The sequence below is a fragment of the Oreochromis aureus genome, linkage group 9 (assembly GCF_013358895.1).
Source record: "Oreochromis aureus strain Israel breed Guangdong linkage group 9, ZZ_aureus, whole genome shotgun sequence".
NCBI classification, from domain to species: Eukaryota; Metazoa; Chordata; class Actinopteri; order Cichliformes; family Cichlidae; genus Oreochromis; species Oreochromis aureus.
The window spans coordinates 39,285,667-39,429,063 of NC_052950.1; the positions used below are offsets into that span (position 1 = coordinate 39,285,667).

General features: G+C 45.3%; 4 protein-coding genes and 1 long non-coding RNA gene across 8 annotated transcripts in view; 2 read left to right on the forward strand and 3 right to left on the reverse strand.

Moving 5' to 3' along the window:
- Positions 1-8,904: 8,904 nt before the first annotated feature.
- LOC116309615 (dynein heavy chain 5, axonemal-like) lies at positions 8,905-68,829 on the reverse strand. The gene is given in 97 exon segments (XM_039617383.1): positions 8,905-9,108; positions 9,211-9,303; positions 9,904-10,092; positions 10,183-10,382; positions 15,846-15,996; positions 16,114-16,235; positions 16,330-16,385; positions 16,525-16,742; positions 17,056-17,220; positions 17,294-17,565; positions 17,645-17,771; positions 17,863-18,056; positions 18,059-18,110; positions 18,715-18,787; positions 18,789-18,877; positions 19,180-19,362; positions 19,438-19,593; positions 19,669-19,688; positions 19,691-19,720; positions 19,723-19,752; positions 19,755-19,860; positions 20,104-20,280; positions 20,362-20,475; positions 20,943-21,047; positions 21,173-21,340; positions 21,909-22,022; positions 22,105-22,206; positions 23,101-23,235; positions 23,583-23,728; positions 23,828-23,984; positions 24,065-24,223; positions 24,352-24,581; positions 24,852-24,973; positions 25,404-25,558; positions 25,651-25,761; positions 25,933-26,064; positions 28,075-28,311; positions 28,591-28,683; positions 28,880-29,086; positions 29,167-29,334; positions 29,426-29,527; positions 29,931-30,065; positions 30,164-30,253; positions 30,910-31,086; positions 31,231-31,365; positions 31,456-31,673; positions 32,259-32,390; positions 32,490-32,547; positions 32,692-32,826; positions 32,977-33,171; positions 33,402-33,589; positions 34,029-34,136; positions 34,982-35,052; positions 35,125-35,297; positions 35,387-35,533; positions 36,246-36,461; positions 36,561-36,689; positions 36,843-36,998; positions 37,091-37,201; positions 37,282-37,435; positions 37,593-37,792; positions 38,111-38,239; positions 39,050-39,161; positions 39,564-39,726; positions 39,801-39,937; positions 40,058-40,176; positions 40,254-40,403; positions 40,856-41,110; positions 41,485-41,565; positions 41,647-41,743; positions 43,669-43,772; positions 43,867-43,959; positions 44,294-44,475; positions 44,658-44,781; positions 44,888-44,975; positions 45,682-45,889; positions 45,995-46,146; positions 47,704-47,843; positions 48,098-48,253; positions 48,341-48,430; positions 51,410-51,583; positions 51,664-51,759; positions 56,937-57,032; positions 57,285-57,390; positions 57,470-57,589; positions 57,743-57,924; positions 58,612-58,710; positions 58,795-58,888; positions 59,525-59,690; positions 59,906-60,092; positions 60,786-60,890; positions 61,016-61,087; positions 63,730-63,819; positions 63,932-64,204; positions 66,113-66,195; positions 66,556-66,775; positions 67,406-68,829. Coding segments are annotated over 91 exon segments (12,393 nt in total). The 5' UTR covers positions 60,813-60,890; positions 61,016-61,087; positions 63,730-63,819; positions 63,932-64,204; positions 66,113-66,195; positions 66,556-66,775; positions 67,406-68,829; the 3' UTR covers positions 8,905-9,030.
- Positions 68,830-70,752: 1,923 nt separating this feature from the next.
- LOC120441897 lies at positions 70,753-74,060 on the reverse strand. The gene is made up of 3 exons (XR_005614360.1): positions 74,029-74,060; positions 71,492-71,668; positions 70,753-70,821 (listed from the first exon to the last, which is right to left on the reverse strand). It is a non-coding gene; the product is annotated as an uncharacterized LOC120441897 (long non-coding RNA).
- Positions 74,061-118,050: 43,990 nt separating this feature from the next.
- nub1 (negative regulator of ubiquitin-like proteins 1) lies at positions 118,051-128,335 on the forward strand. 3 transcript variants are annotated; one of them, XM_039617669.1, is made up of 15 exons: positions 118,051-118,461; positions 118,678-118,799; positions 119,225-119,392; positions 119,529-119,593; positions 121,224-121,288; positions 121,362-121,529; positions 121,696-121,784; positions 121,877-121,983; positions 122,262-122,448; positions 126,282-126,389; positions 126,479-126,631; positions 126,713-126,859; positions 126,940-127,020; positions 127,186-127,381; positions 127,904-128,335. In XM_039617669.1, exons 2-15 carry the CDS (start codon positions 118,683-118,685, stop codon positions 128,041-128,043), a joined length of 1,791 nt encoding a protein of 596 aa, XP_039473603.1. In that variant the 5' UTR covers positions 118,051-118,461; positions 118,678-118,682; the 3' UTR covers positions 128,044-128,335. The 3 variants fall into 3 exon arrangements, with proteins under 3 accessions (XP_039473603.1, XP_039473602.1, XP_031597445.2); XM_039617668.1 differs by having other exon boundaries at positions 118,051-118,342; XM_031741585.2 differs by having other exon boundaries at positions 118,456-118,577.
- A 2,106-nt stretch (positions 128,336-130,441) lies between these two features.
- crygn2 (crystallin, gamma N2) lies at positions 130,442-134,027 on the reverse strand. Its single transcript, XM_031741595.2, has 5 exons — positions 133,697-134,027; positions 132,998-133,089; positions 131,814-131,970; positions 131,373-131,518; positions 130,442-130,671 (listed from the first exon to the last, which is right to left on the reverse strand). Exons 1-5 carry the CDS (start codon positions 133,715-133,717, stop codon positions 130,536-130,538), a joined length of 552 nt encoding a protein of 183 aa, XP_031597455.1. The 5' UTR covers positions 133,718-134,027; the 3' UTR covers positions 130,442-130,535.
- Positions 134,028-139,806: 5,779 nt separating this feature from the next.
- Positions 139,807-143,397, forward strand: part of eci2 (enoyl-CoA delta isomerase 2) — a 6,062-nt gene continuing 2,471 nt past the window's right edge. The window contains exons 1-8 of one of the 2 annotated variants that reach the window (XM_031741583.2): positions 139,807-140,011; positions 140,565-140,623; positions 140,893-140,996; positions 141,836-141,934; positions 142,163-142,366; positions 142,452-142,521; positions 142,841-142,943; positions 143,224-143,344. In XM_031741583.2, the coding sequence (XP_031597443.1) occupies positions 139,956-140,011; positions 140,565-140,623; positions 140,893-140,996; positions 141,836-141,934; positions 142,163-142,366; positions 142,452-142,521; positions 142,841-142,943; positions 143,224-143,344 (816 nt within the window). In that variant the 5' untranslated portion in view covers positions 139,807-139,955. Of the gene's footprint in view, positions 140,012-140,564; positions 140,692-140,892; positions 140,997-141,835; positions 141,935-142,162; positions 142,367-142,451; positions 142,522-142,840; positions 142,944-143,223; positions 143,345-143,397 lie in introns of those variants that run through there. The other variant, XM_031741584.2, reaches the window with a different exon arrangement.

Consider the following 143,397-nt stretch of genomic DNA (forward strand, 5'->3'; position numbering starts at 1 on the left):
CAATCCATCGAGCGGTGCGGCTTCGTAGCTTAGCAAAATCGTACTAAAACATTTGTTGACAGATTTCTGCATGCCGTGTAGCACATAAAACCGGTCGAAGTCAGTAAACACAACCAGAATTCATACATAAGGAGCACAGTCGAATTTTTGAGAAAATTAAATGATTTTAAGTGCACCTTAGAGTGCAGAAAATACAGTATATAAACAAATAACATCAAAATTAGATTACTTATTTTCTTGTTTTGTCTACTTTTGGGATCTGTGTGAAAGTCTGATGACACTTCAGAAACTTGTAAAAAGATCATAAACTTCCAAAGAGCACAGCAGCAGATCTCTTACATTATCAGGTGAGGTCCATGATGGAGGTTTGGTGTTGGTGCAGGTTCATTACTGAAATATGGAGGTAGCGATATGGACCCATCACTCCTCATAGACGCACAACTGGATAGTGGAGACTGTGACCTCTGACCTCTGCAAACACAGAAGGGTTTCTCGTCAGAATCAATGATAAAATCGGTTATGAATGATTCTAATTTAGAGACCAGATATTAGACTGAACTCATCATCACAAACCAATATCCAAAGAAAAGCCCAGAGAAGTATTGACTAAACTGACAACAAAGCCTGGCTCATTGGGAGCAAAACACAAAGTATTACTCAAAACTCAGGAGTTCTGCACAGTGTGTTATTTTCTTGGTTTGTAGGTTTGGAGTTAGAGTCAGCTGACATTGACGTTTCTCCATGTTTGCCAACTAGCTAGCTGGCTAACAAGTAGAGCTATGCAGCAGGGACTGTTGGTTAAGCCTAATAAATCTTTTAGGTCCTATTTATTCAGAAAAATCTAATTCTAAAGAAAATCCTCAAGTATTTTCATATTTTTAACCACGGCTATAAACTCACTGGTATCAGTTCTCTAACATTAAAACTCCAGGACAACAACTAAAGTTAGACGTCCAGGTCCTTCCTCATACAGGGACACAGGATAATCTGATGGTGCTTTAGGTTTGTTTATGCAGAAATATACAAAAGTCAAGTGTTCACAAAACTTCAAGCAAAACTAAACATGAATCAGCAGCAGATCTCTTACATTATCAGGTGAGGTCCATGATGGAGGTTTGGTGTTGGTGCAGGTTCATTACTGAAATATGGAGGTAGCAATATGGACCCATCACTCCTCACAGACGCACAACTGGATAGTGGAGACTGTGACCTCTGACCTCTGCAAACACAAACATCAATAACTGATCAGTTCTCTTTGGCCGCCATGTGATCAGCTGATCACTCTGTGATATTGTGGCTGCCTCATAACGCTGACAGGTCAGCCAATCATCAGCCAGTTTTTCTGTCTCTGAATGAACTCAGTTTGTTCTCAGCTCTTCTGATTCTGCTGCACTGACTTCACTTAAACTTACAGAGTTCAGATCTTAGCAAGAAAACAAGTCAATAAAAATCAAACTCAGATCAAACAGTTTGAACCAATCACAGATCAATGATTCTGTCATGGTTATGTGTAAATGACTAATAAAGTTAGTCGTGTTCTTACATTGTTGCTGCAGGTCCATGACTGTAATGTGGAGGTGTTTGTGTGACCCCGTCACTCCTCACAGACACACAGCTGGATGCTGCAGATGCTGCTCCGTCCTCTTCCTCCATCTTCTTGATGTCAGGGTGGAGTTAGTCTGAGAGGTAAACACACACACTCAGAGGTGCTGTTGTACTGGAAGCATCACACTGACGGGTTTCTAATGTTGGAGCTTTGGCCCTAAAGTCCAAACCAGTTATTTTAGAGGCTCAAAGTCTTTAGAAAAACACCAAAACCATCACATTATTTAATACAGGGGTGTCAAACGTACGGCCCGCGGGCCAGATCAGGCCCGCAAACGGGTTTAATCCGGCCCGTGAGATGATTTTGTAAAGTATAAAAATGAGCAGCAATTTTTCAATAAAGAAGCTGCTGTTCCAATTGTGTCCATTGGATGGCGCAATAGCAATTGTGAGCTACTTTGTTTTGCCCGCGAAATTTAAACCTGATGTGCTTTGGCACCCTCATTGCCCCAATATGTCTCTGTCAAAAAAGAGAAAAGTGGATGCAGAGTGCAGAGTGTTCCAAGAAAAATGGTCATCCTCCTATTTATTCACAGAAGTGAATGGGAAAGCTGTATGTTTGGTGTGTTCCCAGCATGTTGCAGTGCTGAAAGAATATAACCTCCGTCGCCACTACGTGAGTCTTCATGCCGACAAATATGACAACTTTCAAGGACAGCGGAGAAGAGAGAAGGTGAATGAACTGTTGGCGGGTCTGAAGAAACAGCAGTCTGTGTTTACTCACAGCCGAGACATCAGTGACGCTGCAGTGAAAGCTAACTACCTCATTGCTAACGAAATTGCACTAGCTTCAAAACCATTTAGTGAGGGTGAATTTGTAAAAACATGTATGATGAAGGCATCGGAGATTGTGTGCCCTGAAAAGCGCCAGGCCTGTGCAAATATCAGCCTGACAAGAAACACAGTTGCCGACAGGATTTCTGATCTTTCAGCGGATTTGGACAGCCAGGAGAAGCAAAAAGTAAAGTCATTTATTGTGTTTTCAGTTGCAAATGATGAAGGCACGGACATTACAGATGTTGCACAACTGGCAATTTTCATCCGCGGAGTTGATGACACATTGACCGTCACCGAGGAGGTCGTGGAGTTGGTACCGATGACAGATACAACGACCGCAGCTAATATTTTCACCGCACTCGTCGGCGCGCTGGACGGGGTCGGAGTGGACAGGGTCGGAGTGGACTGGTCCCGCGCTGTCAGCCTGGCTACAGATGGTGCGCCCTCAATGATCGGGAAGAAAGCAGGCGTTGTAAAAAAGTTCAGAGATAAAGTGCAATCTGCAAATGCAGGACGTGATTTTGGGACTTTTCACTGTATTTTGCACCAGGAGGCTTTGTGTTGCAAGTCACTGAAAATGGATAACGTCATGAAGGTGGTCATCCAAACTGTTAATTTCATCCGATCCAGAAGCCTCAATCACCGTCAGTTTGACAGTCTCCTCAGAGAGAAAGACCACATCTATGGCCTGCCATACCACACTGAGGTAAGATGGTTGAGCCGAGGTGCTGTGCTGAGGCGTTTCTTTGATTTACGAGAAGAAATTGAACAGTTTATGGAAGAAAAAGGCAAACCAGTGTTAGAATTTCATTCCACAGAATGGATGCAGGACCTTGCATTTATGGTGGATGTTACAGAGCACCTGAATAACCTGAACAAACAGCTGCAAGGACGCAACAAAGTTGTCACGCAGTATTATGACAGCATACGTTCTTTCAAGGTGAAGCTGTTACTGTGGGAGACGCAGCTCGCTGGTGGTGATGCAGCTCGCTTCCCCTGTCTGAAAAATGTGTGCACGATCCAAAGTGTGGCAGATATGAAGCAGTTCAAAGATAAAATAACGGGACTGTTACTAGAGTTTGAGCAACGATTTCAGGTTTTTGGTGAACTGGAGAAAGACTTCAAAGTTTTTTGCTCGCCGTTCACCGTGAATCCCTCTGATCTGCCCGTCAGGATCCAACTTGAAATAATAGACTTGCAGTGTGACTCGGATTTGAAGGGCAAATTTGCCGCAGCTGGCTTGAACACATTCTATCAGAATCTCTTGCCGGGTTACCCCAACTTGACAGCCCTGGCTGCAAAACTGTTGTGCATGTTCGGAAACACGTATCTTTGTGAGCAAGTTTTCTCTGTAATGAGCATAAATAAAACAAAACTGTGCTCAAGGCTCACGCACAAGCACTTGAATCACATCCTGAAGTTAGCTGCCGCTCAGGATGTGAAGCCTGCAATTGATGAGCTGGTGAAAGCTAAAAGATGCCAGGTATCAGGAGTCAAATAAACTATGCAACCCCACTGAAAGTGCTGCATGAGACACCCTGATATACTTCTGTGAATCACTGAGGCACTGTGTGCTTGTGTGTTCTTTGTCCTCAGAATTTTCAAATAACTTGAGGTGTTTTATGATTAATAGCTATGTTGTGCCTGTGCTATTTTGAACATACTGTCCACAGGCTCTAGCTTTATTTTTACGTGGATCGTATTAAAACAAAGAAAACAATCTGAAGTTGTTGTTTTTAAGTTATATATACACAATGATTTTACCAGTCCGGCCCACTTGAGAATAGACTTTTCTCCATGTGGCCCCTGAACTAAAATGAGTTTGACACCCCTGATTTAATAAGTACATGATCAGGTTGATGAAGGAACTCCGTGTGTTTGGGATCATCATCATGGTGAGGAGCCCACATGTTACGGCTCCTTTGGAGAGAAGCTGAGGATCACTGCAGGAAGTGAGCTCATGAAAGCAAAGTGCTGTTTGTGAGCAGGATGACTCTGTGTTATTGGACCTGCTCTGTGTTCTACATATGATCAATACTTCAAATATCTGTAAACATGTCATCTTATATTTGTTGCACTTGGTCACATCTGTCTTTAAAAATAGATTTTAATGTCACAGAGTTCTTTTCTACCTTTATTGATTTATTTTGGAATAAATTAAATATAAAGGTGCCAAAAACTGCCTGCAGCTTCTGCTCTGTGACAGGAAACTACTGTCAGGCTCAACATGACTTCAGATTATTCATCACAGAGTTTATAGATCACAGGACACGTCACAGTTTTACTGTCGATGTTTTAGTTTAAAAGAATGACGTGTTAAGGTCTTACTGTGAATCTGCGCGCTCATTGGCTACTAACTTGAGACTGACAGGTGGTTATCCAATCAGCGTGCGGCCTCACACGGACATAAAACTCTTTACTTAAAGTTTGTTTCTGAGGGATTTTCAGATCAGACCTGATGTTTCTGCTACAGCCTGTTTACCGATATAATCAATATCAGATATCAGAGCAACAGAAACCTCGGTGATCAGGACGCCGGGACTGAGAACAGGAAGTGGCTCAAACGTCGCACTTTCATAAAGTCAGCCTGAACTTCACTCACAGAGTTTCTGTCGCCATTTTAGTTTTTAAAAATGCCGTGATAAGGGCGGGTCTTTCTGTGAACCTGCGCTCTCATTGGCTAATAACTTGAGATTGACAAGTCGTTATCCAATGAGCGCGCGGCCTCTTCCGACATAAAGTTGTTTCCTTTGAAAAACCAAAGTCTGATTATTTTTGCCTCCACGGACGGAGCCTGTTGTTCCCGCCACAGAGACACAGTAATGTCAGAGCGGTGTTACACTCACCTGCCTCAGCACAGCTCTCACTCTCCTCCTGCTCTCTCAGCTAAACTCACTTCCTCTCTACTCACAGGAAACCAGCGCTCAGAGGAGCCGACCGGCCTCACGTTTCACCCACAGACACGAACAGCGTGGAATTATTTTATGTCATAAGAAGAAACATATTCATGTTAACACTCACCTGCCTCAGCTCCACCTTCCTCCTCCTGCTGCTCTGAACGGAGGCTCAACACTTTCACTTTCACTGCTCCTCCCTAAACACAGAGGATGCTGGGACTTGTAGTTTTTACCTTGTGTGATATTTATGGCTGTGACACTAAATCACAGCACGAAGACTTCCTGCAAACATATCACAGGCGATAAAAGTTTCACATTAAAGGTGAAGTTATTTTTCTGTCTCATGTTCAATAAACAGTGAGCTGGAAAACTGAAGAACCGACTTCAGACGTTCCCTGCAGAGTTTCTGCTGCATGTTGCTGAGACTGAGCTGATGATGAAGCTGTGATGGGTTTATGGCACGTTTGGTTCTGGAGAAGAGTTTTACTGTCGGTGCAGGTGAAATGATCAGAGGTTACAGCCTCTGGTTAAAGTGGAGGCAGCGATCAGGACGGCTGAGCAGCAGAGGTCTCGAGGGTCCTAAAGTGTAAAAGCATCAGTGTTAGTAGCACAAAGATCACAGAATGGGATCATCCACACAACACTAACATCTAAATCCACGGCAGGAACTCTTCCAGTGTCCTGAAAACTCTGCGATGCTGAGATTAAAATCTGTCTGCTCATCTTAATGCAATATTTACTAAAGTCTGGTAGAAGTTTTACTGATTTCCAGTCACTTAGAAGACGTGTGGATAGGTGGTGGGTTGTAGAGCAGACTGGAAGCTTTAAGTTCATCCTCTGATTAAAAACTCAGACCCACAGATACAGGAAGTATAACCCTGGTGTAAGACAGGAAACAGCAACACGGCAGCCATCTTTTTCCTCCCATGATGACCAGTGTCCCAGCAGCAGCTGGGGTTTGTTAGATCCTGTTCGATCCAGAGGAAACAGGCTGAAAGAGTCGATCGGGGGGATCATGGTTTTATTATGTGCTCGTTATGATTGAAGCTCTGGTTGTGTGTTAGAGACAGAACCTGCAGATTCCTCCGCTCTGCCTCCTCTGCAGGAATCAGCCTCTTGGCTGGTTTTATTCACCAACATGAATAAAATCATCAAACTAATCCAAGTTCATTGTGAAACGCCTGAAAATGGAGGAATAAATCTGTCAGTTACGTATAAAGTTTGAGTTTGTCAGTGTTTTACACGCAGACGGTCGTCAGATGTTGAATGTTTAGCATGAATGTTCCACATCTGGAGAAACCTTCAAGATTAAAGCCAGTGAAAAGTGAAGAGTTTCTGCAGCAGCTGCACTTCCTGCCAATGTGTTCTTTCAAAATAAAGTGAAGAGTCTAAAATTGTATTCACGACAGGTTTAAAGGTGAAGGTGGTCACATGGTTTTAGTGGAACGCCTACATGGGCGCGTCTGAGTGATTTTGATTCAGATTCATGCAGCGTGGAGCAGTAAACACTTGTTTTTGTTCATCTGGACTCATGAATGATTCCAGTTTGCACATTTCCAGCCAATGAAACGTAACTACAGATGAAGACAAACACATTTAAGCTGCCTGACTCTCGAGTGTGGCTGCATGCTCCCATTTTCAGTCTGTTTTAGTTTTCAGTTTAGAGGAACGCTGCAAACTCACACAAACTTCTTTCTTGTGAGGTTTTGTTGGCAGACTGATAAAAGCAGCAGCAGCTGGTGTTTGATGAGGCAGACGTGTGTTTCCTGTTCTGTAATAATCAGCTTGTTACCATCACATAATGAACTCAGCCGTGACCAATGAGGCCGTCCTTGTGCGGTTCTCTGGCACCAGCGCTGATTCTGACTGTGACCTTCACCTCTGCAGGGTCGCCTCTGCTCGTGGCTGAGCTCGTCAAAATAAAAGCTTGTTCATTTCTGTGGCTGAAGAGGAGTCTGCTCTTCTTCACCAACAGGAAGTGAAACATTTCTCACTGATTCTGAAATCTTCACTTTTCTCACAAATTCACAGTAACACACACACACCTGCTGTGTTATTAGTATTTTTAATTTCTAAACTTCTTCTAAAAGAAGGACGATGGAACATTGATGTGAAAATAAACATGATCATTTAATGTTTTTGTCAATCATTAAATCCTGCTCTTTCATTTTGGTGCTGCATGGTTCACAGAAACACATATTTTCCTGTTTCTTTCTGTTTGTGTGTTTTGCCTGTTTAGCGCTGCTGAGCAGGAAAACCCAGACGAACAAAAACCTCTTTGAAGTAAATGTTTGAGTCACTTTGGGTCTGAACTGTAAAAAACTGCAGAGTGAAACAGATTTGAAGGCATCACAGGAACAGCCTCACATTCAAAACATGAAACAGGGGACTTTTATTTTGAAACAATCAGGAAATGACAGACGGAAAGGTTTTTAATTAAAACAAATTATTATTTTATGCATTCTAAGTTCATACAACCACCAAAACTGTGATGATCCTCACATCAGCTTTACTGTGTGAGGTCACATACACGATCATTAATGTTATTATTATTATTATTATTACTACTATTATTATTATTATTATTAGAGACTTGCAGAGAGGTGGAAACATTTTGATTTTCATAAATTTAACAGACTAAAAACCTACAAACATGTTTGATGCTGAAGAAAAATGGAAAACATCAGAAAATCAGAATAAAAAAAGCTCAAACTGAAACCTGTGGGGAGGTCTGAGTGAGACACAGCAGAGCCCCACGGTGAGTGTCTGTCAGTGTCTGTGGAACAACAGCGTTTGGATCACTTGCAGTCGCAGAGCAGCGCGGCGCCTCGCAGCGTCCAGCGCTCGGGCGGCTGCACGCTCCTCAGCTGCAGGGAGAAGATGAAGTTCAGGTCGGTGCGTCGAGGCTTCTTGTAGACGGGACACGAGTACAGGCTGACCGCCCCCCCACCGCCAGGAGGACGCTTACTGTCGGCCATGTTGGCTGAGCTGACGGCGAAGACGTGGACCACAGGGAAGGGGGTGAAGAGGACCTGAGGGGCGGAGACAAACTTATTATTACTGAGCAAAAACAAAAATACTTTGATTTCATTTAGTTCCTAAATTTTAGTTTAGATTTAGTTTCTAAATCAATTATTAATTCATAATTTTTCATTAGATTAATCTTTTAAAAAAATCTTAAAATGTTTTTATGTTAATTTACAAAAAAATACAGAAACAGTAAAACGTTGGACTTTTGTTTGAACATTAAAGTTTTTTTTAAAGCTTCAGTTTATTATTTTAATTTAAGTAAAAAAACACTGATTTTAAAAAGACAAACTAACTTTGGGCGGAGCCTCAGCGAGTTTGGCGCCACGTCTGTCCCATCCCGCTCCATTCAGAAAGAGGCCATAGATATAGACTCCACCCACATCTTCAGGGGGCGGAGCTGAGACGTCCTCCCTCATCATCTTGGTGACATCGTTGCTAAGGGTGACCGTGTCCAAGGCCCAGCCCCTGGACAGGTTGGAGCGTGTCGTCTCCTGGCGCATGGCGGTCAGGAAACCCTGAAGAAACAAAAAACATTCAGAAAGAAAACTGAAGAATTCCAAAACTCCAGATTTCTGGAACAACGAACCAACCTGCAGGTTGAAGAAGCCGGTGAGCCAGAACTGGTTGGGCCGGCCGGCGCTGATCCACGCGCTGAGCTGCTGGTTCCTCTCCAGCAGCTCGCTGAACCAGAAGCCGAGTGTGGCCGACGGCCAGCTGAGCCTCAGCCACAGGCGCGGGATCCGAGCATCGAACATGCTGTCGAGGGCGTCGCGCAGGTCTTCAGACATGATAATGGTCCCTGCAACGGAAACACGAGTCAGATCAAGCGTCAGTGAACGTGTGTGTGTGTGTGAGACTGACCATCGATGGCCAGTCTGAGGTCAGTGAGCGTGCTCCGTACGCTGCTGATGACACGCTGCATTCGGTCCAACTCCTGTCGGAGGAAGATGTTCATTGGCTGAAGAGGACCCATCTTCTGGAGTTGACCTTTGACCTATAAAACACACAGAGACGTCATGTTTCTCCAGAGGACTCATGAACGTGTTTGATGGTTCAGAGATGCTCAGATTCTGCTGATGATTTAAAGTCTGAATTCATCTAAAAGAATCAGATGCTGACAAATCTGCTGTCTGAAATCTGTTCACTCGTTTCCATCATTCACTGGGCGACGGTCGGGGTCAGCAGCCGGGCTCTAGAGTACAACCACACTGTGCTTTATTGTCATATTTTAATCTCTGCATTCTTTTTCACTTCCTGTCAAAGTTCAATAACATTAGCTTAGCATAAACATTAGAAACAGGAAACAGTTACCCTGGCTCGGTCCAAACGTGCCCAAAGCTGCTCGCCTGCATCTCTGACACTCGTGTATTAGCACACTGTTTGTTTGAGCTGCACAGAGCTGCATGTGTTTCTTGAGCCTAACAAAGCTGCTTTGAACATGAGCACATTTTTGTTTTTAACTTGGCAGCTTGTTGCTTACACAGCAGCTCAGCTGTTTCCAGTATTCATGCTAAGCTAAGCTAGCTGGCGGCTGATTGGTGGGATTGTGTTCTTCCTCGAGTTTTGGGTCGGCCGTTCGGTGCTAAACAAACACCTCATGTGGGATGTAGTCAGGTGGCAGCTTCTCCAGCATTTCATTGGCTAGTCTCTGCACAGTGTCCTCCCTGGTCTCTGCGGCCCCGCCTCCGGTGTCCTTCGGTTGGATGTTGGTTATGGTGCTGAGCGTGTCATTCGCCAGGTTGGTCTGGTAGGTGATGTCAGCGTTGGGGTGGAGTCCAAACACCTGTAAACAGGAGGACAGAGGCTTTTTGTGACATGTGACTGGGCTAGTACTGCCTCAGTGTGGACGCGTCCCGTCTGAGCGTGCTCGGACCTCCGGTGAGTCGACCAGCGGCAGCCCCTCGATGTGCTGCAGGACCTGCTGGATGCTCTTGGCCTTGGCAGGGATGCTGTAGCCCTTAAAGAAGCAGAATGCTTCACTGAAGGTGCTCTCACTGAACCAGACACGCGTGAACGTGTTGAGGAGCCGTTTGTCCAAGTCATCCGTCACCCGACCGCCATACTGGACTTCACCTGGAGAGCAGACGTGAAGAAAGAGTCAGGAAGATTTCTGGAGACCTGGAGGGTTTGAGGTTTCTCTCATAATCTGATGGATGAAACGTTACGGTAGAAAGAACAGAGGGCTGACCGAACATGTAGCAATTCAATTCAATTCAATTTTATTTATATAGCGCCAAATCACAACAGCAGTTGCCTCAAAGCGCTTTATATTGTACAGTAGATCGTACAATAATACATACAGAGAAAAACCCAACAATCATATGACCCCCTATGAGCAAGCACTTTGGCGACAGTGGGAAGGAAAAACTACCTTTTAACAGGAAGAAACCTCCGACAGAACCAGGCTCAGGGAGGGGCGGGGCCATCTGCTGCGACTGGTCGGGGTGAGAGAAGGAAAACAGGATAAAGACATGCTGTGGAAGAGAGACAGAAATTAATAACAGATATGATTCGATGCAGAGAGGTCTATTAACACATAGTGAGTGAGAAAGGTGACTGGAAAGGAAAAACTCAATGCATCATGGGAATCCCGGCAGCTCACGTCTATTGCAGCATAACTAAGGGAGGATTCAGGGTCACCTGGTCCAGCCCTAACTATATGCTTTAGCAAAAGGAAAGTTTTAAGCCTAATCTTGAAAGTAGAGATAGTGTCTGTCTCCGAATCCAAACTGGAAGCTGGTTCCACAGAAGAGGGGCCTGAAAACTGAAGGCTCTGCCTCCCATTCTACTTTTAAATACTCTAGGAACAACAAGTAGGCCTGCAGTGTGAGAGCGAAGTGCTCTAATAGGGTGATATGGTACTACAAGGTCATTAAGATAAGATGGGGCCTGATTATTTAAGACCTTGTATGTGAGGAGCAGGATTTTGAATTCTGGATTTAACAGGAAGCCAATGAAGGGAAGCCAAAACAGGAGAAATCTGCTCTCTCTTTCTAGTCCCTGTCAGGACTCTTGCTGCAGCATTTTGGATCAGCTGAAGACTTTTCAGCGAGTTTTTAGGACATCCTGATAATAAAGAATTACAGTAGTCCAGCCTGGAAGTAATAAATGCATGAACTAGTTTTTCAGCATCACTCTGAGACAGGATATTTCTAACTTTAGAGATGTTGCACAAATGGAAGAAAGCAGTCTTACATATTTGTTTAATATGTGCATTGAAGGACATGTCCTGGTCAAAAATGACTCCAAGGTTCCTCACAGTGTTACTGGAGGCCAAGGTAATGCCATCCAGAGTAAGAATCTGGTTAGATACCATATTTCTAAGACTTTCAGGGCCGAGTACAATAACCTCAGTTTGATCTGAATTAAGAAGCAGAAAGTTAGCGGCCATCCAGGTCTTTATGTCTTTAAGACATTCCTGCAGTTTAACTAATTGGTGTGTGTTATCTGGCTTCATGGATAGATAGAGCTGCGTGTCATCTGCATAGCAGTGAAAATTTATGCTATGTCTTCTAATGATGCTGCCTAAGGGAAGCATGTATAATGTAAACAGAATTGGTCCTAGCACTGAACCCTGTGGAACACCATAATTGACCTTAGTGTGTGAAGAGGACTCTCCATTTACATGTACAAACTGGAGTCTATTAGATAGATATGATACAAACCACTGCAGTGCAGTACCTGTAATACCTACAGCATGTTCTAATCACTCTAATAGGATATTATGGTCAACAGTATCGAACGCAGCACTGAGGTCTAGCAGGACAAGCACAGAGATGAGTCCACTGTCAGAGGCCATAAGAAGATCATTTGTAACCTTCACTAAAGCTGTTTCTGTGCTGTGATGAGCTCTGAAACCTGACTGAAACTCTTCAAATAAGCCATTCCTCTGCAGATGATCTGTTAGCTGTTTGACAACTACTCTTTCAAGGATGTTTGATATGAAAGGAAGGTTGGAGATTGGCCTATAATTAGCTAAGACAGCTGGGTCTAGAGATGCTTTTTAAGTAAAGGTTTAACTACAGCCAGCTTGAAGGCCTGTGGTACATAGCCGATTATTAGAGATAGATTGATCATATTTAAGATTGAAGAATTAATTAATGGCAGGACTTCTTTGAGCAGTTTTGTAGGAATGGGGTCTAAAAGACACGTTGATGGTTTGGAGGAAGTAATTATTGAAGTTAACTCAGAAAGATCAATTGGAGAAAAGAGTCTAACTTAACATCGATGGTACTAAAAGTAGCTGTAGATAATATTACATCTGTGGGATGATTATTGGTAATTTTTCTCTAATGATAAAAATTTTATTTGTGAAGAAGTTCATGAAGTCATTACTAGTTAACGTTAAAGGGATGGTTGGCTCAGTAGAGCTCTGACTTTTGTCAGCCTGGCTACAGTGCTGAAGAGAAACCTGGGGTTGTTCTTATTTTCTTCAATCAGTGATGAATAGTAAGATGTTCTGGCTTTTTATGGAGGGCTTTCTTATAAAGCAGCAAACTATTTCTCCAGGCTAAATGATGATCCTCTAAATTTGTGACGCCATTTCCTCTCCAGCTTACGAGTTATCTGCTTTAGGCTACGTGTTTGAGAATTATACCACGGAGTCAGGTACTTCTGATTTGAGGCCTTAGTTTTCACAGGAGCTACAGTATCCAGAGTCGTACGTAGTGAGGAGGTAAAATTATTAACAAGATGATCGACCTCTGTTGGAGTAGCGTTCAGATAGCTGCTCTGCTCTATGTTGGTACAGGGCATTGAAGATGATAACAGTGGGTGGATTATATTCTTAAACTTAGTTACAGCACTTTCAGAAAGACATCTACTTTGATAAAGTCTACTCTCCACTGCTGTGTAATCAATTATTGTAAATGTAAATGTTATCAGGAAATGATCAGACAGCAGAGGGTTTTCAGGAAACACTGTTAAATGTTCAGTTTCTATGCCATATGTTAAAACAAGATCTAGAGTGTGATTAAAGTGGTGGGTGGGTTCTTTTACATTTTGAGAGAAGCCAATTGAGTCTAATAACAGATTAAATGCCATGTTGAGGCTGTCATTTTAGCATCTACATGGATGTTAAAATCACCCACAATAATTATTTTATCTGAGCTGAGCACTAAATCAGATAAAAGTCTGAGAAATCAGAGAGAAACTCTGTGTAAGGCCCAGGTGGACGATAGATGATAACAAGTAAGACTGGTTTCTGAGTTTTACAGCTGGGGTGGACGAGGCTAAGCATCAGGCTTTCAAATGAATTAAAAGTCTGTCTGGGTCTTTGGTTGATTAATAGACTGGTGTGAAAAATTGCTGCCACACCGCCCCCTCGGCCTGTGCTTCGAGGTTTCTGGTAGTTAGAATGACTCGGGGGTGTTGATTCATTTAAACTAACATAATCATCCTGCTGCAACCAGGTTTCTGTAAGTTAGAATCTTTGTGATTTTTTTTATTTAAGTTGTTTGTTGCTGGTTTTTAGTTTGTCTTTTGTCTGTTTGGGAGCTGACACAGTCTCTATGGAGATGGGTTTTTGGGGGGGTAGCAGGAGGAGAGAAGCTGCAGAGAGGCGTGTAAGACTGCAACTCTGCTTCCTGGTCCCAACTCTGGATAGTCATATTTTGGGGGGTTTAATAAATTTGTCCATATTTCTAGAAATGAGAGCTGCCCCATCCAAAGTGGGATGGATGCCGTCTCTCCTAACAAGACCAGGTTTGCTTCTGTTTAAGACTATGCTTCCTGCTCACCGTCACCTAGCCACCCTCTTGCCTGGCTAGCTACGGGTGAATGAAGGGTGCGAAGCCGAGTCTCCAATTCAGTAATCCTGGCCTCCAGAGCTGCAAATATGCTACATTTGTTACAAGAATCATTACTGCTAAATGAGGCCGAGGAGTAACTAAACATCTGACACAATGAGCAGGAAAGTGCAGGAGGGACAGGTGAATGCTATTGACACCCTTTTCTCAACGAGAAGTCTGGGCTCAGGAGAGCCCGAGTGCCCTGGAGGTACTTTCCCAGCCGGATACACGATGGACGGGTGGCAGACATGGAGGATCGTGTGCCTGGCGGGACTGTCGATCGAGGACACTGAAGATATCTACCTATTCGGAACCATGATAACAGGGTTCTTGCTGATCGGAGCTGGCTTGGCCCTGGCTCATCGGAGAATTAAGAAAGCGGAACCGGCTGTTCAAACCCCCCGAAGGCTGCCCGCTGAGATTGAAACGATGGGACGAGGTGCGACTTCTCAGAATGGGCTCACTGAGTGCAGCATGGTTAAGATCTTGGAGAAGCTTACGGCTGCCGTGAATACTCAGAATAAGACCTCTGAGCGTACATTGGATTACATCTTGGAGCAGCTCACTGTGGTCGTGAGGTCTCAGAATCGGCTCTTTGAGCATAAGAATGACAAGACCACGGAGCGCAAGTTTGATAACATCATGGAGAAGCTCACGGCTCTCCAACGGGAAATGGAGAGACCAGTGTCGGTGGAGTGTTAAAGAACAGCTTTGAATTCTCATGAGTTTTTCACATAAAAGAAAACCACCATCATAATGCGGCTATCCCTTCGGCGCCAGCTGTGGGCTCAAGGCTGGAGCCGAACAAAAACACCCTGATAACGTCTGTGTCTAGACTGTTCTTCCCATTCCATGCAAGGCCACCTGGGTTGGCTGGCAGACTGTTTACTTAGCCTGGCAGGACAAAGGACACTGTCTCAGCTGAACTCTGGACACACACACACATACATATACACTGATATGCACACACTCATCCCCCTCCCTTTCCAAACGCCTTCGATGCTTGTTTCCTGCGGGGGAACACGGCGGGTCTGAGCCCGCACTGGAATAATAGCGCAGGGCAGGATGGCTGCTGTGTTTGCTTCGGATTACTCCTCACCCCCCACCCAACCCTGTGGCTTGTCATGTGTTCCATAATGTTGTGCTGAGGACATTTATGTGCTTTTCTGTGCAGAGGAGTTTTTTTGTTTCCTGTTCTCATGCTGTCCTCCCACAGGAGCCCAGCATGAGTAGAGGTCTCTTTTTTTCCTCTTGGACTTTCCCATTGTATTATACATTTCAGTGTTTTTTTTCTGTAACGCTACCGATCTCCGACCTGTATCCCTATGTGATGTCTGTGTTGTGTGTGTATGGTCGGGGGGATCCCATTTCACTGCAGGGCAACCTGCATGTGGCGAATAAAGCCTTGATTGATTGATAAAAGAGGCCATGCTGCTAGCGAGTCGCTACGAGCTAAGCTAAGCTAGCGAAACAGTACAGACACAGTGAGTGAATACGTTGGCTATAAGTTAGGTAGTGAGTACACAGAAAGTGTGCTTCGGATGAAGCAGGTGAAGATTATACTATGAAAAAAGAATGTATCTAACAGTTTTTAATTAAATTGCTAAGCAGATAAGCTACTCAGAAACACCACTGTGTTTGAGCAGGAACAGGAAGTGATACTCTACCACAGAGGGAGTGAACACCAAGTGACAGCGCATTGAAACGTTAGCGGTGGAAAGAACAGAGCAGGTTTAAAGAGACTGACCGAGCATGTAGCGCAGACAGCTCCAGTTCACACCTCGCTTCACGTCCAGGTTGTCCAGGTGGTTCTGCACAAACTGGATGCTGGAGGTAAAATCTGCCTGGTTGAACTCGTAGGGGATGTTCCAGCCGAGCGGACCGAACTTACGACGCTCCTGATGGGATAAAGAAGAAGAAGGAGAAATGATAACATCAGAATGATCTTACAGGAGCTGTTTTCCACAAAGAAACGGTGGATTTATGAATCTGATCGTGTGGCTGTTGGCAGATACCTGCACGGTGGTGTGGAGGAAGGCCACAGCGTACAGCAGAGGCTTCCACTGAGGCAGGTTGCTGATCTCCAGCTGGTCCTGAGTGACACCATTAAAAGTCCTCTTCAGACCGGCTTTCATGCCTGATGCCGACAGATAAAATAAAATAAGTGGGAAAGTGAAAGACAGCGAAGGATCAATAAAAATTCACGAGTTCATCAGGATCATGTCGCCTACCGAGAGGAGGTTCATTGGTGAACTTGATGGAGGACTGAAGGAAGGTGATGGGGAACCTGCTCACAAACACAAACACAGTCAAGCAGCTCTGCAGACACAGCTGCTGGTTTAAGCTGAGACTAAATGTGCCGTAAAGTAAACCTGCAGAGGGGCCACCAGGACTTAAAGCAGGACGTCAGACCTCGTCATTGTTACCTGGGGTGCACGTCGGTCGTCAGCCACACTCGGAAATCTTTGTGTATGCTCTCCGGCACCGCTGTTGTGACCGTCTCCAGCAGCTCATCCAGGAAGTCCAGTCCCAGGTGGCAGTTCTGGAGGAGGAGGCAGCCGCCATCCAACATGCTGTTGGCCAATAGCCTGCGAGCGTGAACCTCTTGGCCCTGACCCATGGAGATGGGACGGCACGGCGCCCCCTGCAGCAAAAAAAAAAAAAAAAAAATCAAATCTGGGCTTTAACAAAATAAATCAGTATTTTTCCTTAATTTGCTTTTGCTCCTGTACTTTCAGTTATTTTTCTATAAATACACAAAAATTATTTGTGTATTTTCTTGTTTATTGCTGTCATCTGCACTTTTTAGATTGAAATTAAATATCCCATCATTTGCTTAAATAGGATTTATGACTATTTTATTCGTACTTATGTATTTATTATTTCGGTAGTTTCCGATGTTTTTCCTTTTTATTACATCATCGTTCACCTCCGCCCTTTTACTCACTCGCCCTCACCTTATTCTTGGCTAATCTCTCGATGTTCTCAGGCGGGTCGGAGCCCATCGACAGCAGACACACCATTGGCGTTCGGTTGTTGCTCTCTGCCAACATGGCGTCCAAGTCCAGGACCGTCCCTTCGGCGTACTGTTGGCCCAGAGACTCTGAGATGTAGCGCCGCGCCTGCAACCATCAGCAGCTGTTAGCCTCCACATTAACCACAGTCTGCTCTGTCAGATCAAATCAGCAGTCAGACCTGAGCGATGGTCCGGTCGGGGCACCAGCTCCGGATGAGCAGAAGCTTCCGGAAGGTGTCGAGCTTCTCCTCGTAGCCATCGGGCAGCGGGGCGTCTTCTGGCGCCGGATGGTCGAACCAAACTTTCCAGGCGCGCTCGTTCTGGTTCACCTGGTTCAGAATCTGGAAGAACGCAGGCAGGCTGGACAGCTGCACCAGGTTCAGCCAGGTCTGGTCCAGGATCCAGCGCCGTGGCTTCGATTCTACAGAGTTCAGGTCCAGAGAGGCTCCGCCTACACCGAGAGAGAAACAACTTTCACTCTCAAAGGACTCTGGAGGATGCAGGAGAAGAAAGGAGGAGGAGGAGGTAACCTTTGATGAAGGTGAGCAGCTCCACGTGCGAGATGATTCGGGCCTGCAGGTCGATCTTTAGAGCCAACAGCAGAGTGAAGAGCAGCTTGTGTTCCTCGTACAGACCTCTGGCTGTGTAACGGTACACCTGAGGGACAGACAAACATGCTGAACCTCCACTCGAGAGCACGTTACAGGAAAGAAAGGACAGCCCTGAGGTGTGCGCTGATGAGGAGCACCTGGTAGGTGAGGAAGCTGATGATGTTGCTGATGCGTTTGGAGGTGACCTGCGACCTGGCCGAGTTCTGCATGGACGAATCAAAAAGCCCGAGGAACTGCCGCAGCGACGTCTGGTACATGACGTTCACCAGCGACATCTCCACAATCAGGAAGTAGAGGATGCTCCCCCTGGTGGCCACTGGTCGGTACTCCTGGCCTGGTTAATCTTCACCTCTGTCTCCGCGGCAACCGTCAGCTTCTCACTTACCTGGAAGATAAGAGGACTCGCTGACTTTCATACAGGTTCCTTTAGCTCAGCGGACCCCAAACTGTTTTTACCACCACCCCAAACACATCCTCCAACCACACACACATATTTGGTTTTCAAACTCCATGCAGTTTATTTCACACCACAAACATTTAGTAAATAATTAAACAAATAAAAGTAAACTGCAATAAATTACAGGTAGCACTAAAATGAACTGCTAACTCTTTTACACTACGACCACACCTACACGGGTATTTTTGAAAACGCAGCTGTTTCTATGTGTTTGGACCTTTCGTCTGCACGTAAACGGCGTTTCAAATCACCGAAAACAGAGAATTTTTATTTTTATTATTTTTATTTTATCATTTATTATCATTTATTATAATTATTTATTTTATTATTGTATTTAAATTTTATTATTATTTTATTTTTTATTTTAACTGGAGAAACTCTTACAGCGGATTTATTCTTCACATTTCCAGCTGCAGACTTTTATTCTTGGACGTTAATAGAGTGCAGCTGATGATTTTTAAATGTTTTCCTCCATGAACATTACAAACATGTATCAGAGAACAAGGAGACGCGGTGATGGAGCAGGTGGTACCTCCTGAGCGGTGATCTTGGTGACGCTCAGCACCTCGATCAGAGACTGGTCCTCCACCAGCGAGCCCTGTGTGCCTGAACAGCAGGCTGTCCTCCAGCTCCTGCATCTTCCTCTTGTTGGACGTCACCTCCTCCAGGAGCTTCACTCGCTCTGCCTCCATCTCCTTCATCAGAACACGGGAATCATTTCAAAATGAGGGCAGACATATTTAATCCTCCGTCAGTTCAGTGCACAGAAACTTTATCTTTGTTCGTGGCCTGTTTGGCCTCCGCTGAGATGTTGGGCGGACACGTGGGTTCAGACGTTCCCACCAACATAAAGCAGACAGCATGAGTGTGTGGTGTAAAACATCATCTTAATGTGGACGTGCCGAGCGCTACAATGGCCTTCAAACATACCGTAGGAAATGCAACTAGCTAACTCATTAACTACGTCACTGATTGGATAACTGGCGGGTGGAGTGACCTGCTTCTCCAGCAGGATGACCCGTCCCAGCAGCTGGTCCTCCAGGCCTCTCTGAGTGACGGTGAAGTCCACCACGGCCATCCTGGCGCTGACCTCAGGGCTGTATGCTGGGTTGGCCATCTTGGTGGTGATGTAGAGCGTGAAGCCCTTCATTACATCCACCTCCTTGTCTCCAACCTTCACCTGCAGGAGGAGGAGAAACATCCGTTACTGTGTCTTCTTCCTCGTTTAGCCTCCGGTCCAGATCAGCTGTTTTACCTTGTACGTGGAGCCAGACTTGATGTAGTTTTTGTCCAGTATGTTGTCCAGGACGGGGTCCAGTTCCTCACCAACGTCCTCCAGCAGCAGGGGGCGCCCAAGAGACAGGCTGTCCTCCAGGTGGGAACGGAAGTATTTGTGGTTCAAAGACGTCACCTGAGCCACAGAAGAAGAAAATCACGAACAGTCAGCGAAGCGCTCGGACTTTGAGTCACGTGCTGACGCTCTCACCTGCAGCTGCTGGTCTCGCCTCTGTTCTGGATCCAGGTCTTGCCCTGGCCCTGGGGTCTATCAGCAGCGGGTAGCGGGACGCGCCGCCACCACGATGCCGTTCTGGATGGACAGGTCGTCGCTGGGTAAACCCTGCAGGTTCCACTCGCTCACTGTGGCGTTGTCCACCAGCAGACCAATCACGTTCAGCTCCTGCAGGAGAAATGGAGTTACATCATCAGCAGGTCAGAACGAGCTCGTTCAGCAGGGTTTGGTTCCTCGTGTTTAAGAACCAACAGAAACAAGGCGGCTGTGATGTGTTTCATCATCTGTCCAATAACATGGCTGCTTTGACTTCACTGTCCAACACGTCTGAGCTGCAGGTATCTGTGTCTCTGGGACACACCCCTACTGTCTGTGGATTCTCTGTATAAATATTCAGCCGTGACATCTTACGGGACTGAAGGGGAGGAGCTTCTCCTCCATCTCTTTCCTCCACAGCGTCAGCAGCAGGCTGCGGTACTCCTGGTTAAAGGGGCCGGCGTAGGACAGGAAGCCTGTGGCCAGAAGGACGTCCCCCACCAGGTGTTTGATCTGAGTCTGAAACCCCGCGCTGCTGTCGGTCCAACGGACCTGAGGCCCAACAAGACGAGGTGTGAGATGAAGGAACGATGGACCAATGAACCGTTAGATGGATGGAAGGTAGAAGCTGACCTTTTCTCCTCCCAGGCCGTCGATCAGAGCGCGAGCGTTGGCCATCTTCCGGCGGCAGGCCTGGGCGTCATCCTCCAGGTCCTGCTTCTCCTTCATGGCAGCGTCGTAAAGCGCCTGAAGGTCCAGATCAGACACATTTACCAAACTTTAAGTTCAAACATAATAATCGATTAAAATGTTATCAGTGCAAAAAGAAGAGAGAGTACCAAATGAGTGGAGACACAAAACGACTGAGCGAGTTTCACAAAGACAGATTTAACTGATAGCAAACTGCTGAACTACAGATGGTCACGATTCTCAGAAGGTTCAATACTCAATAAACCATAAAAACAACAAACCAGTGACCATGAAGTTTGTATTTTCCCTCATTTCTTGTTACGGCTGCTGTTTAAGCACCAAAACAGAGGAAGGCTGAAATGCTGCTGTGCACAAAAACTCTACAAGAACCCAAATAAAACTGAAGAGAAAACCTGCAGTGACAGTGAAACAGGAAACTGCCTCATGATTAGAGATTTGACTGATTTCAGTTCAGTCTTTATTAAAGACGACAGTCTGAGAGCGGGAACACAAACACACTTTACCTGCACCGCCTCCAGCTCCAGCTGTTTAGCATCCAGCTGTTCCTGAGCCTTAGTGAGTTCAGCCTGAGCCACCAGCAGACGGGCCTCCTGCATGGCCAGGTTAGCCTACACACACACACACACACACACACACACACACACACACACACACACACACACACACACACTGCAATGAGCGCCTGAGTCAGGCTGGCTCCTGCTCTCATGGATACTGACAGCTCTGCGTTCACCTTCAGAGGAAGAACCTCCTTGTTGATGCTGAAGAAGTCGACCATGGCCTGAGTCCAGGAGCAGAGCCCCGCCACGTTCCCACAGATCCTCTTGGCCGTCTCCATGTTGTAGTCGTCCATGTGGAGGTAAGGAGCGAGCAGCTCCACCACCTCCTCTGTGATGGAGTCCTGCAGCACCGAGACGTCAAACATCACCTCAGTTCATGCATTCATGAAATCTGCTCTCAGTGCAGATCTACGAACTTAGAATCATTTTACTGCAACGTGATGTCTGTTTGGCTTATTGCTGCATTTCCTGTCTTTATGTTTTATCATGATCATGTCAAAGTAAACAGAATCTTATGATAATATAATAATATAAACATAAACATAAGGCAGGACTTTATGATGACAGAGAGCAGACGGATGGATCAGCTGACGCTCCGAGGTTCTCCAGGCGGAGCGTCGGCCTCAGAGATCCACAGCTTAGCAGGTATGTGACACACAGAGAGAGACAGCAGGTGATGAGAACATGAGAGGGGAGTTTCCCCCTAACACACACACACACACACACACACACACACACACACATCTGAGTGTGTGAGGTCAGCGTGTGTCCATCTGTCACTTCTTCAATAGAGTGTGTGAAGCTTCATGAACATGAGGACTCAAACTCAGGTTTATGCTGCAGCTGGAACAAGTATAATAATACCAGTGTGTGTGTGTGTGTGTGTGTGTGTGTGTGTGTGTGTGTGACCTTGCTGAAGTTGAGCAGGGTGCTGAGGAAGGCCGAGTTCTGCATCAGCTTCATCGCCTCGGCCCACGACGGTCTGGGACAAGGTCGTTCGGGGTCAGAGGTCACGGCGTCGACCTGAGAAAGATGACAGAGATATAATATAATATAAAGCATGTCGTGAACACTCAGAGGGAACGTTTCAGGCTCCGACTGTGACCTTTCTCTGGAACAGCAGCAGCACGGCGTCCATGATCCTCATGATGAGATGAGGAGGCTTCTGCAGCTTCCTCACCGTGGAGATGTCTGCTGGTTTGATGGTCTGCACACAGAGACAAACTCTGAGGCTGAACATGTGACACATCAGCGTAGATGACGAGCAAACAGCACACGGTGACAACATGTGAGTCTGAGTCAGATCACAGGAGGACAGCGTGTGGTAGAAACATGCAGGCAGCTCGTTTAACGCTTGTTGTTTGTCTGCAGAAGCTTTGATGATCTCTGAGGTTTTCTCATGAACGGTGCTCAGAGCCGAGGTTCATATGGTTTTACTTTACAGTTCAGATTTTAGCAGCTTAGTTTCAGATCGCTCCACTGGGCCCTCCACCATGGGACTACCACCCAGTACACACTGCACCATTGAACCTGACACTGGTGACCAGTCTCACTGACACAATCACTCATTTTCTATCATTAAGCATCATTTAACATGTGGAGCGGAGGTGGCCTGCTCCATCACCTGAGGGATGCAGGTGCTGCTCTGGTTTGGAGGTGGCTGCTGAGAAGCAGCAGAACATGGACAGTTTCAGTTTGTATTATTATTGTAACACAGATGTAACTGTGAGCAGGTGTGACAGGACCAGCTCTATTTACTGTCATGCAGACACTCTGAGTGTGTACATGAGTGAACACGGCCTCAAACCTGTGAGCACACACGGACGTTTCCGCTAAGATTGTTTCGCTGTGATCGTCTTCTTATTTTATTTCAGTTTTTAGTTTAGTTTGAGTCAAATTGAAGCCAGTGAAGCTTTGACTCTTCTGTTGTCCCCCACCTGAAGCACCTGTAAAGTCATGTAAAGACTCAGTGGACGAGTCCACGTGGTCACAACAAACAGACGGACACAGGGCCGCTCACCATCTGCTGATGAAGCTTATGCCGCTCTGACCTGAGCGGTCTGTGGAGGACATGTAAATACAATGGAGGACTGAGTGTAACCTGTAGGGCAGCCTCAGCAGCCTGCAGAGCCGGTTTCGCAGCCTCCAGTTTGGACTCTGCTGCCATTTTATCGGCTTCGATCTCGTTCACGATGAGCTGAGCTTTATCCTTCACCTTCTGCACCTGCTGCTTCACCTGTAACCACAGAGCGGGGCATTAAACGTGCGTTTGTGTGATCCACAGCTGGCTGACTCCGCCCACTTGTAAAGCTCCCGGTTTACATTTAGTTAAAAGCAAAATCCCAATAAAGACTGTGTAGCACAAACTGAGGATGTCAGAGGTTTAGCCCAGAGTCAGACACATCTGTGACATCACTCAACGTTTCAGTGTTTCATGTTGTTTCCTCTGCAGTTCTGTTCAGTAACATGATGACAAACAGCGTCTCACGTTAGCTTTATGTTTCATAACAGACTAATAAACCTTTCAGACACGTCGCTGTTGACCTGCGGTCTCGCTCGCTAACAGGAAACATGTTTTTTGACCTTTTCGGCAGCCTGAGCTTTGGCCGTGACCTCCTGCAGGACCTGGTCTGCCCTCTGGGAGGCGACGGCGAGCTCCTTCTCCTTCACCAGCAGCTCCTCAGAGAGCTGAGACACCGACTGCTCCGCCTCCATCAGTTTACACAGACCTGCAGGAAGCATCACAAGCAGGCGCAGCATCAGCTCGCCTCTCCACCTCAGACAGGAAGTACAGGACGGTTTAGCCCCTCCCATCAAACCATCCTCACCTGTCTGCATGCGCTCGGCCAGCGTGCCGACGTGAGCGATCTTCTCCGTGTAGACCAGCTTGTAGCTGTCGATGAAGGACAGGTAGGACTTTGGCGTCACAAACGTCTGGCGGCGGAAACGCTCAAAGTACTCGCCACACTTCTCTGCCACCAGGTCCTGTGAACACCTCAGTCATGTGATCAGTCCGCTCAACACGCTGGCAATAATAAGGTACCTGATCACTGTGGGAGCGCTACCTGGAAGGTTCCCATGGTAACCACAACGCTTTGCTTGACGTCCTCTGAGCAGCGGAGGTCCTGGTACTGAGACAGGAAGTGATGCGATACAGCGATGAGGGCGTCCTGAGGCCAACGCTGGAACCAGTCCACTGTGCAGCCGGAAATCAGACCCGGGAACTGTTCAGGGCAGAGGTCAAAGGTCACTGATGAGAAACAGTAATTCTTAGGAGGACAGAGCCTTTGGCTCCACCAGCTTACATCATCATCAGGGTCATGTGACCTGAGAACCTGAGTCCTCGCCGCACCTTTAAGGCACGAGAGCGGAACTTCTCCCCGACAGGAGAGAAACAGAGGACCACGTGGAGGTTGCTCCGCACGCGGGACAGGAAGAAGGCGTAGAGGTTCTCGGGTGTTGGCGGGCGGCGAGGATGCTGGCGCTTCATCACGGGAATCAGGTCCTGAGTGATGTCATCCAGCTCGTCTCGAGCAAACAGGTTGGAAACTTCACCGCTCGCCAGGACGTTGTTCATGTATTCTGCAGGAGAGGAGACAGGAGTCAGAAAACAAGACGGGCCCTGACCCCATGACCTCCTGACCTCTGACCTTTGCTTCCATCAGCAGGACAAACAAACAGTGTCAAAAAATCTGTTTTCCTCCTTTTACATTCAGACTTCCTGATATTTCACATGATGATTCACATGAACAGATAAAGTTTCAGCTGATGTTTGTTCTGCTGTGGTGCAAACTAAAGACGTGAGCGAGTTTCTGCTGTGACTCATCAAAGCTGTCAGCTGATCGTTGGCACCCAGGAAGGCTTCTTCTTTGATGTCACTGTCGCTGAACAGGAAGGTGACGCCTTTCCCGCGCTGACCGGCGATCCGATACAGAGACTTCAGATCCTCCAGCAGGTTACTGCTGCTGTACGACCTGCAGCACACACACACACACGCACGCACGCACGCACGCACGCACGCACGCACGCACACGTGCTTGTTCACAGGGGATCGTCTGATTGGTGGTGTTATTGTAGGGTCTTTATCTTACAGTATAAACACAGTGAGGCGGCTGTTGTTTTAATTTGCTGCTATATAAAGAAAATTGATATCACAGAACTTCATTTACAGACTTTCTTCTGCGGGTTTGTGAGGAGTTCGGCCTGAAAGGGAGGAGTGTGAATATCTTGTGGATGAGGGACACTGGATGATGATTGGATGAGTGGACACTGAGCCCGTGTCCCACTGCTTGTTTAGACTTCTGCCCAATGACCCGCATAAACAGTAGGCGGAGTTTGTTTTTCACACCTGACTTATTTGTGTTTATTTTCCGTTGGTCACGATGAATCGCAGGAAGCGCACACCTGCTCAGTGTGATCTGGAAGGTTTGGTATCCTGCGATGAACGACGCGAGCCTCGTCAGGCTCTGCTTCCCCGACCCTCCCACCCCGACCAGCAGGGCGTTTCCTTGTGGCGTCCTCAGGATGCGTGAGATCCTCATAGGGTGGATCAGCGCGTCCTGTCGTTGGACCATACACAGAGGGTCACCATCAGCTGATATGAACAAAGATCATGTGTGAAGGTGAAGAGTGTGACAGGAGTCATCATCACCTTGAAGAAGACCAGGTCCATGGCTCCGCCTCTCACCGCCTCGTTGTACTGCTGCTGAAAAACCGACAGCCGCTCTGCCAGAAGGTCCAGCGATGGGATTGGCTCGTACACCTGTCAATCATATCGGTGTCCACACTTAGAAACCATCAGAAAACGATCCAACACTGAGGAACCTGAAGACTTTGTCTCTTCTCATTTTTGCTGGACTTTATTTCACTTAAAAACAGACTAAATAAAAAATTCACTTTAATAAAAATATTAAAATAAATCAGATTCTGAGACCTTCAGAGCCTCCAGCTCAGCGTCTTCAGGTTCATCCCCCGTCGCCTCCAGGGCTTCACGCAGGAAGTCCACAAAGCAGCTGTTCCACTGAGCATGCTCAGTCAGAGCTCTCCCATGATCCTCCACTGTGACCTGAGGGAGAGGAGCGTTAGATACAGTAAAGAAGATTTACTCACTGCTGTTTATGCCGCACTTTAAATAAACAGTTGTTGGTGTCTCATGAGATAAGTTCCTGTATCATCTTTAATCTGTCGGCTCTGATTCCAGAGACGTTTATTGGAAAACAAGGTTTTTATTTTGCACTGAAAATTCAGTTTTACACAGAAAGAGTTTTAGACGTGAATCAAACCAAGAAAACAGAAGCAGGAAGTAAAACACATGACTGAACACAGAGTCAGGTGGAAACAATCAAGGCGGGAAAAACACAATGACAGGAAGTAAAAGCAGACACACAAAAAGACGACAAACACAAAACACAAAGGGTGACAAAGACGCACAGACAGGAAACACAGACGCAACACGAGAGCCGACAGAAGCGGACCAAAGATGTAACGATGACGTTCATACAGCTGCTGATTTTATTCCTCAACAAAAGTCTGATATCAGATAAATAAAGATTATTCTGAACTGTGACTCATGCAAAGCTCCTCTGGTAGCAAATCATCTGTAAAAGAACGAAATATTTGACATTTTGATCATTTATTGTCACGTCCAGGGTTAATGAAGCTGCCAGTTTGGAATCTTTTATTTGACGAGCAAATTTCCTAAAAATGGATCAACTATATCTCCCAGGAATCCCTTCTCTTAGTTTTCAGTATTATTAACATTTATTGAGTTATTTGCTGTAAAAATGAAACTCAGTCTTTGCCAAAACAAGCAGCAGATGATGTTCTTTATGTTCTGTAAGCTGTGACTGAGGGTCACAGTGATGATGTCAGAGCGCACACACCGCCTCCACGATGCTGCCGAACGCTCGTCTGTCGCCGCCGTCGACGAATCGATCGGCGATCGCTCTGCAGCACTCGTGATGGAAGAGAGCCGAGAGGAGCTCAGAGCTCTGACACACCTCTGACTTCACCGTGAGGATCCCCTGAAACACACAGGGACTCGTTCACATCGCCGGGTCAGAGAGTTGCTTCAGTATAAATGTGTCAATAAGAAAAATCTCAGAAAGAAAGAACAAAACGTTTATTCAGGATTAAAAGAAGAAGAAATAAAACTACGTGTGATTTTTTCTATCTGCCAGATTCTGCTGAGGTCACGCAGGTTGAAGATGTAGTGAAACTTTGCAGGAGACGGTAACATCTGAGGAGAGAGAGAAGATCTGAGAAACATCCACAGACTGAACGCAAACAAAATCAAGTCAAGCAAAATAAAGTTACAATTACAGCAAAACTCATCAAAATGTCAAATTTGTTGGGGTGCCTGGGTCGTCGAGCCAGAGTTTTCAGTTTGACATTATTATTGAACTTTGATTTTATTGATCGTTTCTGGTCTTTTGGTTTCTTTGTTCGAGTTCTCTGTCTGTGGTTTCTGTGTCCATAGCTGCTCTGTCTCCCCTCGTCAAGGCTGCGTCCCAGCTGTGTTTCCCTCCTGTCTCCCACTCCCTGATTCGTGATCTCCCTCATCTTACACTGTGTTCTGTTTGCCAGCCTGCCTGTTTTAGTTTATTAGTATTTTCAGTTTATTTTATGTATGAGCAATAAAGCTGTTTTCACGGCACTATTTCACCTCTGAGTCTGCACTTTGGGTCCTATGTTGGGATCAGATGTTTGAAAATCTGAATCTGTGCAGTAAATGTGACCTTCAAATGAAAAGCAGAGACATTTAATCTCCATCATCATTAAATGAAGGGGTGAACTAATCATGAGCATAGATCTGACACAGGATGGAATGAAGTTTGATGAAAATACTTTGATTATCAAGTATTGATTATCCTGATTAGAACAAAGTGCCTCCTCATGTCCTCCATCCTCACATAAATATATGAGAATTAACCTGAAAAAAGCTCAGAGGGGATCTTTTAGTGATTATCAGCTGCTTTAAATATTGTTATTTTTAATGACTGTTTATAAAGAATTAAATACATTTTAGCCTTCTTTTATTCTGAAGGTCCGATTTGATCTTATTTAAAAAACAAACCTTCGCCTTCACGGCCTGCCACACCCGCCTGGTGGAGGGGACGAGGGCGGCGGCGAGCTGGCACACCGGGCCGGGGAAGCCTCTCTCTGGGCAGAAGTAGCCCTGAGCCACAGTGCCAAAGATCTTATCGATGGAGGAGTTGGAGGGCAGCGTGCAGTTAAAGATGGAGAACTGACGCTTCAGACGCTGAGGGATGTTGTTCCGACCGCCGCCGGGGTGAATCATGGCTGCCACCAGCTGGTAAACATCATTACACACATCAGTCAGTCACAGAGCAGATGATCTAACATCATCATCATCATCTCTCTGTTTATGATTTAAAACTATTCAAGGAATCCCTCAAACCAACAGGTTTGTGTTCACTTCATACATTTCCCTCCACTTTATTAGGTACACCTGTAATACTCCAGTATATCTGTAGCTCCTCCTGCCTTTGCTCACAGTAACCTTCATCAGTCTGTCATCATGGAAACATCCAGAATGTGCCACAGCGCTCCAACCACAGCCAAACTTCACCTGAACATCCACCACAGTGATGAACTCTCCTGGACGATCCAGGCTGTAGAAACCTCCCTGCTCCATCAGCTGACGCACAATCTCATTGGTTATCTGAGTGAGATGTGGGGTGGGGGCGTGTCAGAGATATAATAATCTGATTGGTTACATGCAAATTAGAGAGAGAACAGGGTGGGGGGAAAAAACTGAGCTGATTGGTTATTTGTGATGTGAGGTGGAGGTTATTCTGTGAGAAACAAAGAGGTAAGCTAGCAAAAGTTTGACCAATCACAGAGAGCCTGAAGCCCACCTGGTCGCCCCATTCGTTGATTACAGGCATGTTGATGTCGTCTATGAAGACGGTCATCCTGCGTCCGGCCGGCGGCCCGTAGGTGGTGCCCATGCGTTTGTCGATGTAGCTCTCGAGCGTCCTCTGGAAGATGCCGGGCAGCGTGGCCGAAGAGAAGTTCACCGTCTTACTGAGGTGGAGCTCTGGGTCGAGCTTTCCAGTGTAGCCCTACAGGGGGAGCCAGAGAGCAAGCTGCATGCTGTAGCCTGTGCTAGCCTGTGCTGGTGAACGGTTGAGCGCACTCTTACTTTAATCATGACGGTCTTGGCTGTTCCTTGCTCTCCGATCAGCAGCACGGCCTTCCTCTGCTTCATGATGGTCTGCATCAGGAAGTCCGTCCTCACGTTGTCTACGTTGGGAACCAGGATGGACGAGTAGTCAGGGACGTGGTCTTTGGGGTAGACATACTCTGGGACCTGATCAGAACCATAAACACAGAACATGCATGCAGCATGCTGACTTCATTCTCTGTGATTAACACTCAGGAGAAACATAGAGTCCTCTCACCTTGTTGGACCAGTGCTCCCAGTGTCCCTGCTCGCTGACGGTGAACTCAAAGATGGTCTGGTCGTCCTGAGTGGGTGGCAGGTCCAGAGATGAGGTGTGGCCCTTTGAGACAAAAACAAAAACACCTTTCAACTCAAATGGAATATTTACGCCCATTTCCAACCAGATGAACCCTTAAAACCATTTTTAAAGTACCATGTGACTCGTTTGCTCCAGCCTTGGAGGCCGTGGTGTTCAGTATTGTGATAACAGAGCAGGACTGACTCATTTCCAGATGAGTGACTCTTTGTTAGACGTCTTTTACCTTTTTGCTTGGAACCAGTCAAAGTTTGATTGGTTTGGTATCTAAACTTTATATCATAGTCTTAATCCTAGCCCTCTTCTTAAGGGTGGGGGCGGGTAAAGGTGAGTAGTCCCTCCTCTGTAGACTGTAAATATTCACACTACGGGTTCATTTGATTTGAAAACGAGGTTTGTTATGGAGTCAAAGAAAACTTTCACACACCTTCAGGAAGGCCTCCATCTTGGCTCTGTCATCCAGCTCCAGCAGTGCACCCAGAGACCACATGACTGCAAAGACAAACATGCGTCCCACATGATCATTGCCACCCTGTTTGTCCTGCGCTGCTGGGAGCAAACCCTGAAAGCACAAATATGAAGAATAACCAAACAAAAGGGCAACAAGAACTTTGAAGACTTAGATTCTAGTTTTTCTAGTGTTTTACTGCTGTGTCCTACCTGCAGCAGGTCAATAGTCTGTTTGATGTACATACACTCCAGCACCTGCATCTTAGGGGACACAGCAGTGAAGACAAAGTCCAACAAGTCCTGAAACAGAAGAATACAAAACTAACCTTCAGCTTTCCTGCTGTCTGATGATTTCTTTACCTTTAAGGTTGATGCATTTCTAATCTCTGCTTACAACGTCATCAGTAACTGATGTTTGGCTACATGGGTGCTGGAAACAAGCGATAAACACCAAACTGAACAGACTTTCAATGGTCAAGTGCTAAAAACTGCAGTTCCTCTAACATCCACCAGAGGTGGATAGGGTAACAGGGTAACATGTCCAACGTTACAGCAGAAATAAACATGTTTACATGTTTGGTGTCTATAGCAGTGTTCATGTCTCACTAAGTTCACTATGATTAATTATGGAGTTCATCAGGGTGCTGTGCTGGGACCAGTTCGATTCAAGGTGCACTTGCTTTTCCTTGTTTTTCCTTCTTTTGTGTAATATTGGAGAGTCTGTGGCCGACAACCCAAAGTGCTTGGAGGTGATAGTTGTTGTGAATTGGTGCTACATAAATAAAACTGAAGAGAATTGAATTAAGAAGCTTTGATCCTTGTTTGCTGAGTTCAGATGAGGTTATTTTATGGTTCACTGCTTTGCTGCTCCTTTGTCGTGTATGTTTGACCAGGTGGTAACATCTTATAAATATTAAAATGATAAATAAGTCTAATTGTGTCCCGGCGGCTCTCACCTGGTAGCAGCAGTCGAAGCAGTGTTTCAGAGTGCTGGCCTGCTGCTCTGCTAGTTTCTGTAACCAGGCCTGCAGGACGGGCCTCCAGCTGAGCACTGACGAGCTCATGAACACCATCCCGTTCCTGGACACGGTGGCTGGGGAGGCGTTGTCGATGTTGTGGGGCTCAAAGACAATCTGAGGGAAGAATATAAAATATATGGCTTGACTTGACCTCGATGCATCTCCGCTTTCTGATCATTATGTTTGTGGATTATGTCAAACTGCACCACAGTGACTGTCTGGCTGAAGTGAGGTGAGCTTTGTTTGTTTTGCTTTGACCTTGCAGCAGGGAGCCATGGGGATTCGATCGCCATTTGCCAGCGTCAGAGTTTTGTTGTCGTCTAAAACGGAGTTCAGATTCTCGATCCAGATGGCATCCACCGGACCATCCAGCACAATCCAGATGTATTCCCCCTGACACACACACACACGCACACACACACGTACATATACATATGCACTGGAGCATCATGAATGTAGGGAACATGTTGAGCTTCCATCAACCTTTTTGCCTTTCAGAGTTTTCCTCCACAGTGTGGAGAAAATGCCGTCCGTCCAGTCGTTGGTGGTCACGTCCAGCATGCCGAACATCTGCGAGGCTGTGATGGCTTTGGGGTTCATCCTCATCTCTCGGTGGGGCGAGCCGCACTCAGACATGGCCTTCATCAGCGTGTGGATGCACGCCGTCTTCCCAGCACCGCTCGGACCCAGCGTCATCATACCTGCACGAGCACAGGACAGCACAGGACTCTTTAGCATTGCCGTCAGTGTGTGTGTAACCTCAGCATTATTGAACACTGGTTGTATATAAAATAAAGATTTGTGCACCAGAAGCTTTTTAGACTTTTATATACCAAATTATGTTATATAACATTTATGTTTTTACTAAGCTGTTGATTTCTAAGTGTGTAATATCACGTTACTATATCCATATCCACAGTAAGTGTGGGTTATGTTGTTGTGACAGCAGCCAAAGACAGATTGTGTTGGTGTTGTGTTTAACAGCATTAATGAAGCCATAATGTTGTGAAACTCTGTGTACATGTAGAATAATAACCTGCACTGGAAACTGTTTAAACCTCATTTAGAGGAGAAAGTTAGCAAACCTTTGCAGCACTTTTTAATCACATTAGACTGACGAGTCTAAACATGCAGTTTATGTGTTTAATGATCATAGAAACTAATGTTGAGGCTTCTTTCCACTAATTTACACTGGAACTGTAAATGAAGCTGAGTGGTGAGACGAGAAAGACTAATTAATGTGTCACTGTGTCCAGATAATTGTGTCTGTCTGTCGGGATCATCACCATGTCGGACTCTCTGCGTCTCATAGAGCTGGACCAGTTTGAGGATCCAGGGCAGGTGAGGGATCAGACCGGCCTGCTGAGCCTGATTAAAGATGGCCGACTCCAAGTCTGGATAACCGGCTTTATCCAGAACTGCAGAGGGGGATGAAAGAAAAGCACACAGTATGAGAGCCGTCGTGTACTCATGAAGCCTCTGCTAGTGTGTTTCAGAGTTATGTGAAAGAAACGTACCGATGCCAGGAAACAGGTCATTGATCAGACTCATAAACAGAGGCTCGTCCTCGTCCACCTGCAGAAAGTCACAGAAGCAATCAGGATGGCTGACTGTGACGATGACAAGGGCTCCCCCTAGTGGGCAACTCTAACAGTCTGATAATGATATAAAACTTAAAACATAAAGTCTAATTTCTGCATATATTACTAACACACACACCAGTTTGGAGAGGTTCATGTCCCTCAGGACCCTCATCACCACGGTCTTCTCTGGTTCTGATGGGTTAGATCGCTTCACAGCTCCCAACGTCCTCAAAACCGACAAAATGTTCCTCAGACCGAAATCATAATGGACCTGGTGAGAAAGACCAGAGAAATTATAAATAACAATATGATTAAATGCATGAGTAACACTTTAAAAAGAAGGACAACGGAGAAATGAGAAGATCCATCATCTAACACCAAGAAGGACAGGATGTGCGGTGGTTACAGCAGGATCACCCACCTGTTTGGACAGCTGCTCCTCACACAGTTTGTAGAGGGTGTAGAACTTCCTGCTTAGGACCTGGTTGTCACGGAAACCAGCACTGGCCAATTTAACCCTCATGATGATGGCTCGGTCCGGGACCATCATGGCTACGGTGCGGAACTGAATCTTCAGATTTTCAGGCAGCTCCTGACGGCCGGCGTAACCGGGATTCTGGAACACCGAGAAGTTACTAGAACTTTCTGAGTGGAGGAACATCAGCACGCTCAGTGCTGGAACTGTGGTTCACTCTAGTTACTGAGCTGTGTTCATGTATCCACAACTGCTCACTTAAAGAACACTGAATAGTGAACAGTGCATTGTTTCATATGCAGAGTGACTCTGATGATTTATTGTTGACTTATACTGACACCAGAGAGTTCATTAGATCAGAGATGAGGTACCATGGTGAGGAAGATGCCGAACTCAGGATCCATGTTGACCACATCTCCGTCGGTGAAGACGAACTGCTTCTTCTTGTTCTTCTTACACTGCAGCACGATGTAGATCTGCTGGGCGGCGACAGAAAGCACCGGCAGCTCGATGCGGTTAAACTCATCGAAGCAGCCCCAGGCTCCGGACTGAGCCAGACCTGCAGACACAGCACTGCACTTTCAGATCAGCAGTTTGATAGAACGATCACATGTTTATTACATGTTAAGAAGATGCCATAACTTATGTATCATACAGAGTTATGTATCATAGAAGAGTGGGCGACTGGCCTCCAAGTATCATTCTAACATATTTACTTCCACACTTTTGTCTCTGACTCAGGAGAAACATGTCTTCATGAGGATCTGCAGCTCTGGCATGGCTCTTTATTCAAGAACATCTAATGAACATTTGTTCCCAGATACCACAGACAACAGCTGTGGGTCCATGTCAGGTAGTGAACCTCTGCAGAGCCCCGTCCTGTCAGAGCGGGCCGGGCCTCGTGGTTGATTAACCTCTCTTCTACTCAGTGGGGTGATAAGATGGTGACAACAGCAGGGACAATATTTCCAGTGTCCACCATCCACACACTCACACACCTTTGTAGATGCGTCCCAGTCCTCTGTAGTCCATCTGGTCCGAACAGTTAAAGACCACCACATACTTCCCCAGACAGCGACCCATGTCTTTAGTGGTCTCCGTTTTACCTGCAAACACACACACAAACAAAATCACAGCAGCATGCAAGGATTCAGCTTCATTTCACACACACACACACACACACACACACACACACACACACACACACACACACACACACACACACACACACACAACCCCGTTCAGCTATCTTAGTGAGGACCCTCATTGACATAATGGTTTCCCTAGCCCCTAACCCTAGTGTTCTATCTCTTCTCTTCTTCTCATTTTTTACTTGTATAGGCCCTTTTATGGCCATCCCATTATAAACTCCTGGCCCTGAAGCCTTCCCTAACCTTAACCTCTTTTAACCCCATGCAGGGACTTTATTCCGGCCCTAAACCTAACCGCCTGGAGCCCCAATTGGACATTGGGCCCTAATTTCAATCCCCATCTCCTTCCAGTCCTAAACCTAACCTCTGGGTTCCCTAAGCCCAGTCTCAACCCCCTTATTCGGGACAAGAGAGGACACTTCCCTCCTGGAGGGCAATCTATGAGTGACGTGGCGACCCGGGATGGGAACAGGTATGGACTGTGCATGGAGTTTGGCCACCTTTGGTGGCCAACCTCCCAACTTGAGCTCCCCCTAACCATTAAAAATGAATGCCTAACCCTAACCCTTACCCTAAACCTAACCATAACCTGCTTGTAACCCTGACACTAAAACCCCATTTTGAGCCTCAAAAATGCCTTTAAATGCCTTCAAAAATGTGAGGACCGGGTTGTGTGTCCTCACAACTGACTGCTGGTTCTCACAAGTATAGTAGAATGCAGATTTCGGTCCTCACAAAGATAGCTAGACAAGAACACACACACACACACACACACACACACACACACACACACACATTACCGGTTCCTGCTGGTCCGGCCGGAGCTCCGCCCATACTCATCCCCAGAGCCTGGGACAGAGTGATGTAACACCTGGACAGATGTTCAGTATTTGTGAATCAGTCAGTCTACAGGCGTCAGTCAGTGAGGCTGGAGTGTGTGTACCTGTCTGTCAGCGGGGTGATGACCAGCCTGTCTGTGCAGCCCAGGTATTCATTACAGTAGCTGAACTCCACATCTGTGATCTGGATGACACATCTGTCCGTCTCCTCCAGGAAGTAAAACCTCGACTGTTTCTGCCATTCGAAGTCTGAAGCTGAGCGCACGTTCATCCTCACCTGACAAACACAAAGTCATATGACCCACTCTGACAGACACTATCAAACAGTATTTAGTTGTTTGTTTGTATGTTTGCTCTTTGGTTCACCAGATCATCGAAAATGTCTCTCTGGTGGACGTGGATGGTGATCAGCGTCTCATATTTGGTCCTTTCGTTCCAGCTCAGCTCTCGAGTCGTCATGTCGATGAGCTCATTGAGGAGGTCCAGGAACTTCTGATTGGTCGTTTGCATGATCTGGCAACCAATAAGATGGGGGCAGTCAGGAGAGAAGAATAACACGAGAGACCCTGTAAATAATCACCATAGCCTTAATTATATTCTATCTTATTTTATTTAGAGAGCTCCAAATCACAACAAAAGTTGCCTCAAGACTCTTCTGTCCCACTCGAGCTTGAGTTTAGCCTTTTGACCCAAACCACAGTTTTTCTTTTCTTTTTGTACCAACCAACTTGGAGGGTTGGTTTGGTTACCCAGCTACGGGGTTTGGTTATGTTAAATGGATTCTGACTGAAACACAATGAAAACAAAACGCACTTACCTGAAAAGAGAGAACACGATGAACACAAAGAAACTGCACCGACTTGTTACTAAAAGAGCCAATCTCTTAATTCTGCATAAATTCAAGCCATAATTACTGACTGTTTCTTTCTGCTGTAAAGTTGAGCATTTTAACCTGAGAGTCTGCAGGAAGCATTCAGAGCAATTATGTGAGCAGTAATATGGCTGCTGTGATGTTAATTGACTGTCCAACAATACTTTCAGTGCGGGTGATTCTGTGGTTTGTGTTGGACATTACTGTATATTACGACGTAGCAGACACAGTCAAAGTGAATGCAGCATTACTGGATAACTTTAGATCTCCACCCTCTCACATAAATATGGTCACGTTTGGCTCCAAAAACCAAGACAGGAAAGACAGAATAGCTCAAATTGAGGCATGAAGCACCTTCTTGTCCGACTTGCTGAGGACGAGTGCTTCTTCTGCGTTTCTCGTCCAGCTCATCTGGATACCCAGCAGGCCAATCTGAGCCGGGAACGCCGACTGGAACTCCAGCAGCTTAAAGGCGGAGTCACTGATGGCCAGGTAAGCCTGACGGATGATAGCATGGAGGGTTTCCCTCACCCCAGCTAGCAGCTCTCCTAACCACACCTCCACATTCCCCTGCAAGTGGAGGTGAGATGATGATTGATAAAATGATTCAGTTTAAGGGAAAAGTAACAGGGAACTGAATTACTGGTCTCCATGTGGAGGTGAGATTACCTGTGCCAGCACTGGCTGGCCCAGCTCCACAGTTTCTCCTTCTTGGGACTGGAAACTGATCATCTGGTCGTAGATTTTCTCATTGAAAACAACTCTGTTAACGTTATCGAACAGACTGAGCAGATGAGCCTGACAGACACAGAGCGAGGAAGCAGATTCAATGTCATGATCAGAGGAAAGCAGGAACTCAGCAGCAGGAACGAACCTGAAGCATCAGACAGCAAATACAAACCCATCAGATCTGAAACCTGTGAGCTGCTGTGTCACCTGTAAATCTGTCACCTGTGTAGTGTGTGAGTCAGAGGCTTGGCCCAGAATCTCCAGCAGGGCGGGGTCGGACACGAAAAAAAACCGAGGGAACACCAAGCGTTTCTTCTCCAGGTAACCGGAAAGAGACTTCTGACAGAGCTCCAACTGCTCCAGCAGGTGAGGGAGCAGCTGCAGGAGGAGGACAGATGGAGCTGCTGTGAATCAAGGACTCATATTTTACTCACATGGCAGAGTGTTGCTCAGAAGCACTCGGGCCACACCTGGCTGAGCATCTCGTCTCCCACGCAGCACTGCACCACGTTGGGAATCTCGTGCGCTCACTGCATGATCCTCTGCCACGATTTGTCGATGTTCTGGAAACGTTTGGCTTCCTGCGAGGATTAAAACTCAGACTTCAGAGTTAAATATGAAAGAAAAATGATCAAATAAAAGTCTGAGTGTTTGCTCCTACCTGAGGCAGCTGCTTGGCGATGTCTCCACCCACAAACACCGCTTCAAGGTAGATCCAGAGGTTTTGAACCGACAGCCACTTCTCGATGATCTCTGAGGTGTTGGAGAGTTTCTGAACCCACAGCTGGATGGAGGGCTTGTACGGAGCGTTGTACCTGCGGAGCAAAGAGCCACAGGTGTAACCCTGCATGCACAAACAGCATTCCTTCTTTTCTTTTCTGCCTCTCATGTTTTTCTTGCTTTCTGACTCTGAGACGTCTTTGCTCTCCTTCCACCCTCGTCTCCTCACCTCCTCTGCCCTCGTCTCCTCACCTGTTGCTCAGCAGGGACGTCAGCACCATCAGGCTGTCCTCCATCATGGATATTTTCTCTGCGGTCTCGGCTCCTTTCAGCAGCAGTTCTCCTCTGCTCCTGAAGGTGGCGAAGCTGAGCGTGTGGCTGCTCCACTCGGCCACCACGTCCTTCAGCTTGGCCTCGATGTCGCGCTCCTTCACCGCGCTGATGCAAACGTCCTGGTTCACACGGATAAAACACATTCTCACATTAAAGCAGCTTTAATAAACTTTCAGGATTAAAACAGTTTTTCTTTCTTCTTTGCATTTGATACATTTTCTTAAAAAAATCAGTTCAGATGAAAGTTTCAGAAATATTTTTCACCTGTAATCTTAATCTGGAGTTTTAGGACTGACCCAGTCCTAAAACTCACATATCAGATTTGTGTGTGTGTGTGTGTGTGTGTGTGTGTGTGTGTGTGTGTGTGTGTGTGTGTGTGTGTGTGTGTGTGTGTTTAGGCTGGTCAGTTTAGATGTGTAGTGTTTTCAGGCTCAGACCTCGATGTCCTCTCTGTGTTTCAGCAGCGGAGCCTCTATAATGTTTCTCAGGCAGAAACTGTCAGAGTCCACCTGGAAGCTGTGACCGGTCACATCGCTGAGACGAGTCCAGTGTCTGTGCAGCATCGCCTGAGCCACACATTTAATACACATTATTATTATATACTTTCAACACACATGTAAATATTTCACATTTATTGTGTACCCTGTATCTTATTGTGAAATCTCAGTCTCTGTGTTAAGTGTCTCTAGCCCTGTCACTTCCTGTTTTATTTTGATAGTCTTTTGTACTTTTGCTTCCTTTTCTCGTGATCTCCTGCCGTCTACACCTGTGTCACCCGTCTGTCCTCCGTCTCTCTAACTAGCCTTATGTGCACATGTAGCCTCACTGCTCCCCGTGGCCGATGTCCCAGCATCTGTTGTCTTTCCACTGTGGTACCTGCAGGACATGACACCACACCCCCGCTGAAGGCCACATCCAAAATCCATCAGTCCACCATTGAAGCTGTTCCACAAACGTTGGTGCAGTTTCTTAGTTTCCTGTTTTTCCTTCCTTTAAAAAGTATTTTATTACTCTACAAACTTCTGTGTAATTCCACGACACGTTCTAACATTTCTGTGTAGCTGCTCTGCAGTCGGCTGCATCAACATCAAATAATTGTAATGGGAGTGAATTTAGTGCATAAGTAACAAATCAAACATAATATGATGGCTGTGTTGCTTAAATCAGAGGTTCAGGCAGGTGATGAAATCAAGCTCAGCACAGCTGTTTTCCTTTCACACATCCATCCTGCCCACAGCTGCTCCTCTTATCAGCACACCGCCCTGAAACTGGACTCCACCCCAGCTCCTCCTCCTCTCACGCCTGTGTGCTGCTGTGTAAATGCCTGCAGATGGACGTTACTGGTATATGTGCTTCACAGTGAAATGTTTCTGCACCTTGTTGGCCATCATGTAGAGCAGAGGACACGTCTCTGTGAAGTCATCGATGGTCTTCTTCAGATCTCTGAAGGCCTGCCACTCCTTCAGGGCCTTTGGGAGCTTCCTGATCCTGAAAAAAAGACTTCAAAACTTCATCTCTGTGTGTGAACGACATATTTAACAATGAATGCCAATAAACAAGATTCATTTGTTTCTAATCTCAGATTTTTTTCATCTATCCTGCTGCTTCTCAAACTGTGAGCCACTGAAGACACGAGCTAAACTGAAACGCTCACATATCCAGTTTGATGTGTTTCAGCTTTGGCATTAAGAACGTTAATGACAGATTTAACATCCAAACTTTCATGAGTTCAAATAATGTTTTTATTGTCTTTGTACACTGAAGCTGAGCTGCTGTGCTGTGAGGTCAGAGGTCAGGATGCTTTCATTGATCAGTAAAGTAACATGTGTCCGTTTGGGAAAGCGTGAGGTGGAGGCATGAACGTCCTGCTGAAGCTTTAATGAGCTGCACCTGTTCTGGAAGTCCTGCAGCTCCGCGCTGATCTTCTCGATGTTGAAGTCGGCCCACAGGATGTCGTAGTAGCTGGCGACGCTGTCGGTGACCGAGCTGTACAGACTGTAGAGTTTGGACAGCAGGGAGAGCTCCCTCCGGATCCTCTGCAGCTCAGGATACTCTGCGGGGAGGAGACGGCCGGTGAGGAAGGAGGCAGACAAACAGGAAGTGGGCGGGCGAGTCGCTCAGTCGTACCGTTCACAGGCAGCCCGAACAGCTCCTCTCCACCTGAGCAGGTGGTGTACTTCCTCCACAGCTGATCGAACTCTGCCTGAAAACTCTGCAGCCGCTCGCTGGCTTCAGCCGGGGCCACGCCCTCCACCCCCGGGCCCCTGCATTTATCATAATCAATTATATCATCAGGATGCAGCCCAGGTTCAGGGTGGGCTGATAGTATGATATTTGGATGGCTCCGCCCACCTGGAGCAGGTGCCTCTCTGAGGTGTGCGTACCTTTGGTTGTAGTCGGTGCAGAAGCTCTGAGCCTGGCTCTGGAGGCTCTGCACTGCAGACAGCAGGTCTGTCTTCATGCTGGGCTGAATCTGCACCAGAGTGTTCTGGGTCTGCACCACCTGAAGCCACAACACACACACATAACACACACCTGCATCCCTGCACCTGTCACACGACGCCCTTCCCTCTGACTCACCAGGTCAGTGAGGTTTTTCCAGGCGTACATCAGGCCGTCCACGCGCTCGCTGTTCCCGTCACCAAAGAGCAGCTCGTGTCTGTTGAGCAGGGCGAAGGATTCCTCCACCGGCCCGATGGTGGCGTCGATGCGAAACTCCGCCTCCCGAACCTCCAACAGTGAGCAGGAGAGGATTGAGTGAGGGGAGGGGCTCATGAATGAATTCTACTCTGTGGGTCGTTACATGAAGGACTGAGAGAAAAAACAGCTGAAGAAAGAAAACACAACTGAATGTGAAGAAAGTACGGAGGCCTGAAAGTGCCAAAATTAAAGATAAAGAAAAGGCTGAAATTGTAATTTTATGAAATAATTGATGGCTAAAATAGATTTTATAGTATTTTAGTGCAATTAATGAAAGAGATATTTATTCAATTGGCTAATTTCATTTTTATTTATTTATTTTGGCAGTGCCAGACATTAGCAGCTGTACGTTTATGAACAAATAAATTAATCAGAATCTAAAAGAAAAACTGGATCATTTTTCGATTATTGGGCTGAAAGAAGAATTTAAACAAAAAGAGGAGGTGCAGACGTAACACACGGCCAATCAGATGCTGGCTCACCTCTCTGAGCGCAGCCATGGCTGCTCTGACATCATCCAGGTCTGAGATTGGACGCTGCAGACGCTTCGTGAGCGCGTCCACAAACGACAGGATGTCGTTCATGTCGGCGGACGCTCTGCGATTCAGAGCGGCGCCGAAAGCTCGTTTCCAGGAGCAACACTCATGAGTGAGCGAACGCTTCAGCTGGTCGGTGTCCAACAGGATCGAACCCGCTGTGTAAAACTCAGGGAGCTCCGAAATCTGCTCCTCCAGCCTCTGCAGGCACAGCAAGGCATCATGGGTAAATCCACTACACGTATGGTCAAAATCAGCTGCTCTAAAGGACGTGAGGATAATTTTCTTTCAGCTCTGACACGTTATCAACGATGGCTCTGTGAAAAAATAAAATAACTAGCGCCCCCTGCTGCACCAGCACTGAACTGCAGCTGCAGGACTGTCCAGTGTTTATTGAGAAAACAATGAATTACACGATAAAGAACATTTGTGTTTTTTTCCTCCACCTGCCCTTTAATGACCCCAACAGATGCCTTACCAAAGTGTTTTTTTACTAATAACTCAGATAAAAATATAATAAGCTGTAAAAGCACGGCGATGTTCAGTGGTGTGTCTGTAACAGGAAGTCGACTCACAGAGTAGAAACAGATCTGAGCGTTGAACTCTGTCAGGGAGGGGTCGGACTGCAGGAAGGCCTGCACCTGCTCCTCTGGGTCCTAAACACAGCCAGCTGTTAGTGCAGCCCAACAACAGTAAGACCAATCTGAACACACACACACACACACACACACACACACCTGGTTCCACAGGGTGGAGAAGTGGCCGAGGTCATTCAGGGTTTCGGCAGCCTGAGCTTTCAGGTGTGACACGATGGAGCTGAGCTGCATCACCAACCTGCTCCAAACATCATCATCATCATCGTCATCATCATCATCAGAACATGTACTGATGGGCTGACTGTCATGTGATCACGTGATTAACATGTGAAACTGATCCCAGGTCTCCCCCACACAGACCCCTCATCCACAGAAAAGGCAGCAGCATCAGTCTGGACAGTGAAGCCAGTTTGGAAATGTGCTCTCTGAGCTGCTCTCTCCTCCTGATACAAATTTCTCACACAGCTTTTAATTTTGTTGAACAAATAATTGATTGTGTTCGTTCTGAGAGCAGGTGGGTTTATCTGACTACACGTCAAAGACAAAGAACACTGTCCAGGTTCTATGGGCTCAGATTGTGGTCATAAATATTTTGTACTTGTAAATCAGAACGTGTATATTTGTGCATCTGTAGATAAGACTTTGTGTGTGCGTAAAAAAGATTTGTGTGTAAAAATATTTACACAAGTTACAAATTCTTGTTGTTCAGGTCTGGTTACAGATACAAAGCAAAAAAATCTGAAACTCTGCACTCAAGTTTCAACTTACAAATGTGAATTTTGACCCGATTTTTCTCCCTTTCAGCTGATTGGTCAATGTCATCTCAATCACAAATGTAACTATCCAATCAGAGAACAGATGGGTTTGGCTGTCAGATGGAGGCTTTACTGAGCTGCAGGTCCTTGAAGGGTAATAGAGTTTAAAGGTGGAAGATCTTTATATAAATATCCCATAAGGCTCATACAAGCTAAGTCCTTTAACTTTTGGTAGCTGTTGCAAGGATACAGTTGTGGCATACCAGGGGTCAGAAACACCATTATTACTTTAGTATTACTTTAACACAAAATCAGGGTTGACCCTGGACCACTGCTATGAGTCACACTATGCAGCATAAAGGCCGTTTCACATCGGACGCGGCATGCGCTGCGCTCACCGCTAACTCAGAGCGAAGGATCCAGAATTTGTTGCGCTGGCTGCTGAGCTCTGCTTGTACATCGTTTTTTAGCGGCCGCTCTGCGCGTGCTAGATGCGCCTGATCCTTGTCGTTTCACAACTTGTATCTCTCTGACTTTATCTCCTCTACGAGAGTTTGTGTTGTATTATGTTCAAATGTTTAATAAAAACATTCATTCATAACGAGGAAAGCTTTGTAACTGTCCCAACTAGTGAAGAGTGTGTCATTTCCACAACACTGCTTTCCCTCCGAGGTCGACCGCGCCTTTGAAAACGCTCTGGAGGTCCCTGTGTCAGCACGTCAACCTGTGAGAAAATGTTTACTTGGACACACACAGATGTTTTCCTCCATGGTGTGGCAATAAGAGACGTGAAAGAGCATTAATCCTTCAAGGACCTGCAGCTCAAAAAAATGCCCCTCAAACAGCCAAACCCATCTGTTCTCTGATTGGATAGTTACATTTGTGATTGACATGACATTGACCAATCAGCTGAAAGGAAGAAAAATCGGGTCAAAATTCGTACTTGTAAGTTGAAACTTGAGTGCAGAGTTTCACACAGATTTTTTTGCTTTGTATCTGTAACCAGAACTGAACAACAAGAATTTGTAACTTGTGTAAATATTTTTACACACAAATCTTTTTTACGCACACAAATTCTTATCAACAGATGCACAAATATACGCACTCTGATTTACAAGTACAAAATATTTATGACCACAATTTGAGCCCATAAGGGGTTCAAGCCCAGGACCCTCCTACAGTGGTGCAGCAGCACTAACCGCTGAGCCTCTGTGCACCATCTGAATTTGTCGCAGGTCAGTTTGAGATTTTGTGCAAGGACTGCAGAACTTTTCTCCACAGGACCCACTCTGTGTGTTTCAGTCAAAGCCATGAAGGACGTCAGCTGCAGGTCTGATTGTGCATCTCTGCGTGTCCACAGCGTCTCAGCCAGAGAAACATCATGTCGTGTCTCTGCTGTTTTACTGACCTGCTGATGTCTTTGTGGTCAGCCAGCTGTCTGTCCAGCGCTCGCACCACCACTGGCTTCACTGCCACGTCCTCTCCTCCACTACGACCCGCCGCCTGCTCCACCTGAGAAACAGAAAGAGGGGCGGGATGAAGCTGGAGTGCGATTGGCTGCCTGCTATCAGGTGATTTTAAAGCAGGATGAGTCAGATGAGCGTACCTGCTGCTGTTTGTACTGCAGGTGAGAGTAAGTCCACAGAGGGACGTCTTTGGTCACAGACAGGACGACGCCCACCAGCTTATTCACCACAGACTGAGACAAGAGAAGGACACACAGGCTGGGTAACTGACAGCAGTGACTGACAGCAGTGACTCACAACAGTGACTGACAGCAGTGACTGACAGCAGTGACTGACAGCAGTGACTGACAGCAGTGACTGACTGCAGTGACTGACAGCAGTGACTGACTGCAGTGACTGACAGCAGTGACTGACAACAGTGACTGGCAGGTGCATGAACATGACATGAACTAGAAGGCCAGTCCTGTGTGACGTCCTGCTGTAAAACCAGACGGTGGACCTGCCGACACATGAGAACTTCCAAAATGTTACTGAGGGTCAAATCTGCTCACAGCTGGACACAAATACCTGAATGTCATCCAGACTGGGTCTGAGGACCATGTTGGGGATTGCAAGGTGGATGGAGGTTGTGAGGAGAGGTGGAGGAGGAGCTGGCTGGGCACTGCTGGAGGAAGACACCAAGGAAAAGTGTGGCTGTTGTATGGAGACATGAAGTCTGCTCCTCAGGGCCTCCAGGGAGGATCTGGTGGCTGAGAGAAAACAGTCCAAGCTCAGACGGCTTGTAAGAGGATTTGTTGGTTAAAACAGAGCAAATGTGTTTCTGTGGAAGTTCAGACTGAACAGAAGGAAGAAGGAGGACAGAAGAAGAAGAGCACGATGGCAGGAAGGAAGAAACAGGACACAAGGAGACGTGGTAGAAAGGGAGGCTGACCTTTGACCAGAGCTTCAGTGCTGCGGTAACAGAGCTGACCAATCAGGTTGTAGAAACGACAAGGGAGACACGACAGACAGCGAGTCTGATGTTTGGAGTCTGGATGGAGACACTTAAAAGACCCCTGAGGACGACGAGCAGAGATGAATGAGTGTGTGTGTGTGTGTGTGTGTGTGTGTGCGTGTGTGCGTGTGCGCGTGTGCGCGTGTGTGTGTGTGTGAGTGAGTGACCTGGAGATTAACAGTCTCCACAGTCTTCATCTTCCTCTTCAGCTCCTCGATCAGTTCGTACACGTATCTCTCCACCTGCTGACTCTGCCTGCACACAGACACAGTGTGATGGACACACACAGACCAGCAGGACCAAAGCTGCAGTTCCTCTAACGTCCAGCAGAGGCAGCACTGACTCAGTCCCCATAGACTCCCATGTTAAACACGTTTTTACAGCCTGATACAAACTGTCTGGTGTCTGAAGATCATTAAGGTTTAAAGTTGACATTATAAGGGGCGTGGCCTCTTTTGAGTCCCTGAGCTGGACCTCTGGACCACGTCTGTACTGTTGGATCCTTTTGGAGCATTTTTAATGACATTATCTGACCAACAATACGACTGCTGTGAGGTTGCTGTGGTAACATACCATCCATCAAGGCTGAGCTCCAGGATTGGCTACTCAGCAGTAAAAGGCAGGTATCTGTGTGATGCACTAACCTCATGTCAGTAAAGAGAAACCATCACAAACATCACAGAAGTCACAGTTTGTGTCTGACTATTGTCACATTAACTTTACTTGTGATCTCACATCTGCTGCTGAGCCTGATGATTAATATATGTAAATATGGGTTTTTCTACAGCTGAACTTCTGCTTGTTGCTTTCATTTGTTTGTGGGAGTCTTTCCTCTGACTTTATCATCACCAAGTTCTTTATTTTTCTGTGTCACAGTCTAACAGCTGGATATTTACAGCAGTGGGTGAGTGGCTCGACACAGCTGCAGCCTTTCACGTGTCAGTGTTACTGTCAGTGTTACCAGCTCAGTGTGACAGCAGCAGCTTGGACCAAGCTTCCTGTCTGTAGCAGGAGGTCCTGCGCCGACACAGACGAGTCTTCAGGAAGGACCAGCAGACGGCAGGACGACATGGCCCGAAGCAGCCGGCCGATGCGACAGTCCAACAGGTCTGTCGCCATTTTGGCCACCAGGTCCAGGTCTTTGAGAGCCACATACACATTCTGCAGGACTGACACAGAATGGAAGGGAATCATTGACGAATGCTTATAAATCTGATGTCCTTTCTTCGTATATTAGCACAACAACAGTGAGATGGGAAGCTGTCCGTCCTTACACCGCTCAGTGTTGAGAGCAGTCCAGGACAGTGAGGTGAGCCCAGGGGAGAGAGCTGCCTCCACACGGCCAATGAAGGGCTGCATGAGGGGGAGGAGGAGAGGCGGGACCCTGCCCACCACAGAGCTGTAGTCCTGGAGCATCTCCAGCAGCCTGGACCAGAGTCAGCACCATCAAAGAAAACACAAGTTTACCAAAATGAAGAAGAGATGAACACAAGAGTCTGAGACGAGAAGAGTAACGTCGCAGAAACATCACAGAGAAAATAAATCATGATGTCGTTTAATCAAGAGGCCGCAGCGCCTTGTTTCTGTGAGCTTTTCTTTCTCAGCTGCCGAATACAGTCAAACACAACCAGTACAGAGTGAACACTAGGGCTGCCACGATTCGTCGACTAGTCACGATTACGTTGACTATTAAAATCGTTGACGACTGATTTAATAGTCAACGCGTCGTTTGAAGCTTTGTAAGATCCTGAAAGACGCAGGAATTAGTAGGATTTAAGAGTGTAGTAACGGACTGAAACAGAAGATGGCAGCACTTTATCTACAAGGATCCCAGCTGCCGTTAAACGCCGAAGAAGAAGAAGCAGTCTCCAGTATCGTAGCTGTTGTCGGGTAGTGCCCAAATTCAGGGGCCGCATTTGTAGGCCGATAATGTTACAGCGACGCAACAAAAGCTGCCCAAACTCGAAGACTTCTCCAAATGCGGCCGACAAATGTGTCCTTAATTTCCCCAGATTTGAAGGATGGGTCAGGTGTATTCTTCGTAACCCAACCTATCCCAGAATTCATAGCGTGGCTCAGCCAATTCCAGTTTTCAACAATGGCGGCAGCTACTTAGTTTTAATATTACTTTTATTACTCTTTCTGGGTCACAAAATAAAGTTTTCAGATATTTTCAGGTGAGAATGTAGCTGTGTAAACTTCAAATATCTGCTCGATTTATCAAGACATCACATATTTGCAAAAGTGCTCCGATGTTCTCGAGGACGTCTGTTACCCACCAGCTCGATAGCTAGCCGGGTGACCGGCTCACTGGAGCCGGCGAGAACAGCGAACTACCGCCAGCACAAACACCCCGCGGTCTTTCGCTACTCAGGTTTAACATGATATATAAGTCACTTAGATAACTTAAAAATGTTACTGTTTTTTTTCAGTGTTTTATTTGTTCCTGGGTAAATCGGTTCGGCTGAGATTAAAGTTACAGTTTTCACACAGCTGAATAAACATCAAACAGAAAACTGATTAAACAGAAGTGTGAGATGGTCGAGACTTTACTCCGGTGTCCTGTTATATTTTAGATAGCAAGGAGCAGACGGCCGAGTTTATTAAACTCCACCGAAACAATCTGCAAATTTCATTAAAAGTTTAATAAACTGTCATCTTGTCTTTATTTTTGGTTAGCACATACCTTAAACACTATGAGCTGTCTATAACACTATAAGCTTATATAACTATCATTAGCTGTAAGCTAATGATAGTTATATAAGAGCAGACACATGCTGGTGCAATAAGCGGTACGTTTTACGTCCAATTATGTCGACTAATCGCAAAAATAATCGGTGACCAGTCGAATATCAAAATAATCGTTTGTGGCAGCCCTAGTGAACACACACACAAAGTAAATCAGAACAACAACCAAAGAAAAGACATTCACAGCTGGAAGCTTTGGCCTCGCCACACATCTGGAGTGAACAGCTGCTCTCACCGGCTGTACAAATCTCTGAGCTCTGATTCTCTGGAGGTCATCTTCTGGATGACCTTTGGCACGTTCACGCCCAGTTTGGTCATCCACCGAGCTTCCTGCAGCACCTCCAGCACCACAGGGTCCAGGTTCACCGAGACCTCCTGAAACAAAGAGGCTCTTTCAAATGGTCAATAAAATCTAAAATCTAACAGCAAATTTAAGGATCCAGGATCCAAAGGAAAGTGGAGTGTGTGGTGTTAGTTCACTGTCTGCAGAAACAAAAGCAGTCGACTCTGGACTGTCAGTCACATGACTCAAATGTGTAAAAACTATTTGGTCAAATCTGAAAAAGATGATTAAAAAGTTAAACCCACACAGGACCTTCAAAAGCTGCTTTCATTCAGTCGTCACAAACCTTGCTGTCTTCATGTCGCACCAGCAGGGTGGCGCTCAGGCAGCGTGGCGCGCTCTCAGCAGCCTGACTCCACCCCTGCAGGTGCAGCACCTCGTACTGCAGCAACACCACAGCCAGCTGGTTGTAGGTCCGGATGACTTTAGTCATCTCTGGTCCCTGAGACAGACACAGACAGGCGGCGTCACCGAGGACGCGCTCATCACAGAGATCATGTGACTGATGGGGTAAAGTCAGAGTGTGCACCTTCAGGAAGTCAAGCTTCTTCTTCAGGATCATCATCGGTGCTTCAACCTTCCTGAAGAGCTGCCGGCTCCAAAGGACCCTGCCTGACACCTGAGAGAGAGAGAGAGAGAGAGACAGAGGGGAGAGAGAGAGAGCAATAACAAAAGCTCTATCGGTAAATAAATCATCTGTATTTCTCAATAGAAGCACAATAGAAGCACAATAGAAGCATCTTTTTTGTTGTGTTGATAGTGGAGAGTTGCACACAGATACAAGAAGCTGTCATCATGTATGAGTGATGTCCTGCTGTGATGTCAGCATTGTGCGCTCCATGTTATGTAACGTAGAACAAAGTCTTCACTTTCATGTCAACAAGAACTTTGTGAGCTAATCACCAACCTGTCGACGCCCATGCCAGCTAAGCTAGCTGCCTTCCTCTGTTCACTGCTGCTGGGGTCACAGTGGTGACTGCTTATGTAAAGTCTACACGTCCTTTTTTCCACCAGTTCCTTTGGCACACCTGAGGCGTTCTCATGCCAAACATAATCTCGCTAAAGAGTTTTAGTCTTCTCAGTGGGGCTTAAAAACCTCCAAAGAAAGACAGTCGAGGTACCAGATGCTCTAACCCCCTCAGCTGAATCCTTTTCAAAGCTCTACGTTCCCTGGAGAAGACTGGCTGGATGATGTTCTTTGTAACAGATTGAAATTAAAGCTATGCAACAGTCTTTACAGTGAGCTGTGTCCCTCTCTGTCTCTGTCCTCTCAGGTCTTGTTGTGGCTCCTCTGTTATCCAGAGCACAGTTAGACTCATGTGCAAGTTCACCATGTAAGCGACTGTTTCTCTGTAAGAGCGTCACACACATATCTGTTCCCAGGATAACTTGGAAGACGTGTATAAATGAAACCGGCGTTATTGCCCCTGCGAGCACTCGCAGAGACGTTCACTGCAATGTTCCCTCTAAGCTGCGCACGTGCGCAATTGCGCACTGCTGGCACGGTGTCTGCGCACAGAAAATCTGCGTTGCGCACAAAAAAAAAAAATCTAACCTGAATTGAAATTAAAATTAATACTTCAACAATTCTGTTTTGCAGTGTTAGTCAGTAAGTGACTGGCTGCTCCTGTATGGGATTAGAACGATGCCACCTTATCCCATAGTTCAGCCAATAATGCGATTCACATTCGTATATACGCAGCTAATCAACGTTGTTGACAGGCTATGACAGCGTCCTTATGTGCCGACACCGGTGTTTTAGCTAGCAAAGCGGCGTGGCTGATGTGGAGTGAAGCCACATTAATGACAACGTGTCCAACCATTGGAGATGTGAGCAGGACAGACGGAACAACTGACGGAAAAAGTGTGGACTTTATACCAGTTTTTAAATTGTGTTGATAGGCCACGTAAAACCAGAGTTATGATAAAAATATCTGCAATGTTTGGTTTTCTTCCTGAATACTATCGTTGTTTATATTTACTGCAGGAAGAAACGGTAAAAACGGCGTTTTATAAGGAAAAGGCTCAAAAGCACTCTCCGCCTGTGAGCAAAAACAAAACCAAAAACACCCCCACCCGAAAAAAGTACCATGTCGACCAATCAAAAAATGATATGGCAACGTGGCATCTAGTTGTTAAGAAACGGGGGGAAGTTTTAGGAGTGACGGCGGTGCTTTTGAGATGTGAGAGATTTGAGACGTTTAGCTCAAATCTTGTGTAGTTAGTGTGTAGTTAGTGTGTAGTTAGTGTGTAGTTAGTGTGTAGTTAGTGTGTAGTGTAGTCAATAGTTTTGTTGTGTGTGTCAGAACAATGAGGCGACTGCTGAATGTTACAGGTGTTACAGCAGTGATACATCTCCTGTTGTCAGGCCTGCAGGTATCAGGCTGTTGTTGTCCTTTATCTCATAGTGGACAGAAATTATTTTTTGGAGTGGCACAAATAATTTGTGTGGCATCAGATTTGATGCAGAACAGCTGATTGTTCTGTAAATAGTTTGAAATGTTTATTTAAAAAAACGCCTTGGCTGCATTTAAAAAAAAATAGCTGCAAAAAACTTTGTTGTTTGCCAAACTGAGTTACTTTTTTGAAGAAGTAACTATATAATTAATTGCCCAACATTGGTCATTATATACTGTATTTGGCAGACAGAGAGTTACAGACTCTCTCCCAGACCACAGACTCATAATACAAGTCAGAGCTTTTTAAAAAAAATTTAAAAAAAAGAAAGTTGTGTTTTCGAAATTGGAGTTCAAGTTATTTTTACTTCCAATAGTGTTAACATACTACACAGGTCAATGACTAGATTTTTTTAAATTTTCATTGTAAGTGGGCTAAAGCAGTTAATTAAAAGTAGTCTAACATAAATGTAAATGCTGTAATTTGATTATTTTAATAAACCATGTAACTTGGATGGATTAGATGCTGGCGTGACCACAGTGCACACGTCTGATGTCGCTCACAGTTGTCCAAGGGACGCTCAGGGAGTTTGTGTGTTCGCTCAGACACGTGAAATATTAGAGGGAACATTGGTTCACTGTGTAAGCTTTTGCTTCCTTACAAGTAAATCAAAGTGCTGGACCAACTTTCCTAACAGTAACACATGAGAGGAAGTTGTTTTGTTTGAATGCATGTAGAGTCAGATCATTCATGTTACTCTAGTTTCTGACCTTCTACAGTGGCAAAATAATTTAAACCAGGGTCTCAAACTCCAGTCCTGGAGGGCCGGTGTCCTGAAACTTTTCATGTGTCCCTGCTGCAACACACCTGAATACATTAGCAGGTCATTAACAAGACTCTATAGAACCTGACTGCATGTTGAGGAGGTAATTCAGCCATTTGATTCATGTTACAGCAGCTCCTGAGTGAATGAACAAACACTTTAATTCCCTTGAGTAGGGTTAGGAGTTGCCATCTCAGCATGCAGTCAGGTTCTATAGACTCTTGTTAATGACCTGCTAATGTATTCAGGTGTGTTGCAGCAAGGACACATGAAAAGTTTCAGGATGCCGGCCCTCCAGGACTGGAGTTTGACACTCGGATTTAAACTAGTGAATTTCCTGCTGGTGTTTGTGAGCACGGGGTGAGCAGGTGTAAGTACCGGCGGCAGGTTGCGTCCGATGGGCGGCCGGTCCTTGTGTTTCTGGTAGGTCTTCCTCAGCAGCTCCAGATCTCGGCTGTAGCGCTGCAGCAGCAGCAGGTAGTACTGCCTCAGGTCCAAGCGAGCCAGCGGACCCGACTCAAACATGGCCAATAGTTCCAGCAATCTCTGCGTCTGAATCCAGACACATTGTTTCAGTTCTGTGTGTTTGATACGATAAGAAGTCGGTTTCAGTTCTGATTGTGTGAACTCACAGAGACAGACCGGCTGAACCAGACGTCCAGCAGAGACCGAAGACACTGGAACACACTCTGAACCTGGAGCTGGAAGTCTGCATAGTCCCTGTCAAACTGAGACACACAGAGCTTCCTCAGGACTGAACCACAACTCGTAACAGCTGGAAGAGCGAGGTAAGCTGAAGCCTCTGGAACCACTGAGTTATTTCTGATCATCATCTAAGACATAATTAGACAGAAACACACGCTGTCTGAACTAAACACACACTGTTGTTGTGTTTTTACTGACCACACTGACTTCTCTTAAAGCAAATGGAGTGGAGCGTTTCAGGAAGATCAGACTGGTAGAAAGCCCTGAAAGCATTTCAAAGACTTGCATCGCTCCACAGTAAGAGAACTTCTGACTTTCAGGACTGTTCAGTTCAGCTTTGAGTTGGTAACATCCATCAATAACCTTCATGGTTAAACCGGTGTAACCCCTATAGACATGGTTACTAGTATTTTTTGTTTTTTACCTTGTATTATTATTTCCGACACCCCTTGAACACACTGATTTTCCGTAGTTCAGTGAATGCAACAAAAGGACGCTGCTGCATTAAGCTAGGCAAAACGGAGCAAGACACCCGAGAGCAATTAACAAGCTACACGAGGCCTTTATGTGTTTTACTCTCGACCAAAACCAGGCAGAGCGTGTGTTTGTTCTTGGGAACTCCGACTGGTTTTTTGTGATCCTGGATCTGAAGTGGTTCTGGATATGGATGGCGAGCCAGACCCTGTGAAAACTCTTGGTGAATCCAAAAGCAGTGTGGCCAGCTGTTCTGGATGCAGGAGTAGAGCTACAGTCTGAATTATTTCAGATCGCAGGATTTCAGATAAGCAAGAGCAAAAACTGCTTCCTCCATACGGATCGTTTCTCTGGAAACTATTGAACTCCCAATATCCTGCTCATCTGGAGTCAGGTCTAAAGAGACTACTCATTTTATTTTATTTTATTTTGTTGTTATTATTTTTAAAAGAGCGCTCTTCTCTGTCGATCTTCGGTATAATTTTCTTGTTGTTTACATTGGTTTATTGCACCATTGTAACATTGTAATAAACCTACCGGCTGTTCAACACTCAATTCTCTTAAATTTATTTTACTCCTCTCGAATCTAGTCGATAAGCTTAACCTTACTATACTAAGCACGTGTTACACTTGCACACTGGTTTCCTCTCTATGTGAGCTTTGGTTCAGCTATGTCTCTATGAGGAGTGTTATAATGTCCACATCTGTGAGTGTGTAAGGGTGTGTGACCTGTGGACCATGTGCCTGCCAGATGTTTGTGAGCGTGCATACTGGTGCACAGAGACACTACAGTGAAGCACATGCTGGATAACATGTGTGACTGCATGACTACAGTCTGATAAATACCTGATAAGAATGGTGCTCGTGTTAGGAGACCAGGAAGGAAACGACTGTTCTGACGTCTGATGGAGGCTGTTGTGTTCAAAGGTGTTTCTACCAGTTAGTAAAAGTTCTCTTTGTTTATCCAGCTGCTCTGTGAGGTCAGAGTGTGATTACTCAGAGTCCAATAAAGACATGAAACGTACCTGTTACTGTGTTATTAGCTGTTATTGGCTCATTCAGCCTCACTGTGAGAGAAGCTTCACAATCATATTCTTCTGATAAAAGTTGTCCCTGTAAAACCAATAAAGTCCTGTTCCTGTCAGGGCCTGGGTCTGGTAACCAGGACTAAGGTGTTTTTGTGGTTTTCACTGTTTTCCACCCGTCTGTTCATGTTTATCTGTGTGTGTGCTCTGGGATGTTTTGCCTGAGCGGCCTCAGAAGTGTTCCTGCGCCGGAGGCATCCACACCTGACGCTCGCCATCTGCAGCAGAGTACGCTCGTCAGGAGAGCCGTGTTTAAGAGTGTGGCTGAGTTCCAGTCGGCGTGGGATTCTTCAGTCTAACTAATTCTAGTTGAGATATCATCTGAATTTTAGGAGCGGGACCACTCCTCCTTCACGCCCCCTCCGGCCTCAGGCTATAAAAAAAACCCTTCTCCAATACCTGCTGTTCTCATTTTCATGCGAACACCCCTCGTCGCCAGACGCCTCGCAAATTCTAAGAGCTTGATTCCCACTCACCCTTTGGCTCATCATCATGGATGTCCTGTCGCTCAGCCCATCGGACCAAGACCTCACTCTTTCTCCACCTGATTTTCCCCTGGCAGTTCGGGATCTGCGAACCGATCTTCCTAGTGGAGCCGCCGCGGAGTGCCCTATTACAGCCGGCCCATCTGGTGCGCCTTCCAGCAGCCGTCCTCGCCACGCAGCCGTCAGGTCTGCCATTCACATTCCCCGGAACTCCTCTCTCTGCTCCAACAATACAGCGTCTCCGGTCGCTCCCCTTTCCCGCAAAACTACAACCTCCGATCTGCTACTAGAGGACGATCCCCTCCCAGTAAAAGTTCTGGGCAGAGCTCCACTCCGGATCACCCTGAGGCATGTCTCCAGCCCCGCAGAGCTTCCCGGAAACACGATCGATCTCAGCGTTCAACTCTGAGGTTTCGCCGCCGTTCCCACGCTCTGGTGAGGTCTCCCAAAGATTCTTTGCCCACGAAGGTGTCTGACTGGACCCTCGCCCGTCTCCAACGAGTTCCAAAAGAGAGAGGTATCCGCTTTCGTTGATCCGATAACAAGGCTACATTATTCTGTTTCTTCTTAACATCTCAGCGCTCCCGCTCTCATTCACCAAACAGAGTTAATCCTCTCCCGGGCACAAACGAAGCTTGCGCCTCCATTAACAACGCTTCCTCGCTCCTTTCAGCCTCACCCAGCCAGCTACAGCTGCAGCTCGCCACCACTCCGCATACTCCCTCCTCAGCTGCTCCTCCCACTCAGCGTGACACTCATCTAGGGTTGCCAGTTCTGCGTGCCCCAATCCCCGCTTCGCAGCTCACCCCAACAAACCCTCTCGGCACCGAGTTGCCAGGCCTCAGCCACATATTCCTCCATTGCTAAACTCTGCCACCAACCTCGGCACCGGGATGCCAGGTTTTCAGCCACTCATTCCTCCTCTGCTAAACAGTACAGGTAACCTCAGTACAGGGTTGCCAGGTCCTCTCACATTCGCTCCTTCCCACTGTATTTCAGCTAACATTCCCACAACCAATCGTTCATCCCTCCAACCCAGCAGCCTTTCCTCCTCCCATTGGTGAAGTTCAGAGCTGCACATGGCCTAGCCTTTTGCCCAGGCTCCATTTCTTCAAGTTAACACTGCCCAGTTTTCGCTGGCCACAGCAATTCTTCCTCCCAACCCACCGGCCCCAAAGCCTTCTCCTGTATCTGCTAATCTTCACCAACACATCATCGCCGGTAAAAACATAGATTTAGCCGAGCTCATTCTTCCTCCTCTCACGCAACCTGCTCTTCCTAGGGTGATTGATGGCCATGACGGTTCCATTATTATACGTGGTGTGGCCCCTTCTCGGTCAAAAGAGCTCACTCTGGTCGAGTTTGCTCTAGCCTTCTCGTTATACAGAGACGTCCTCTGCACCGCTTTGCCCTCCTGAAGACCAGAGTTTGACTCCTATCTGACCATTATTCTCGACCTCGCATTACAATTTGGCGGCACCGGATTCTATCAGTACCACATCCAGTTTGCTTCTCAGGCAGCTGCTCGCCTTCAGCAGTTTAACCAAGACACGTTCTGGGGCAGTCTCAATCAGGAAATCTACTGCCGCGTCTTTGCCGCCCATTCTTCTCTCTCCTGTAAGTCATGCGGCGCCCCTTCACATCCCGCTTCCGCCTGCATAGTCCCAGCCCAAAACGATCCACAGCCCTTGCGCCGTCCTTCTGTTCTCTCCCGCTTGACCACAGCTCCCGTACCAGAGCCTTCTAAACACAATCTCCAGCCCCAGCATGCCTTCACCTCACGGTTCAGACAGGCGGGGCAAGCCCATCATGCACCTCGGAGGTCGTACCATTTACAATAACTTCAACGACTCCGGCTGTTCCTTGCCTCAATGCCGCTATCTTCACTGCTGCTCCCCTTTGCGGCGGCGGTCATTCCCGCCCTGCATGCCCCCACAACCCCACCAAGCCATGACTAGCTTTGTCAGTGTCCACACCCATCCACATTCCGGCACTAGAAGACGCCTTAAAAAAATCAACCCTAACACAGACTTCGTCAACTTCTTAGTAAAAGGTTTCTCGGAAGGCTTCCACCCAGGGATCGTCACCCAGCCATCAGTTTCTTGCACTTGCAAAAACCTGCAGTCAGCATTCAAAGACCCAGAAACCGTTGACAGCCTGCTCGTCAAGGAAGTCAGGAAGGGTTTCATGATCGGACCCTTCCCCGAACCTCCCTTCCCCCTCTTTTGCATCAACCCTCTGGGCATCGCCACCAGGAAATATTCAGGCAAAAAGCGCATCATCATCGATCTTTCTGCTCCCCACTGCAGTCAGATTCCAAGCATAAATAGCCTCATTCCCAGCGACGACTACTCTCTCAAATACTCAACAGTGAAACATGCCATTTCTCTCATTAAGGCGCATGGCTATCTAAAGCCGACATCACAAGTGCCTTTAAAGTCTTGGCGATTCACCCCGACTTCTGGCACCTGTTCAGAGTCAAGTGGAGGGATGCCTATTATATCACTAACCCATCACCTCGACCTCAGAAAATCTCAGCACACCTTACCTTCAGATCCTCTGTTCATCACCGAATCTGGCCACGCCCCAACCAGGACATGGTTCCTCTCACACTTTCGCCAAGTGTTCTCGTCTTCCGGGATTCCTCCAAATCTCTTCTCTGGCCATCCCTTCCTCACCTATGCCACGACTTCTGCCTCCCGCAAAGGAATCCCCGACCACTTAATCAAGCTCCTGGGTCAATGGTCATCACAAGCCTACCTGTTATACATTCACAACAATCTCCAAAACCTTCGTAATGCCCGGTCTTCGCTCCTGTAGGGGATACCATCTTTGGGGGATCTGCCCAGCCCGAGAGCCGTCGCCAGTCCCCTTCAAGGCCTTCCCCAAACCGCAGCACTATTCACACTTCCTCATCCCTCATCGCCCATCGTTACCAAGGATATGGTCCCTGCTAGTGAAATAATAATTATTGTGAAGATATCTCGCTCACTGGGATGACCTCTGAACTGTGTTTTTGTGTCACCAGGGTTCGGTTGGGAACAGGAGTTTTTTGGAGTTGTGTTTTCACTTTATCATTTTTGTCTGTTTCTGTGATTTTTTCCCGTATATAATAAAAGTGATTAATGTGTTTAAAGAATATAGATTTGAAATCACCTCCAGTTTGCGGTGATCCAGGACGTCATAGGTCTTGGATTCAGTTGTGGAGACGATGGTCTGGTAGCGAACACAGATCTTCTCCATGCCCTCCACCTGAAACACACCTGAGCTCAGTTTGTCTCATTTCTGTCACACTGAAATGGAAGAACTGGAAAATAGACTTTTGACAGAATTAATAAATAATAAAAGGAGGAAATACATTTATACAAAATCATTACAAATGTCCATTCATCACTGTAGCTTTGCATTGACCATTTTTATATTATAAATGTCTTATTATGATTATTATTGTGCATTGATGAATATTTGATGGAGTCACTTGTTTCTAATCTGACAATCATCCACCTTCATGCTCTGCAGAGCAGCCAGGCTCTCCAGCGTGGACGCCATGTCGGCCATCTTCTCCAGACGGCGGCAGAAAGAGTCAAACTTCCCGAAGATGTAGTTCTCACTGAAAACACGCACACACGTTTGTAAAGGTTAGCGTGACGCTGCTGACACGCTCTGACTCAGAGTCAGTTACTGATCACCTGAAGTCAAACTGTCTGTTCTCAGGGTTTTCTCTCAGTTTGTCTCTGACGCTGTGGAAGCTTCGCTGATACGCTGCATTCAGATTACAGCAGTCAGAGATTCTCTGCAGCAGCACCGGCCTGACACACACACACACACACACACACACACACACACACACACACGCACACACACGTTGCTGAGTCCATTTGTTAGTCTGAGTCTAAACTCTATGAAGATCTGCGCTGAACAGAAGTTTAAGTCTAATGTAAGTTTCAGGTGTGCTGCGGTACCTGCTGTGCTCCCAGACACGCCTCACGCCCTGCAGCAGGTAGCTCCTGCAGGTGCTGATCATCTGGTTGGTGACCTTGAGCAGCAGTGAGCTCATCCTCTCTGAGGTGTTGTAGTACTGGGACACCACGTGGATCATCTTGATGCCGTTCATCAGACTGGGAATGTGCTCCAGCATCCTGGTCTGTGGGGCCGGGAGAAAAGGAAGACGGAGGATGAGAGACGGTTTGTCCGGTGACTGATACGAGCTTCAGTGTGGGAAACAAAGCTGCTGACACAGCAGGAACACACAGCAGCCTCATCACTGACATGTAGAGATCAAATCAATGCACATTCAGGCTGAGCTGGAGAATCCTGTATCCACCATATCTGATCCAGTAACAAGAAAAAGGTTTGTCATCAGACCCGATGCAAAAGAAGAAATAATAAAAACCCATTAAAAAAGAAGCTGGTGGAGGTGAAACACCCGACTCATCAGCACAAACTGACAAATTCACCATCCCAGAAAATACAAACTAATAAAAAAGATCAATCAGAGAAATCCTGCTGATAAATCAGAGCTGGAACATCTCAGACTGAGCTGTGATCTCTGTCCTGATGAAACCTGTTTGTCTCTTTGAGCTTTTTAAACATTTTTAAAAGTCTGAAACTGAGAAAAGAAAAGAAGTCTTTAGTTTTTTAACAGTCACTTTAATTCTTTCTTCTTCTTAAGTTACAGACAGGCCTTTGTCTCAGCTGTGATTGTGACTACAGCCTCTCTGTGAATGATGTGTGACGATGTCTTCACTGTTTTCTGTTCCTCACAATCATGAAGGACTCAAACAGCTGCAGACGGTTTTATACAGAAAGACATGAAGAGTGTTTTTCTCACAGGAGTGGATTTTCCCACAGATCCAAAGAACTTGTTGAGGGTGTAAAGATACTTGACGTTGTCCTTTGCCTCGTTGGCCACCACAGTGATGTCTCTGTCCTGATAAATCAATAAATCGATCAGTGATGACATCATCATCGTCGAGACAACAGCTGTGAACTGAACAGGAAATAAACTGCTGACCAGATCTCTCCAGGCACGCAGGCACCGAGACTGAGCCACCTGCAGGACCCCCAGAGTCCTCTTCACCTGAGAGCCCTTCACTTCCTCCAACAGACTGACACACACACACACACACACACACACACACACACACACACACACACACACACACACACACACACACACACACACACACACACACACACACACACACACACAGTTACAGTTACAGCTGTTCAAAGGCTGTTTGTATTGGTGTCAGTGTTGATGTCGTACTTGCACATAAACCTCTACATTGGACTCTGATGTGTGGCTCCATACCTGCCACCTACTGGTCAGCCAGTGTAAGTGCACAAAACATTTCTTCAAACCAAGATGGAAAAATACATGTTTAAAAAAAATGAAGTTCAAAAATCTTTTTTTCATCCCTAAAGATGAATAAAAATACTAAAGAAAGAATCCTGATTGATGTCGTCATAATTCATGCATGAAAGGGTTAAAAACTATGATACAAACAAACAAACACATGAATATTTTGGAACATTTCAACTTTAAAGAGCAGAAAGAGAAATAACAGAAAGTCATATTGTGTAAAAGTGGTTTTGTCCTGAAGTCTCAGAGTGGAGACTAAACTGTTCCAGGTGTGAGGAGCTTCTGTCCACAGACGTCAGATCATGTTTGATAAACTGAGTTTAAAGTGAAACCTGTAAATCTGACGCTACAGGAGATCCAGCTGAGAGGACGCGTCTACCTGTTGAAGGTCACCGTGCGGCTCTTCCAGCGCTCCAGCTCGGCCGACGGCCCGACGTCGTTGGCCTCTTTCCTCATCTGCTCGCTCTCCGTCAGCACCTGCTTGATTTGATTGGTCCACAGGGTCAACACCTCCTCCAGACGCTCCACCAGCTCACTGTTATTGGCTGAGAGCGAAACACACGAGTTCCTCTAAACACACGTGAACACGGACTCATTATGTCAAAGAAGCCGTCATCTCAGGTCAGATGCTTCCTTCAGCTTCCACAGATAAACTGGTTTGATTTACCTGAGAGTTGATTTTTAAAGCTTTAAATGATGTTTCCTGTATTTCCAACAGTCTTATTGTTTGTGTGAGATGTGAACAGCTGGAGCTTCATACCTGCTGCTCTGTAGTCTGCAGGGCTGCTCAGCTGGCTGATGGCGTCAGGAAGCTCCACGTGCTGCAGCTGGAACTTTCTCTCCATGTTCAGTCGGGCTGAGCTCAGATTACTGACAAACTGATCCACCGAGGACAGGAAGGACCGGACGTGTGGACACGAGGCGCCGTCCTGCACAGAGCCCCACGACTGGGCACAGGGTCAAAGGTCAGCAATAACAACAAAGGTTAATGTGTTTCTTCTTTCACTTTTTACCTTATTCACAGCCAAAAGCATCAGGAGGAGCACTGCACACAAATCATGGATCGTTATGTAACAGCTGCTCTACAGTCAAACCCCACAAAGAGAAACCAGCAGGTACAGATAAGCCCAAGGTGTGGCCTCCAGGAACGCTGTGAGGAACCTTGGAGTCATTTTGACCAGGACATGTCCTTCAATGCACATATTAAACAAATATGTAAGACTGCTTTCTTCCATTTGTGCAACATCTCTAAAGTTAGAAATATCCTGTCTCAGAGTGACGCTGAAAAACTAGTTCATGCATTTATTACTTCCAGGCTGGACGACTGTAATTCATTATTATCAGGATGTCCTAAAAACTCCCTGAAAAGCCTTCAGTTAATCCAAAATGCTGCAGCAAGAGTCCTGACAGGGACTAGAAACAGCAGATTTCTCCTACACTGGCTTCTCTTCACAGGATTGACCCCTCATGGCTGCCCCTCCCTGCCCCTTTCTTTGCTTTCAGTCTCTTCCTGTTTAAAGAGAGTTCTTCCTTCCCACCATCAACAAAGTCTTCATATATTGCGTCATGTGATCACTGGAAGCTTAAAACATCTCCCTTCTTGTGCTCAGTGAAAGCCTGAATGGATGGAGGTGTTTTACCTGCTGCGACCTGAGAGCAGGTAACATGATGTGAGTCAGCAGAGTTTCCAGACTGTTCAGGACGCCGCCGCCGCCGCTGCAGTCCAACACGCCAAAGTTCACTTCCTGGAAACATCAGGTTGCACGAGAAGATCAGAATGATTGGCTGCATCCATGTCACAGTCAACCAATGAGGTCTGTGCAGTTTGTTAGATTTGCAGGTGAGGAGGTGACCCAGACCAGTTACTGACCTGCTGCACGTTAGCGGTGGTTATGGCCTTCTCAGTGGTTCTCAGGAAGAACAGACATTTCCCCAGTAAAGGCTGGAAACACAGAACGTGATGGAGGTCAGATCCTTTAACGTGACGCAGACAGAGCACTTCCTCTGCACTCTGTCACCAAAGTTCACCATGCAAAGGAAAACCTTTCATGGACTTTAAAGACGGGTGGTTGGAGAGTAGAGTAGTAGAGAGTAGCTGCACGATTAATCGTTAGAAAATCGCGATCTCGATTCATACTTATGTGCGATCTCATTTCCAAATGATTTTTTTTTTAAAAAGACGACGACGATTGTACCGCATTTTGATCCGGGACGTAATGTGCATGAAAACAAGCGCTCACTCTTCCTGCTCAACAAATGACAAGGGCGGAGCCTTATACCACGTGATACAGAAGCTGTGCCGTGATGCTCAAATTGGCAGGGAAAAAACAACGGAGAACACGTCAGGGATGACGAGAAAGTGACAGGAGAAAATCTGTCCCGGTCATCCACCCAAACATCAATAACGGGAACCTTATACAGCACTTCCCTATATACGTCGAACTCCCGCAGGTACAAAGAAATTACGGAGGCTATTACTTATCACCTGACCAAAGATATGGCTCCCATCAACACTGTGCAAAACGAGGGATTTAGGAAAATGATCAACACCCTAGACAAACGCTACACAGTGCCGTCCTGCAACTATTTTTCTATTGTTGCACTACCTGCTCGGAATTTCAAGCAGTACAACCACAAAATGTGAGGCATTTATTGTTTTATGTTTATTTATTGTTTTTATGTTCAGTTTCAACTGTTACGAAGTTGATGTGCAGTTAATAAGTGCAATAAATATTTATATTGGAAAAGAAAATCGTGAGAGAATCGTGATCTCAATTCTAAGCAAAAAAATCGTGATTCTCATTTTATGCAAAATCGTGCAGCCCTATTGGAGAGCTCTGCAGGCTGCTCATTACCAGTGATGGGAGTAACGGCGCTACTTTTTTCAGTAACGAGTAATCTAATTACTATTCCTATCGTTACAAAGCCGTTACCGTTACTAACAAGAAAATGTGGGGCGGTGCGTTACTATGTTTCAACAAACAGACGGTTGAAGCTGTGTTCAGCTCACAGCATCTTATATCAGCTGCAGGAAGTAGCTGTAAGTAATCTGGGCGCTACAGCTTTAAGCAGCTGTGCGCTCCCGCAGACAGACCATCACCTTTTGGCACAACACCTGGAGCTCAGGGGGCAAAACAATCGCATGAGTGCTGCTGTTTGACTGAGGAAGAATAAAGGAGTCGTGGTAATCACATGACCACTTAAAGACAAAGCAACAAGGTGACATATACCAGTTTATAAACTGTGCTGATAGGCCACGTAAAACCAGAGTCATGATAAACAAGATATACGCCTGTTTGTTCCTCAATAGTTTCATGTTTACTGTCTAAGGACAGCGCAGCGAGCACTCTCTGCTTATGAGCTGCTGTCAGACCTGCAGGTATCAGGCTGGGATGTTTCCTTTATACTGGACACTAATTATTATTTTGGAGTGGCTCAAATAATTTGTGTGGCATCTTATTGAATGCAGAACAGCTGATTGTTCTGGAAATAGTTTAATGGTTATTTAAAAAAAAGGGTACTTTTTTGAAGAAGTAATTAGTAACTATAATTAATGACTTAATAAATTTTTAATGACTATTTGAAAGTAACTTGCCCAACACTGGATGTGAGCGAGTTTCCCAGCTGATGCAAACTGGAAAGCTTCTCCTGTTTGACGTGGATCTATTCAGCTTTTATTTCCTGATCATTTTAAGCATCAACAAAGTTTCTAAAAACAAACAGTTTGTCATCATTCATAAACTCTGACATCACAGGCGTGTTTTTATTCCTGTCCCATGTTTGAAAGTTTCTGCATATCAGAGCTGCCAACACGGCACCGACTCCGCTGGAACTGACTTTAAATACTTCATCATTCATGATCCTGTTAAAACCACATCCAGGGGAAATGTTATTAGCATGTAGCCTTTAGCTCATGTTCGGAGTGCTGCTCCTCCATGTTTGTAGTCCTTTTTTCTGTGAATAAGTGTTTGTGGAGCTTTGAGCTCCTCAGACTTCGGCCTCTCGACCTCCTGATGTTCAGCCTGCAGCTGTCAGTCATCCAGTGTTTGCTCAGAGACTTTAATCACCTGGTTAACCAAACAAAGCAGCACAGTTTGATCCATGGAAACACAAACACGCTCAGGCTCATCATCTCTGAACAGGACAATGATGAATCGTAGGCTCAGGATTGTTTGGAGCTTAAAGAGAAATCAGATACATCAGAACACAAAAACCCCGAGAGGTGGATCAATGTGACGTCACACACCTGAGCTCTGAGTCCTCCAGTCTGATCCAGGCTCGTGCTTTAAGACAGTTTCTGTGTAACACTCAGCTCAGGTGTGTTCAGGACATTTGCTTGGAAGAAGCCGTCTGTGGATAAATCCTGCTCTCCACCTCAGCTGTCAGGTTTCTCCAGAGAACGGCCGTCCTGACTTCCAGCAGCCCCACAGTCCTCGTTCCTAATAAACTGGCATTACTGAAACCAACTGTCTGCCTCGCTCTTCAATAATCTGCTCGTTGCTATTTTACCAGCAGAACCTTCCACTCATATCAGCATTTTTCTGTGATTCTCACATGAACTAAGCATAAAAAGCTGAAGCCAACCTCAGAGTTCCCCGTAGTGAGGAAGAGTTTCCTCTGAGCCACAGCTGAGTTTGATGCGTCCACAAAGGAAGACTGACGGGAGGACAGACTCTGGGAGAAAGGCAGATGTTCAAAGATATGAATACAAAGTACGCTGCAACAAACAGCAGATGATGAAGAGCGGTTAGACCTTCATGTGTCATTTAAATGTGATCAAAGTTACCTGTTTGACATCCTGATGGAAGAAAATCAGCTTCTTGGATCCGTTTGCAGCAAAGAATTCATGGATCAGACTGAACTGGAAGAATCAGACATGAATGACTCAAAGGTTCAACTCTGAGGAAGGATCACGTCTCTGAACGTCTGCCAGCCTGCTCATCAGGTATTTATGTCGGGCATCCAGAGCTGCCCGCCGTTCCTCCCTCACGGCTCTCGCCTGTTTGGCTACTTCTCTCCTCGCCTCATTGGACAGCAGCATCGTCCTTTTACCAGACACCTGGAGAAACATCAGCTCAGTCTACAGACGCAGAGACCAGTGAGAGCCAAACATCTGCAGCTTTCTGAGGACCACGTTTGACCCTGACTGGAGGCATCGATTCTGAGTGCGACTGCCTAAACTGAGCTACTGTCCCCCCTCCACTGAGACGTTCTCCTGTGATGTGTCATGGGGGGAAGTGTTCCTCACGGTTGGACTCGTGAGAAGTTCAGTCAGTTTATTCAAACTTTAAAAAGACACATTTTCAGTCTCTGGATTTCAGCAGAAACAAATGTGAACACAGCACTTTTTGATTGAGTATAAGAGGATGAAAGAGTCAGTGATCAGTAACATTGTTGCTGACTGATGCTGTTGTAGAGCTGTCTGTGGATGCTCACCTTCCTGGAAGCCTTCCCTGGATTGCTCAGATATCATTAACTGGTTTGTGTTCAGTAGAATCAGGTGTTGTGGATGCAGGCAGGTGAGGCCTGTACAGTCAGCGCTGTGTGACGTTAGCTTAGACTTCTTTCTGTTGTTATCATCCTTCAGGTTAATGTTGTTTTCATTGTGCATCACAGGAAGTGTGGGTGGCTGTTAGCCTCACAGCTCATGGAGAGTTGCTGCTGCTCTGCCTCCTTTTTGATGTTTCTGCTCTTTGTGTCTTTGTGTTACTTTGTGTCGTGTCTGAAACAAAGTGAGTCCATGTTACTAACTGTAGTCGGCTCTCTGTCTCACGCACAGCTGACTGTTGTCTGAATGAAAGTATTTGTATACTTTGTGTGTCTGTTGGGTCTTTGAGCCCTTTTTAAACAGCATGTGAGCCACATGTATGTGTGGATATGAAAGCTTGTTTGTAATACATAAAACTGTTGCTTATTCTAGAGCTGCTGCTGTGCCTGATTGGTCTACTCGCTCTAAACTGAAGGGTGACTTGATTATTTTGGTTTTTACATGTTGTCAATAAACCAACTTCTTTATGATTTGAACGGCGTCTCTGACGTGTCACAGGCCTGTCAGCTTTCTTGGTGATTGGTATAGTTTTGAGCTTCATGCTCTGGCTGTTGTTGGCTTTTCCTCTTTCATATTAAAGCTTTTGTCCTACATTTGGCTCTAAAGTCTAATCCCAGCACTGTGTCTGGGTGTGTGATGGTTGTTTCCTGCTCTTTCTCATGAAACAGTCACAACATTCTCAGTCCAACTTTCACTCTGTGCTGCGTTTGCTGCAGCTGCAGTGAACATGGTGCCGTTTGCCTTTAAGAAAGTTGTGCACAAAGGCTTTTTCTCTAGCAGACAGCTGTGTGGCTAAAAGTCAGATCATCTTTTACCAGCTCAGTCACACTGGACTGAAACAAGAGTGAAACTAGGAAGAATCAGAGTTTGTCCAGTGACTGCACTGATTTTCTTCATATTCACAAACTGATTCTAAGTAGTTGCATCAGCCAGCTAATCACCCGGACACTGAGCGTCCAACAGGCTCCCTGAAGGAAACGATTACATCCTCCACACAATCACAATCTGACTCTGAATGACTGTAATTATTCTCTGATTTGTGAATAACTGGAATTTATCGATGCAGACACGTTGCCAACATGATGAAGTCAGTCTGAGTCGCATCTCTTTGGCTAACTTAACTCAAGTGGTTGCCGACTATTCTGGTTATATTCCCATATAACAGCAGGGCTGCTGAGCACCTCTGTCACTCTGCACTTATGTTCCCAGTTCTCATTGGTGGAGGAATTTTCCAGGAATTCCTGGGACCAGCTTTCCATGAGAGACCCGATCAGGAGCGACTGTCCTGGACACTCCCAGCATCACAGGGACTCACAAACCCGTCGACCACAGTGAGAAGACTGATGGTCACGGGCCCACATGTAGCTTTAGATCACACGTGTGCACTTCCTGTGGTCACTGCTGGAACTCTAGACTCACCGAGGGGCCAGCAGCTGGAGTCATGTGACTATTGGCTCTCAGGTTCTGTCCTCCTATTCGCCGGTGTCCTTCACCTGTCACACCTGGTCCAGAAAGAGTGAGAATGTTCAGAGCTTTAATGGAAAAGAATATTCTTACATATAAAAGGCCTGTAACAAGTATTGTAGTGCTAATCAGGATGAAGTCCATCATGAAGACTTCAGAGTGGTTCAGACGCTGGTTTCATCCACAGAGCCTCCAGGCTGCATATCAAAGGATCCTGAGGAATGACAGTGAACCCGAGTTCCCCTCATTACATTCATGTGTGTGACTGTGAGGAAAAGGTGATTGTATGAACGTGTGTGAGCGAGTGAATGAGGCTTGTATCAGAGTGGAGATAATGTCAGCGGCACAAGCTGGACGCTGCAGGTGTCACATGTGAATCTGTGCATCAGTGTCTGCACCTTTGTGGAGGTGAAGCTCAGGAGGTTTGTTCAAAGCTCTGTCTGCTCCAGCTTTCTTTCCCTCAGGCCTCTCCAGATCAGGAAGGAGGTCCTGTTCTCCTTCTCCCTCCTGGACTTCTGGATCCAGGGAAGGATCAAAGTCTCTCAGCCCAGCATCAGAGCTTCTGGCTGGGGGAGGACTGGAAGTTTCAGCTGGAGGCTGAGAGCCTGGATCTGCCATCTGAGTCACAATTCAAATATTCTCAGTAATCTCATTTTGAAAATCTGCAGCTCATTCATTTGGACTGAATGTGGGACAGCAGCACATCTGTACTGCTTCAGCTGGACCTCTAACAGCACTTTGTAAATGTTGGACTGTTTGATCTTTCAGCTGCTTCATAAAGCTGCAGATCTTTTCATTGGGTAACAGTTCTGACTGCAGCATGCGCTGCTCTTAAACCTGCAGCTATAGTTGTGCATTAATAACCTTCACAGATGTCCAGGTGACCCCTGCTGTGTGCTCTGATGCACATGTGCTGAACTCCTTTATTCACACAGCCATGTGTTTCTCACCTGCTGCCAAAGCTGTTAGTTTTTAAATAAGAAGAGATTTTACAAAAAGCTTTTTCTCTTTTTTAATGTTTAATAGAAACATTTGATTTCAATCATTTCCTTTTTCCTTACATTTGACTGATGGTATCATCTTTCTGTGAAACTGTGCTGCCATCATCTATCATAAGACCACAGACAACATGAAGATAAATCTGGTGTTAATAAAGCTGCCAAATAAAAACAAGACTCAGTAATAATAATGAGACGATGTTTCATCAGATCAGAAACCAGCAGGGTTATAATACCTGTGCTGACTCACCTGTGTGCGTCTGTCTGAGGACGAGTCTCTGACACTCTGGGACCAACCAGTGAAGTCAGACTAACAGTGGAAACAGGAAGTGAATGAAAGTTTGACTGTCTCCATGGTAACCCAGGCCGGGGGATTGTGTGTGTTTCTTAGTGACTCTGGAACCAAACACACAACAAAGCTGCCTCCTCTGTGGGTTCATTCATTTATTTCAGCCACTGAAATCGTTTCCAATGAGGAAAACAGAACAATATAAAACTCAGCTGCCTCGATGTGTCCTGACTTTCTCGTCTTTATTTAAAGAATCTCTTTGAATCCAGGTTTTAGACGGTTTCATGTATATTTGGTTTGTTCCTAGTTCGCTGCTACTTTAGAGTTTATTCCTCTCTCAGTGTTTCTCCCTCTCGGGTCGAGTCTCTTGTATTAACTTTATTCATGTGTCTGTTTCAGTTTTCACATTTCCTGCTTTATTTTGGTGAGTTGTCGTCCTCGTGCTTTGCTTTTGTTTCCCTCGTCTTGTTTGCTGTGATTTAGTTCACCTGTGTCTTGTTCTCCCACCTGTCTCCACTTCCCCTTATTGCCCTGCTGTCCATCAGTTATCAGTTTTCTAAGTTCCTGATCTCTGAATTCAAACTCCAGCATAAGAAAGCAGCAAAACTTTGTTTAAACAGGCAGAAGCACAACGTGCTGCTCAAAGCAGAAGCACAGAGGAGAGTTTAAACCTCAGTAAACAGATTGTAAACACTGATCATGTGATTCAATAGGTTATTCCAGCATTACAGGTAGAAACAGCTTCAGTTATATTGGTGGAAACTGACGCTGGTCCCAGATAACCTGAGCTGTTGCTCTTCAACCTGTAGATGTGGTTCAGCATTAATGGAGCTTCACATATTTCCTGGTTTGTGCACTAATAATTACTGAGGTCCCAGACTCTGCTTCAGTCCATCCAATGTCCTGCTCAGCATCTAATCAGAGTCCAGGTTTTAACGAGAGACACTTTCAGAACTAAAGTGCAGTTTAAAAACACGTCACATGAAGATCACAATGACTCTGTCAGTGGTCTTTGAGATTGATGGTCACAGCTCCACAGACTCTTTCCAAGTCTGTCTTCATCCAGGTTCAGCTCTGTGCAAAGGCATCGATCCTCCTCACAGAGCAGCGATCAGCAGTGAGCTGGCTTCACTTCCTCGTGTCCATCACGTCTCGTGCTTCATCTGCTGTGATCTGACTGATTCCATCTCCTGATCGTTGATAACACGCTGCTGCAGGAGTTTATCCAGACGTTGGTTTAAAACAGGTTCAGACACTCTTTCAATAAACTGTGAGCGAACTGTGAGCAGCCTCTCAGCTGCTGGGACTCGGGCCTCAGCTGGGACACTCCTCATTAAGGTTTCTGTTCTTGGTGCTGAAGGAACAAAGATAGATAACAGACATGTAACAGGATGCTGACCTGCAGATGAAGAGAGACTGAAGTATGATTTCAGCTGAACTTTTATGAAATAACCAGATGTTTGCAGGGTCATTTCTGCTCTGGCAGGAACCTTACCTGCAGGTAAACAGATGATTTCCAGGTTTCTGTCCCCTCTTGGTCTTTGACCATCAGTCACAATCTCTGGATTTGTAGTCAGGAAAACTTGAAATGTTGGATGGTAGTTTGGGCCAAACTTTAAGTGAAATTGTGAAAGGTGCCGTTTTCATGACCAGTGGGTTATCCAGCTGCTCCTTATACCAGACAATAATAAAAGCATCATTATTAGACACTGGAGCTCGTATCATAGCTGACACCACATGTAGAGTTTAAGTTCACAGAGACGATGACATTTTTCTAAAAACCAGCAAACAATAAACAAGAAATGTAACAAGAGTTTCATAAGAAGCTGTTTTACAGAGAAATGATTCCCCTGACGACAAAATTATTATTATCATCCTTTATTTCTCCAGGTGAAAATTTAATTAAGATTAAAAATGTTGTTTTCAAGAGAGACCTGGCATCATGGCAGAAAGAGTCCAAAATGTACCACATAAGTACATAATAATTCAAACAAATACAAAATAGGAACAACATCCTACAGAAAGGTCATAAAGTTTCATTAACAGACAGAACAATGACTTCAAACTCCCCCCCAAAACAACAGAAACACATTTGAAGATAATGAACGACATTTATTCCTCTAAAGAATGACTCAGACTACGATTTAATATGAAGGACAATATGTTCATAAATGGATGAAAGCAAAGATTTCATCAATGCCTGATTTAGAGACAACAGAACATTTGGTTTGATTTCACAAGATAAGAATGACAACTGAGTGGGAAGATTGTTTTATGTTTAGTCAAATCTTTCATACACAAAAGTAGGGTTACAAAATCATCCCCTAAGTTTGGTGTTTTATTCAAGGAATTCAAATTATAGATGAAATGACTTAATAAAAAAAAAAACAACCCAAAACTCTCTGATACTTTAAATTATCTGATTTGGACACCTGAAAACAAATATATCTCCCCTTGTTTTGTTTTTTTGTTAATTTATTGTTACATCCTGTTTGTTTGCTTCTATCTGTGTACACGTCCATATTCACGATTATGTTTCTATTCTTACATTGCTGTGTAATCACTGTTCTCTCTGCTAACTGATTTCACCTTTTGTATCTTACAATGATATTTGTATCTGTGCCTAAAAGATAAGAATAAAACAAATTTTCTAAAACACAGCTCCACCTCCTGCAGTTCTCCCTCTGAACCACTAGATGTCTCTGTTATCTAAATGAAGATGTGCAGCACAGCAACCACAGCAGCGCTCAGATCACACGTGTCCTGTTATTATGTATAAAAGCATGAAACAGGTGAGACAGGTGGGATCAATATTAATGTTGTGGAAATATATGAAAAACCAACAGAAGAGTGAAAACATTTCGTGTTTCTAGAAAGATCTTTCAGCTCATAGCTGCTCACAGACTGTATTTAAGTGACAAACTGCAACTCTACAGTACATCTACAGTATATATCAAATCTATACAGCCATGTTTGGAAGCCTTTCCAGGTGAGTTTGATCCAGGAGGGTCTGACGCCAGAGTGAGACAGAGACTGTGCAGAGACTGTAGAAGGACAGAGCAGCAGCAGAGCAGTCCAGATCCACTGATGATCCTCTGTCAGATCCAGAGGGACACACAGGGATGATGCTGGACTCTACATTGTGTCTGACAGTGGAGCTGTTCTCAGAGCAGTTCACTCTGCAGCACTGACAGTCATCTGCACTTCATTCCTCTGTCAGTCACTGCTGGATGAAGCTCTCCTCTCCACCTCCCAGTAACATGGCCCAGTCAGAGCGTCTCTACACACAAGCTGCTGCTGCTTCAACCTCTCTGGATCATCAGGACACAGCTGCTCCTCTCTCAGCACACACACCGTCCTGTTACCATCATCACCACCTGCAGAGAGAAGGAGGAAGAGCAGAGGAGATAAACGAGTGTTTCCAGAGACTCTTCATCAGCTGTCAGTCAGTGATGCAGCACATCCAGTATAAAGAGCAGCAGGGACTTCAGTGCTGGGACTGTACTAGGACTCATTGTTGCTTCACTTTCTCTAATCTTTGGATTTTTATTGAAGTTGATGAAAATGTTTTTCCCTCCTAGTTTGAGTTTGGACTTTCATTCATTAGAAGAAGCTTGGTGTGTCCACTCTGAGCTCTGTAGGAACCCCAACAACAAGCCCAACAATCCAGATGTTCCAGCTGTTAACTGGAGGAATTCCATCCAAACATCTGCTCTCACTAAAGTCTTCCTCACCTACAGACTGTGTTCTTCACTGCTTTAAACCTGGAAATGAATGCAGTCATTGGTCTGCGTGCTGCTTTGTTCAGAGAGCTGATTGGCTGTTGACAGCGTTTAATCAGAGCGTGTCAGCCGTTACTATGGTGACCATAAAGGTGAGAAACAGGAAGTGTTTGTGTCCAATCCTGAAGCCTGTCACCATTCTCCTCTCACAGCTTCACTGAGCAGCTGCAGCTTTACAGGAAACACTGGATCTTTGTTTCATACTGACTGTGTTTAGTACAATACTGCTGACAGCACCACCCACTCACTCCATCACTCTACTTACTCCAGAGTCTCCAGTCTGTAGTCTGGACTCCGCTGAAGATCAGACAGATGCTTCACATCTGAACCCTGCAGCTTGTCGTTGTTACTCAGGTCCAGCTGTCTCAGATGGGAGGGGTTGGACTTCAGCGCTGCTGCCAGATAATCACAGCTGATCACTGACAAACCACAGCCCCACAATCTGTATAAAGAATGAAAGATGTAAGTTTATTAGACAAAGTGCTTGAAATCATTCAGTGTTTCATCATCTGTTCAGAGCTGAAGAAGGTTCAGAATGTAGAAGTTTAGAAAATGGAAACTCCAAACAGCTGAAGCCAACAGGAAGCAGCTTCAAACAGGAAACTGTGCAGAGTTTCAGACTATATGTCCTGATGCAGCCAGTTGGATTTTGGAGATTTGAATCTCTGTTCTGTGACTAAGTCCTTGAATCATTTGTTCCAGTTGGTCCAACAAGACAGACTAAGTATTGGACATGTGTTGTGGCTCCATTAGGGGAGCTTCTACATGTGATGTGATGGCCCCTCTGGGTCTGTCAGGTCACAGCACTGAAGAGAGCTCAAACTGGGCACACAGTTGTTCCAGTCTGGACCAAAGACTCTATACTGGGACTGAGGGACTGCTTTGACTGCACCCACTGGGACTTTTTAAAGGCTCATGTTCTCACTTAGATCATTTATTTCTACTTACATTTCTTTCTGGGAAAAATGGGGATTACTTTGGAAACAGGAAGTATTTCCCCAATAAGCAGCCCTGGATTAGTAAATCACTCCAACATGTTCTCAGGCAGAAGAAGCTGTCTTGTTATGAGGGAGAGAAGAACAAGATTGAGGCACAGAAACTTGTTGAAAGAGAGATAAAGCAGCTAAAATCAGGTGTAAAAGTAAAGCAGAGGATGAGCTGAATAAAGGACACTCAAGGCTGGCTTGGAAAGGAGTGAAGTCCATGGTGGGGATGCAGAACAAGGAGCAAAGATGAATGTGATGCTGAATCAGCAGAAGACTTGGACTCATTGGATTCCAGCTTTGATATCATTGATTTCAATGAAGAGCTTTGTGATTGTAGCAAAGGGCTGGTAGCTCTGAGAGTCCCACTGATGAGGTGTTTGTGTGGAAATCTCTTAGTGGGACCAAAGAGAAAAAGCCCTGGTCCTGATGCTGTGGGAGGAAATGATTGAAGTGTGCTGTGAGGAACTGACTGGGAGATTTTCACACATTTTCCAGTCCTCCTTGGAACAACAGGAAGTTCCCAGCATATGGAAACAAAGGTTAAGTGTCCTATGGCCCTCAGTGATGATGGTGCTGTGGCCCCACCACCTCTACCTCTTTGTAAAGGAACTAACTGTAATCTGAAGCTTGAAATGGAACTAAGACTTCCTCCACTAGGTGGCAGTGTCTGAGGAGAAAGTGTTAGTGGAGCTGGCCTGGAGTCAGAAACAGGAAGATGCAGGATTTGGGCTGAAATGGGGGAAAGTGGTTGGCACTAGTGCCTTAAAGCAAGAAGGTTGTAGGTTGAAGCTTGTTGGCCTTTCTGTGGAGGTTGGATGTTCTCCCACAGGCCAATGAAATGCTGCTTAGGTTCATTGGTGCTTCTAAATTGGCTGTAGGTGTGGATGTGAGAGAGTGCTTCTCTGTCTCTCTCTGTTGGCCCTGTGATGGACTGCTCACCTGTGCAGGTGGACCACGCCTCTTGCCCTATGACAGCTAGGGCACAGGCTCCAGCCCTGTGAGCCTCAGCTGAATAAACAGTTAGCAAAAATGATCCATAGATGGCCTGAAATCCCCCAGTTAGCAGTTTGGTAGATAGCTATGACATGCTAATCCCATCCAGCAGCTGTATTCTACCTGTAAGCTGATCCCTGCTGAGCCAAAGCACTTTTTCAGATACAAATTACAACCTTTAATAGAAACCTATTGGTCAGCATCTTATTAGCCTGCTGTTAGCTTCATTCCACAGAAAACTGAGAGAAACTAACAGAGTTGATAAAGAATAAAGAGAAATGTGCTGATTTAAAGCCTTTGAAGTGCTTCAGATGATCTCTGTCCACTTCTGTCCACTCATTCATTCATGTAAGCTTCTAATGCAGCTTTGATCTTCACAGTCTGCTTCATGAAACTCATTCTAACCCTGAATGTCAGAGTCTTCCTCCTTCTCTTTCCCATCATTCATGCTGCAGTGGAGGAGATTTGGATGTTGGACTGTGTTTTGGATGATGTGTGTATGTTTGTGTTGGACTGCTGTCTGTAAAGCAAACGCACATTTTGCTTTGGATTTCAGTGTCACACAGACTTTAAGGTGGAATGAAGAGTTGGAGAGTTTCACAGTGAATTATCCAGTGGAGGATTTTTGTTCTTCTTTGAAGGTTTGAAATGTGAACATTGTTCTGCTGCAGTCAATGGACTAAAGCAGAGAAGAAGAAAACAGACTTTACCATGAAGATCCTCAGTGTGGATCAGTATAATATCAGCCTGATGTCTGCAGTTTAGTGTCAGCACAACTTTCACATCATATTCATCTCAGCACAACTAAAACATGCTGACTGACCTCAGAGTTTCAAGTTTACATCCTGGACTCTCCAGGAAACCACACAGATACTTCACTCCTGGATCCTTCAGGTTGTTGTTGTGACTCAGGTCCAGCTCTCTCAGATGGGAGGGGTTGGACTTCAGCGCTCTTGCCAGATAATCACAGCTGATCTCTGACAAATCACAGCTCACCAATCTGTATAAAGAATGAAAGATGTAAGTTTATTAGACGAATTGTGAGCTTGAAATCATTCAGTGTTTCATCATAAGATAAGATAACCTTTATTAGTCCCACACGTGGGAAATTTGTTTTGTCACAGCAGGAAGTGGACAGTGCAAAAGTTATGAAACAAAAATTAGAATACAATAAGAATAAATACAGTACACAACTGTACAGAATAAAATAAAATACTATATACAGTAGAATAAAATAGAATAAAATATACAATAAGATAAAAATAGAATACAAATGCTATATACAACTGAGTAAAAATACAGCGATGCCAGAAAAGATTATTGCACTTAGTGTTATTGCACATGTGTGTGTTTGATCAGTTGAAGTCTTTGTTGTGGAGTCTGACAGCAGTGGGGAGGAAAGACCTGCGAAATCTCTCCGTCCCACACCGTGGGTGCCGCAGTCTCCCACTGAAGGAGCTGCTCAGTGCTGTCACAGTCTCATGCATGGGGTGGGAAATGTTGTCCAACAGGGATGACAGCTTAGCCGCCATTCTCCTGTCACTCACCACCTCCACTGGGTCCAGAGGGCATCCTAGAACAGAGCTGGCCCTGCGGATCAGCCTGTTCAGTCTCTTCCTGTCCCCAGCAGAGATGCTGCCACCTCAGCAGACCACACCATAAAAAGATGGCTGAGGCCACCACAGAGTCATAGAAGGTCTTCAGGAGTGGGCCCTCCACTCCAAACGACCTGAGTCTCCGCAGCAGGTACAGCCTGCTCTGCCCTTTCCTGTAGAGGGCGTCTGAATTATGAGTCCAGTCCAGTTTGCTGTTCAGATGAACACCAAGGTACCTGTAGCTGTCCACAGCCTCAATGTCCATACCTTGGATGTTCAGTGGTTGCAGTGGAGGATGCTTGTGCCTGCGGAAGTCTACCACCAGCTCCTTGGTTTTACTGGCATTGATCTGGAGGTAGTTCAGCTGGCACCAGTCCACAAAGCCTTGAGTCAGCTCTCTGTACTCCTTGTCGTCCCCATCAGTGATGAGGCCGACTATTGCAGAGTCATCAGAGAACTTCTGCAGGAAGCACTGGGTGGAGTTGTGGGAGAGGTCTGCAGTGTAGATGGTGAAGAGGAACGGAGCCAGAACCGTTCCCTGTGGGGCCCCCGTACTGCAGACGACCCTGTCCGACACACAGCCCTGAGTCCTCACATACTGTGGTCGGTCGGTGAGGTAGTCCAGAATCCAGGTAGTGAGGTGATGGTCCACTCCAGAGTTCTCCAGCTTGTCCTTCAGAACCGAGGGAAGAATAGTGTTGAAGGCACTGGAGAAATCAAAGAACATGATTCTCACAGTGCTCCCAGCGGTCTCCAGGTGAGCGAGGGAACGATGTAGGAGGTGAATGACGGCATCATCCGCTCCAATGCCAGGCTGGTAGGCAAACTGAAGTGGGTCCAGTGATGAGCGTCTTCATCAGGTGGGATGTCAGAGCCACCGGCCTGTAGCTGTTGAGGTCCTTGGGGCGTGAAGTCTTTAGCACTGGTACAACACAGGAGGTTTTCCACAGCTGTGGGACTCTTCCCAGCCTCAGGCTCAGGTTGAAGAGGTGCTCCATCACCCCACACTAGGGCTGCCACAAACGATTATTTTGATAGTCGACTAGTCACCGATTATTTTTGCGATTAGTCGACTAATCAGATCATGCATCCATTGGACGTAAAACGTACAGCTTATTGCACCAGCAGCATCTGCTCTTATATAACTATCATTAGATCTTACAGCTTTAAGTGTTTATGGTATGTGCTAACTAAAAATAAAGACAAGATGATCGTTTATTAAATTTTAATGAAATTTGCAGATTGTTTCGGTGGAGTTTAATAAACTCAGCCGTCTGCTCCTTGCTATCTAAAATATAACGGGACACCGGAGTATGTTCTCGAGCATCTCACACTTCTGATAATCAGTTGTCTGCTTGACGTTTATTTAGCAGCTGTGTAAAAACTATAACTTTAATCTCAGCCAAACCGATTTACTCAGGAACAAATAAAATACTAAAAAAAGCCAAACAATAACATTTTAAAGTTATCTAAGTGACTTATATATCATGTTTAACCTGAGTAGCGAAAGACGGCGGTGGGTTTGAAAATGATTTGCCGGGAGTCCGGTGTTCTCACCGGCTCTAGTGAGCCTTGCCCCGGCTAGCTATCGAGCTGGTGGGTAACAGACGTCTCCGAAAATGTCGGAGCGCTTTTGAAAATATGTGGTGTCTTGATAAACTGAGCAGATATTTGAGGTTTACACAGCTACATTCTCACCTGAAAATATGTTAAACGTTTATTTTCTGACCTAGAAAGATTAATAAGAGTAATATTAAAACTAACTAGCTGCCGCCATTGTTGGAAACTTAGCTGGGCTGCGCTATGAATTCTGGGACACAGCTTCTTCTTCTTCTTCGGGGTTTAACGGCAGCTGACATCCTTGTACATGCAGTGCTGCCATCTTCTGTTTCAGTCCGTTATTACACTCTTAAATCCTACTACTTATTCCTGCGTCTTTTGTGATCTTACAAAGCTTCAAACGACGCGTCGACTATTAAATCAGTCGTCGACGATTTTGATAGTCGACGTAATCGTGACTAGTCGACTAATCGTGGCAGCCCTACACCACACAGTTGGTCCGCGCAGGACCTGACGACCCTCGAGCTGATGCCATCTGGGCCCGCTGCCTTCTTGCCATTAATCCTCCTCAGTTCCCTCCTAACCTGGGTGGTTGAGAGAGACAGGCTGGAGCCTTGTGTTGAGTGTGTATTGGATGCTGTTGTTGGGGGTGGGGAGGAGTGAGCAGGGTGAATAGAGGAGGTGTGAAGTGTCTGAGGTGTCAGAGGTGGAACAGCAGCAGTGGGGGTGGGTGAGTCTGCAGCCGATGTTGGAGACTGCCTCATGGCTGAATCAAATCTGTTGAAGAAATGATTCAGTTCATTTGCCCACCTCACATCCCTCCCAGGCAGAGAGTTCTGATGTTTGTGGCCTGAGATGGTTCTGAGGCCTCTCCAGACTTCACCAACATTATTTTGCTGAAGCTGGTTCTCCATCTTCTGCCTGTAGCTGTCCTTCCCATTCCTTATCAGTCCCCTCAGCTCTCTCTGCACCCTTTTCAACTCCTCTTTGTCTTTGGATTTGAAGGCCCTCCTCTTCTGCTTGAGGACAGCTTTAATTTCTGGGGTAATCCAAGGTTTGTTGTTGGAGAAACACCGTACAGTCCTGGTAGGTACGGTGTTATCCACACAGAAATTAATATAGTCAGTAATGCATGTAGTAAGGCTGTCGATGTCCTCTCCGTGGTCGTCACAGATCACCTCCCACACAGTCGACTCAAAACAATCCTTAAGAGCCTCCTCACTCTCCTCCGACCATCTCTGCACTGTGCGGGTGGCTGGTGGCTCCCTGCGCACTAAGGGCTCATACACAGGGACAAGGTGCACCAGGTTGTGATCAGATCTGCCCAGGGGAGGGAGAGGTGATGAACTGTATGCCTCTTCTGCACTGGCATACAGTAAGTCCAGTGTTTTACTGTCTCTGGTTGGGCAGGTCACATACTGGGTGAAGGTGGGCAGTGTGGAGTCCAGTGAGGCATGATTGAAGTCCCCTGATATTATGAGAAGGGCTCTCGGAGATTGTGTTTGCAGTCTGCTGACCACAGAGTGGAGAGAGTCACAGGCTGCATCCGCGTTGGCCGAGGGGGGGACATGTGCTGTTATCGCGATAACATGCGAGAATTCCCGGGGCAGGTAGTACGGACGCATGCTAACGGCTAACAGCTCAATGTCTCTGCTGCAGAGTTGTTCTTTTACAGTGATGTGCCCAGGGTTACACCATCTGTCATTCACAAACACTGCCAGTCCCCCTCCTTTCCTCTTACCGCTCTCTCGTCCTGTCCGCCGCGCAGCAGCTGGAATCCCGGTAGTGTCACGCCGTGTCCGGAGTTAGCGATGTTAGCCACGACTCCGTTAGCATCATGATGCTACATTGCCGGTACTCCCTCTGTGACCAGGTTAGCGACGTGAGCTCATCCATCTTATTGGGCAAAGATCGTACATTTCCAATAATTACAGAAGGAAGAGATGGTCGATAACGTCTCCTTCTCGGGCGACGGCGCTCCTTCCCAGCACGACACCCCCGTCTTTTCCTCCTCAGCTCGCTGGGAATGTCGGGTCAGTCCGCCGGCAGTACCGCTGCGGGACGCAGCGCTAACAGCTGATCCTTACTGTAAACAAAGGATCCCTGCTCTGGGTCCCCAGACACGGGTGAAAAAAGTAGAAAAAAACTAAGAAAAACGACCAGAACTAACACAAAACGGTAGAACATGGTTGCAGAGACTAATTACTAATACGTTAGTTATAAAAATTACGAGAAGAAAAAAGATAAGAAAGAAAGAAACTCAGAATGAGCAGAGCTGCTGTAACAGGCTGCCGCACACGGAGGGCGCCAGAAGAGGTCGTGTTATACACAAGTCTACCATTGTTTACAGCGCTGTCGGCCGCTGTTTTTTTTTTCCTTTTACATTCTTCCGAAAAGAAAACCTAATTTCTGCCGTTCGACACTGAACAAATTTAAACTTTCTAAAATTATGCAAAATGCTCAGCCGTGTCTCTAATAAAACCGCTGTAATGTCAGAGGTAACATTCATATGTTGATTAATGGTTTTCTTTCCATTTTTGATGTGCTGCAGAATATTTAAAAAAAAATCTCAGGCCAGGAAAACCACCTTCATGTTTTTCTGTGTTTTATCTTCAGCTACTTTGACACAAAGGCCTCTGCTGTGATGCTTACACCTTTGATAAAGTCTTGCGTGTGTCAGCTTCCTTTTTATAGATACAAAAATATGTAAATGTACTGATCTGAATTATAATATTTCTGACTGTCAAAATTTCCCAGATTCAAATCGAATTTAATTGAATTGAATCGAATCATGGATCAAATCGATTCAGGACCTTGTCAATTGAAAACGAATCAATTCTAGAAATCAGTGACGATACCCAGCCCTAGTTTAAATACTCTAGGAACAACAAGTAAGCCTGCAGAGTGAGAGCGAAGTGCTCTAATAGGGTGATATGGTACTACAAGGTCATTAAGATAAGATGGGGCCTGATTATTTAAGACCTTGTATGTGAGGAGCAGGATTTTGAATTCAATTCTGGATTTAACAGGAAGCCAATGAAGGGAAGCCAATACAGGAGAAATCTGCTCTCTCTTTCTAGTCCCTGTCAGGACTCTTGCTGCAGCATTTTGGATTAACTGAAGGCTTTTCAGAGAGTTTTTAGGACATCCTGATAATAATGAATTACAGTAGTCCAGCCTGGAAGTAATAAATGCATGAACTAGTTTTTCAGCATCACTCTGAGACAGGATATTTCTAACTTTAGAGATGTTGCACAAATGGAAGAAAGCAGTCTTACATATTTGTTTAATATGTGCATTGAAGGACATGTCCTGGTCAAAATGACTCAAGGTTCCTCACAGTGTTACTGGAGGCCAAGGTAATGCCATCCAGAGTAAGAATCTGCTTAGATACCATATTTCTAAGATTTTCAGGGCCGAGTACAATAACCTCAGTTTGATCTGAATTAAGAAGCAGAAAGTTAGCAGCCATCCAGGTCTTTATGTCTTTAAGACATTCCTGCAGTTTAACTAATTGGTGTGTGTTACCTGGCTTCATGGACAGATAGAGCTGGGTGTCATCTGCATAGCAGTGAAAATGTATGCTATGTCTTCTAATGATGCTGCCTAAGGGAAGCATGTATAATGTAAACAGAAGTGGTCCTAGCACCGAACCCTGTGGAACACCATAATTAACCTCAGTGGGTGAAGAGGACTCTCCATTTACATGAACAAATTGGAGTCTATTAGATAGATATGATACAAACCACTGCAGTGCAGTACCTGTAATACCTACAGCATGTTCTAATCGCTCTAATAGGATATTATGGTCAACAGTATCGAACGCAGCACTGAGGTCTAGCAGGACAAGCACAGAGATGAGTCCACTGTCAGAGGCCATAAGAAGATCATTTGTAACCTTCACTAAAGCTGTTTCTGTGCTGTGATGAGCTCTGAAACCTGACTGAAACGCTTCAAATAAGCCATTCCTCTGCAGACGATCTGTTAGCTGTTTGACAACTACTCTTTCAAGGATGTTTGATATGAAAGGAAGGTTGGAGATTGGCCTATAATTAGCTAAGACAGCCGGGTCTGAGAAATCAGAGAGAAACTCTGTGTAAGGCCCAGGTGGACGATAGATGATAACAAGTAAGACTGGTTTCTGAGTTTTACAGCTGGGGTGGACGAGGCTAAGCATCAGGCTTTCAAATGAATTAAAAGGCTGTCTGGGTCTTTCGTTAATTAATAGGCTGGTGTGAAAAATTGCTGCCACACCGCCCCCTCGGCCTGTGCTTCGAGGTTTCTGGTAGTTAGAATGACTCGGGGGTGTTGATTCATTTAAACTAACATAATCATCCTGCTGCAACCAGGTTTCTGTAAGGCAGAGTAAATCGATTTGTTGATCAATTATTAAGTCATGTACTAACAGAGACTTGGAGGAGAGAGACCGAATATTTAATAATCCACATTTCACTGTTTTACTCTTTGGTTCAGATGTGGATTCTGTATTGTTCTTTCTTTGTGATTTTTTATGTTTAAGTTGTTTGTTGCTGGTTTTTAGTTTGTTTTTTGTCTGTTTGGGAGCTGACACAGTCTCAATGGAGATGGGTTTTTGGGGGGTAGCAGGAGGAGAGAAGCTGCAGAGAGGCGTGTAAGACTGCAACTCTGCTTCCTGGTCCCAACTCTGGATAGTCATATTTTGGGGGGTTTAATAAATTTGTCCATATTTCTAGAAATGAGAGCTGCTCCATCCAAAGTGGGATGGATGCCGTCTCTCCTAACAAGACCAGGTTTCCTCCAGAAGGTTTGCCAATTATCTATGAAGCCCACTATGGAACGCCAGGACTGCCATAATATATTAATTAAATGCACCATTAAATAATTAATTAAATGTGGCAATAATCAATTAAAATTGAAAATAATTAATTAAAATGTGAAATAATATAAATAAATAAATGTTTTTGACACATTTATGTATTTATTTATCTATTTATTTCACATTTTGATTAATTATTGCCACATTTATTATTATTATTACTATTATTATTTAATAGTGTATTAAATTTAGTGATTTTGGCTCAGTTGACTCCTTCAGGTTTCACCATGAATTTATTTTATCTGCCAACCTCACCCATCAAACTCAGGGGGTGGGGTTAACGCTGATCGAGTCAAAAACCATTGCTTTGGCCTGGTGGCCATTGTTTTTAGCACACAACAACCGGCATGTTGAAACTAACAGAACTGAATGAAGAGTTGGAGAGTTTCACAGTGAATCATCCAGTGGAGGATTTTTGTTCTTCTTTCAAGGTTTGAAATGTGAACATTGTTCTGCTGCAGTCAATGGACTAAACCAGAGAAGAAGAAAACAGACTTTACCATGAAGATCCTCAGTGTGGATCAGTATAATATCAGCCTGATGTCTGCAGTTTAGTGTCAGCACAACTTTCACATCATATTCATCTCAGCACAACTAAAACATGCTGACTGACCTCAGAGTTTCAAATCGACATCGCGGATTCTCCAGAAGAACACACAGATGCTTCACTCCTGAATCCCGCAGCTTGTTGTACTTTCCACTCAGGTCCACCTCTGTGGGATACGAGGGGTTGGACTTCAGTGCTGTTGCCAGATAATCACAGCTGATCTCTGACAAAGCACACCAGCTCAATCTGTATAAAGAATGAAAGATGTAAGTTTATTAGACAAAGTGCTTGAAATCATTCCGTGTTTCATCATCTGTTCAGAGCTGAAGAAGGTTCAGAATGTAGAAGTTTAGAAAATGGAAACTCCAAACAGCTGAAGCCAACAGGAAGCAGCTTCAAACAAACACAACAAGAGAAAAAACTCTGAATGTTTCACATTAAAGTCGTACATTTCTAACAAGAGTATTTTAAAGACAGCGTCACTGATGATCATCTTCTGCTCAGTAAAACTTTGCTTTTCCACATGTGAGTGTTAATGATGCACAAAGACTGTGAGTGCAAAGAGGGAGCGAGGAGGACGACAGAGAGATGGTACAAGAGCATCAAGAACCCGGCGAGGAAATGAGCAGAAGGACTTTGGAGCCTGTTGGATTGAAGCTTTCACAGAGACACAAACATCTACTGTCATTATTCATATTCCTGCTCCTCTGGATTCACACGGAGCCTCTGCTCTTTATTTACCCGTTGCCATGGTGATTGACCTGACACTAATCATCTGATCTGGAAGAGGAAACTGTGCTATATGTACATTATTACATCTACACGTGAATCCCAACACTCCAGCAGGCGCAGCAATCGGCCATCAGCTGTGCAACACTCACATAAATAAGTCTGTGAAGGTTCTCAGTCATCCAGCTCATTGTAGTCTAAGGAATTTGCAAAGAAAAGCGTCTGGACTTCTTTGAGTTGCTTGAAGACGTTTCACCTCTCATCCGAGAAGCTTCTTCAGTTCTAAGGTCAAATGGTGGAGAGTCCCAGATTTAAACCCAGTGGGAGTTTCCCCCCCAAAGAGGGACAAAGGACCCCCTGATGATCCTCTAATCACATGAGCCAAGGTGTGAAAGCGGGTGTGGGTCCCAATCAGCCAGGGTTTCGGGTGAGCTCATTGTGAAACCTGGCCCCACCTTGTCATGTGAATTCCTGAGGTCAGATGGCCCAGGATGTGAGTGGGCGTTAAGGCGTCTGGGAAGGATCTCAAAACTGGATTATAGATGGCAGACAGTTGGTGTCGTAAACCACCGCCTCTGTTCAAAGATGGTCGCTCACAGTGGACATAGATGGCCTCTTTCACTCCTCTTTCAAACCATCTGTCCTCTCTGTCCAAAATGTGAACATTGGCATCCTCAAAGAGTGACCTTTGACCTTCAGATGCAGATGAACTGCTGAGTCTTGTCCTGTGGAGGTGGCTCTTCTATGTTGTGCCATGCGCTTGTGAAGTGGCTGTTTGGTCTCTCCAATGTAGAGGTCTGGGCATTCCTCGCTGCACTGTACAGCATACACCACGTTGTTCAGTCTGTGTTTTGGAGTTTTGTCTTTCGGGTGAACCAGTTTGTGTCTGAGTGTGTTGCTGGGTCTGAAGTACACTGGGATGTCGTGCTTGGAGAAAACTCTCCTGAGTTTCTCTGATACACCGGCTACATAGGGGATGACAACGTTGTTGCGTCTGTCTTTCTTATCCTCCCTCGCTGGTGTCTGATCTTCTTTTCTGTGCATCTTTGCTGACTTTATAAATGCCCAGTTCGGATAACCACATGTTTTGAGTGCTTCCTTTACATGTGTGTGTTCCTTCTTCTTTCCCTTCAGGCTTAGAGGGAACATGTTCTGCCCGGTGGTGTAGGGTCCTGATTACTCCAAGTTTGTGTTCCAGAGGGTGATGGGAGTCAAAGAGGAGGTACTGGTCCATGTGTGTGGGCTTCCGGTAAACTTCGATGTCGAGGTTGCCATTCTCTTCAATGTGCACAGTGCAGTCCAGGAAAGGCAAGCAGTTGTCCTTTGTGTCTTCCCTGGTGAACTTGATGTTTTTTTCCACAGCGTTAATGTGCGCAGTGAAGGATTCCACTTCTTGTCTTTTGATTTTGACCCAGGTGTCGTCTACATATCTGTACCAGTGGCTGCGTACACTTCCTTTAAAAGAGCCAAGAGCCTTCCTTTCCACTTCCTCCATGTAAAGGTTGGCTACAATAGGTGACACAGGGGAGCCCATGGCACAGCCATGTTTTTGTCTGTAGAAGCCTTCGTTGTATTTGAAGTATGTTGTGGTAAGGCAGAGGTCTAACAGTGTGCAGATCTGATCGGGTGTGAAGTTGGTCCTGTCTTCCAAGGAGCTGTCTTCTTGTAGTCGTTTTCTGACGGTCTCCACTGCTTCCGTGGTGGGTATGCAAGTGAAGAGAGAGACTACATCAAAGGACACCATGGTTTCATCTGGATCCAGGGTAAGTTTCTGGACCTTGTCGGTGAAGTCGGTGGAGTTCTTGATGTGATGTGGGGTGTTCCCCACGAGAGGTGCAGGGATGGTGGCAAGGTGTTTCGAGATGTTGTAAGTGGCTGAGTTTATGCTACTGACTATGGGTCTGAGTGGGACACCTTCCTTGTGGATTTTAGGAAGTCCATAAATGCAGGGTATGGCATCCCCAATGTTTACATTTTGGACAGAGAGGACAGATGGTTTATCACAGCAAAAAATCCTGGCACAACTTCACCTGCTTCCAAGGTGCATGGAGAAGATGAAAGAATTAAAAAAGCGGGCCAGAGTTTGACATCTATGCTTTAAATGAACCCTGCTCAAGTCTGTCACTTCTATTTGGAGCCAAAAGGAAAAACTGTTATTCAGTCGTTTGGAAAGACAACATTTCTGAAAGCACTCGAACATCTTCACATTTGTCTTCAGACACATCCTGAACATTTAGGAACTAAAGAAAGTTTCAAAGATCAATCAAAGATCTGAAATATAGAAAAACAACAACAGCTGCAGTCAGTGAACTCACCTCAGAGTCTCCAGTTGACAGTTTGGACTCTCCAGTCCAGCACACAGAAGCTTCACTGCTGAATCCTGCAGGTCGTTTCCACTCATGTCCAGCTCTGTCAGATGGGAGGGGTTGGACTTGAGAGCTGAGGCCACAACTCCACAGTGAGTCCCTGAGAGTTTACAACCGGCCAGTCTGTGGTGATAGAAAATATAAAATGTGTTATTATAAAAGCAGAAAATCTGCATTACACAAACAGACTGAATGTATATGAAGACAAAACAGAGTGACGTCATAATCTGATGAACATCTGCGCTTCACATCTGTGCTTCATCTCCTCTTACGGTGTTTGACATGACACAACGATTGAGTCTCTCTCAGACCTGCAGACTTTTAATGAGAATCTTTGTTTGGCTTTAATCTGCAGATGAAGGAGGAAGATGGTGTCACATTTAGGCTTCCATAATGTCCAGAGTCTGTCACTGAGATCTGATCCAGAGTCAGAAGACACACATTTGGAGTGTTTCCTGTTTTGAATCCAGAACATTTTGAATGAGTTCAGCTCAGTGAAGAGTTCCAGCTGGGAAAGATGATCTGTGTTTGCTACCCTCTGCTGTCAAGTATGACTGTTCACGTCCACGCTAGAGATGGCACGATACCACTTTTTTTTATGTCCTATACCGATATAAATTTAGATATCTGCCGATACACTATATCGGATTCATATCGATATTTTATCATGAATAAAACTGTTCTTTTTATATCTTGCTGCATTTGGTATAAGTTCATACTCAAGTTTTTAAAAAACAAAACATTAAAGCTATTTTGTTATACCTTTATGCAAAAAATACACTACACACAAAATATTTCATAGTTCAGCAAAACTGATCAATCAAATAAACTTAAACCTGCTCCATCCTCCCTATTCTGGTATTTTAAAGAGTACTTAGCAGAAATATTAAGCAACCTAACTAATAGGGTTGCAAACTCCCAGACCTCGTATACTGAAGATAAACATGTCTCCCAGCACACAGCTGACTGTCAACTCTCTGAGATTGGATATGATTCACTTAGATTATATCTGTAAGGTGAAGTTAATCTCAGTGTTTTATTTGTTCCTGAGGAAGTCAGCTCGGCTCAGATTAAAGTAAAGTTTCATAACTGGATTGTTTTTATGAACCTTAATGCCTCACTGGAGCAAATGTGGAATGATTCGCTTTTCTTTATTTCCTGATGTTCATATGTGACATACATGTTTTAACCATTAATTTTGAATTAAACTGACATTTGGTATATTTTAAGGAGGAAAGAGAAATTTCACCAGAGGATGTTGATGCTGTTCATGGAGACTGAAGACAGAATGATTTATCTGTCTGTTTCTTAATATTTCTGCTGCTCTTTCCTCTGGTGTAAAAAATATTTTAACTGTTGGTTTTAATTAAAAATCAATGGTTAAAATGTTAAACAACAAACTTGTGGTTTTAGTGTTGATATTCTGTGAGTTATTTAAAGAGATCACACAGGTACAGGACATATTTTATGTTTAAGTTTATGCATGTTTGTGGTGTGATGTGCATGTAGTGGGCTGTTATGTTGTTAATTGTGTTTGGGACAGAAAGATTATTGGATAAAATGGCACTGATCCCATCAGCTGTTTGCAGCGCTGGTACACTCGGTCAGGTGAACCACCTGTCACCCTAACCCTCCTGTAACCAGTTTGTATGCATGTGGAATATGATCACAAGTGGGGCCCAAGTTTTATTGCACCTTCACAGCAGACTCATTTTCCTCTTGAGGGCACTGGGCATCCTGTTGTAAAGGAGGTGACAGTTGGTCAGCGCTTTTCTTAGATTGAACAGTTAAGGATCTGCTAATAATTGATGCTGTGGAATGTTCTTTGTTTAAGAGCGTCTGTGATGAGTATATAAGATGTAAGGGCGGTGGCCACAATTCAGAGATGATCCTAGTGTTTCACTGGGATGCTCTCTCCACATGTGTTTTATTAAACCCACTTCAAATCAAGCTCACTGGGTGTGTTGCGGGTTATTGTTAGATTTTCCACAACAACATGTAAAAAAAACACAACACAACGACTCTCTCAACACAGAGTCGTTTGGGCCCGGAAGCAGGATTCACCACTTCATCACTTAAAGACTGGATAGATTAAAAAATCAAAGATTTATCTCATACATTTAAAACGGCGATTCTCAATTGAAAATCAATTTACTCACTGCATTTCCCTTTCCTCACAGATTAGCTATTATATTAGGTATTATCTAATGCCTAACCTTCAGTACGAATTTGCTAAGCTACAAAGCCGCACTGCTTGATGGATTATCGGAGCATTACGGCTATCGTACGCAGGAGCATCGCGGAGTGATACGTACTGTGCTTCAACATAATATTACCGTATTCTGTGTGTATAACCTCTTTTTAAGTTTTGTGGATATTACACACGGTTATGCTGAGGATATGTCCGCCAGTTTCCACTGGAAATGCCTTTTGGTTAAACTGTCAGCGAGGAATTTGCATTTGCATTTGTAATACCAGTATAAAGTTGGGCAACGATAAGAACATTAAAGTTTTAAATAACATTAATGCACATAAAACAGCTGCTTGTTTAAGTGAAAATACATTATTAGTGAAAAAAAACCCATCAAAGTTGGAGTTGTAAAGTATTTTGTAGGGATGCACCGATACCACTTTTTTGAAAACGAGTACGAGTACAAGTACTTGCATTTCAGTACTCGCCGATACCGATACTGAGTACTTAATAAAAACATGATTTAAATTTACAGGTAACAGCTTTAGTCATATAATTTAACAAAAAACAAACAAACAAGGCACTAGTTTGGAATTAAGAACATTTATTTAAAATGAAAAGCATGTTGTATGCAACATATTACAGAATAAATAATTATAAAAAAAAACTAAATCCATCCATCCATCCATCTTCATCCGCTTTATCCGAGGCCGGGTCGCGGGGGCAGCAGCCTAAGCAGAGAGACCCAGACCTCCCTCTCCCCAGCCACCTCCTCCAGCTTATCCGGGGGAACACCAAGGCGTTCCCAGGCCAGCCGAGAGATATAATCTCTCCAGCGTGTCCTGGGTCTGCCCCGGGGCCTCCTCCCGGTGGGACATGCCCGGAACACCTCACCCAGGAGGCGCCCAGGAGGCATCCCTGTCAGATGCCCGAACCACCTCAACTGGCTCCTTTCGATGTGGAGCAGCAGCGGCTCTACTCTGAGCCCCTCCCGGATGGCCGAACTTCTCACCCTATCTCTAAGGGAGAGGCCAGCCACCCTTCGGAGGAAGCTCATTTCCGCCGCTTGTATCCGCGATCTCGTTCTTTCGGTCACTACCCACAGCTCGTGGCCATAGGTGAGGGTAGGGACGTAGATCGACCGGTAAATTGAGAGCTTCGCTTTAACACTCAGCTCCCTCTTCACCACGACGGACCGGTGCAGCGTCCGCATTACTGCAGCTGTAGCCCCAATCCGTCTGTCGATCTCCGGCTCCCTTCTCCCATCACTCGCGAATAAGACCCCGAGATACTTGAACTCCTCCACTTGGGGCAGGAACTCATCCCCGACCCGGAGTGGGCACTCCACCCTTTTCCGGCTGAGAACCATGGCCTCAGATTTGGAGGTGCTGATCCTCATTCCCGCTGCTTCACACTCGGCTGTGAACCGTTCCAGTGCAAGCTGGAGGCCCCCACCCGATGAAGCCAACAGAACCACATCATCCGCAAAAAGCAGAGATGAGATTCTGAGGCCACCAAAGTGAAAGCCCTCCGCCGCTTGGCTGCGCCTAGAAATCCTGTCCATAAAAATTATGAACAGAACCGGTGACAAAGGGCAGCCCTGGCGGAGCCCATCACCCACCGGGAAAGAATCCGACTTATTGCCGGCAAAGCGAACCAAACTCTTGCTACGGTTGTATAGGGATCGAATGGCCCGTAGCAATGGGCCAGACACCCCATACTCCCACAACACCTCCCACAGGACACCCCGAGTGACACGGTCGAATGCCTTCTCCAAGTCCACAAAACACATGTAGACTGGTTGGGCAAACTCCCATGCACCCTCAAGTATCCTTGAGAGGATAAAGAGCTGGTCCAGTGTTCCGCGACCAGAACGAAAACTGCATTGTTCCTCCTGTATCCGAGGTTCGACTAGCGGACGAACTCTCCTTTCCAGCACCCTGGCATAGACTTTCCCAGGGAGGCTGAGGAGTGTGATCCCCCTGTAGTTGGAACACACCCTCTGGTCCCCCTTCTTAAAGATGGGGACCAGCACCCCGGTCTGCCAGTCCAGGGGTACTGACCCTGATCTCCACGCAACATTGTAGAGGCGTGTCAACCAAGACAGCCCCACAACGTCCAGAGCCTTCAGGAACTCGGGGCAGACCTCATCAACACCACGGGCTCTGCCACCAAGGAGTTGTTTAACTGCCTCAGTGACCTCGCCCCCGGAAATTGGCGGGTCATTCCCCTCATCCCCAGACCCTGCTTCCTCCTCGGAAGACGTGTCAGTGGGATTAAGGAGGTCCTCAGTATTCCTTCCACCGCCCGACAATTTTTCTCAGTCGACGTCAGCAGCGCCCGCCAGCACTATACACAGTGCAGGTAGAGCACCGCTTTCCCCTCCTGAGATGCCTGACGGTTTGCCAGAATCTCTTCGAGGCAGTCCGAAAGTCTTTTTCCATGGCCTCTCCGAACTCCTCCCACACCTCAGTTTTTGCTTCAGCCACTGCCCGAGCTGCCTTCAGGTTGGCCTGTCGATACCTGTCGGCTGCCTCCGGAGTCCCACAGGCTAACCAAGCCCGATAGGACTCCTTCTTCAGCCTGGTGGCTCCCTTCACCTCTGGTGTCCACCATTTGGTTCGGGATTACCACCACGGCAGGCACCAACCACCTTATGCCGCAGCTCAATGCAGCAGCTTCAGCAATGGAGATGCTGAACATGGTCCATTCGGACTCAATGTCCCCAGTCTCCCTCGGAATGCTGTTGAAGCTCTGCCGGAGGTGTGCGTTGAAGCTCTCTTGGACTGGGGCCTCTGCTAGACGTTCCCAGCACACCCTCACTACGCGTTTAGGTGCACCGGGTCCGTCCAGCGTCCTCCCCCGCCACCTGATCCAACTCACCACCAGGTGGTGATCAGTTGACAGCTCAGCCCCTCTCTTTACCCGAGTGTCCAGAACATATGGTCGCAGGTCTGGTGATACGATTACAAAATCGATCATCGACCTGCGGCCTAGAGCGTCCTGGTGCCACGTGCACTTATGGACACTCTTATGTTCGAAGAAGGTGTTCGTTATGGCCAAACTGTGATTTGGACAGAAGTCCAATAACAAAACACCGCTCGGATTAAGATCAGAGAGGCCGTTCCTCCCAATCACCCCCCTCCAGGTCTCGCTGTCATTACCCACGTGAGCATTGAAGTATCCCAGCAGGACAACAGAGTCTCCAGGTGGAGCACCTTCCAGCACCCCCCCACCCCCCCCAGGGACTCTAAGAAGGCTGGGTACTCTGAACTGCCACTCGGCGCATAAGCGCAGTTGACAGTCAGGACCCGTTCCCCGACCCTGAGGCGCAGGGAACAAACCCTCTCATCCACCGGGAAAAACCCCAAGCGCATCGGCAGCAAGCCGAGGGATATTAGAATACCCACCCCAGCCCGCCGCCTCTCACCAGGGGCAACTCCAGACTGAGACAGAGTCCAGCCCCTCTCCAGGAGACTGGTTCCAGAGCCCAAGCCATGTGTAGAGGTGAGCCCGACTATATCTAGCCGGTACCTCTCAACCTCACGCTCTAACTCAGGCTCCTTCCCCACCAGAGAGGTGACATTCCATGTCCCTATTGCCAGTCTTGGCAGCCGGGTATCAGTCCGCCAGGGCCTCCGCTCCTGGCCGCCACCCGACACACAAAGCACCCGACCCCTATGGCGCCTCCTGCGGGTGGTGGGCCTGCGGGAGGCAGAATTTAATTTTAAATTTGTTCGTCTGTTTCTCTGTTTAGAAGTCTCACTAGCACAGTCCCAGCTGGGATGACATCAGAGGCTAGTGCGTCGTAGCTGCTCACTTTTTTAGTTTTTTCCTCAAAAGGGGCAAGGATGGCAACAGTCTTCTCCATGCATGCTGTTCCAGTGTGTCTGTACGTCCTGCTGCAGTCTCTTTATTGGCTGGCTGAGCTGTCCCTGAATCTCCTCGAGGCGAGAGGAGGGTAAGGCAGAAATGTTTAAAATGCCCATCTATTTTCCGTCCCACTGCTGTAGCATCAGCTATGCTCCTCTGTGCTAATAAGCCCTCGTGAACAGCCAGTTGGAGCGTGCGCGCGACACACGGCAGACTTGGGAGCCCTGCGTCATTCATGGCTTTAATCATGTTTTTGGCATTGTCACGAAGCGCAACATGTACTGATGTTTTATGTATACCCCATGTCTGGAGCATTTCATCAAACACATGCACTATAGCCTGGCTGGTGTGCGAGCTGCAGAATTGTTTGGCATGTAATATGGCTCGTTGCGGTGTGAAACTTGTCTATCCACTGGGAGGTTAGGCTAATTAGCTAACACTGCTTGTCCAAATATCCGTGGTGAAACTAAACGCAGAGGAGGTTTGCAGTAGGCTGTGGATATGTTTTTTCACGGACTCGTGTAGTTTAGGCAACTCCGTGTCAGTCATGTAATGGTGGCTTGGGGCATCATATCTGGGCTCCAGAACATGGAGGTGACGCAGAAATCCAACATTTTCTACCTCCGAGAGTGGCTGGTCACTCAATGCAATATACTCGATAATTGCCTGTGTTATTTTCACAGTACGTGGATTGTCTCTGGACATTTTCTCTCCTCTTGCAAGAGTTTGCTGCAGCTCTGAGCTGCAGCCGGGGCCTGGGGGCGGGCACTCGGCGCCTGTGATTACACGCTGCTCAAACATAGACATTTCTCAGACTGTGGCATCGGTCTCCGGTATCGGGGGACTTTTAACGAGTATGAGTACTTTAGAAAATGTGGTATCGAGGCCGATACCCGATACCGGTATCGGTGCATCCCTAGTATTTTGTCTTGTGTCAAATATATCGTCAGTTATATCGTTATCGCAAATTTTCAAATGTATATCGTGATAAATATTTTGGTCATATCACCCTGCTCTCATCTCAAATGTCTGTTTTCTGCATTATTCTTCTATTGTTCTTGACCTGTCAGAGGTCATTCACAAATGACCTCTGACAGGAAAGTCTAATTTCTGCTGTTCAAGAGAAATTTAAACTTTTACAAAATATTGCTTAGCTGTTCACATGTTGATTCACGGTTTGCTTCAGTTTTTGATCAACTGCAGAAGATTTTGAAGGTTGTCTGCTATAAAAAGCCAGAAGAGGAAAATCTGCTTCATGTGTTTCTGTTTGATCCTCAGTGATTTTGACACAAAGGCCTCTGCTGTGATGATCACACCTCTGATCAAGTCTCACAGTGTCACAACTGATAAATGATCAGAGTTAAAAGATTTCCCACTGTTTGAGTAAAAATTTAATCAATTATTGAAACCAGTGACGATACCCAGTCCAACTAATAACTGATTTTTATTTTAAAAATTAAACTACTAACCCACACTAATCAATGATGTTAATGATCACATCTGGACTCACCGAGCCTTTCTGCAGTTTCTCACAGCTGGAATCAGTCTCAGTCGTCCCTCCTTTGAAGCTTTGTACTTCTGCAGGTCCAACTCATCCAGAACCTCCTCTGACATCTGCAATATGTGGGCCAGAGCTGAGCAGTGGATCATAGTGAGTGTCTTTGACCTTTTCTTTGACTTCAGGAACTTTTGGATCTCCTGATGTACTGAGAGGTCGTTCATCTCCATCAGACAGTGGAAGATGTTGATGCTTCTGTCAGGAGAGATTTTAAACTTCTTGTTATTCTTCAGGCTCTTAATGACTCTCTTGATGGTTCCTGGACTGATCTCTGTCTGACCCAGCAGACCTCCTAAGAGTCTCTGGTTGGACTCCAGACAGAGGCCATGAAGGAAGCGGACAAACAGGTCCAGACGACCATTTTTACTCCTGAAGGATTTTATTAGTGTTTCCATCAAAAAATCATCCAGAGATGACTCTTTGTATTTTTTTCCCAGAAAGTCCCTCAGCACCTCTGACTTCCTGTTGGTGAAACAGTGGAACATGTAGACTGCAGCCAGAAACTCCTGAATGCTCAGATGAACAAAGCAGTAGACTGGTTTCTGGAAGATCACACACTCTCTTTTGAAGATCTCTGTACAAACTCCTGAGTACACCGAGGCCTCTGTGACATCCAGACCACACTGCTCCAGGTCTTCTTGGTAGAACATGATGTTTCCTTTCTCCAGATGTTCAAACGCCAGCCTCCCCAGCTTCAGAAGAACTTCCCTGTCAGCCTCCGTCAGCTCCTGTGGACTCGTCTCATGTCCCTCATGGTACTTGTTCTTCTTCCTCTTTGTCTGAACCAGCAGGAAGTGTGAGTACATGTCAGTCAGGGTCTTGGGCAGCTCTCCTCTCTGCTCTGTAGTCAACATGTGCTCCAGAACTGTAGCAGTGATCCAGCAGAAGACTGGGATTCTACACATGATGTGGAGGCTCCTGGATGTCTTCATGTGGGAGATGATTCTGCTGGACAGCTCTTCATCACTGAATCTCCTCCTGAAGTACTCCTCCTTCTGGGCGTCAGTGAAGCCTCGTACTTCTGTTAGCCTGTCGACACATGTAGGAGGGATCTGATTGGCTGCTGCAGGTCGGGAAGTTATCCAGACGAGAGCCGAGGGAAGCAGATTCCCTGGATGAGGTTTGTCAGCAGCTGGCTGACTGATGACTTCTGTGTGACATCAGACAGCAGCTTCCTGTCGGTGAAATCCAATGAAAGTCTGCTTTCATCCAGGCCGTCAAAGATGAACAAAACCTGAGAGACAGCCAGCTTCTCTGCTGTGACCTTCTGTAATGTTGGATGGAAAACATGGAGCAGCTCCAGAAGACTGCACTGCTCATCTCTGATCAGGTTCAGCTCCCTGAATGAAAGCAGAACCACCACACTGACATGTTGGTTCTCCGAGCCCTCTGCCCAGTCCAGAGTGAACTTCTGCACTGAGAAGGTTTTTCCAACACCAGCCACGCCGTTGGTCAGAACCACTCTGATGGGTCTCTGTTGGTCAGGTAAGGCTTTAAAGATGTCCTGGCACCTGATTGGAGCGTCATGGAGGGCGTCCATCTTGGAAGCTGTCTCCAGCTGCCTCACCTCATGTTGGGTATGAATCTCTTCACTCTGTCCCTCTGTGATGTAGAGCTCAGTGTAGATCCTGTTGAGGAGGGTTCTACTTCCTGTTTCATCACTTCCTTCAGTCACACGTTCACATCTCCTCCTCAGACTGATCTTATGTTCATCTAAAACCTCCTGCAGACCAACATCTGCTGAAAGAAAGAAAAACAGAAAGAAAACTCTTCAATGTCTGAACAACAACAAGAAGTCCAGTTTTCAGAAAAGAGTCCATCAGCAGACAGATGTTCAGTCTTACTTTGTACACAGCTGCTCTGACTGGCTGTCTGCAGTCCAGCTCTGCTTCTGGATCTTTTACCACACTGGGGACAGGACGAGTCTCCTGATGAAGCAGACTGGTCCCAGTATGAGGAGATGCACTGTCTGCAGAACCAGTGTCCACAGCTGGTAGAGACTGGATCCTTCAGGACGTCCTGACACAAAGCACAGCAGGACAGCTGCTCCTCCTCACAAACACCACCTCTTCCTCTTCCTCCTCTGTGAACACATTTCTTTATCAGTAAAATCATTGACTGTCAGTGACAAACATCCAGATTTGATGACACTGTGCAGAAGCTCTGATGGTCACAGAGAAAAGTCAAAGTGGAGAAACTTGTGTTTGAGTTCAGAATCCAAGTTTCCTTTGCTGTTCCTGTCTTATTAAACACAGAGTGATCAGCCTACAAACTCCACAGTAAAAGCCTTCATCACACAGCTGATTATGTCCTTCACTGGATGTACTGGAAGTTTGGGATCCATCACTTTGAACTGACCTTTGACCTCCTCTAAAAACTGTGGTGGAGCAGCGGTGTCACATTCAGAGCTTTCAGCTTTATTTTGAAAGAGTTCAGTCAGCAGGAAGTGAACTTCTGGGTTCTGATTTTCTTTCTCTTATTTTACAGAAGTGAAGAAGAAGAACTAAAAGCTTTGAAATGATCTGAGTGATATTTTTGAACATTACAAACTGAGTTCAGCCTCCAGCAGTAACTTTGTTTCATGATGCCTCCTGATGATGTGATGTTTGATTACAAACCTGTTTATGTGTCAGACATTCATCACATGAACACAGGCAGAAAAAAGCAGCCAATGAAACAAATGACAGAAACGTGTTCATTCACTGCCATCATCCATGTTTTCTATGTACAGATGTTTGTAAAGAACACGTGTGCAGCGCTTTGTTCTGAGTATCTGCTGTCAGCACACAGAGCAGCAATAACTACAACCACACGTTTCTGTAGATGCTGAACATCAGCCTGGAGGAATCTGACCTCAGGTCTGCACACAGAGCAGCTTCACCTCTGGGATGATGCTGCTTCAGCTCCTTCTACAATCAGGCAGAAGCTTCTGCACCATCAGGACAAACAGAGAGGAGCTTCTATCCTCAGACCGTCCAAGTCCTACATCAGAACGTGCTCCCCTCATAGCAGCACCATCAGGGTTTAAACAGGACCTCACATCATGTTCTTGTCTCACTGTCATATTTCAGATCATATCTGATTCATTATGACGTCACAGCTGCTGCACTGATCCTGCTGCTTCATTACTGCTGATATTACTCTGCTCAGTTACTCTGTTTACATCACTTTGCTCATCTGCTCTGCTCTGTCAGTACATGCTGTGCTAATGTGGCACAAACCACGTTAACATTACATCTGCACAATGTTTCATTATTGCATTTAATGATTGTTTCTAATGTTTTGTCCAGTCACAGGAGCAGCTCAGCACATTTCACTGTGTTGGACGTGTTTGACGATGCCTGTGACAAATAAACAGCCTCGGACTCTTCAATCTTCTTCTTTCTTTGGAGATCAGCTCAGTGGCCTGTTGAGACCATCTTTCTGTTTCTGATGACTCAGTTCAGATTATTATCCTGATACTTTCTTTTAAAATGTGATGAAATCGTTTATCTGATGTTCTACCACAAATACACCAAAACAGTCCCAAACAGCAGAAACCACCACGTTACACACAGTGTAATAAAAATACAAGCAACTACAAATAAAAACACTTTTAAAATAGAAGCTAAAATTACAAAGTGATCACAGAGTTTCAAACACCCATAAATGAGTCAGCAGCTCTCTTACATGGTCAGCTGAGCTCCATGACTGAAGGACATTGTTGGTGCAGGTTCATGGCTGAAGCCTGGAGGTCTGTCTCTGGACCAGTCACTGCTCACAGACACACGGCTGGATACTGGAGACTGTGACCTCTGACCCCTGCAAACACACATATGTTACATTCATAACACATCAGTCTCTAAAACTCTAAAATACTGAGCTTCAGATTCTGCTGTATGTAATCAAAGTGATGCTTATTTTGTGTTGCAAATGAGTAAATTTAAATATAGTTTTAGTTGAATATGAGAAAAGATTTCTGTCATGTTATGTCCAAAGTTGAAGGCATTGTGTAAGTTTTTGTTCAACTTTAGATCGAATGATGAGGAAAGGATTAAGACGTCAACCTGTGGGCGTGAGGCTGAATGAGGAGATACTTCTGCCTGCTGCTTTTCAAACAACTGCATGATATTATGCTACAGCTGGGCGATAAAACGATAACGATATGTATTGCGAAATAACTTTTACTCGATAGAAAAATTAAACTACTGCGATAGGCTGCATCTCTCTCTTGCTCAAAAAAAAGAAAAGAAAAGAAGAACAGCCAATCCAAATTAAGTAGCGCAGAGCCGAACCAATCACAGCCACAGCGTCACGTCACGTGACTTGTTACATACAGCACAAGTGCCAAGCCGCACATGTGTAGTTGTTTAGAAGCAACCGCCGCCGTGCTGCCGGGTAATGGAGGAAATGAGTGTGCCGACTAGAGAAAAATCAACCGAGAGCGTGGGTGACCAGGTTATCGAAGAAAACAGATGATGGTTCCAATGCCGGAGAGATTGTCGAACAGAAGGGCCATAGACGTCCCGTAGTGTGAAGGTATTTCGTAGTGATGTGTCGGTCGTGAACGAAATGGCTCTTAGAGCCGGATTTTTGACGTGAACGACGCGAGCCGGCTCCTTATCACGAGCCGTGGGTTTTTTTCTTTCCCTCACCCTCTCTCTCTCACTTTTTTCCGCTTCACTCTGCACGCGAGCCTTGTGCTTTGCGCTGGGCAGAGGGGGGAGGGGCGGTAGTTACACTCAGTAGCAGAGCGGGAGGAGAGAGAGAGAGAGAGCCCTGGACAACAACGCCACATTAGAAAGGTATAGTAATCATCCACAACTGTTTTCAGTTGCAGATGATAAAGGATTCAGAAAGTTCAGAAAGCTTTACAACAAGGAGAGATTGAAAATTTCCTTTTAGTTCTCAGTTTATTTGATATTGACAAAAGTCAGTCAATTTTGTCTGTTCTTCTGTAAAACAAACTAAGATTTATTTTTAGAATTAATATTTTGTTTCTAAGTGGAATTGACAATTTAGTAGTCTGTTTTGTTTGTCCTATTTTGGAACTTAAACACTTTAGCAGCTGCCTTTTGTGTAGTTTGCAATATTTGCCTTTATTTATCTGAAAAAGTCTCATGTTCCTTAAGTACATCTACCCTGTTGAACTTATTACGGGAAATAAATATTTAAATCAAGACAAGCTGCTGATTATTATTTCACATTCTACTTGTGTGCAACGGCACATTTAAATCTTACAAATATAGTTATTTGGCTTATATCGTGATATATATCGTTATCGCCTGAAATGAAAAAACATATCGTGATATGAAAAAATCTTATATCGCCCAGCTCTATATTATGCATATTATACAACAACCTTTGACCTCTGAGTCAGCAGCTCTCTTACATGGTCAGCTGAGCTCCATGACTGAAGGACATTGTTGGTGCAGGTTCATGGCTGAAGCCTGGAGGTCTGTCTCTGGACCAGTCACTGCTCACAGACACACGGCTGGATACTGGAGACTGTGACCTCTGACCCCTGCAAACACACATATGTTACATTCATAACACATCAATTACTGATAAACTTTCTGGTTAAAATCTTTTAAGTAGCTGTAAACACAAGCACATTACATAATGTGATGGCTTCTGTCAGTGATAGTTATCTCAGAGTACAGACTTTCAAGGTGACCAGCAGAAGCAGAGATGTTCACAGCAACACAGACAAAAATCATTAGCTGGGATTGTGCCAAAACTAGCATTATCGTACACGGACGACCATTACAAATAATTTATGATGTCACTGGCATGACATACATGTATATAAATAACCTTTGACCTCTGAGTCAGCAGCTCTCTTACATGGTCAGCTGAGCTCCATGACTGAAGGACATTGTTGGTGCAGGTTCATGACTGAAGCCTGGAGGTCTGTCTCTGGACCAGTCACTGCTCACAGACACACGGCTGGATACTGGAGACTGTGACCTCTGACCCCTGCAAACACACATATGTTACATTCATAACACATCAGTCTCTAAAACTCTAAAATACTGAGCTTCAGATTCTGCTGTATGTAATCAAAGTGATGCTTATTTTGTGTTGCAAATGAGTAAATTTAAATATAGTTTTAGTTGAATATGAGAAAAGATTTCTGTCATGTTATGTCCAAAGTTGAAGGCATTGTGTAAGTTTTTGTTCAACTTTAGATCGAATGATGAGGAAAGGATTAAGACGTCAACCTGTGGGCGTGAGGCTGAATGAGGAGATACTTCTGCCTGCTGCTTTTCAAACAACTGCATGATATTATGCTACAGCTGGGCGATAAAACGATAACGATATGTATTGCGAAATAACTTTTACTCGATAGAAAAATTAAACTACTGCGATAGGCTGCATCTCTCTCTTGCTCAAAAAAAAGAAAAGAAAAGAAGAACAGCCAATCCAAATTAAGTAGCGCAGAGCCGAACCAATCACAGCCACAGCGTCACGTCACGTGACTTGTTACATACAGCACAAGTGCCAAGCCGCACATGTGTAGTTGTTTGGGAAGCAACCGGCCGCCGTGCTGCCCGGGTAATGGAGGAAATGAGTGTGCCGACTAGAGAAAAATCAACCGAGAGCGTGGGTGACCAGGTTACCGAAGAGAAAACAGATGATGGTTCCAATGCCGGAGAGATTGTCGAACAGAAGGGCCATAGACGTCCCGTAGTGTGAAGGTATTTCGTAGTGATGTGTCGGTCGTGAACGAAATGGCTCTTAGAGCCGGATTTTTGACGTGAACGACGCGAGCCGGCTCCTTATCACGAGCCGTGGGTTTTTTTCTTTCCCTCACCCTCTCTCTCTCACTTTTTTCCGCTTCACTCTGCACGCGAGCCTTGTGCTTTGCGCTGGGCAGAGGGGGGAGGGGCGGTAGTTACACTCAGTAGCAGAGCGGGAGGGAGAGAGAGAGAGAGAGAGAGCCAGGGACAACAACGCCACATTAGAAAGGTATAGTAATCATCCACAACTGTTTTCAGTTGCAGATGATAAAGGATTCAGAAAGTTCAGAAAGCTTTACAACAAGGAGAGATTGAAAATTTCCTTTTAGTTCTCAGTTTATTTGATATTGACAAAAGTCAGTCAATTTTGTCTGTTCTTCTGTAAAACAAACTAAGATTTATTTTTAGAATTAATATTTTGTTTCTAAGTGGAATTGACAATTTAGTAGTCTGTTTTGTTTGTCCTATTTTGGAACTTAAACACTTTAGCAGCTGCCTTTTTTGTGTAGTTTGCAATATTTGCCTTTATTTATCTGAAAAAGTCTCATGTTCCTTAAGTACATCTACCCTGTTGAACTTATTACGGAAATAAATATTTAAATCAAGACAAGCTGCTGATTATTATTTCACATTCTACTTGTGTGCAACGGCACATTTAAATCTTACAAATATAGTTATTTGGCTTATATCGTGATATATATCGTTATCGCCTGAAATGAAAAAACATATCGTGATATGAAAAAATCTTATATCGCCCAGCTCTATATTATGCATATTATACAACAACCTTTGACCTCTGAGTCAGCAGCTCTCTTACATGGTCAGCTGAGCTCCATGACTGAAGGACATTGTTGGTGCAGGTTCATGGCTGAAGCCTGGAGGTCTGTCTCTGGACCAGTCACTGCTCACAGACACACGGCTGGATACTGGAAACTGTGACCTCTGACCCCTGCAAACACACATATGTTACATTCATAACACATCAATTACTGATAAACTTTCTGGTTAAAATCTTTTAAGTAGCTGTAAACACAAGCACATTACATAATGTGATGGCTTCTGTCAGTGATAGTTATCTCAGAGTACAGACTTTCAAGGTGACCAGCAGAAGCAGAGATGTTCACAGCAACACAGACAAAAATCATTAGCTGGGATTGTGCCAAAACTAGCATTATCGTACACGGACGACCATTACAAATAATTTATGATGTCACTGGCATGACATACATGTATATAAATAACCTTTGACCTCTGAGTCAGCAGCTCTCTTACATGGTCAGCTGAGCTCCATGACTGAAGGACATTGTTGGTGCAGGTTCATGACTGAAGCCTGGAGGTCTGTCTCTGGACCAGTCACTGCTCACAGACACACGGCTGGATACTGGAGACTGTGACCTCTGACCCCTGCAAACACACATATGTTACATTCATAACACATCAATTACTGATAAAGTATACCACAAAAGCAGCACAGTACTGCTCATTCACCACTGCATTCAAAAGGTCTTTAAAAGGAGACTACTTTGTAGGAGTTTACATACAGTTTTTGTTGTCATGACAACAAAATGCTAGTCACCGATTACTTTTGCGATTAGTCGACTAATCAGATCACGCATCCATTGGACGTAAAACGTACAGCTTATTGCACCAGCAGCATCTGTTACTTCCGTTACTTCTGGGGGCTCAGATCACAACCTGGTTCATCTCCAGCCTGTGTATAAACCTTTAGTATACAGAGAACCAGTTGTGAAACGCACAGTAAGGAAATGGTTGGCAGAGACTGAAGAGGCCCTGAGGGACTGTTTCCGTTCTACTGTGTGGGACAACCTCTGCAGCCCCCGGAGGATGACCTCAACAGCATCACAGACTGCATTACGGATTACATGAACTTCTGTGTGGACAACACCGTACCCATCAAAAAGGTACGGTGTTTTACTAACAACAAGCCATGGATAAATCCTGAAATTAAGGCTCTCCTAAAGGAGAAGAAGAGAGTCTTTAGATCTGGGGTCAAACAGGAGCTGAGAGTTGTTCAGAAGAAGCTGAAATGGAAGATAAGGCAAAGAAAGGAAAACTACAGGAGGAAGATGGAAGAGCAGCTGCAACAGGACAACATCAGAGGGGTTTGGAACAGCCTGAAGACAATCTCAGGACAAAAACCAACCCCCCAGGCTGCAGGAGACTTGGGGTGGGTGAATGACCTAAATAAATATTTTAATAGGTTTGATCAACCACCCACCCCTCCCATCACCCCTCCCACAGCATCGTCCCCCCTGCTGCAATCTCCTTCATCTTCAGGGACTGCCTGTCCTTCATCTCAGGACTTCACACCTCCCAGCTCCCAGTCATCACACCCACCCCCGGCTTCTGTGGACTCCAACATACACACCCCTCCCCCAAAATCTACTCTCTCCATCTCAGCACTTCAAGTGAGGAACGAGCTTTGCAAGATCAAGGTGCGGAAGGCTGCAGGTCCAGATGGCATCAGCTCCAGGCTCCTGAGATGCTGCGCAGATGAACTGTGTGGCATCCTAGGTTATCTGTTCAACCTGAGCCTGTCACTGGGGAAAGTACCACAGCTGTGGAAGACCTCCTGTGTGGTACCGGTACCAAAGACCTCCCATCCCAAGGACCTCAGCAGCTACAGGCCGGTAACCCTGACATCGCATCTGATGAAGACCCTCGAGAGGTTGGTTCTAAACCATCTGAGCCCCCTGGTGAGGTCTTCATTGGATCCACTGCAGTTTGCTTACCAGCCTGGCATCTGGGTGGAGGACGCCATCATCTACCTCCTGCACCGAGCTCTGACTCACCTGGAGAAGCCTGGAAGCACTGTGAGGATCATGTTCTTTGATTTCTCCAGTGCTTTCAACACCATCCAGCCACGACTTCTGAGAGACAAGCTGGAGCTATCGGGAGTGGACCACCACATGTCCCAGTGGATACTGGACTACCTCACAGAACGCCCACAGTATGTGAGGTCACAGGGCTGTGTCTCTGACACGCTGTCTGCAGTACGGGGGCCCCACAGTGAACTGTGCTGGCACCGTTCCTCTTCACCCTCTACACTGCAGACTTCTCCATCAACTCCCCACGCTGCCACCTACAGAAGTTCTCTGACGACTCTGCCATAGTCGGCCTCATCACAGGTGAGGACGACTCAGAGTACAGACAGTGGACTCTGGACTTTGTGGACTGGTGTCAGCAGAACCACCTGCTGATCAACGCCGGGAAAACCAAGGAGTTGGTGGTGGACTTCCGGAGACGCAGACCCGCTACACTGACACCGGTGAACATCCAGGGAGTGGACATTGAGATAGTGGACTCTTATAGGTACCTGGGTGTTCACCTGAATAATAAACTGGACTGGACCCTGTCCGGAGTGGTAGAATATTTTACTGCTATTATTTGCTGCTATTTTTATAATCATCATTACCATTTCATTATTAATAGTGATGTTGCATTCAGATGCATTCAGGTGTTCAAATATATTGGTATTATGTTAGTCCAAGAAGAACCACTTTAAACTGTTGAGTTGAATCTATAATTTTAAAGGCTTTTGAATGTTTTTATATTCTTACACTGGAGTCTTCGGAGGGGGAGAAATTGAGTTGCAGGCTGACAGGAAACGCCAGGCTTTTGCAGAAGTGAAACTGAAAGCAGAGTCTGAGTGTAAGCCAAGAGCAGGGTGTTTTATTATGCATTTATCGCTGATTAAGCTTTGAGTAGTTGTATTAGATTGAAACATTTGTTTTATACATTTTACATATAAGTCAAGATAGGCACACACAGGATGGCCTTAGCCTGGTTGCTTAAGCTGAGGTCAAATTAAGGTGCAGCGTGTATGTACACACATACATACACACACATAGTTTCAGTACATGCTGGCCTTCTGTCTGGTGGAAAGGTTACGAGGTTTGGCTGATGAAGTGAAGGGTGAAATAAAGGGCAGCAGAAGCTGACACACGCACACACATATTAGATAGACTCATTGATATAGGTAAGAGTTTATAACTGCAAAGTGGGGGTGCGTACGTGTTAGTCTGTTCCAGGAAGTACACCAGATGTCCCAGAGATAAGCGACAGCGAAGACGAGCTGAGGGGAAGCACCGAGCCGAAGACGATGTTCTTTTTTAAAAACTATGTCAAAGTTAACTGAACGGTTGTGGTTTTGCATTGACGTATGCTGTATTGTGTCTGAGAGGGGGGGGGGAGCAGTATCACCCCCAACCCTATAAAACCTTTGTTTGACTATTGTACGTTAGTTCGACGCTGAAATCTGCACAGCGTTCGGACTCCGCATGTGTAATTCATTAAAATGCCGTCTAATTGCACCCGGCTGGATCTGTGGTTATTTTTGGATTTCCCCTCAATATCTGAACCTTAACAACCCCCAACACTGATGCTCTGTACAGGAAGGGTCAGAGCAGTCTCTACCTGCTGAGGCGGCTGAGGTCATTTGGAGTCCAGGGAGCGCTTTTAAAGACCTTCTATGACTCTGTGGTGGCATCTGTCATTTTTTACAGTGTGGTATGTTGGAGCAGCGGTTTATCGACAGCTGAGAGGAAGAGGTTGGATAAACTCATCAGGAAGGCCAGCTCTGTTCTGGGATGCACCCTGGACCCAGTGCAGGTGGTGGAAGACAGAAGGACTCTGGCCAAAATAACATCTCTGATAATCAGCTGTCTGCTTGACGTTTATTCAGCTGTGTAAAAACTATAACTTTAATCTCAGCCAAACCGATTTACTCAGGAACAAATAAAATACTTTAAAAAGGCAAACAATAACATTTTTAAGTTATCTAAGTGACTTATGTATGTTTAACCTGAGTAGCGAAAGACGGTGGTGGGTTTGAAAACGATTTGCCGGGAGTCCGGTGTTCTCACCGGCTCTAGTGAGCCTTGCCCCGGCTAGCTATCGAGCTGGTGGGTAACAGACGTCTCCGAAAACGTCGGAGCGCTTTTGAAAATATGCAGTGTCTTGATAAACCGAGCAGATATTTGAGCTTTACACAGCTACATTCTCGCCTGAAAATATGTTAAACGTTTATTTTGTGACCCAGAAAGAATGATAAGAGTGATATTAAAACTAACTTGCTGCCGCCATTGTTGGAAACTGAGCAGGGCCGCGCTATGAATTCTGGGACAGAGCTTCTTCTTCTTCGGGGTTTAACGGCAGCTGGCATCCTTGTACATGCAGTGCTGCCATCTTCTGTTTCAGTACGTTATTACACTTTTAAATCCTACTACTTATTCCTGCGTCTTTTGGGATCTTACAAAGCTTCAAACAACATGACTTCCTAAAGTCACAGCAGTTGGACTTTCTGTTTCTGACAGAAACATGGCTTCAACCCGGTGAGTCTGAAGCTTTGGTTCCTCCTAATTTCTCATTCTTCAGCCTCCCTCGGCCCTCTGGTAGGGGGGAGGCCTAGCCACCGTGTTCAACGCTCGATTTCATTGCCATCAAACATTACAGCACGACTCATTTTCTAGTTTTGAACTCCAGCTGTTTGAGTTACACCTAAACTCTGCTGCGCCTTTACTGTGTGCCCTCATTTACCGTCCTCCCAAGTTTAATAAGGATTTTATCAAAGAGTTTTCAGGTTTTATGTCTGGAATTGTTCTTAAATTCAACAGTTTTTAATCCTTGGTGATTTTAACATCCATGTCTGCTGTGACTCTAAACCTTTGGTGAAGGACTTTTTTAATATTATTGACTCTTTTAATTTGACCCAGTGGGTTACAGTCCCACGCATAAAAAAGGTCACACACTGGACTTGGTGCTCTCCCACGGGCTGGAAGTGTGCATCATGGAAATTTCCGAGATCATCTTCCTGTCTTGTTCACTCTAACGCTGCGCTGTTCAGCCTCTTCTTAAAAAACAAAACCTGGACCCAACTGTTCTGTCCAACTACAGGCCAATCTCAAAGCTTCCTTTTCTATCTAAAGTCTTGGAGAAAGTGGTCTACCTACAGTTGCAGGCCCACCTTGATTTTAATATGATCTCTGAAAAATTTCAATCTGGTTTTAAATCACTACATAGCACTGAGACAGCGCTTTTAAGGATTTTTAACGATATTCTTTTAACTCTGGACTCTGGCAGCCCTGCTGCCCTTTTATTGTTGGACTTGTCAGCAGCTTTTGACACGGTCGACCACGACATCCTGTTATCACGGCTAGAATTTCATGCTGGCCTAAAAGGATCGGCCCTACAGTGGTTTCGGTCCTATTTGTCAGAAAGGTCTTTTCATGTCAATATGGCCCCCCCCACTCCAAAATAGCCCCTCTTAAATACGGTGTACCTCAAGGCTCTATTTTGGGTCCTGCCCTGTTCGCACTCTATTTGTTACCATTGGGATCCATCTTCTCGCGGTACAGCATTTCATTTCACTGTTTGGCTGATGATTTGCAGATTTATCTACCTTTAAAAGCAGGGTCAGCTCTTATTACGCTGCCTTGACGATGTCAAACAGTGGTTGTCATTTTTGGCAACTTTAATCATATCGACAGCACTCTGGGCGCCCTTTCCTCGTATTGTAAAACACATGTAAAAACCTCGGTGTCTACATTGATGGTTCTTTTAAATTGAATGAGCAGGTGAGTGCAGTAGTTCAGTTTTTTCAGTTAAGACAGCAGGCCAAGGTAAAGCCATACCTCCTGGCTAACGTCTTTGAGCGTGTTATTCACCTCTTCCTTACTTGCAGATTGGACTACTGCAATTCATTGTATTATGGTCTAGATCAGGCCACCATCCATTGTCTTCAGATAGTTCAAAATGCAGCTGCTCGCCTGCTAACTGGTACCAAACGGAGAGAGCATATAACCCCAGTTTTAGCTGCTTTACACTGGCTTCCTGTCTCCTACAGTATCCAATTTAAACTTTTACTTTTTGTTTTTAAGTCACTTAACGCCTGAGCCCCTTCTTACCTGTCTGAGCTCCTCTCTGCCTATGCTCCAGGAAAAACCATGAGGTCTAGCTCAAAGTTAATGCTGTCCATCCCACGCACTTATCTCAAATCCCGTGGTGATAGATCCTTCTCTGTGGCAGGTCCCAGACTTTGGAATAGTCTCCCCTTAAATATTAGATCTGCACAAACACTTGAGCAATTTAAATCATTACTAAAGACACATTTTTATGCCCTGGCTTTTAACACACTATGACCCAAGCATTTTGGTCTTATTTGAATTAGTTTTAGTTATTGTTTTATTTATTTTATTGTCCTATTATTGTTTTTTATTGTTTTTATTGTATTACATTGTTGCTTTTTTAATGCCATTTTTATATTGTTAAGCACTTTGTGCAGCATCGGCTGTTTGAAACGTGCTATATAAATAAATTTGACCTTGACCTTCCTTTGATCCTGCCCACCTCTCCAGCCACTCTGTGCTGGGGGAGGTTTTATTGTAGATACATCCTATCTGAAGATCTGTTTCTTGAGTTGTAAGCTTCCTGCTTTTATGATCCTTTTGGTGAGCAGGAGGTCACACACACACACGTTCTTGCACATGCATAGACATGCATACACGTGCACACTTTGTTGTTCGGGTCTCCCATGGCAAGTTGGTGCTGGGTGAGGGCCCAGACAAAGAGCAATTCAGAAGACCCCTACGAGTGTACAATCAGGGGAAGAGTTCACCCGGCCCAGATTGGGTTACCAGGGTCCCCTTGAAGCCAAGCCCAGGGAAGGTGCCCAAGTGCAGGCGTCTGGTGGCCAGCCCTTAGTTCATTGGGGCCCGACATTGGCCCACCCTCCTGCAGGCCCACCACCCGCAGGAGGCGCCGTAGGTGTCGCATGCAATGCGTGCTGGATGGCGGCCAGGAGAAGAGAGCCATAGGCTACGTTCACTCTGCAGGTCTTAATGCTCAATTCCGATTTTTTGATCAAATCCGATTTTTTGTCTGCTTGTTCACACTACAAATAAAATGCGACAGCAAACGCTCTTCAGTGTGAATGCCCAAAGCGGCCCGCATGCGCAAAAGAAGACGTCACACACAACGCGCTCTGTTTAGACTCAGAACAACAATATTGTTTGCCAGATGGCCTTAAAATAAAGACTTCGGACTTTATGTTTCCCAATTTTTGCTTTAAGTTATTTTGTTATTTACATAATAATGTAAATAACCTAATAATGATCCTTATTGCTGTTTTAGAGAGGAGCGGTGCTTCAAAGGATAGTTGCAGATTTCTGTCAGAATCTGCAGATTATACAGTACAAATAAAATGTTCACGTTTCTCCAACGTTGTCTTCCCAACAGTTTCACCGGATGGACAGGAAGTGTTCGCGATGTCTTCTCTGGCGCTTCTCCGGCGCTGATGATCGGCGTCTGTCTTGTGTCAGTGACGTAAAAGACGGATTTAATGCGACCTGACCGTTCACACAGCAGTCGCTTTCTAAAACATCGGATATGTATCGGATTCAGTACCACATGCGAAAGTGACCCAGATCGGATTTGAAAATATCGGATTTGTGCCGTTCACACTGTCATACCATGATCGGATATGGGTCGCATAGGGTCAAAAAAGTCGGATTTGATGCGCTTTCACCTGCAGTGTGAACGTAGCCTACGAGTCCCTAAATTTTCTAAGAAAACTAATAACCAATTCATATTCTTCTCATAATCATATCATAATAAAATGCTCACAAAATTTCAAACACCCATAAATGAGTCAGCAGCTCTCTTACATGGTCAGCTGAGCTCCATGACTGAAGGACATTGTTGCTGCAGGTTCATGACTGAAGCCTGGAGGTCTGTCTCTGGACCAGTCACTGCTCACAGACACACAGCTGGATGCTGCCGATGCTGCTCCATCCTCTTCCTCCATCTTCTTGATGTCCGGGTGGAGTTAGTCTGAGAGGTAAACACACACACTCAGAGGTGCTGTTGTACTGGAAGCATCACACTGATGGGTTTCTAATGTTGGAGCTTTGGCCCTAAAGTCCAAACCAGTTATTTTAGAGGCTCAAAGTCTTTAAAAAACACCAAAACCATCACATTATTTAATAAGTACATGATCAGGTGGATGAAGGAACTCAGTGTGTTTGGGATCATCATCATGGTGAGGAGCCCACATGTTACGGCTCCTTTGGAGAGAAGCTGAGGATCACTGCAGGAAGTGAGCTCATGAAAGCAAAGTGCTGTTTGTGAGCAGGATGACTCTGTTATTGGACCTGCTCTGTGTTCTACATATGATCAATACTTCAAATACCTGTAAACGTGTCATCTTATACTTGTTGCACTTGGTCACATCGGTCTTTAAAAATAGATTTTAATGTCACTGAGAGTTCTTTTCTACCTTTATTGATTTATTTTGGAATAAATTAAATATAAAGGAGCCAAAAACTGCCTGCAGCTTCTGCTCTGTGACAGGAAACTACTGTCAGGCTCAACATGACTTCAGATTATTCATCACAGAGTTTATAGATCACAGGACACGTTACAGTTTTACTGTCGATGTTTTAGCTTAAAAGAATGACGTGATAAGGTCTTACTGTGAATCTGCGCGCTTATTGGCCAATACCCTGAGACTGACAGGTGGTTATCCAATCAGCGTGCGGCCTCACACGGACATAAAACTCTTAAAGTTTGTTTCTGAAGGATTTTCAGATCAGACCTGATGTTTCTGCTACAGCCTGTTTACCGATATAATCAATATCAGATATCAGAGCAACAGAAACCTCGGTGATCAGGACGCCGGGACTGAGAACAGGAAGTGGCTCAAACAGTTTAAAGTCAGCCTGAAATGAGTTTCTGTCGCCAGTGGTTGCAGTCTTTCATAAATAACTCAAACAATATTTGGTCTTATTTCCCTAAAGTAATTTTCGAGAAGCTTGGTGGCATTGAATTTCTCTTAAAGTGTGACTTTGAAATTTCCAAATTACCAATTAAATTATCTAATTTTTATAAACAGGTTCTCCAGTACTGGAAAATGATTTACAAGCACAATTTTTCTCCACATACAAATTCAATTTGGAACAACAGATGTATATTGATAAAAAGAAAATCCTTCTTTTATAAAGATTGGATGAATCATGGAATTTGGACAGTTTTACACCTTTTAGACAATGACGGCAATGTATTATCGTATAATAAATTCATAGATAATTATGGCTTATCATGTACTCAAAGTAAATTCACTAAAGTTGTGAAAGCCATTCCCCCTGCAATGATTCAGATGGCTAAAGCCAGTTTAACCTATTCTCCCTCTATAATTCGTGAACCGTCCTTAATTATTGATGATCGTCAATTTAAAGGAAAGATGTGCAATAATAAATTTTTAAGGACAATTCTAACCAAACAACTTTTTCCTTCTCAATTAAAAAGAAAATATTTGTTTAAAGATTAAAATTCTAGGTTTTTGACTAAGTATCTTTCTTTTCCAATCCCACCAAAAGCAAAAGAAATTCACTTTAAAGTTTTAAATGCCATATACCCGTCCAAGGACTATCTTCACAAGAAATTCAATATAGATACGAACACATGCACATTTTGCAACACTGATATTGAGACTACAGAGCACCTTTTTAACTCATGTGAAAGCTCCAGATCTTTTTGGGATGATTTTCAGTACTGGTTAACCTCTAAAAATATTGACTGCCCTTCTCTAACCTTTCAAGTAATTAGATTTGGCCTACAAACAGAAAATAAGAAAATAGAATTTGGGATTAACAACTTATTTATAGTTGCAAAATTTTTCATTCACAAATGTCGCTTCTTGAAAATTACTCCGATCTTTGCTGCTTTTAAAAATGAAGTCTTTTTATTGAAGGCTTCATTAGACAAGTGTAATTTAAATAAAGCTCACACCTTATTTCAATTTTTGATGCTGCTTTTCAACTAATGTAGCTAGATTGTATGTGCGTACTTTTCTTTTTTTATTTTGTATCTTACTTTATAAGGAAGGCCATTTAATGTAATTGTATGCTGCTTTATATTATCTCTGACCTATACTGTTCCTTTCTTTTGTTCTCTGTTCGATGGCTGCTTTGTTCTTAACCACTTATACTTGTACATTTCTATTTGATTTGTAAGATATGCGCTGTATTTGTTAACTTGTACAATTAAAAAAAAAAAAGTTTCTGTCGCCATTTTAGGTTTTAAAAATGCCGTGATAGGGGCGGGTCTTACTGCGAACCTGCGCGCTCATTGGCCAATACCCTGAGACTGACAGGTGGTTATCCAATCAGCGTGCGGCCTCACACGGACATAAAACTCTTAAAGTTTGTTTCTGAAGGATTTTCAGATCAGACCTGATCTTTCTGCTACAGCCTGTTTACCGATATAATCAATATCAGATATCAGAGCAACAGAAACGTCGGTGACGCCGGGACTGAGAACAGGAAGTGGCTCAAACGTCGCACTTTCATAAAGTCAGCCTGAACTCCTCTGACGGAGACTCTGGCCGTTTATCAATGCCCAAGTACGCGAGTACGTACTCGCGTGCTCGGTGAGTACGTACTCGCCGAGAACGCACGGGAGTACGTACCCGCCGAGAACGCGAGCACGGACTCGTGGGATGTTTCTCAATTCTCAAGTACGCGAGCACGGACCTGTGATTTGTACAGTCGGAACACCTGCGTACGTGATGATGTCACAGGTCCGGAGTTTTTACTGCCGTCCCCTCTTAATTTAACTGTGAGTAACATGTTATGAAGCTTAACTTTAATCACAGCCAAACCGGTTTACTCAGGAACAAATAAAACACTGAAATGAACCAAACATTAACATTTAGAAGTGATCTAAGTGACTTATATATCATTGTTAACCTCAGTAGTGAAACCTCTATTAATAAAAATAGTGTATATGTACATACGTGTACATACCTTAATAAAAACAAGCAGGTGAGATGTTAGAACGCTTTTATTTCTATTCTAGTGGACACTCAATACTATAGACAGCTGCTGGGGTTTCTTTAACCTGAGTAGAGAGAAGTCCGCGAGCGGGGGGGGGGCACGATGTGCCGGGAGTCCGCTGTTGAGTTTTGGACGAAATGCATTCTGGGATATTTAGCTGTCCCAAGTCTACACCGATGCATGCTCGATAAAATGGGCGGATCGAGAACACATCCGGGACTTTTTCGCGTTCTCGGCGTGATGCGTACTTCGAATTGGAACAGTACTTGGTCTCCGACTGATGACGTTTCACGAGTACACGAGAACGCAAGTACGCACAAGTACGCATATTGATAAACGCCCTCTTTTTAGCGTTCACGGCTTGATGCGTATTTTGAATTGGAACAGTATTTGGTCTGTGAGTGATGACGTATCACAAGTCCACGAGAACGCAAGTACGCATGTTAAGAACCCGCCTGAAACTTTTCCACTGTCGCCATTTTAGGTTTTATAAACTCCGTGATATGGGCGGGTCTTACTGCGAACCTGTGCGCTCATTGGCTAAGAACTTGAGATTGACAAGTCGTTATCCAATGAGCGCGCGGCCTCTTTCGACATAAAGTAGTTTCCTTTGAAAAACCAAAGTCTGATTATTTTTGCCTCCACTGACGGAGCCTGTTGTTCCCGCCACAGAGACACAGTAATGTCAGAGCGGTGTTAACACTCACCTGCCTCAGCACAGCTCTCACTCTCCTCCTGCTCTCTCACACTAAACGGAGGCTCAGCTAAACTGCGCACTTCGCTTCACTTCCTCTCTACTTACAGGAAACCAGCGGAGTGGACGGAAAGTGCTGAGAGGAGCCGACCTGCCTCACGTTTCACCCACAGACACGAACAGCGTGGACTTATTTTATGTCATAAGAAGAAACATATTCATGTTAACACTCACCTGCCTCAGCTCCACCTTCCTCCTGCTGCTCTGAACGGAGGATCAACACTTTCACTTTCACTGCTCCTCCCTAAACACAGAGGATGCTGGGACCTGTAGTTTTTACCTTAAGACTTAAAGTTTTTATCTTCCGGTACGATCTTCCTCTTTGTTTTTTGTGTATACTTTATTAATCCTCTGTAGGTAAATTATGCATGTAACCCATTCACTCAGTGGTTAATCGTCGCCCTGAGGCTTCCCCGACTCTCTGCAAACACTTTTTAAACCACTTTACAGAAAAAATTTGTTCTCTTACAGTTCCACTTTATCCTGTGTTTAATCAACTTTCTGCTTCGGGATGCACCTCATCCTTCCAGCGGTTTGAGCCGGTGTCACTCTCTACCCTGAAGGGGATAATTGAGCATCTGAAAAATTCAAACTCTGTACATGACATCCTCCCATCATCATCAAGGAGGGTTTTAATGTAATTGGGCCTAGCATCCTATCCTTAATGAACTTATCATTGCTTTTGGGTAGTGTCTGACCACTTTTAAACATGCGGTAGTACAACCTGCTCTTAAAAAAAGTAGCCTTTTCCAAAATGACCCTGCAAACTGTAGGCCGATTTCCAAACTTCCTTTTTTGGCTAAAATTCTAGAGAAAATAGTCCTTTTGCAACTACAGGCCCATCTAGATGCGAATATCATCACTGATAAATTCCAGTCTGGGTTCAAATCACATCATAGTGCAGAAACAGCATTGTTGAGAGTCTTCAATGACCTCCTTTTAATCGCCGATTCAGGGCGCTCAGCGGTTTTAGTTTTTTTGGATTTGTCCTCAGCGTTTGATTTAGTGGACCACAACATGCTTTTGATGAGGCTAGAGCACATGGTAGGCATTAAGGGTAATGATCTTAGTTGGTTTAAATCGTACCTTTCTGAAAGGTCCTTCGCTGTTACGATGGGAAGTTACTCTTCCTCTGTTGCCCCCTTTTCCTGTGGTGTGCCCCAAGGGTCTGTGTTAGGCCCTATGTTGTTTTCTTCGTATTTGTTACCTCTAGGTCGCATCTTTGAAAAATATAAAATTTCCTGCCATTGTTACGCAGATGACATTCAAATTTACTTTCATCTGACTGAGGATGTCTTCCCGTCGCTACACTGCGTTTTTGATTGTATGAGAGAAGTTAATTTAGTTCAATTCCATTTTATTTATATAGCGCCAAATCACAACAAAAGTCGCCTCAAGGCGCTTTATATTGTACAGTAGATCGCACAATAATAAATACAGAGAAAAACCCAACAATCATATGACCCCCTATGAGCAAGCACTTTGGTGACAGTGGGAAGGAAAAACTCCCTTTTAACAGGAAGAAACCTCCGGCAGAACCAGGCTCAGGGAGGGGCGGGGCCATCTGCTGTGATTGGTTGGGGTGAGAGAAGGAAAACAGGATAAAGACATGCTGTGGAAGAGAGACAGAGATTAATAACAGATATGATTCGATGCAGAGAGGTCTATTAACACATAGTGAGTGAGAAAGGTGACTGGAAAGGGGTTAAGGATTGGTTATTGAGTAACTCACTCATTTTAAATGAAAAGAAAACTGAAATTGTTGTTTTCAACAGCCATATTCCTACGTGCCAACTAACAGGCTCACTTGGGCTGTTTGCTACCTTTCTTTCTGACACTGTAAGCAACCTGGGTGTTCTCTTGGACAGTTCTTTTAAACTTGACAACCAAGTCTCCACTGTAGTTAAATCTAGGTTTCACCAATTATGCCAAATTGCCAAGGCCAAGCCTTACATGCCCTGTAAGGACCTTGAGAAACGTATCTATGCCTGTATCGCCTCCAGATTAGACTACTGTAACTCCCTCCAATCTACCCTTCTCCGCAGACTGCAGCTTGTCCAAAATGCAGCAGCACGTCTCTTAGCTGGAACAGGTTTGATTCTATCACCCCTATCCTCGCTGACCTGCAATGGCTACCCATCAAATACCATATTGATTTTAAAATACTATTGCTTACCTATAATATTATAAATAACATTGCTCCCAGTTACCTTGTTGAACTTCTCATAGAGCACTGGGATCAACGGGCCAGCTGCTCTTAGTGCAACCTAGGGTTGAAGACCAGAGGTGATCGTGCTTTTGCCATAGCTGCACCCAAACTCTGGAATAGTCTTCCTACTGCTATTCGTGCGTCTGAATCAGTTCAACCTTTTAAATCTCAGTTGAAAACCTTTTTTTATTCAATCTAGCCTTCCCTAGTTAGTGTTTGTATCCTTCAAATGTTTTTTTATGTATGTGTAATCATTCTATTTTATTTTATTGCTGAATAATCTCCTAGTAGAGCTGTGTTTGTATTTTCTTCTACGTATTTTCACTGCGCTGCGGCTAATTAGTGCACTCCAACTGTTAATGTTTCCTTTTTCTAAATTACGGTATTACTGTAAAGCACTTTGGTGTACCGCTGGTTTTAAATGTGCTATACAAAAAAAGTTGTATTGTATTGAAGCAGTGGGCAGCCACCAATGCAGCGCCAGGGAGCAGCGTGTATGGATGGTACCTTGCTTTGGGGTACATCAGGGGATTTGAACCCCCGACCTTCCGATCACGGGGCAAACGCTCCACCTACTGAGCTATCCTCTTTGTGTTCAAGTTATTTCAATCATGTAAACAAAGAAAAGAATTATACAAATAAAAAAATACATTTCAGTGTGGCTTCACGTGTTCTGGTTCAGTTACTGTGGAAATAATAGCTTGTTTACTATGTATTAAGGTCAAAGGTGTAGGTTTGCTTATAATAACCAGTCCGCTGTAACTGTATGCCAGGTGTTTATTAGCAGCCAACATAAACGGTCGTACAGAGGTAACAGAAAGCACACAGCCCAGTTAGAACCACAGCGAACTCTGCTGGAAACCTCCATAACTGCAGCAAAGGCAGACATAACATCACTGTTATCTACAAAAGGGAACATAGTTTATTATTGTTTGTGGTAGTATGATGTTGTTGTTGAAAGGATGTAGAATACGAATAGAAAAAACAAACACAGAGATTGTGTTTGGAATAAATGTATAACCACAGATTTTGGATTTGGCTCTATTAATGTTTTTACTTATACTTTTTTTTTTTTTTATCACTGGGCTATCACTGGCCTGAGACAAAAGAGAGGTGTTGGGATGGATGGGGACGTCGAAAGTGCTAGCAACCTAAATCTGCACTTCAATAGGTTCGACTGCCCTGTGTCTCCTATCTCCACACCCAGCTCTTCCCATCTTCTCCTTTCGCCTCCCCTCTCTCCTGCCCCCTCAGACTGTCTCACCCTGTCCCTCTCAGCAGATGACATCAAAAAAGAATTGGGCAGACTCCACTCCAGCAAAGCTGCTGGCCCTGACGGTGTCAGTCTCAGGGCCCTCAGGTGCTGTGCTTCCCAGCTGTCTGGAGTTCTACAACGGATCTTCAACATGAGCCTGGAGATGCAGAGAGTCCCATCACTCTGGAAGCAATCCTGCCTGGTTCCTGTCCCTAAAAAGATCAACCCATTGAGCCCCAGTGACTACAGGCCAGTGGCTCTGACCTCACATGTCATGAAGACGCTGGAGAGACTCGTCCTGAAACATCTGCGGCTGCTGGTGGAGCCTTGGCTGGACCCCCTGCAGTTTGCTTATCAACCTCGTATCGGTGTGGAGGATGCCATCATCTACCTGCTGGACCAGGCTTATTCTCATCTGGACATTGTTGGGAGCAATGTGAGGGTCATGTTCTTTGACTTCTCCAGTGCTTTTAACACCATCAGACCATCACTGCTGGGGAATAAGCTCACGGAAATGCAGGTGGACGCCCCACTGGTAGGGTGGATTACGGACTATTTAACAAGTCGACCACAGCATGTCCGACTGATAATAGGATAACATCCTGAGCAGCACGGGGGCGCCGCAGGGGACGGTCCTATCACCCTTCCTCTTCACCCTCTACACGTCTGACTTCAGGTACAAGTCTCAGTCATGTCATCTGCAGAAATTCTCTGATGACTCTGCCATTGTGGGCTGTATCAGGGATGGACAGGAGGAGGAGTACAGGAGTGTGGTGGACAGCTTTGTCGAGTGGTGTGAGCTAAACCACCTACAACTTAACATCACAAAGACAAAGGAACTGATTATGGACTTTAGGAAGCAGGCTCCTCCTCCTACCCCTGTCACCATCAGTGGGGCTGATGTGGAGATCGTTGAGGACTACTGGTACCTGGGGGTACACTTGGACTGTAAACTGGACTGGACCAAGAACACCAATGCTATCTTCAAAAAAGGGCAGAGTCGGCTTTTCCTACTGAGGCGGCTCAGGTCCTTCAATGTTGGTAGGAAAATGCTGACCATGTTCTATCACTCGGTGTTGGAGAGCGTCGTGTTCTTTGCAGCTGTGTGCTGGGGAAGTGGGGTGAAGACAACTGATGCCAACAGGCTGAACAAACTGATTAGAAAGGCTGGTTCTGTCCTGGGTGTCAGACTGGAGAACCTGGAGGAGGTGTCTGAGAGGAGAATGCTAAAAAAGCTTCTTTCTATCATGGACAACCCCTCCCACCCCATGCACGCCCCCATGATGGACCATCGGAGCAAACGCAGCAAAAGACTCATTGCCCCGAAATGCAGAACTGACCGCCACAGGAAATCCTTTGTACCGGTGGCAATAAGACTGTTTAACTCTTCCTCACTCTGTAGGTGATTCTCCTGAGACGATTACCAATGTTATTCTGTTCCCTTCAGACCGTGCAATATTACCCAAGAGTACTTATTGAATATTTGTTTTCCTCCCCCCATCATACGCTGCTACTCCCTTCATTCTATTGCACAATACTTTGTCACTTTCTAGAACCACCTGCACTGATAGTTTAGTTATTTATTCACCAGGATATAGTTATGTATATTACTTTGTTAGAGTTATCTGATTATTTGTCTTGCACTATCCTACTGTATATTACTGTACACTATTCTTATTGTATATATTGTATATCTTATATCTATTTCACCTGTTCCTCGGTCTCTCCTGCTGCTTTGAGCATGTACATGACAAAAGAATTTCCCTCGGGATAAATAAAGTTGTTCTTATTCTTATTTTAATTGTTTTTTATTATTTATGATTGAATTTGATCCTGCTGGGTTGTCTTAACTTTAAAAATAGGTGTCTGTGAAGGTTCCAGGTCAAATGGTGGAGAGTCCCAGATTTAAACCCAGTGGGAATATCCCCCCCAAAGAGGGACAAAGGACCCCCTGATGATCCTCTAATCACATGAGCCAAGGTGTGAAAGCGGGTGTGGGTCCCAATCAGCCAGGGTTTCGGGTGAGCTCACTGTGAAACCTGGCCCCACCCTATCATGTGATTTCCTGAGGTCAGATGGCCCAGGATGTGAGTGGGCGTTAAGGCGTCTGGGAAGGATCTCGAAACTGGATTATAGATGGCAGACAGTTGGTGTCGTAAACTACTAGCTCTGTTCAAAGATGGTCGCTCACAGTGGACGTAAATGGCTTCTTTCACTCCTCTTTCAAACCATCTGTCCTCTCTGTCCAAAATGTGAACATTGGCATCCTCGAAAGAGTGACCTTTGACCTAGAGATGCAGATGGACTGGGTTTAAATCTGGGACTCGCCACCATTTGACCCTAGAACTGAAGAAGCTTCTCGGATGAGAGGTGAAACGTCTTCAAGCAACTTAAAGAAGTCCAGACGCTTTTCTTTGCAAACTCCTTAGACTTTAAAAATAGGTCTTACTTTATTTTGAATTGTTATTTTGCCTTTTTTTTAACATGTTGTATCACTCGCTGTTATATTTTTTGGTTTTCTTTTTTTATCATTTGCTTATTTATTATATTTTCAATACATTTCAAACAATATAGTTTTTGCTGTACTTTAGTATTTACATTTTTAACACATTTCCCTTTGTGTCATTAAGGTAGCGTTTTTCGTTTTGACCCTCGTGGGCAACCGTACGGCAGGATCAAAGATCGTCTATATTCGTGAAGACTCGTGTCTGCTGTGACGTGGCCCTGGAGCGTCGGCCTGTGTTCGGCAGACGTCGTTGTTGCGATCAGCTGATCCTGGAGCATGCGCAGAGTGTCGTCTCCTTCCCAGAAAAGCCTGATTCACGTAAACAACAGCAGGCAGCTGCCGTCGCGGAGCTTTACCGGAGTTTTACCGGCTCTCAGACCGAGCAGCTGGTCGCCGTCGGGTCCTGTGACAGTGAGCTACCTGTTAGAGCAGCTGTGCTCACCTGGAGCTGTTAGCTGCTGATGTCAGCCCGGAGGCGTCATTTCTGATTAAGTGTCGTGTTTGAGGCTGTTGTGTCGTAAATCAGCCGGGAGCAGAGTTTGGAGCAGCTGAAGACACACCACAGGTTTGTGCTGAAGTAACCGAGACCTCTGAACTTTAGTTTGACCTCTGGACTTTATACAACGAGGCTGCCCTGTGGAGCCTACATTTCCCATCATGCAGCTGGAGCTCTGTGTGACAGGAGTGAGTGATTTATGATGATTAACCTGAGCTTTAACTCAAAGTCAGGAAACAGCTGCATTTCCTGTAGTGATTGCCGGCCACCATCAGGGGGCGGAGCTTCACTGAAATGCTTCCAGGTGTGAGCAGCTGCTGTCCTCTGACCTGGTCCAGGGTTTTAAAAAGTTTTTCCTGGACCTGAGATGCTGACATCACAGTTTTTATCTTGTATCCTCTCAGAGACGATGGCGGAGCAGAACTTGGAGGCCAAGCTGAAGAACCTCCTGAAGCAGGAGAAGATCCAGCTGTGGAACCCGCCGTACACCGAGCAGGACCAGCAGCCGGGCCAGCAGCACATGCAGGTGGGTGACCCGCCTGAGGAGGCGTGGCCACACACACTCACACTACTGAGATCAAAGTATGAGGATGTAAAGTTCAGTCAGGTCTGTAAAGGTTACTTTGTGACGCTGTTTAAGAAATTAATCATTCACATGAATCCAATAAAATAATAAATCTGCTAAAACAAAGAAACAAAACCATCATTAAAGAGTTCAGTTTTTCCTGTCAGAGGAAACCTCAGTTAAACAACATGAGATACTAAACCAGTGAAACTGATTATAGAGGAAACACATGAGGATACATGAGAGAACAGGACTGACTGATTCTGTTTCACTGAGATTCAAACATCACTGAGGTTTTTGTCTCAGCGTTACAGCAAAGTTCAGCCCATGTGCAGTGTCGTTGGATTCAGTTCTGAGCGCGCTCAGTGCTGTTCTTCTTCCATCAGGAGCTGGCGGAGCGCTACGCCCCCCTGCTGCGCCTGCCTGTGTCGGAGGTAGGGGGCGCTCTGGAGTCGATCCGAGCTCAAGCGGTGAAGCGAGGCAAAGGAAACCAAACGTTCAGGGAGACGAGCGTGGCGACGCTGGAGCTGCTGCTGCCGCGAGACGCCAAGAAGGTAATGAAGGCAGCGAGGACAGAGGAAGCTACCCGAAGGTGTACCTCACGCCACACACTCATCACATGACACACACCGACCCACAATGCTTTGCTCTCCTGTGACGGAGGAGAATGACCTCAGTGTTTGCTTCCAGGATCCAAAGGTGAGGACGTACCTGGAGACCAGGCTGGACGTGTCGGCGCAGCAGGTGGTGGACAGGTACTCGATTACATCACAGGCCGAGTGTGTGTGTGTGTGTGTGTGTGTGTAGCTATGGGAACTGATAAGATTTTAGCCATTCAGATTCTATTATTGGTATCTCTAATTGATTGAGATGTTCATCGATTGTCATTGATGAGTCAGCTCATCGCTAAGCAACAATCAAGACATCACACTGATGGATATTAATTACATGCTGTGGGTCAAATGTTTGTGTGTTTGTTCTCTTCACTGTGGTCGACACATGTTACACACAACACGCGCACCATGTTACACGTTACTATGATAATGATGTTTTTCTCTGATTTTACTAAATATTCAATTCAAATGACGGTCAGTATAACGTCTGAGTCATCGACCCTCAGAGTTCAGATGTTACTGAACAAACCTCCCAATGAAAACCGTGTTTTTCTAAACTGACAAACTTAAAAAGCCAACAGAGCTTCCAAACATTTTATTGGTTGTAAAGAACTGAAAGTGATCATTTGTTGAATTTGCAGCATTAGGAGATCAAATTTACTGAAATCAAAACTATTTCAATCAAAAACATTAACAGGTCGAGTTCCATAATAACACAGGACCCCTTATTTGATCGCATCCATGGAACTGGAGAGTTTTGTGAGTGTGCTGTGACTCAGCCACAGATCTCTGAACAGTGATCGCGCTTACGTTTACCTGAAAGGTTTTCATTACGTGTCCAAGGCATTCAACTGTTTCACACTTTTCAGCAGAGAGATCTTTTTTCTTTCCCCTGTTGCTTGATAATGGTGGTGTGCTTAATAATGTGGCGCATGCTTCTTTAGTAGTTGTAAAACTAATGATCACAGGTGTCTGAGGCTGATGTCAGTGATCCAAACAGCTCTGAGACACATGAGTTTGATTGAAAAACAACATATTTAATCTTTGTGACACTTAAATACAGTTTTCTCAATAATTTGGAACGTGGTGTAAAAGTAATGCAGTACTTGATTACTCCTGGAAAAAGGTAATTAGTTATACTACTCGTTACATTACTTTCATGTTACTCTGTAAAACAGCTGCAGCTCACTGTCTCATAATCACTGTTTAAACATATAAACCTGAGGCACCAACACATCTGTAACAAGGACACACACCTCTAACATCTCTCTTAACACAAAGCTGACCGCACACATCAAAGATGAAGACACACAAAAAATGGTTGCCATGGTGATTCTACTGTACTGTTCTGACTGATCATCAGGTTGTTACCTGTGGAGGTTCAGGCTCTGGCTGCTGGGCTGGAGTCTGCACACACTCAGCTTTAGCTCTTGGCTAGCTTAGCGTTAGCATGCTGTCAGTGCAGATGTAAAGAACTGAGGTTGTGTTAGCAGCACTGTGGTTGTTTCTGTCCTGTTATTTACATTTACATTCATCTTGCTCTTTTGTGCAATAAAAAATACATTTCGACACACATGGTCACTATTTTCCTCCTCTGACATCCAAGCTGAAATCAGCTGATCGTAGTGTGAGGACAAGAAGTGGGATCAACAGGCAGGCGGACAAATGATTCCAAGGAGCTGGAATACTGGGAAGCAGTTATCTACAAGAACCAGTTCTGCATTCAATACTCTATTAAAGAGTGTGTGTGTGTGTGTGTGTGTGTGTGCAGGGTCGCTGAGGAGCATGGCCTCAGGAGCATCAAGCTGATCCTGAGTGGGAGGAGTCTGTCTGCAGGTCAGTGACCTCACAGCTGCAGTAGTCATGTGATCTGTCAGAGCAGAGCGTGAGCGAGTGTGTGTGTGTGCAGAGCGGCGTCTGGACGAGCAGGGCGTGAAGAACCACAGCAAGGTGATGGTGCTGAGGGTGAGCGACGGCGAGCTGAAGCAGCAACTGACGGAAGAGGAGGAGGAGAGGAGGAGCCAGGAGGAGAGCGTCCAGAGGACCCAGAAAGGCTTCCAGATCCTGTCAGAGAGAGGTGAGGAAACAACCACGCCTCCAACACACCTTTGTTCAGCCCACAGGTGACCACAGCAGGGTGGTGTCTCAGGAAGAAGCAGTCCCAGGCTAACAGGTGACCATGTGGGCGTGGCAGTGGGAGGGGCACAGCTGTCTGTTTTTAAATGTCTGCTTCTCTCCATCAGACGGCAGCGAGGACCCAGACACCACGCCGTTCCTGGAGATCGCCGACCAGAAAGGAAACCCGCTGAAGATTCCCCCCACGGAGAAGAAGGTGGAGTTTGAGATAGGACGCAGTGTGGAGGTCAGACACCAGGGGGCCCTGCCGTGTAACCTTTGTGTGTGTGTGTGTGTGTGTGTGTGCAGGCTCTGATCCTGGCCATGGGCTTCCATGAGAAAGGTCGCGCTCTGATGAAGAGGAAGCACCACGATAACGCTCTGTGTCACCTGCTGCAGGCTGACCAGCAGTTCAGGTACGAGCCAGCTGATTGGCTCTGAGCCGCGTCACAGCTCACCGCGAGTCATGAGTTTATCAGCCTTCAGCCTGAGGTCAGAGACACCGTCACTGTAAACGTCTGAAACTGTCTTCATGAGACAGGAAGTCCCTGTGTGTGGGTGCAACGTGCACCAGCCTTTCAAAATAAACTTCCAGAGTGAGGAAGTTTTCCAGCAGAGTTGTCATTAGTGAGAGTTAAAGTCCTGTGTGTGTGTGTGTGTGTGTGTGCGCGCGTGTCTGTGCGTGTGTGTGCAGTAAGTGCGGCTCGGCGCTGCTCAGCTCCGTGGATAACTACGCCGTGCTGCAGCTGGACATCGTGTGGTGTTACCGCGCTCTGGAGGCGCTGTCCTGCCTGGAGGACGGGCGGAGCCGCCTGCAGAGAGCCGAGGACTGTTTCCTGCGCTGCTACGGAGAACAGCAGGAGAGACTGCTGATGATCAAGGTCAGACTCACACACACACTGTGTGTTGATGCTGAGTGTGAAACCATCATCAGGGAATGTGTTCACGTTTGTAACAAATATGAGGGCATAAACTTTCTGGTTTATATTTGTAATCCATTTCCTGTAGTCTGAGAATCATTGACAGGGCTCGCAAAATTTCGAAATCCCTGGTAGCCCTTCGGGCAGGCACTCTTCAGTTTTTGGTAGCCCAAAATAAATTTAAGTCGCCCGAATTTAAAAAAAAAAAAAAAAGAGGACAATTTTTTGATTGATGTTTTGTTTCCTTTACAATATTATACTTTAATGTATAATATTGTAAAGGAAACAAAACACCAATCAAAAAATAGTTAAAATACAAATCACAACAACTGTATAAAAATCACAGTCATCAACTCAAATACTTGTTTCTAATTGAACAGAAATTTCTATGAACTTGTAAGAACTGTAGAACATGAATCAGTCTGTGTCAGATCCTGAATCTGAAATTTCCACTGAAGTCACGGGTAAGAGGTAAGTGGAACCAAGATCGAGGCCATTTGCTTTTTGAAGTTTGCAAAGACTGCTAAATTCTGCCAATGGTAGTTCACTCTTTGCAACATAGTACGCTGTTCTAAACAGCTTTTTCAGGACTTCTTCTTGTGCTTGGTTTATTTTTAGTATGTTTTTTGCAATTGGTGTTTGTTCTGGGAAAGATATTGCAGACTGAGCAATAATGCATTTCTTGCGTTTCTCATGGGTTCTGATGGGGTCTTTCTTAAAATTACTGGTCCGAGTAATAAAGGCGCTGGTCGACTTAGAAATCGAATGAAACTCACAACACACCCGGCAGAACATCATGTTATTTAGCTCGTCATATTCCAGCCACAGAAATTCTTTTGTCCATGAAACCAAAAAAGTTGCGCTTTTTTTCCTCATAGTCTGATTTGTCATAACTTTTCTGTTTTGTGGTAGGCTTTTCTTTAGCTGTGCCTTCTTCACCCTGACCGGTCTTATTTGGCTCAGCAGAACTAAAATACCGGCGTAAATCCTGCTGTTTTTACACACGTACTTACATAATGGTCAGCGAGTCTCTGCGCAATCAACCTCTCACGTGTTTAAGCTTGCTGTGGGAGATTTCACTTGTCACGTTTGAATAGTAAGCTAATGAGTGATAAGATGATGTCAGAGGAATTGGTGCGCAATTAATCGTCACTCACCAATCAGTGCTGCCGCTCTCTACACACCGTTCGTGCGATCGCAAAGTGAAAGTGAAAGCAAAAAACAAGCGCAAATTCAAACGCGATTTCAATATGTCACATATTGACAGTGGCTCATCGATGCCAATGACATAATTACTCAGCTACATTTGCGAAAGAATGCAAAAGCATTGACATATATTTTTCCTTCCTATGATAGCCCGACGGGCAGGGCTGAGATAGATTTTGGTAGCCCGACTGGAAAAATCGCTAGCCCCGGGACGTCGGGCTAGTGATTTTGCGAGCCCTGATTGACCAATCAGGTTTGAGCAGGGTGAGTGGAGGTGAAGACAGACTGCACTCTGATTGGTCAGCTTCTTAAGCGATGCTGAGAGTGAGCACCGCTGTATGTGACACATTAGTCGTGTCCAAATTCATGGGCTGCATCCTCCTGAGGACCCAGCCTTCGGTCTACGTGGGCCGGGTCCTCAGAAGGTCGGGTAGGCTGAAAGTAAACGGCTGTGAAATTGGACGGTCTAGCCTTCAGATTTGCGTCACCGCTGTCTCAGTGGAGTTTAATAAACTCAGCCGTCTGCTCCTTGCTATCTAAAATATAACAGGACACTGGCGTAAATTCTCAACTGTCTCACACTTCTGTTTAATCAGTTTGACGTTTGACGTTTATTCAGCTGTGTGAAAACAACCCGATGGATTAATAAAGTTTAATTTAATCTAATCTAATAACTTTAATCTCAGCCAAACAGATTTACTCACGAACAAATAAAACACTGAAAAACCCAAACAATAACAGTTTTAGGTTGTCTAAGTCACTTGTATATTATGTTTAACCTGAGTAGCGAAAGTCCGCGGTGATCTGAAAATGATGTGCCGGGAGTTGCGCCGTTCTCAGCGGCTCCAGTGACCCTCGAGCTCTCGGCTAGCTATCGAGCTGGTGGGTAACAGACGTCTCCGAAAATGTCGGAGCACTTTTGCAAATATGTGATGTCTTGATAAACCGAGCAGATATTTCAAGTTTACACAGCTACTTTCTTGCCTGAAAATATGTTAAAAGTAGGGATGCACCGATACCGATACTGGTATCGGGTATCGGGGCCGATACTGTAAAATGTGTGTCTACTCATACTCGTAAAAGTTAACCGATACCATGAACCGATACTAACTTATTTCATTAGTCAGAGGGTGGCTGGTCATTTCTGTTGTAGTTTTTTAGATTGGCCACTAGGGGGACATCCCGCGCTAAACACACACAGGGTTAGGCAAGTGAGACTGGCGGCTCCAGATAAAAAAGAGAAACTGGAGGCTGCTGTAGCTAGGCTAAACAAAATGTCAGCAGTGTGGACCACAACAGCCAACTTTAACTCAGGTTTTGGAAAAGCGATGAAAAATGTCAAGAGAAAATCCACTGGCAGTTAAAACAACAGAGGCTCTGACTCGTTTTATTTCTCTGGATGACCAGCCAATGCCGGTCGTGGAAAACATAGGATTGAACCGTCTTCTCAGCATACTCGAGCTGCGATATGAAATTCCCAGCCGCCCATACATCAGGGAGATAATGGTGCCAAAACTTTCTGAAGAGGTAAAGACAAGCAGTGTGTGCGCGATGTCAGTCCTGATCCACGGGCAGATGAGGAGTTTGTTCGTCAATGCCAAATACTTTCGTTATTTTTGTTTGTTCGTTTACAATATGGACACTCTGCAATAATTTAACAGTTTATTTTATTCTCAAACATAATTTGTATTTATTTTATTCCAAACAGAAGTGTTTATTTATTATTCTGAAAGCTCGAGACAGTGCCCAATAGTTCAGTGATATTTTGTTAAATTACAATGTGGACACTCTGCAATAATTTAACAGAAGTGCTTATTTTTCACTTGAAATTTTTTTGTGGTCATTTTTATTAAGATTTTATTTTTTATCGGCAGAGAATAAAATAAAACCTGTCTTCCAATTCATTGCATTTGTGTGTGTGTGTGGTAGAAGTATCGGTTTTTGTACTCGGTATCGGCAAGTACTCAGATCCAAGTATCGGTATCGTATCGGTTTGAAAAAATTGGTATCGTTGCATCCCTAGTTAAAAGTTTATTTTGTGTCCCAGAAAGAATAATAAAAGTAATTTTAAAACTTAGTAGCGGCCGCCATTGTTGGAAACTGGAATTGGCTGAGCCGCACTTTGAATTCTGGGATATGGTGGGCCACGAAGGACACACCCGCCCCATCCTTCAAATTCGGGGAAAAGGAGGACGCATTTGTCGGCTGCTTTCGGAGGAGTCTACGAATTTGGACAGCCTTCGGCACGTCGCTGTGACATAATTGGCCCACAAATGCGTCCTCAGGAGGATGCAGCCATGAATTTGGACACGACCGTTGAGTCTCAGTGGGACGACCTGTATAAATAACGTTTTAATGAAAAAATAAAATTTATCAGCATGTTGTAAATAATGTGAAGCTGAACAGTCTCACTGCAGATGTCCACTGTTTACTTCTTACTGGGATGTGTCACCATGGTAACACATGCTGATGAGCTATGCTTAAATAAAGATATTGCAGTGAATCTACACTGTAACCTTCAGCCTAACCTGACATTCACTTAATGTGTGTGTGTGTGTGTGTGTGTGTGTGTGTGTGTGTGTTGCCAGGGTAACACGGGCAGAGAGGAGGTGCTGTTCCTGCGTCTGTACCTCCTGCAGAGCCTCCTCTCCTACATCGAAGGAAACGACTCTCAGGCGCGGCTGCAGCTCTCCAAGGTGAGACTCACCTCAGCTTAGCATGAGTGACAGTCCACAATAATCCAGCTGTGTGTGAGTGGCTCACTGAGCTGCTGTGTGTGTGTCAGGTGGAGTCTCTGTACGCGCGCCTGCGTCCCGACTCGGAGAAGATGGCTCAGCTGATGGCGCTGGGCTTCAGCGAGAGAGAAGCTCGGCTCGGCCTCAGAGCCTGCCGGGGCGACCTGCAGGAGGCCGCCATCCACATCAGCACCCACCGACAGGTAACACCTGACAGGAAGTCAGTTCACCGCCTGTCGTTGTCCTGTTTGAGTGTTTAATAAAGTTTTATGCATGTTTATCAGGAGCGGGAGGAGCTGAAGCAGAGGGAGAGGCAGAAGAGGAGGACGAGGATGGAGGCCATCTCTGCCCTGATGGAGCTGGGGTTCTCCCAGAGAGACGCCGCCCGCGCCCTGCACCACGCCGACGGGAACGTAGACAGAGCTTACGCTGTCAGTGGCCCCGCCTCCTCGTACAGGTCTCACAGGCGGAGCTGTGACTGACTCCATGTTCTCCTCTGTGCTGTCCCCAGATCCTGCTGGACTCGAGCCAGGAGGCCCAGGCGACCAATAACAACACAGAGGGCGGAGCCAGCCCAGAGAAGGTGGAGCAGGTACGCTCAGAGGTCACATTCAACATTCAAACTTTATTGAACAGTGACAAGACAAGCCAGAGGAAAGCTGGGGGCGGGGCTTCTCTCTGTTCTCCTCCAGCTGTTCTCCTCCAGCTGTTCTCCTCCAGCTGTTCTCCTCCAGCTGTTCTCTTTCTGTCCCTCCAGCTGTTGTATTTGGGATTCGAGCGGGATTCGGCTGAAGCAGCGCTTAGACTGACAGGTGGAGACGTCCAATCAGCGACACAGCTGCTGTTGGACAACCAGGGTGTCCTCTCCCCGGAGCTGCTGACCCCACCCTCCACGTCCTCCTCCTCCTCCACACCATCCTCAGAGGAGCCCAGCTCCGCCTCCAGCTCCCCGGGTAACAGAACCGCCCTTCGTTCATCCAGCATAAACAGAACAACGTTACAGAACAGGAAGTGTCGATGTTTGAACGAGGCAGATTTCAGCAGATCTGCTCATGAGCTGCCAGATTAGACCTTTTGTCTTCCTCAGTCTCTGTGACTCGTTTTATCTGACGAGCATGGAAACTTCTACAGACGTCTTTTTGCTTTTCTCTGAAACTGTGGTGACTGAGAGCTCACAGGGTGAAACTCGTTTAGAGCAGGTTCATCTTCATCTCATCAGTCACTGTGAAAACATGCTAACAGAACCAGCCAATGGGGCTTCAGTGAGGACAGTCATGTCCTCATCGTCCAATAGAAAGCCTGAGTGACCCGACGAGCTGAGGAATGTACCTCAGAGGTGTAGTTGTGATTTCACACAGACTGTCAGTCGGAGATTAAATGTTTAAAATAGAATCAATAAAAAACCTTAAAGACAAAAACACATTTCAAGAAAAGAAAAGTCACATGATCTAAAATCTGCTTGTGTGACCCTCCAGGGGACAGCGAGCTGGTGAGCGAGGTGCTCGAGGACATCGCCCCCCACGAGGAGGACTACCTGGACCTCACGCTGGAGGAGGAGAGTGAGCTCATCTCTGCCATGAAGGTGTACCTGCACTGTGAGCCCGCCCACACCTAGTGACACGCTCGGGCCGGGTTGAGTGTGGTCGCTGTGATGAACAAGCACACACACAGATCGTCCTGCAGTCGGGGAGTTCAGAGCGGCGTGCCAATGTGGAGACAGTGACGATCATCTGTTCAGCAATAATTCAGAGTCCTGCTGCTCAAACCGCACAGGTGTATCAGTTTAATCAGTGACATCATCAATGACATCATTGATGGTGATGTTGGTTCAGAGTCTCAGTTTGTGTCTGAGCAGTTTCCTGTTGATTCTTTGGTTGTGATGGATCCAATAAAGACGACACAAAGTGTTTCTGTCTGTTTGTCTGTCTGAAAACATAAAAACAAAAAAGCAAAAACACCAGGTCAGTGAGAAGAACAGAGACTGAAGCTGATTGGTGGTGGAGGTGTAGCATGGGGGTTAGGGTGGTGCATCGCCCTAACACGTCCTCTGACGTGCTCACACATGCCTGTTAGGGTCAGCTGATTCTGAGCTGGCTGCAGGTGTGGTTTCCTTTAGCTTCGATGTGACCTCACCTGCTTTTTTTAACGTCCACATCTGGCTCGTTCACTTTAACATGATGATGTGACGGGTTCACAGAGACATGAGATCATGTCAGATATTCTGGTTTCAGTGAGGCTGTGGGTGCAGAACCAGACTCAGTCTTCACTCCGAGTCTCACTCTGCACTTCAGGCTCGAACCCTCAGAATCTTCCAGAAGAACTGTGAGACAAACCTGAGGCCGAACATGGAAAGGTCTGAGTCTTACAGGGCGTCTGAGCAGGAAAGGCTGCTATGAGCCCCTCCCAGATGGCCAAACTCCTCCATAAAGATTATGAGCGGAATCAGTGACAAAGTGCAGCCTTGGTGGGATCCAACGCCCACCGGGAGCGATTGGTTGTTTAAGGATCAACTAACCCGTAGCAAAGACTCCCGCGATACTCCGGAAGCACCTCCTACAGAACACCGTGAGGGACACAGTCGAATGCCTTATTCAGGTCCAAAAAACACATGCAAACTCCCATGCACCCTCAAGTATCCTTTACAGGATGAAGAGCTGGTCCAGTGTTACACGACCAGGATGAAAACCGCATTGATCCTCCTGTATCCGAGATTCGACTAACGAACGGACTCTCCTTTCCTGCACGCTGGCATAGACTTTCCCAGGGAGGCTGAGGAGTGTGACCCCCCTGTAGTTGGAACACTTCTTCTGTCCCTTCTCTTGAAGATGGGAACCACCACCCCAGTCTGCCAATCCAGAGGTACCGCCCCTGATCTCCACGCAACAATGCAGATGCGTGTCAACCAAGACAGCCCTACGACATCCACCCCAGGGTTCAGATCTGACAGGCCATTCCTCCAAATCACGCCCCTCCAGGTCACACTGTCATTGTGACCTGGAGGGGTTGAAGTCTGTGAGTGAGTGTTGAAGTCTCCCAGTAAGACGAGTCCCGAGGTGGAGCACCCTCAAGCACCACACCCAAGGACTTCAGGAAGGCCGGGTACTCTGAACTGATGCTAAGTGCAGACAATCTGGATCTTCTTCTTATTGGAGATTTTGAATCGCTCTTTGTCTGTTAACTCACCCAGGACCGATTTGCCACAGGAGACCCTACCAGAGTGCAAAAGCACCCGACAACACAGGATCCCTGGGACACACAAACCTTCCACCACGATGAGGTAGCGATTCATGGAGGGGCCTCTGAATAATAACTTGATGTAAATTCTCCAGGAATATAGCCCGGAGCCAAAAAGTGCTTTAAAGATCGATGCATTCATGTAGTTCATAATTACAGACCAACTTATTATTCCTTCACATTTTCTGTTACTCCTTAAATCTAAATGGTTGATGGTTGAAAAATTCTAGTCTAAGGATCTTGGAGAGAAAACCGTCTGGACTTTAAGTTTCTTGAAGACTTTTGGCCTCTCATCTGAGAAGCTTCTTCAGTTCTAAGAGCACCTGGTAGATAGTCCAGATTTTTAAGCCCTATGGGAGTGTCCCTAAGAGGGTCAGTAGTGGGTCCATGACCCTCTTAGGGACATTCCCAATTGGGCTTAAAAATCTGGGATTCTCCGCCAAGCTCCTTAGATTACTCTGACCTGTATGACTGAAAACCTTCACAGACATATTTAAAGGTCCTGGACTCTCCTAACCCTCTAACACTTGTGCATCTTATGAATACATGAACTTTTACATCATCAGTGTGATTCACCACAATACATTTTTAAAACTTTGTCAGAAGGTTCAATTAACACTCCACCTTTCAGAAACAGATTTTTTTCTGATCTGTTATCTGATCTTTAATCCAGATTATAATTATTTTTGTCACAGCAGGAATGAAAACCTTTGTGTGACGGTGTCGGTGAAGTGTGGCCGCACAAATCAACACACACAGACTGTTTGATAAAAAACCTGTTTTCTTATTTTAGTCTGAGTTTATTTATCGTACATGATTACAGTCACAGGTGAGGGGGGCTGGTCAGGGTTGGGGGTCAGAGGTCAGAGGGGTTTAGAAGTAGTTGACGACTCTGCGGATGGACTGGATGTTGGGGTTCTGGGCCTGCCACTCGTTATGGCTGCAGTAGTCTCCACGCTCAACAATGTACATGCGGCCACGGAAGTTTGGCTCCTCGTACATCACCCAGCTGGAGGCGGAGCAAAGAGGGAGAAGAGGCGGGGTTAAAGTGAGGAACACGCTTTTATTAACCTGTCACACTTTTGTTAAGGAGGATTCAGAATTGACATTTAAATATATTCTGCCTTAAAACATCCTTAGACTTTGTTCTATTATGTTAAGTCGTGCTAACACGTCTAACCTTAAGTTGTTAGCATGCTAACATTAGCACTAAATAGAAAAATTAAGCTGAGGCTGAAAAACAGTTCTACTGGTCTCCAGGTGAAAAGTCTAATAATAAGATAAGCTTGGTGAGGTTCATCCTCAGGGGGACATGAGCGTGAAAAATCCTGAAAGCTAAAGTTTGAACTCAATCAATCAAATCAATCATCAGCCAAACCTTCCAGGAACAAGAACAGTCAGAACATCACTGTGTCATATTTCATCATCTGGGGGCCATGCATGTATACATACACTTTCATGGTAAATAATAAATAATAAGCTGCCAGTAGCAATAAAGTCTACAGAGTTCATCCTCTGGAGAGCAGGAATATGTCAACAACTGACCTTTACTTTGAATGTGAATGATAAATATTTCCTGTTAGCATGGTAGGAATATTGTCCTAATACTAATCTCAGGTTAAAGGTCACCAAAGTTTATCCTCTGGGGAGCAGGAATCTCAACATTAAGGTTTCTGGTAATCACGGCTGGGAGGTAAAGGAGAAACTCACGCTCCGTCTCCGTAGACCTTCACAGAGTTGATGCAGTTCTTGGAGAAGCCGCGGCTCTGCAGGAAGGGGCAGTCGTCGCAGATGTCCACGCACTGACCGGAGAAGTTACAGCCCTCGAACAGCTCGATGCGGTAGTGCTCGCCATGCTGCCGGACAGACGGACACTATTAGGTCAGAATCCAACAACAAAACCTACATCACAGACCGGACGGAGCAGCTGTAGCTTCAGGATGAAGGTGCTTCACCCCAAAGTGAGAAAAGATGGATTCCCGTCAGTGGAAAAGACTCACAGAGTCAGTCTTTCACTAACACATGAAAAACAAACATGTCTGACATTTTTCAAAGTGTGAATTAAAAAGAAGAAGATGAAATTGTGTTTCCTGACAGCAGTAAAATCATCTGTGCTCTTTAAATAATCACGACCCCGTCAGAGGTGCTCACCATGCGGATGGGTTTGCAGGATCCCATGTGGTCGTTGTGGGAGTTCCACCTCTGGAATTCTGGGTACTCGCCGTGCTCCAGGATGTACTGCTGGCCCTTGAAGTCAGGGTGGTCGTAGCAGATCCAGGCTCCGCTCTCCACACGGATCGAGTTCACCCTGAAGAGACAAAGACAGGCTCCAGATGTTACCCTGCAGAGGTGCTCAGTCACATGTTGAAACCATCAGCAGGTTTAACTGGTCAGAACTTTTTCATCCTCCCTCCCAGCACGATCATCCACGCTGCTCAGACGCAGTCATGGAGCTCAGGTGATGATCAGCTGAAGGAAACAGGAAGCACTTCCACCAAGAACTCCAGTTTACCCTGACCATGATGATGATGATGATGATGTCGGCCTCATGCTCTCCTCTGATGAAGAGCGACTGAATGTTTGATAAGGTCAGAATAAAAGTGATGAAACTAAGATTTATGAAAGTGCTGAAGATGGTTTCTGTGTGGACGGACTTCAGTCTGAGTTTGTGCTGTTAGTGAAAACTGTTGGTCATCAAATTCACATCTTTAAGTTTGCAGAACATCAGATTTTTGATATGTGTGTCTATTTGTCACTAAAAAGGAAAAGTTTAGACTTCCTGTACGGCCAAAACTCACAAATCTTCTGTTCTTCTGTGTTTTCATTGATGTCATTAGAAAAATCTTAACGAGTTACTGAAACACAAGCTGACCTCGTGTCAGTATTCAGAGGCTCGTCAGAAATATCAGCTCTCACCTGAATTTCAGAAGCTGAAAGCAGAAACAGTTTGAAGTTTGTTTGGAAAGAAACTGTTAAAGAGTCCGTCCACACAGTTTGAATATAAATGTGACCACCAGGGGGCAGCGTGTCCACACTCATGTGTTTCCAGATGTGCGCTGCATTTCTCAGTTTCTGACATTTGTTGTCTTCATGACTTCATGACCTGCTTACAGAACAGTTACACTGACAGGCTGCGCCCCCTCGTGGCTCAGAGCGGTATTACATAAAAGCAGCTGTTACGTTTCCTCTGATCAGCTGATCAGTCAGACTCTGTCTGGTTTCTGAGTTCAGAGAAACTGAAGGTGTGACTGAAGATCTGCTCTGACTCAGTTCAGGTTCAAACGTCTTCAGTAAAGAAAAAAAGAGAAAGCAAACACCTGAAAACAGGAAGTTACCTGTTCATGAAGCCGCGGTCCTGGAAGTTATCACAGTCACCTCTGACCTCCAGCTTCCTGCCGGTGAAGCACTTCCCCTCATAAAAAGTAATCTGCAGGACAAACGCTCACGGTCACGTGCTTTCATTCAATAAAACTTTATTTAAAAATGACTGTCAGGACAAAGTTCCTGCTGTAATCTGAAGCCTTCAGTCTGACAGGTCTGAATTTATTATGACTCTGTCATGTGAATCATCTCCATCCTTCATCAGCTTATTAGTCTTTGATGCCTCTAACATGGAATAACACGGATAAATAACAATGAATGACATTTCTGAATCTAGGCTGGAAAGTAACTGAGTATTTTTACTTGGGTACCCTGAAGGTGCTGCTCTGTAACCTGAGCCTGGGCTCAGAGGACGATCGAGCGTGCAGCGACATCTGTTTGGTCTTAAACATGACTCCAGCTGCTTTATTAAAGTGACATCATCAACAGCAAACAGCTTTTACAAAAACAGAAACTTTCATTTTAATGTTTCACGTGAATGTGAAGTGAAACTCAAAGTGATGTTTTATTTTTTCTGTTCTTGTCTTTAAAAACAGAAAACTTCCTGCTGCTGTGAGGAGCTTCACACCAAACTCCATTCAAAAATCAACTATTTTAAGCAGCCTGTCCCTCCAGCTTCAGAGCTCAAAGTGATCCTTGTCGGTCTCACTCACCTTTCCAGAGTACTGTGACATTTTGTCCCGCTGGATGTCGTCCAACCTGGCCCGCAACCACACACACAGTGTAACAGAGAAAAAGTTGGACACCCCAATATATACGGCAGGGGGGCGAGCGAGGGGCGCAGCGGGCCGAGGGCCGAGGGCCACGGACAAAAGAGCCGGCTTCAAAGGTTTCTGCTGCCTCGACGCTTTCCCTTCAACCAGACCTGTCTGCTGATTCTGCTGTGTGTGTGTGTGTGTGTGTGTGTGTGAGTGAGTGTGTGTGTGTGTGTGTGTGTGTGAGTGTGTGTGTGTGAATAGAAAGTGCTTGGCTGCAGCTTTGCAGCTCAATGATCTTGCACACGTCACGTTTCTACACAAACAGGCTGCAGTCAGGAGGAAGTGCTGCCATCCTTTACTGCAGTAAAAGTACTCATAAAAGTAGAGTACTAATACTGCATCACTGACACTGCCTGCACTGATGCAGCTGTTAGATTTCGTTCAGTCTTTCTATGAGTAATTGTGACTATTTAAACTTCAGTCCTGCTTTGATGTGACGTCCATGTCTTCATCTCTGTGAGCACAAACAGCAGCAGCAGTGAACCTCAGGCTGAGGTAAAGCTGACTCTCGGCAGGTGAACAGGTGAGTTTTACCACCACAGAGCAGTTTGGGTCTCTACTTCCTGTGTGTGGTTCTTTTTCTGGTTTTTATCCTCCTCGTGTCTCCTGTGTTTCTGCTTCCTGTTTTATTTTGGTAACTGCTGTTGTGCTTCCTGTTTTTATTGCTGGCTGGTTTCCCCGCCGCGTCCTCACCTGTGTGCTTACAGTTCCATGTATGTGTCCTGTCAGCACACAGGTGGACAGTCAGAGGGCGTCAGGTGTTCTCAGCTGATGGAAACTCTGCACCAAACTGAGACGAGACATGAAGAACCAAAGCTTTGTTCTGTTCTTTCAGGCGGCGCTCTGAGCTGAAACCTTCAACCTGAAGGAACATTAAATATTATTTATAATGTTTCATGTTTAAAACATGAGATATTATAAACGTTTATCTGAGGTGTGTTTGCAGGTTTTCTGAGAATCAGGCTGAACACCGGCAGAATGAAAGCACATTAACGACCTGCAGCTCTGACCCATGGTCACATGATCACAGTCAGCTGTTTGTCAGGACAGCCTCCTGGGCTCAGGCTGCCAAAGCTTTGTGTCAGAGCTCAGATGGTCTCAGGCTGGTTTCCTGAACACGCCGATGAGTTCACTGCACTCAGACTCCACAGGCACAGACTTGATCGCTGTGTGCTCGACAGGGTTTACAGGCTTCTACACAGGCAGCAGCTGCAGTTCCCCTGATGTCCAGCAGAGGCAGCAGTGAGTCAGCCGCAGAGACTCCGTGTTTAAATAATCACGTTCACAGATTTGGATACTGCTGTTTCCCAAATGGCGAGTGGTAAATCAACAGGTCCCGATGGAACCACGATTGAATTTTACAGATATTTCTGGAGTGACATTAAAGATTTATTATTAGAGATATTCAATGAATGTATTAATGATCAGATGCTATCTCCAACTATGAAACGAGGAATCATTTCTTTACTTCCTAAACCAAACAAGGACTCTGTGCTTTTAGATAACTGGAGACCTATCACACTTCTTTGCTGTGATTATAAATTGTTAGCTCATGTCTCTGCCAACAGACTAAAAACAGGAATAACTCAAATAATAGATGAGACACAGTCCGCCTTTATAAAAGGACGTCATATCCATCATCATACCCGTTTAGTATTAGATATGTTGGATTACAATCATTTAATTCCTCATGATAGCCTTATTTTATTTCCTGATTTCTTTAAAGCTTTTGATTCTTTGGAGCATAATGTTTTATTTAAAGCTCTGGAGGCTGTGGGTTTGTTAGTGTAGTGAAAATGTTGTACAGAGATATAACAAGTAGAATTGCACTCAATCAAGGGTTTTCTAATAGTTTTAAAATTAATCGTGGCATTCGGCAGGGATGCCCTATTAGCTCATTATTGTTTATTGTAGCAGCAGAAATGCCATTCATATCAAACTCTGTTCAGATCTGGAAGGAATAAACATTCTTGATAAAGAATTTAAAATTAGTCAATTTGCTGATGACACTGCCTTATTTCTAAAGAATGTAAATATGGTCTCTATTGCAATTAATAAAATCCTTTCATTCTCAAAGCATCCGGCTTAACACTAAACCTTCAAAAATGTGAAATCTTATCTGTGCACAGCTGTAATCAAAGTACTATTAACTATATTCCAGTAAAAGAGGAGGTAAAGGACCTTGGTTTAATAATCAGTAAAAACAGTAATGATGGAGAGAATAATAACATAACTCCCAGATTAAATGTAGTTAAAAAAATATTTAATCATTGGCTAACACGTGATTCATCCATATTAGGTCGAATCTTACTGTCTAAAGCAGAAGGACTTTCAAGACTCATATACCCCTGTTATTCAATTTTTACATCTCCTAAAATGATTAAACTGTCCAATTCTATTATATTCAGCTTTATCTGGAAGAATAAAACACATTATATACTCAAATCACAGTTAAAGACTATGAAAACGGGGGCTTGAAAGCTTTAGACTTTGAATCCATTATCGCTGCATTCAGGCTCAGATGGATAAAAGACTGCATTTCCTATCCTCAGTCTATGTGGTACCAAACAAACTCTTTAATAAGCTCGGGGGTAGAGTTTTTGCTCAAATGTGATTATGAAATATCTAAGATTCCTCTTAAGTTGTCTAGTTTCTATAAGCAAGCTTTGGATTTTGGGAAACTAATTTTCACCCACAAGTCTGTGTTGTGGAATAACAGGGTCATAGTCATCAATAAGAATCCTTATTTAAATCAGACTGGTATGATAGCGGTGTGTGTTTTGTTTTTGATCCGCTTGATAAAAACAGAAACTTGCTATCTTACGAAGAATTTATTGATAAACATAAATTAGACGTTTCATTTAATAATTATAATAAGGTTTGTAAAGCGATACCCACACCGTTGTTGAATCTTATCATAAATACTTTAAAGTGTTCACTAATAAGAACATGCTTACCTTCACTGACGATAGGTAATACCTCAATAAAGGACAAACAATTTAATAATAAGTTAATCTCTAATACCTGTAAGCAAATAGTATTCTGTAACTATAATGTCAATGTCAGACATGACCTTGATAGCATGTTGAAAGAAAAGTCATTTTCTTTTTACCTAAAATACCCACTTGTGCCTAAAATGAAAGAAAAACTTCAGCATCTATCCAGTTGGAGACTTCCTGTATAAAAGGTTTAATTTTGAGGCCGGCTCTTGTGTTTTCTGTTCTTCCGATCCAGAAACATTAGAGCATCTATTTTTCCCTCGTCAGTATGTTGATGCTCTTTGGTTTGAAATACTCTGTTGGGTTTCACTCAGAGTTTCCAGTATACCTTCCTTCACATCTAAGGATGTTCTTTACTTTATGGACAATCTGGATTCTGAAATCTCAGATGTTGTAAGGTTTGTAATAGTGCTGTGTAAGTATTTTATTCATTCATGTAAGTGGAAGAATGCCTCTCCTCTGTTTACTGTCTTCTTCAATTACTTTTGTCAATATTTTAAGTCACTTAAGCTTATTTCAAATATGAATAAAAAAACTGCTTTACTATACTGTAAAACCACAGAGTACTTGCTATTCTAATGTTCATGCCTGTTTTAAAAGGCCTATGTTCCTTATTATTATACCCCAGATACTTTATTTTCTCCCTTTGAAGTTAAAATGACTTGCTTCACCATCTTTATAATGTAAATTATTACAATACTGGTCTGTTTCCTTGACTTGTCTTGTATTTGATAATTTCTTTCAATAAAGGATAAAAAAATTCATGCTCACAGACTGATACACAGACTGTTTGATCTCCAGAGATAATATCTGCGTTCATAACACCTGTTTATAACTCACCTGTTTAAATCGTATTAAGGATTAAAGTTTGCATTATTAGGGGCGTGGCCTCTTTGACTGAGAGGTGGATGGTGACACAGGTGTTTGTAGCTGCTAGCTGTCTGCTAGCTTCACCTGAACTGCACCTCTGGACCGTGTTTGTGCTGTTGGAGCGTTTTGGAGCATTTTTAATGACATCATGTGACCAATAACATGGCGGCTGTGAGGTCACTGTGGTAACAGAGCATCCAACAATGTGGAGCTCCAGGTTTTGTGCACAGTGAAATTTGAGAACTTTGATTGGGTGTTACTTAAACCTGCTCTTGATCCTACGGTTCTTGCAAATTACAGGCCTATCTCCAAACTACCTTTTCTTTCCAAAATTCTTGAAAAGGTAGTTTACAGCCAAATAATGGCCTTCCTGGAAAAGCAAAATGTGTTAGAGGTTTTCCAGTCTGGTTTTAAACCCTTTCACAGCACTGAATCAGCCCTTTTAAAAGTTTTTAATGACATATTTTTAGCGACTGATGCTGGGGACTGTGTTGTTCTTGTGCTTTTAGGTTTGACAGCTGTGTTTGATACCCTGGATCACGCCATTTTATTCTCTCGTTTGGAGCACTGGGTGGGCATTAGGGGCACAGCACTGGAGTGGTTCAGGTCTTACTTGGCAGGGCAAACTTTTTGTGTCAGTCTCGGTGACTATGTGTCGTCCTCCTCTCCTCTCTTGTGTGGTGTCCCACAGGGCTCAGTTCTAGTCCCCCTCCTCTTCTCTTTATATCTGCTTCCTCTTGGTTCTGTACTGAGAAAGCACGGCATTACTTTCCACTTTTATGCTGATGACTGTCAGATCTATGTCCCTCTAAAGAAAAAAGGCAGATACCTCACACAGCCATTACTTCAGTGTCTCGACGACATTAAGGCTCGGATGTCTGTTAACTTTTTAAAATTCAATGATAAAAAGACCAAGGTGATGGTTTTTGGTAGCCCCACTGAGACCCCCAATGTGTATTCCCTGGCCCAGTTTGTTAAGCCAACTGTCACAAACCTGGGGGTCAAAGTGGACTGTGATCTGAAGTTTAATAATCAAATTAAGGCAGTGGTAAAATCTAGCTTCTTTCAGCTCAGGCAGTTGGCAAAAATAAAGCCAATTCTTTCACGGCAGCACTTTGAGACAGTGATCCACGCCTTTGTTAGCACTCGGCTGGATTACTGTAATGCACTTTATATTGGGGTCAGTGCATCATATATTACCCAACTACAGAGGGTGCAAAATGCCGCAGCTCGTCTTTTAACTGGCACTCGAAAGTTTGAGCACATTTCCCCTGTTTTAGCTTCACTTCACTGGCTGCCCATTTCTTTTAGGATTCATTTTAAAATTCTTTTATTTGCTTTTAAAGCCCTCCATGGCCTCGCCCCATCTTATCTCTCTGAGCTGCTACAGCCTTATACACCCACCCGCTCTCTCAGGTCAGCTGATCAGCTGCTTCTGAATGTACCCAGGACTGGGCGTAAACTTAGAGGAGATCGTGCTTTTGCTGCAGCAGCTCCAAAACTGTGGAACGAGCTTCCTTTAGAGATTAGACAGGCCAGTTCTTTACCTGTTTTTAAGTCACTCTTGAAAACCCACCTCTTTACCCTGGCCTTTGACACCATGTGAGATGTTGGTTTTTATTTTTATTTCAGTTGTTTTTAGGTGATTCGATGCTGTTTTATCTTGTTTTTGTTTTAATATAGGGCTGTTTTAATTTTATGTATTATGTGTTTTATTTATTTATATTTGCTGTTTTCTATTGTTCTATTGTTTTAACTTATTTTCTGTACAGCACTTTGTTCCTGTGCTGGGTATTTTAAAGTGCGTTATAAATAAAATTGGATTGGATTGGATTGGATACTTAATGAGAAGGTACCTATGTCTGTGTGATGCTGACATCAGCTGATAACCTCTTAAATATGGTCACTTCTGGACACAGAAAGCAACATGGTGGCAGCAAGAGGCTCCACAACTGTGCTACAGCCATCTTTTATATACAGTCTGTCCATTTTATTAGTTTCTATTACTAATCAAATCAAATCATGAGCTCAGTCTGTGTTGAAGCTGACTTTATTTATTTTTTGGCTTTATTCCATAGATGCAGTCAGGACTGACAGGAAACAGAGAGAGAGGAAGACATGCAGCAGTTCTCTTTAACCAATGGGAGAGCAGGAGATGACGGCGTGGGCGGGAGCAGCGATGTAAACATGTTAGCCGCTGATTAGCTCCACTGTGGCGACGCTAGTTAACCCTTCACCGCCTTAGCCCGTCCTCCCGAAGCTTGGACCCCCGGATCTGCGCTTTAATGGCCGGCGTCGCCCTGAGGTGCTCCGCTGTCTGGCGCCGTGTCACATTAACAGGGTATGACCGGGGAGGCCCGCCGGTGCGGGGTGTTTGAGGCGGAACCAGAAGTTTAGATGCTAACTGTAGTTAGAAAAGTCTGTAGGAAGCTAACAGTTAGCATGGCTGTTAGCACTGAGTGTCGGGGGGTCTGTGGTTACCTGACAGCTAACGACACCTGTCAGACTCAGGTGTCACACAGAGACGGGCTGAGGCTGACAGGTGCGCTGCTCGCGCTCAAAGCGGAGAAATATCAGCTGTTATATAAGCAGCTAGCTGCAGCTAGCATGGCTGCAGCTAGCCACGACCTTTGCTCCACATTCAGACATGAGATGAGGCTCAGCTTCATCCTCTGTTCATTCAGTGAGCGGGTCACAGGTGAGCAGACAGGTGGGCTAGCATGTTACAGCTCATATTCACTCTGAAGATGGAGGTTCTGCTCTTAAATGACGATGAAGCCACAGCAATAGTCTTCATCACTGAGCTGCGCCTGTTTGGGTGAAGCTGTAGTGAAAGTGTGAGTCAGGTTAGTCATGATTGGCTCTGTAAACACTGTGTGTGCTTCTGTTTCCAGCTCAGTCCGATCCAACATTCCCAGCCTGAAGTTTCACACCACAGCGTCTCCCATGATGGGTGAGTATCATCATCATCATCATCATCATCCATGATGTTCACAGCAGCAGGAGAGCCTTCAAAGCACAGTGAGTTATAAACAGGTGTTATTATGGAGACGGAGAGGACAGGTTTGTATCATGTTTATTTCTGCTGGGATTTTATAATCTCACAATAAGTTCTTCACGTTCATCTCACAGGCCCTGAGGAGCTCAAACAGCTGATGATGATGATGATGATGATGATAATGATCGGGGACTCTCGGTGATGATGTCATTGTGTGTTTTCAGGTGTGACGATGGAGCAGTTTGAGCAGGCGAAGAGCAAACTGTCGACGCTGAAGAACGACCCGGGCAACGAGGTCAAACTGAAGATCTACGCTCTCTTCAAACAGGTGCCAGTTCCCCACATGTTCCACATGTTCTAGATGTTCCACATGTTCCACATGTTCTAGATGTTCCACACGTTCCACATGTTCTAGATGTTCCACACGTTCCACATGTTCTAGATGTTCCACACGTTCCACATGTTCTAGATGTTCCACACGTTCCACATGTTCTAGATGTTCCACACGTTCCACATGTTCTAGATGTTCCACATTCAGACATTTGGTGTTCTGGAAAATTCTCACGTGGAGCTTTTCAAAGCAGGTTTTAAAATGGTTAATCCAGATTTGTCAAACGTTTTTTCAAAAAAAAAATCATGTCCTCCTTTAAAAAAAAGTATTAGCTTAAAAAAAAAGATACTTATGAAAACTTCATAAAACTGTCTAATTTTCATTAACCTCAGTGTAAAAAAACTAATTTAATTGGTGTTACTGTGGGACTGATTAGATTTGGTAGTGAAGGAAAATATAAGTCGCTCCATCTCGTTACTGAGCTTCACTGCTGCCACCTGCCAGAGTCTTACGTCATCTGTGGGGCCCGCTGTGGGGTCAGCAGCTGCTTCTGTTTCTGCTCGTTCTTCAGCAGTCGGTTGTCCCGGTTGGAGATGTAAAACTATGCTCAGCGTTCAGATGTGGGAGCGTGCTGATCTCCTGTCATTGGCTGGAGTCGTGCGTGTGCTGCTAACAGCAGCTTTGTCTCCTCGGAGCGCTAACGTGAAGCCGAGCTCGACACGTGTGACAGAGATGCTCGAAACTCTGCCCCGGTGTAAAAGTCCCGGTGTGTGGGTTCATGAAGGACTTCAGTTTAACTTCACCTGCTCCTCTTCCTCCTTTTCCTCCTCGCTCAGGCCACCCAGGGTCCCTGCAACGCTCCCAAACCCGGCATGCTGGACTTTGTCAACAAGGCCAAGTGGGACGCGTGGAAGTCTCTGGGCTCCATCTCACAGGTACAAACACAGCAGGGAGATAAATGATGAAGGGTCGTTGCTCAGCTGTCTGTAGGAAGTCTTTTATTCTCTCGGGACTTCAGGTTAACGGCTGCAGACAGGTTCAAGTGTTTCCTGAATGAAAGAGCGTCGCTGCGCTCGGAGCTCACAGACCTGCTCCTCCTTTAGCTTCTTGATGCTAACAGGCCGCTCTGCTGTGTTCTTTCCTCTTTGGTTTGAATCTGTTAGGATGAAGCTCGACAGAAGTACTGCGACCTGATTGGCTCCCTGGTGGAGGCAGAGAGTGGAAGCTCCGCCCAGGTGAGCGCCCAGGTGAGCGCACAGCCAGCTGGGAGCGGTGCGACCTACAAGATGCTGTTGGTCACCAAGGAGGATGACATCACCACCATCAAACTGAACCGACCGGCCAAGAAGAACGCCATCACGACCGAGGTCGGCCACGCTTCAGACTGAAGCTTTACTCTGAAACAAAAACATGTAAACCTGCCTTTCTTCTTATATTTGTGTTTTCTGTCAGATGTACAACGAGATCATCGCCGCTCTGGAGCAGGCGGCCACGGACGACTCTGTCATCACCGTCGTTACAGGTACACACACACACACACACACACACACACACACACAGGGCTGTGTGTCAGGTCCTGTGAGCTTCCAGAACGAGCCGCTGACAGGAAGAAGAGTCAAATGAATAAAGTTGTGCTGCTGTGTGAATGTTTCTGGTTCATCATCAGGCCTGCAGATGTTTCTGTTACTGAACATCATGAATGAGTTGTTGCCGTTCGTGGTGAGAATGAGTCTGAGGAAACGCGGTGGTCCGTCCTCGCTGGGACTAAACTCCGACTCCTGACTGAAACCTTCAGGCTCGTGTTGAAGTGAACACGTGCTCTCTTCGTTCTCACGTTTCAGGCGCCGGCGATTTCTACTGCAGTGGAAACGACCTCACCAACTTCACCAAGATCCCGGAGAACGGGGTGGAGGAGATGGCCAGACGTGGTGCAGATCTGCTCAGGTGACTGTTCATGATGGAAGCAGCAGGAAACCCACTGTACTCGAGTAAAAGTACCTAAATATTCATGTCCTTAAGTATAGCGTGGGTCACAGTGGCTCTGCATGCATGCTGTCATCTGCATCATGTGAGGTCGTTAAAGGTCGTCTCCTTGTTGACCTCTGAACCTCAAACTGAGCTGAAGGAGAGATCAGCCCACCCTGAATCATTCCCGACCTCGCACAGTCAGGATGTTTGATTTGGTGCCAAACCTGAAACCCTGAGCTCTCCTCTCTCTCTGCAGGAAGTACGTGAACGCTTACATAGACTTCCCCAAGCCGCTGGTTGCCGTGGTGAACGGACCGGCTGTGGGCGTGTCTGTCACTGTGCTGGGCCTCTTTGACCTGGTCTACGCCACAGAAAGGGTGCGCACACACACACACACACACACACACACACACACACACACACACAGAAG

Excerpts from the sequence above, each read along its gene's own strand:
- crygn2 (XM_031741595.2), bottom strand. The coding sequence starts at position 133,717 with ATGTCACAGTACTCTGGAAAG. Across the intron at positions 131,971-132,997 it reads GACCGCGGCTTCATGAACAG|GGTGAACTCGATCCGTGTGG; the intron begins GTAACTTCCTGT and ends TTGTCTCTTCAG. Across the intron at positions 130,672-131,372 it reads AAGGTCTACGGAGACGGAGC|CTGGGTGATGTACGAGGAGC; the intron begins GTGAGTTTCTCC and ends CTCCGCCTCCAG.
- nub1 (XM_031741585.2), top strand. Across the intron at positions 119,594-121,223 it reads GCGCAGCAGGTGGTGGACAG|GGTCGCTGAGGAGCATGGCC; the intron begins GTACTCGATTAC and ends GTGTGTGTGCAG. Across the intron at positions 122,449-126,281 it reads AGAGACTGCTGATGATCAAG|GGTAACACGGGCAGAGAGGA; the intron begins GTCAGACTCACA and ends GTGTGTTGCCAG.